The sequence below is a fragment of the Tiliqua scincoides genome, chromosome 2 (genome assembly GCF_035046505.1).
Source record: "Tiliqua scincoides isolate rTilSci1 chromosome 2, rTilSci1.hap2, whole genome shotgun sequence".
Taxonomy (NCBI): Eukaryota; Metazoa; Chordata; class Lepidosauria; order Squamata; family Scincidae; genus Tiliqua; species Tiliqua scincoides.
In genome coordinates, this window is record NC_089822.1 from 257035366 (window position 1) to 257177869 (window position 142504).

At 47.4% G+C, this 142504-nt stretch overlaps 4 protein-coding genes and 5 pseudogenes across 5 annotated transcripts; 5 read left to right on the forward strand and 4 right to left on the reverse strand.

Annotated features, from left to right (window-relative positions):
* Positions 1-13388: 13388 nt before the first annotated feature.
* LOC136642154 (zinc finger protein 665-like) lies at positions 13389-28951 on the reverse strand. Of its 2 annotated transcripts, none has more exons than XM_066618411.1 (9): positions 28867-28951; positions 25756-25822; positions 24640-24871; positions 22192-22266; positions 21851-21977; positions 20750-20809; positions 20113-20226; positions 17105-17206; positions 13389-16230 (listed from the first exon to the last, which is right to left on the reverse strand). In XM_066618411.1, exons 1-9 carry the CDS (start codon positions 28892-28894, stop codon positions 14441-14443), a joined length of 2595 nt encoding a protein of 864 aa, XP_066474508.1. In that variant the 5' UTR covers positions 28895-28951; the 3' UTR covers positions 13389-14440. The 2 variants fall into 2 exon arrangements, with proteins under 2 accessions (XP_066474508.1, XP_066474509.1); XM_066618412.1 differs by lacking the exon at positions 28867-28951 and adding an exon at positions 26112-26154.
* A 4069-nt stretch (positions 28952-33020) lies between these two features.
* On the forward strand, positions 33021-64470 carry LOC136639084 (uncharacterized). The gene is made up of 9 exons (XM_066613108.1): positions 33021-33106; positions 34205-34728; positions 47001-47342; positions 48124-48228; positions 50829-50918; positions 54269-54355; positions 56288-56425; positions 58904-59036; positions 64380-64470. Exons 1-9 carry the CDS (start codon positions 33021-33023, stop codon positions 64468-64470), a joined length of 1596 nt encoding a protein of 531 aa, XP_066469205.1.
* Positions 51536-51649, forward strand: LOC136643327 (5S ribosomal RNA; annotated as a pseudogene).
* Positions 64471-66277: 1807 nt separating the features above from the next.
* On the reverse strand, positions 66278-66397 carry LOC136642468 (5S ribosomal RNA; annotated as a pseudogene).
* Positions 66398-83568: 17171 nt separating this feature from the next.
* Positions 83569-89893, forward strand: LOC136641118 (TNF receptor-associated factor 2-like). Its single transcript, XM_066616758.1, has 5 exons — positions 83569-83785; positions 84929-84983; positions 85783-85881; positions 86560-86679; positions 87568-89893. Exons 1-5 carry the CDS (start codon positions 83637-83639, stop codon positions 88246-88248), a joined length of 1104 nt encoding a protein of 367 aa, XP_066472855.1. The 5' UTR covers positions 83569-83636; the 3' UTR covers positions 88249-89893.
* A 13276-nt stretch (positions 89894-103169) lies between these two features.
* Positions 103170-103291, reverse strand: LOC136642886 (5S ribosomal RNA; annotated as a pseudogene).
* Positions 103292-110399: 7108 nt separating this feature from the next.
* On the reverse strand, positions 110400-110521 carry LOC136642516 (5S ribosomal RNA; annotated as a pseudogene).
* An 11117-nt stretch (positions 110522-121638) lies between these two features.
* TNF (tumor necrosis factor) lies at positions 121639-123741 on the forward strand. Its single transcript, XM_066613110.1, has 4 exons — positions 121639-121821; positions 122652-122682; positions 122875-122940; positions 123323-123741. Exons 1-4 carry the CDS (start codon positions 121639-121641, stop codon positions 123739-123741), a joined length of 699 nt encoding a protein of 232 aa, XP_066469207.1.
* A 1465-nt stretch (positions 123742-125206) lies between these two features.
* On the forward strand, positions 125207-125325 carry LOC136642439 (5S ribosomal RNA; annotated as a pseudogene).
* Positions 125326-142504: the final 17179 nt, after the last annotated feature.

Here is a 142504-nt window from a genome sequence, read left to right on the forward strand (position 1 = left end):
CAATAGGGCTTACTCTCAGGTAAGTATGCACAGGAATGCAACCTTAAAAAATTAAAAATAATTTTTTAGCTTTTTACTTTTATTAGTTTTAGTTTAGATTCTAGTTTTTAGTATTAAAAATTTTCTAGCTTTGAGCTCTAGTTTAGACCATGGCATTCATCCTGGAAAAAACTATTATAGTCTTGGATCACAAGACTGCTACCCTCTTGCTGAAGTAGCTCTGATCTCTGCATTCTGGACAAAGACCTACACAACCCTACATGCACAGTAGCTGCTTCTCAAGATGCATGCAGGGCCTCAAGATGCATGAGGCCTTTGAATGGCTCCTTGGTTGACATACAGTCATGTTAACAAACCAGTTTCCTCCACAAGTGGGAAACTATAGGCCAGTCAACCTAACATCCATACCGGGTAAGATGGTGGAATGCCTCATCAAAGATAGGATCTCAAAACACATAGACAAACAAGCCTTGCTGAGGAAGAACCAGCATGGCTTCTGTAAGGGTAAGTCTGTCAAGGGATGTACCCTATTCCCTTGAGGGGAGTTCTTGCAGGAGAACCTCGGTTTGTTTTTGTGCCACAGAAGGCCTATCAAAGAGAGGCCCCAGCAGAGGCAGCCAAAGCCTATGCTGAGTCACTCAGCAGGTGTGCTGAATGACTACACACCCAGCTGGAATTGGGTGGGGCTAATTAGCCCAAGCCTAGCCTCACACAGCAACCCATTGGCCAGCAGAGGAATAAAAACAAGCAGCCACCACTCTGCTGGTATGCTCCACACTTTGCAAGGGAAAGGTAACCCTGGTTCCCTGCCTTGGAACCCACATTTGTTATATGTCTTTCGAGTGCTATCTACCTGTAAATATAAGCTTTAAAAGGATGCTGCTGTCTGCTGTGTGTTCTTCCTCGCAATGCAGGCCTTGCAACTGCTACACGCACGCACGCATTCCCCGGGAGCTGTTCCAGGCAGACCGACCTTGGGCAGTGGGAGTGAGCTCAGCATTCACCCGATGCCTCAACAAAGTCTTGCCTCACAAACCTTTTAGAATTCTTTGAAAAGGTCAACAGGCATGTGGATGCGGGAGAACCCGTGGACATTATATATCTGGACTTTTAGAAGGCCTTCATCACAGTCCCTCACCAAAGGTTACTGAGAAAACTCCACAGTCAGGGAATTAGAGGGCAGGTCATCTCCTGGACTGAGAACTGGTTGAAGACCAGGAAACAGAGAGTGGGTGTCAATGGGCAATTTTCACAATGGAGAGAGGTGAAAAGCAGTGTGTCCGAAGGAGTTGTCCTGGGACTGGTGCTCTTCAACCTCTTCATAAATGACCTGGAGACAGGGGTGAGCAGTGAGGTGGCAATGTTTGTGGACGACACCAAACATTTCCGAGTGATGAAGACCAGAAGTGATTGTGAAGAGCTCTAGAAGGATCTCTCCAGAATGGGCAGAAAAATGGCAGATGTGTTTCAATGCGTAAGTGACACATCTCAAAAAGGATATAGTGGAAATGGAAAAGGTGCAAAAGAGAGCGACTAAGATGATTACTGGGCTGGGGCACCTTCCTTATGAGGAAAGGTTCTCTGTCTCCTTTGGGCCTCTTCAACCTAGAAAAGAGGCGCCTGAGGGGGGACATGATTGAGACATACAAAATTATGCAGGGGATGGACAGAGTGGCTAGAGAGATGCTCTTTACACTCTTACATAACACCAGAACCAGGGGACCTCCACTAAAATTGAGTGTTGGGAGAGTTAGGACAGACAAAAGAAAATATTTCTTAACTCAGCGTGTGGTCGGCCTGTGGAACTCCTTGCCACAGGATGTGGTGATGGCGTCTAGCCTGGATACCTTTAAAAGGGGATTGGACACGTTTCTGGAGGAAATCAATTACAGGTTACAAGCCATGATGTGTATGTGCAACCTCCTGGTTTTAGAAATGGGCTATGTCAGAATGCCAGATGCAAGGGAGGGAACCAGGATGCAGGTCTCTTGTTATCTGGTGTGCTCCCTGGGGCATTTGGTGGGCTGCTGTGAGATACAGGAAGCTGGACTAGATGGGCCTATGGCCTGATCCAGTGGGGCTGTTCTTATGTTCTTATATCTGGCATTCAGAGGCTACTTCTAAAATCTGGAGGTTGCATATAGTCATCATGGCTTGTAACCTGTGATGGACTTTTCATAAATCTGTCCAAAACCCCTTTTAAAGACATCTAGGCCAGATGGTGGTGGTGGTGGTAGTGTGTGGGAGGGTGGTGCTGAAGGGTGATCAGTCATTTTCATATGGATAGTCAACAATTCACTCATTTGTTTCAAATGTTGATGTAACTTAGGGCCTTGCAAACCCTGGCCCCCGGGGGCCAGATCCAGGGTTTGGAGTAACCTCTCCACCCCATGGGCAGAGCTTACAATTCTGTTGCATGACTTCCAGTTAGATCAAGGGGCAGGGACTCTCTGGGCAGCTGTGTCTGCCCGGGCATCCCATTGCACAGCCTTCTGGGATGCCAGGCAACAGGCATGACTGCCCAGAGCATCCCTGTCCCTTGATCTAACTGGAAGTCATGCAGCGACACAGCAGAATTTTAAGCTCGGTTCAAATGGGGACGGGTTTTCCATCATGCAATGGTTATGAATTTAGCAACCACTAATGTAAGTCAGCGGGGGGAGGGGGGAGGCAGAGACCAGAACAGAAGGAATAGGTGGGTATGCCAAGTCTGGAAAGGGGGCAGTATCAGCATTAGCAATGCTGCCAATATCCTCTTTCCCAGCCTCATTCTGCCTTTCCAGGTCCACTTAGATTTGTGCAAGCTAATTGCTGGCATGGCACAGGTTGAGTAGACCCACTCAGATGCCAGAGGCTTATCTCCAGGAAAGGGAACTAATGCTCCCTGACCTGGAGGAGACTGGGACTGTCCCCTGCAGGATGCAATAAGTGTTGTTGCTGTATTGTTGCAATGAATCCAGGCAAATCTGCTTTTTCCTAATGTTCCTGAGACAATTTTTAGAACCTGTGTGGAGCTGCTCTTTACCTTCTGTTATTGCAGAATACTGCCAATTGATTGCAGACTGGCACCAAGCATGGGAAGTACATCATGCCTATGTGGCTCTGGTTGCTGGTATATTTCCAAGTGCAATTCAAAGTGCAGTTTTAACTGTCATGCTCCTCTATAGTTGGGAACCAGACCTTCAAGAGGACTGCCTCACCACACGTGAAACTGCCAATCCCCTAAGGTCACTAGAAAGGGTTCTTCTGCATGTTTCGCTGCCAACAGATGTGTACCTAGTGGGTATATTGGGAAGGTGTATATGCCCACCACCCAAGATGGTTCCAAGGGGGGGGGTTGCTTGCACGCTGGGGTGATGCTCCCTGCAAAACTTAGTGCTTTGCACTCCTCTAGCTATGCCATTGGCTGCTGCTATTGTTTTGTCTTTCATTCTGATTTTATTTTGCTTTATTTACTCTTCATTGTAAGTTATCTATGGCACCTCTCTAATCAAAGGGGAGAGTATAACAGCCTTCTCACTGCATGTCCTCTTTTAATGGGTAAGAACTTTGGACCCTCAAGAGTCACTCCAGCTGGAAGCAAATTCCTCTCAGACATTCTCAGTCAAATCCTTGCAGTCTCATAACATAGCATATTGTTAACCCAGACACCTTCAAAGTGCTTCAACAGAACCTGGAGAAAGGACGGTTGCAACCAAAACTCAGTTCCCCATTCTGACCATTTTACTACTCTTCCACAGCCCAATCCAATGCATGTTTATTTGCGAGGATTCAATCGTGTTCTGCAGGGATTACTCCCCAGGAAGTATGCATGGGATTGCAGCTAGCTACAGACACCAGAAAAAGACCAGCCTATTTTTCTCCCCAACTATAACTACTACTACCGTTTGAAGGCCGGGGAATATGAGCTGGATGTACGATTGTTGCACAGTGCCAGGAGCCCCTCCCCCCCGTACCAGCATGGCTACACCAGTGCTGGAAGTTGGATAGGATTTGGCCCACATCCTTGAAAACTGCAGAAGCTCATCTCATCCCCGAGCCCTCTAAAGCAGAAATGTCCACAGTGTCTCCTCTTGCCCTGTGAAAGAACTGCTTGTGTGTGCTATAAGAAATAGGTTAAATGCTTTTATGAGTTCAAAGCAGTCGCCCATAGAAGAGGTACCCCACTGCAATTCTGAATGATTTTTCATTGTAGACTAGCCCAGTGGTTCCCAAACTTTTTAGCACAGGGACCCACACTTTATTGGGACCCACCTAGCTTTATGAGACTTTTAAAAAAGGAGATCTACTGTAGAAAGAAATAATAGTTTTATTTACAAGATATAATAACCAGGAAAAAAAGATACTCAAACATTTATCTCTCAATACAGACACAGGGCCTGATCCTATCCAATTTCCAGGGCTGGGGCAGCTACAATGCAGTCCCAAGGTAAGGGAACAAATGTTAACATTCCCTTATCTTGTGGAGGCCTCTATAACTACCATCCAACCACAGGATGCAGCTCACACTGCATTGACATGGCTACACCAGCACTGGGAAGCTGGATAGGATTTGGCCCACATCCTTGCAAACAGTAGAAGCTCAGCTCCTTGCAAACTGCAGGAGCTGAGCTCTTAGGAGGGCAATTAGCAGCTATCTGATTTTTGAATAGCATCAGGGCTTGAGGGAATTAGTTATCTGATCTTTTCATTGGAGACTCTGCTCGGTTGCAACAGGACCCACCAAAATCAGATTGCAAACCCCCCAGTGGGTCCTGACCCACAGTTTGGGAACCGCTGGACTGGCCTCTTTCTCATCACCATCTGAAGAGGGATGGGCAATTTTGCCCCATCTCTGAATGAGATAAAAACATAAGAAGAGCCCCACTGGATCAGGCCAAAGGCCCATCTAGTCCAGATTCCTGTATCTCACAGTGACCCACCAAATGCCCCAGGGAGCACACAAGACAACAGGCGCAACCTGTGTCCTGGTGCCCTCCCCTGCATCTGGCAATCAGAGGCAACTGCCTCTAAAACCAAGAGCTTGCACATACCTACTATGACTTGTAACCTGTAACGAACTTTTCTTCCAGAAATTTGTCCAATTCCCTCTTAAAGGCATCCAGGCAATATGCCATCACTATTTCCTTTGGCGAGGAGTTCCACAGGCTAATTACACGCTGGGTAAAGAAATATTTTCTTCTGTCTATCCTAACTCTCCCAACACTCGTGGATGTCCCCTGGTTCTGGTGTTATGTGAGAGGGAAAAGAGCGTCTCTCTCTATCCACTCTGTCTATCCCATGCATGATTTTGTTTCTCAATCATGTCCCTCCTCAGGCGCCTCTTTTCTAGATTGAAGAGGCCCAAACACTGTAGCCTGTCCTCATAGGGAAGGTGCCCCAGCCCAGTAATCATTTTGTTGCTCTCTTTTGCACCTTTTCCATCTCCACTATATCCTTTTTGAGATGTGGTGACCAGAACTGGACACAATACTTCAGGTGTGGCCTTACCATAGATTTGTACAACGGCATTATAATATTAGCCGTTTTGTTCTCAAAACCTTTTCTAATGATCCCAAGCATGGAATTAGCCCTCTTCACTGCTCTTCACGTACACTTTCATCAAGCTGTCCACAAGCACCCCAAGATCTCTCTCCTGATCTGTCACAGACAGCTCAGAACCCATTAGCCTACATGTAAAGTTTTTATTCTTTGCCCCATTGTGCATGACATTACACTTACTTACACTGAAACGCATCTGCCATTTTGCTGCCCAGTCTCCCAGTTTGGAGAGATCCTTCTGAAGCTCTTCACAATCTCTTCTGGTATTCACTGCTTGGAAAATTTTGGTGTCATCTGCGAACTTGGCCACCTCGCTGCTTAGCCCTGCCTCCAGGTCATTTATGAAGAGGTTGAAAAGCACCGGTCCCAGGACAGATCCTTGGGGCACTCCACTTTCCACCTCTCTCCATTGTGAAAATTGCCCATTGACACCTGCTCTCTGCTTCCTGGTCTTCAACCAGTTCCTAATCCAGGAGAGGACCTGCCCTCTAATTTCCTGACTGTGGAGTTTTTTCAGCAGCCTTTGGTGAGGGACCATGTCAAACCATGTCAGATGTGATATGTCATTCCGTATTCTTGGTGGTGGACAATTCACCCCCCCCCCCACCAAGAGGTTGCTCACCGTGGTTCTGTCTGATCACCGCCGCTGTACATGGAGGTTCCGCTGAATGATCAGCAAGATCTTAAGTGAGTCACCTCCCAAAATATATGCAATTGGGATAGGGTATTTCTGGCCACCTGGTTTTTCTTCTGGGTTTTTCTTCGTAACTTTCAAGGAAAGAAGGTGAAGCCACCCACCTGGTCCACCTTTGCTCTGGACCAAGCAGGCTGCCTCACCTAGTCCTCCAAACAGGTCCGATTCTCCATCTATTCCCCCCCCCAGAGAACTTTGCTTCCCCCTTCTCGGAAGAGGCTACTGCTCTCACCTCTCCCAGCACCTGGAGGCAGAGCCTGCAAGCTCCTTCAAGAGTCCAAAGGCCCCTTTCCCCCTGAACGGCACGCAGGGCATTGGACAGGTGGCTACCCCTAGGAGCTTCCAGTCTGCACTGCGAGGATCTCACCTGGAAAACAAACAAGAGGGTGGAAACAGCCCAGGAAGAAGAGAGAGAAGAAATCCGGTCCTCAGAGAGGTTTCTCTGAAAGTGAGGTTTGTGCCCAGCAGCGTTTTCCATGGTGCAAGACAGGAGATCTCTGCCCTGAGGGCTTTCCACAACCTCATCCAGGGAGACAGGGAGATAACAGGGGCGGGGGGGGGGGAGAACCTGCTGCTCATGGCTGGTGGCTCCCCTCTCTGCCTCTGAGCTTGTGGGGGGGCTGGAGAGAAGAGGCTGCCTCCTGCCTGCTGCCCTGTGTGGCTCTGCCCAGCCAGCGAGTGGTCCAGGGGATGCTCAGCCAGAGGGATGCAGGTGAGGATGCAGGCAGCAGCGCCCTCATTTGCATGCGCAGCGCCCATTGGAGGAGAGAGCCCCGCCCCCGTTTTACCTCCCTGCCCCGATTGGCACACGCCCCCCCCCCCTCCGCCTGCCAGCCTTGGGATCCCCCAGGTCCAGGTGGGCTGAGCCTCCAGCCCGGGACACGCACTGGCACCCTGGACGACTTCCGAGCAGCCTCTGCAGCAGGAGAGGCTTTGCACACACAGAAGTCCTTGCAGGCAGAGGGTTGGCCTGTGGAACGGGCTGCCACTTGACAGCTTTGGCGACTGGAGACTGGAATTGGACCTGATAAAGTGCTAGCCGCCTCCCTCGCTGCTCCTGCGGCTGCTGCCTTCCCTTCCCGGCTTGCAGAGGTCAGGAGGCGCCTGATCCCTGCCTGGGTCAGGAGGAGCAGCCAAGCCAGGCTGCAATCCTAGGTTTGTTTACTCAGAAGTTCAGTCAATGGAACTTACTCCCAGGAAAATGTGGATAGGGTTGCAGCCCAACAGCACAATCCTAGGCATGTCTACTCAGAAGTAAGTCCATTTACAGTAAATGGGACTTACTCCCAGGAAAGTGTGCACAGGATTGCAGCCTAAGCTCCTGCACAGCATCTGCTTCTTCCTCTTCCTGTGCAGAAACTTTTCCCTTTCCCAGCTGCACCCCTGAATGACGGATGGATGTCTCCTGCTTCCCTTGAGGGGTCTCTCCTTCCAGCTCCCCTCTTAGAAAATTGACACAGACACTGATGGGGGGATGCAGAGACAGGAGGAGGTCAGATCAAGGCAGGGGCTGTTCTGGAGGGGTCTGCAAAAGCAACTCATAAGTGATTCCAACAGCTTGCAAAAAAAAACTGGTGGTGTGCCTTGACAATTTTAGCACCTTGTCAGTGTGCCGCGAGATGAAAAGAATTGAAAATCACTGGTATATGGTATCTATTTTAAAGTATATGTGTATATGAGATCTAGTCTTTTATAACTTATGCCCCAATCCTATCCCCCACCAGTTTACATGATGCAGCTGTGCTGCTATAGCACACACTATACCACAACTGTCCAGAAAATGGAATTAAGATAAGGTAAAATGGAGAGGCTGTCAAATTATGTTAAATTGCTGAACATAACTGAATGACCGTTTGTTACAGTAACAAGTGCAGCTTTTTGATTATTTTTGTTCTTAAAATGAATGCTCTGATTAAATGATTAAAGATTTTGTAGGAAACTGATATTGAACGCCCCACCTTGGCATCATTGTATCGGCAAATTCAGGAAGGTGGTCATGGACCCAATCCCATTCAACTTTCCAGCACTGATGCAGCTGTGTCAATGGGGCACGTGCTGCATCTTTCAGTGGGGAGGCAGTCACTGAGGCCTTCTCAAGGTAAAGGAACATTTGTTCACTTACCTCAGGGATGCATTGCGGCTGGACCGGTGCTGGAAAGTTGGATAGGATTGGGCTACAAGTTATAAAAGTTATACAAGTTATAAGTTATAAAAGACTAGATCTCAAGGCCTTGAAAACCTGTTGCAGAACCCAACTTCAGTAGATGTATATAGGGCCTTTGTAGCAGATTTTTGGAGCATCTTTGCCCTGATAACGGAGAACTGCCATCATTTTGAATGTTATATGTAGATGTGGTTGAACACGTTTTGCTGTGTGCTGCCCAAGAGGCAGCCAACCAGCGGCTACACCTCTTTTGCCATATGAACCACAATCCCCTGGTTTATTACGTACGACAAAGTGAATTATGTTTACCCTGGGGGGTGGGGGCTAAGAATAGGCCCTCAGTTTGGCTGTACTTGTCGTAAGAGGCGACTAAACAGCCACCGGGTAGATGGGACTCGTCAGCCTAGGAAGGCAGCTCATCTAAGAGAAGGAAACTCTGACCTCAAACCTCCACTGCCTTGTGGCTACATCCAGTTCTGGAAAAGGCTTCAGGAGTCAACCTCGAGGCAAAATCAGGAGCCGGAGTCCCTTAGGCAGTTCATGGCTGAACACAGTCACGTTCTGGCAACTCCTGAGACGCCGCTGGAACCAACCGTATTGGCTTCTGCCTTTCCATTGGACCATTCCAGCGACGTGGAGAGGGGGGATTTGCTGCATGGGTAACAGCCTATCCTCCATACCTTCTTTACCCAGGCTTCGCGCACTGGAGAGGACACTCCAACTTCGCCATACGGCGTCGGCACAACACGGGAAGCAGCAGTTTACCGGTTATAAGTCTTTGCTCGATTGGCGTAGAGCATGACGCCAGGGGCTGCTTCCGACGGTGGGAGAGATCATTGCATCTCATTGGGCAGCTACCGCCCGCCTTAAGCTGGGCAGTCCCCAGCCAGTAAGGTGTTGCCTCGCCACGGCCCGTTAACCTCATGGGGTGCGTGGGGTTTAGGGTGAAAACCGACAAGCGGATCGACAACTCTGCACCATGCAACAGAAAACAGAAAACTACTGCCCTAAAGCTGGGCACCTGGAACGTTAGGACAATGACACCTGGCTTCTCTGATGACCTGCAAGAAATAGACGACGAACGCAAAACAGCTGTCATCGACATGGAGCTGAGCAGACTGCAGATGGACATCGTCGCCCTTCAAGAAACTAGGCTGCCAGATTCCGGATCTGTCAAGGAGAGAAATTTCTCATTTTTCTGGCAGGGAAAACCACCAAACGAAACCAGGGAACATGGCGTTGGCTTTGCAGTCAGAAATACCCTGCTGAAATCCATCATCCCACCTACTGTGGGAAGTGAAAGAATTTTGTCCCTGCAGCTCCAGTCATCAGCAGGACCTATCACTCTCATCAGTGCTTATGCACCGACTCTGTCGTCTCCAGCAGAAGCCAAAGACAAATTCTATGATGACCTGGCCACCACTGTCAAGAAAATCCCTGTAAAAGAGCCATTGTTCATCCTCGGCGATTTCAATGCTAGAGTTGGTGCTGATAACAGTTCATGGCCCACTTGCTTAGGTCAGTTTGGCACTGGGAGGATGAACGAAAATGGCCAACGCCTGCTAGAGTTTTGCTGTCATCACGGTCTCTGTGTCAGCAACACATTCTTCAACACAAAGCCCCAACATAGAGTCTCTTGGAGACATCCAAGATCAAAGCACTGGCACCTGCTCGACCTGATCCTCACCAGACGCTCCAGCCTTCCCAGCATCAAGATCACACGCAGTTATCATGGTGCTGCCTGCGACACTGACCACTCCCTGGTGTGCAGCAGAGTGAAACTGCAAACAAAGCGACTGTATCACACGAAAAAGGAAGGAAGACCTCGCATTGATACCAGCAAGACCCGGGATCAGAGAAAAGTGGAGGAATTTGCACGAGCGCTTGAGGAATCTCTTCCAGGCCCGGCCGACGCAAACGCATCCAACAGATGGGAACATTTCAAGAATACCGTTTACAACACCGCCTTGTCCATATTCGGCAAGAAGACCAACAAGGCGGCAGACTGGTTTGAAGCCCACTCTGAGGAGTTGACACCAGTCATTGAGGAAAAGAGGAGAGCTCAAGCAGCATACAAGGCCTGTCCCAGTGAGCGCAACCTGCAGGTCCTCCGAACTGCTCGCAGCAAAGTCCAACAGACTGCCAGGAGATGTGCTAACGACTACTGGCTCCAGCTCTGTTCCGAGATACAGATAGCAGCTGACACGGGCAACATCAAGGGGATGTATGATGGTATCAAGCAGGCCCTAGGTCCAACACAGAAGAAAATTGCCCCTCTGAAGTCTGCCACAGGCGAGGTCATCCAGGATCGGGCGCAGCAGATGGAACGCTGGGTGCAGCACTACTCTGAGCTATATTCCAGAGAAAATGTAGTCACCGAAGAAGCACTGAACAACATTGAGTGCCTGCCTGTGCTGGAAGAGCTTGACAGTGAACCAACCCTAGAAGAACTTCATGTGGCCCTGGACTCCCTTGCCTTTGGCAAGGCACCTGGAAAAGACAGCATCCCTGCTGAAGTCCTAAAATGCTGCAAAGAGATCATCGTCACTGAGCTGCATGGAATCCTCTGTCTCTGCTGGAGAGAAGGTGGAGTACCTCAAGACATGAGGGATGCAAACATCATCACGCTGTACAAGAACAAAGGTGACAGGGGTGACTGCAACAACTACCGCGGCATCTCTCTCCTTAGCGTTGTAGGAAAGCTGTTTGCCCGAGTTGTACTAAAGAGGCTCCAGGTACTTGCAGAGAGCGTCTATCCAGAATCGCAGTGTGGATTCCGAGCCAACAGGTCCACCACTGATATGGTATTCTCCCTTAGACAACTGCAGGAGAAATGCAGGGAACAACGACAGCCACTCTTTATAGCCTTCATAGATCTCACAAAGGCTTTCGACCTGGTCAGCAGAGACGGCCTCTTCAAGATTCTCCCCAAGATTGGATGTCCACCCAGGCTCCTCAGCATCATCAGACCTTCCACAAGGACATGAAGGGCACTGTTGTCTTCGATGGCTCCACATCAGACCCTTTTGACATCCAAAGCGGAGTGAAGCAGGGCTGTGTTCTTGCACCAACCTTGTTTGGGATTTTCTTCGCTGTCCTGCTGAAGCAGGCCTTTGGAACTGCAACAGAAGGCATCTATCTCCAGACCAGATCAGACGGAAAGCTCTTCAACCTCTCCAGACTGAGAGCAAAATCCAAAGTCCAGCTGAAATGTCTGCGTGACTTCCTCTTTGCCGACGATGCAGCTGTCACTACCCACTCTGCCAAAGATCTCCAGCAGCTCATGGATCGTTTTAGCAAGGCCTGCCAAGATTTTGGACTGACAATCAGCCTGAAGAAAACACAGGTCATGGTTCAGGATGTGGACTCACCTCCCTGCATTACAATCTCTGAGCATGAACTGGAGGTTGTCCATGACTTTGTGTACCTTGGCTCAACGATCTCCGACACTCATTCTCTCGATACCGAGCTAAACAAGCGCATCGGTAAAGCAGCTACCACGTTTTCCAGACTCACAAAGAGAGTCTGGTCCAACAAGAAGCTGACGGAACATACCAAGATCCAGGTCTACAGAGCTTGCGTCCTGAGTACACTTCTGTACTGCAGCGAGTCATGGACTCTTCGCTCACAACAGGAGAGGAAACTGAACGCTTTCCACATGCGCTGCCTCCGACGCATCCTCGGCATCACCTGGCAGGACAAAGTTCCAAACAACACAGTCCTGGAACGTGCTGGAATCCCTAGCATGTATTCACTGCTGAAACAGAGACGCCTGCGTTGGCTTGGTCATGTCGTGAGAATGGATGATGGCCGGATCCCAAAGGATCTCCTCTATGGAGAACTCGTGCAAGGAAAGCGCCCTACAGGTAGACCACAGCTGCGATACAAGGACATCTGCAAGAGGGATCTGAAGGCCTTAGGGATGGACCTCAACAAGTGGGAAACCCTGGCCTCTGAGCGGCCCACTTGGAGGCAGGCTGTGCAGCATGGCCTTTCCCAGTTTGAAGAGACACTTTGCCAACAGTCTGAGGCTAAGAGGCAAAGAAGGAAGGCCCATAGCCAGGGAGACAGACCAGGGACAGACTGCACTTGCTCCCGGTGTGGAAGGGATTGTCACTCCCGGATTGGCCTTTTCAGCCACACTAGACGCTATGCCAGAACCACCTTTCAGAGCGCGATACCATAGTCTTTCGAGACTGAAGGTTGCCAATACATGTGTATATGGCATTTATTTTAAAGTACTTAATTTTTAAAGTATTTTATTTTTGGAGGTCTGCACTGTATCCAGCACAAGATTGGGTCCAGAAGTGGCTCAGCCAGAGGCAAGGGGAAACTCTTCCCCTTACCCCCGGGTAAGCCACCACAGCCCCAGTGGGTCTACTTGGACTTTCGCCACCTCAGGAGGTGGCGCAAGTCCAAGAAGAATGGAGTAGCTTCAAGCTGCTCAGTGCTGTTCAGGAAATGGGGTTCTTCCACTCCCCACCCTCCACCCACCCTGGAACGCCTCCCTCCCACCTCCTCTCCACCCTTCCTAGACCCCTGAGTTGGCCAATCTCTGCGGACACAACCCTCCCTCCCCAAGTCGGAGGAGTTTGGATACTGCCTCTGTGGGCCAGTGGGCTTTCAGCAAAGTCAGAGCACATACATGGTTTTTCTCTAGTGTGGCTTCTCTTATGTATATTAAAGTTTGATATTTGCATAAAAGTCTTACCATAGACTGAGCATTTAAAACGTTTCTCCCCAGTATAGGTTCTCTCATGTTTAATAAGATGTGATCTTTGACTTAAGCTTTTCCAAAAGGAAGAGCATGTATATAGTTTCATGTTTGCAAAGTTTCTCTCATAAGGTTTGAGCTAAATGAGTCACTTTTACCACACATAGAGCATGCCTTAGGTAGACATTATGTGGAACAAAAGCCACTCATTGTGTGCCCCGGGTGTGGGTTGGAAGGTCTTTGAGATGCTAGGGAAGTGATATGAGAGATCCATATTGGCTGATACAGTAATTTTATTAGGCTATTTACAAAGCGAGGCAACCTCGAGGCAAAATCCGGAGCCGGAGTCCCTGAGGCAGTTCATGGCTGAACACAGTCAACGTTCTGGCAACTCCTGTGATGCCGCTGGAACCAACCGTATTGGTCTCTGCCTTTCTATTGGACCATTTCAGCGACGTGGAGAGGGGGGATTTGCTGCATGGGTAACAGCCTATCCTCCATACCTACTTTACCCAGGCTTCGCGCACTGGAGAGGACACTCTGTTCCAGAACCACCATTCAGAGCGTGACCGTCTTCCGAGACTGAAGGATGCCAACAAAAGTTACAAAGCGAGGGTACACACAGACAGCTGGAGCAGGACAGTGGCCATGATACACAGCTGCCAAGCCCAAAAACAAAGCAGTAAGCAGTATAGTATATGTTGAAAAGTCATATACAAGTATTCTTAATAATAATAAGAAGAAGAAGAAGAAGAAGAAGTAGTAGTAGTAGTAGCAGTAGCATTTTCCTAAAGCTGGTTACATAGAAATTACAGATATCGCAGCATAGCCAGTAAACACCAGATAATGGAAACAAGGATGGCACAGAGCTCAAGGGCTCCTTCCTGATAAATCTATCCATATGGCAGTGAAGCTGTCCACTTGGCAGGCAATGGTGAAACTTGGAATGCAGGCTGCTGGCTAGCAAGAACAGTCTGCTTTTGGCCTTTCTTTAGGCTAGAAAGAAGAGTTTTCTTGCTGGAACTCTGCTTGTGCTCAGAGATGTTAAGGGCAGAGCATATTTTGTGGCTTCAAGGCCCAATTATAAAGTGTGAGCATTTGTAGGGTGTTTGTCTTCTAAGGATTTTCTTATGTATTAGAAGGTTGTAAGTGCCACAGACTATCTTTTCACAGTCTAAACATTTTTATGGTCTCTCTCATGATGCACAATCAAGTACGATTCATGCTGGTGGCTCTACCCGCAAACTAAACATTTACATAAACAGATTTTTGGACGCATGCAATGAGGCTTGCTGTATGACTGTAGCTTTTGAAATGCTGAACATTTCTATGGTTCTTCCTCCAAATGAATCATCTCATGTTTAATAAGGGTTGGTTTATGCCGGAAGCATTTGCCGCAGACCACGCATTTATAGGGTTTCTCTCCTGAATGGATTCTGTCATGGGTAATAAGGTTTCCTTTTTGCAGAAAACCCTTCCCACAGACAAGACATTTATAGGGTTTCTCTCCAGAATGGATTTTCTCATGTGCAATAAGGCTTCCTTTATTCTGGTAGCTATTTCCACAGGTCAAACATTTATAGGGTCTCTCTCCAGAATGGATTCTGTTATGCTTAATAAGGTGTGCTTTATCTCGGAAGCCCTTTCCGCAGACTGAACATTTATAGGGTCTCTCTCCTGAATGGATTCTCTCATGCTTAACAAGGCTTGCCTTATCTCGGAAGCATTTCTCACATATTAAACATTTATAGGGTCTCTCTCCTGAATGGATTCTCTCATGTGTAATAAGGTTTGCTTTTTGCCGAAAAACTTTCCCACAGGCAAGACATTTATAGGGTTTCTCTCCTGAATGGATTCTCTCATGATTTATAAGACTTTGTTTATCCCCGAAGCATTTTTCACAGATTGAGCATTTATGGGGTTTCTCTCCCGAGTGGATCCTCTGATGTGCAGCAAGGCTTGCTTTGTGCCGGAAACTATTCTCACAGGTTGAACATTTATAGGGTCTCTCTCCTGAATGGATTCTATTATGTTTAATAAGATTTGCTTTATCCTGGAAACATTTCCCACATATTGAACACTTATAGGGTGTCTCTCCTGAATGGACTCTCTCATGCTTAATAAGGCTAACTTTATCCCTATAACTATTCTCACAGCTTGAACATTTATAAGGTTTCTCTCCAGAATGTATTGTCTCATGCTTAATAAGGTGTGCTTTTTGCCGAAAGCTTTTCCCACAAGTGGGGCAATTATAGGGTCTCTCTCCAGAATGGATCCTCTCGTGTACAACAAGGCTTGCATTATGCCGGTAGGTTTTCTGGCAGACTGAACATTTATATGGTTTCTCTCCTGAATGGATTCTCTCATGTGTAATGAGGCTAACTTTCTGCCGGAAGCATTTCCCACACAATAAGCATTTATAGGGTCTTTCCCCTGAATGGATTCTCTCGTGGATAATAAGGTTTGCTTTGTCCCAGAAGCATTTTTCACAGGCTGAGCATCGATAGGGTTTCTCTCCCGCATGGATTCTCTCATGTGTAGTAAGGCTTGCTTTACTCCGGTAGCTTTTATTACACACTGAACATTTATAAGGCTTCCCACCCCAGTGGATTCTCTCATGTGTGTTCAGGACTGCTTTTTTCTTGAAACATTTTCCACAGACTGGACATTTATAGGGTCTCTCTCCTAAATGGATTATCTCATTTGTAATAAGCCTTTTTTCCCCCAGAAAAGTTTTTCCACAGGCCAAACATTTATAGGGTCTCTCTCCTAAATGGATTCTATCGTCATCAATAAGGTGAGATTGCTGATACAAGTTTTCCCCACAGTGCAGACACCTATAACATTTCTTTCTGGTGTCATTTCTTTTATGTCCATTAAGGTTAGAGGATTTTCCACACTTCTGTGTAAATTTGTGAAATCTCTGTCCTAAAGGTGCTTCGCAACTTGAAACTGTTTCCCATCTTCTCTCTGGGTGTTGTCTCTGTTGACTCTTTGCTCTGACCTGTTCCACATTCTCCAGTTCCTGCAAAATGCCTGCAAACAACATCCTATTGGGTTCTACTTGCTTTCTGCTTTTTATTAGAAAATTCTCCTCGTCTTCTACACTCCCGTAGCCTGTTGGAGTGAACAGAGAAAGATGCATGAGTTGGACTGTCCCATGCAGAAATTAACAGGGACATGTCAAAACAGTATAAGATTCTACAGATTTCAAGGAGATCAAATCTATCCATGGCTTTAGCCACAATGGCTATATGTTACATCCAGGTCCAAAGGCAGTATACCTCTGCATACTAATTCCTGGGAAGCAATACCGGAAATGAGTTATTTGCCTATCTATCCAGTGTCTGAGCTTCCCAGAAGCATCTTGTGGGCTTCTATGAGAACAGGATGTTGGAATAAATCAGGGGTGTCAAACCTGTTTCATACAGTGGGCTGAACAGCATTCATGGCACCTGCTGAGGGCCAGAAGTGGCATCATTAAGCAGGAAGTGATGTCATTAAGCAGATGATGGCCAGGAATAAGCACTCGTTTTCAAGTAGGAACTCATCAGCTGCAAATGATGGAAGAGAAAATATACAAATCTAGATCAAGATATGAGAGAGCATAGCCACCTTTTCAGTTGTACTGCTTTTGCTGGGGTGGCACTTCACAGCTCAGCAGCTGAGATGTACTCTGCGAAGGGATGCCCCAGTAGAAGCGGCTTTGCTGAAAGGGTGGCTCTGGGAGCACCCAATTATAACAGGAGCCAAATAAAAAGCTTCTGACAGCCACATCTAGCCCACGGGCCTTAAGTTTGACACCCCTGGACTAAATGGACCTTTGGGCTCTTCCAGCAGAGTCCTTTCCACGCCACTGTGACTACTGTAAGGGTTCAAATGTGCGAACATCCAGGTCCTCAGCCACAGCTAGCTCAAACTGCAGACCGACCAGAAACTGGACTGGAGATATACTATCTATCCACACTGATTTAGTTTACCTATTCCTCACCTGAGCACATGTTTTGACAGATCTCACTTTTCTCAAAACCCTGTTGATCTAGAAGCCAAGACTCCCCTTCTTGTTCCACTTTGATCACCACGTCAGGAAGTTCTGATCAGGCAAAAAGGCATAAGAAAAAGATGTAAACAGGTATTCCAGTCTGGAGTCTAGTGGTGATAGTGAACATAAGAACAGCCCCGCTGGATCAGGCCATAGGCCCATCTAGTTCAGTTTCCTGTATCTCACAGCGGCCCACCAAATGCCCCAGACTACTAGTGAGTAGTTAGTCTCATTACACCATATGTAGTGGTTTCATATGAGCTACCTTTAGCCTAACTGTACATAAGCTGTGGATTGATGGAACCCGTTCTTTGAAGAACTGCCAGTCCTTTTGTTCAAGCCTGGAGATCGGTCTGGGGACAGAAAATCCTTCACAGAGACAGCAGAGGCAGATGTAACTGAACTGAGGGTCCCGTCCTATCCAACATTCCAGCACTGATACAAACAAGAGAACAAACATTCCCTCAGCTTAAGAAGGCCACCATGACTTAAGGAGGACACCATGAAGGCCACTTTCAGGATGGCTGCATTAGTGCTGGAAAGTTGGATAGGATTGGGCCCCAAATTAATGATCTCAACTACAGTATGTACAAGCAAGGATCCAATTTTGGGAGAGCCTATGGCTTGGTGGTCATTCTGGCAACAAGGTAGTCACTTAAAAGCTTCCTTCTAGCAATCTGTTGGTGGGTTCCCTGTTGTTGTTTTTTTTAAAACCCTGCAAGTAGAAGACTAACACAGTAAGGAGGGGACTGAATGAGGATTTTTTTCTACAGATTCCAGTTTTCATTTTGTAGCAAATTTTTTTAAGGTGCCCAAGTATTTAAACATTCTATCCTTCACTTGCTCTCTGAAGCATCTCTCTTGACACCTCATTCTGCTTGTATATACTAGGACCAAGGTTTTCAGACTCCAGAAGAATTTGAGAACCTAGGTAAGTGTGTTTGGGGGAAGGGCTAAGGCAGCAACATGCTCCCCAGGATCACACTGCTGCCAGGGATGGGAGGGTTGTTCTTTTCTTACCAGGTGCCAGCACCATTGTCCTAGGAGGTCCGGGGGGGGGGGGCCTTTGCAGGGTTTCCTGCACCTCCAAATGTTTAAAATAGGAAAAAGAACTGGCACTGCCAATTTTATGACGAAAATCAGAATTGCCTTTTTTTGTATTTTTAAACATTAGGAGATGGGGAGCTCTGAGGGGGGCCTCCCAGACCTCCCGGACACTCCTGGACTCCTGTGCTGGCTGCTGGTAAGTTAAAAGTAACTCCTGGTAAGACTCCTATGCTGGCTGCTAGTAAGTTGAAAGTAACTGGACTCCTGTGCTGGCTGCTGGTAAGTTAAAAAAAAAAAAATCCTCCATTCTGGGGATCGTGCTTTTTGTCTTCCCCCTCCCCCCTTCCCTGTCCCTTAAAGGGATAGGGACAGGGTTTCCCTGGCTGGGGCACCATGACGCCCCAGTTTGGGAAGGCTTGTACTAGGGCCATAGGAGGGACATTTGTACAGTGATTCAATGATGTTGTTACTGTTTGCTGGAATTAAATACAGTGGTTGAAACTAGAACCCTGTGACTTTCAGAAATGGGGATTTCAAAAATGTTTTAGGTTCTCCCACTTTTGTTGGGGCTCTTCAGTCTGGAAATAAGATGATAGAGGGGAGACATGATTGAAAAATATAAAATTATACATGGGACAGATAGAGTGGATTGAGGGAAGTCCCTTTCCCTCATCCACAACACCACAACCAGGAGATGTCCCCTGAAAATGACTGGTGGGGGCGTTAGAATGGATAAAAGGAAATATTTCTTTACCCAGCACATAATAGTGGTGTGGAACTCCTTGCAACAGGATGGGGTGATGGCACCTGGCCTAGATGCTTTTAAAAGGGATTAGAAGATATATGAAGGAAACATCCACAACAGGTTACAAGCAGGACTTTTCAAACTGGGGTGTCGTGATGCCCCAGCCTAAGGGCCCTGGCCTCTACCCGCTTAAGGGGTGGGGCAGCAAGGAGGCAGGGGGAGGCAGCGACGTGATCCCTGGGATTGCATCGCTAAGGGGGCTGCAGGGGCTTGGCTGGACTTAGCCTCCCGAGGGTGTGGGGAGCCCTGCGCAACCATCAGCAGGGCTCCCCAGGTCTTGAAAAGTGAAAGCAAAGTGATCGCACTCCAATTCTGGTTTTGCGGAGATGGGGAGCGATCGCTCCACTTTCATTTTCTAAGCTCGGCGAGCCCTGTTATGCCAGGCTCCCTGCAACCCCTGGAAGCTGCAGGATGCTCTGGTAAGTCCAGTCAAAACCCAAAAGCCCCCTTAGCGACACGATGCTAGGGATCGCGTCACTGCCTCCCCTCCTCCCCTGCAAAGACTTACTCTGGGGCTCGAACTCCCTTGGAGTTACAAGTTACAAGTCATGATCACTGTATACAACCACAGAGTTTTAGGGTTGGCCTATCGCTGAATGCCAGATGCAAGGGAAAGGCAACCAGATACAGGTCTCTTGTTGTCTTGTGTGCTCCAAGAGGCATATAGTAGGCCACTATAGTAGGCATATAGTAGGCCAGATACAGGAAGCTGGACTGGATGGGCCATTGGTGTGATCCAGCAGGGCTCTTCTTATGTTCTTTCAACTATTCAACTATTACCCCTGCACACATAACTGATGTTATAAGCAGCAGTCTGGCACAGAATCTGAGTAAACTATATGAATACACCACAGATTTGCTATATCCATCCCTTTTTCTGAAAACGGCCCCTGGGAAGATATCCATTTCCAGAGAAAACTGGAAGTCCAGAACCCTTTCATATATTTTCTGAGGATGATTTTATAATATCACCAAGTCAGCCTGGACAGGAGCCAGATGTATGAAAAAGAACTTATCTTTCAACCAAAACACTAATGGAAATTTCTGTGCATTTTATCCCAAATCAAATGATTTTCTACCAGTTGGTTTTTTTCTGTTCTCTTACCTGTGCTTTGACCAGATAGATCATCCTTGTCCTCCAAAATTACCTGATCTAAAAAACAGGGCTTGTCCCCTTGTTCAAAATAGGAGATTGAATTGAGTTGAAGAACTCCAAATCCTGTTCAGGAACAAAAGCAACAGCTGCAATCACCTTGACAAGTGCATGAAGACTGCAATCCAAAGCATCCTTCTGAGGGAACAAGAATCAGGGCCTCCAATCCTAACCAACTTTGCAGCACTGATACAGCCATAATGCAGCCCCAAGGTAAGAGAACAAACATTCCCTTATCTTGAGGAGGCCTCTGTGATGGCCTATACATTGCAGGATGCAATGCACGCCCTAGTGGCATGGCTGCTAGAAAGTTGTATAAGATTGGATCACCAATGAATTAAGGGATTTTTCTTTTGAGTAAATGTACATAGAGCACATGCCCAGTATGGATCAATGCTCAACCTTTGGGATTGTGTGGGTTGTCTTTGAAAAGGGGAGACCTGTTTGGGGTTTGATCTCTGTTCAAAATTTCTTGCCAGCTTTTGATCCCCACAGAACTCTTCCCTTATGTGATGCAAGAATTGCCCTAGCCAAACAAAGAAGGGTGAATTTACTGAGATGGAGGCCTGGATGCCATTGAAATGCTCACCTGAGCCATGCACCACTTTGGACTGCATATGACTGAATGCTCCTTCTACAAAATAACTCCCTGCAAACAGAAAACCAGCATGTGAAACAGAAGAGGTTTAGGTCTTAGGAGGCAAGGCTTGGTTAATAACCAAGTCAGGAAATAGGTACTTTCTGGATATCTAGGAAAAAGCTGTGGCCAGTGGTGCCCTTCTCCAGCTTTGAATATTTGCCAACAGTTTTTCTATTTAGATATCTTAAACCATTTACACTCTCACATAATACCAGAACCAGGGGACATCCACTAAAATTGAGTGTTGGGCGGGTTAGGACAGACAAAAGAAAATATTTCTTTACTCAGCATGTGGTCGGTCTGTGGAACTCCTTGCCACAGGATGTGGTGCTGGCGTCTAGCCTAGATGCCTTTAAAAGGGGATTGGACAAGTTTCTGGAGGAAAAATCCATTATGGGGTACAAGCCATGATGTGTACGCGTGACCTCCTGATTTTAGAAATGGGTTATGTCAGAATGCCAGATGCAAGGGAGGGCACCAGGATGAGATCTCTTGTTATCTGGTGTGCTCCCTGGGGCATTTGGTGGGCCACTGTGAGATACAGGAAGCTGGACTAGATGGGCCTATGGCCTGATCCAGTGGGGCTGTTCTTATGTTCATTTTAGCCCAATGTTGCATATACACAACAGGGATCAAATGTGTACACCTGTGGGCCAGGCAAAAGATAGGTTAAGGGACACTTTCTCCCACAGGAACCTGTCCTTGGCCGAAGATCCCTAAACGGGCCTCTGAATCCCTGCTCATTTGATCACTTCTAACTCAGATCCACCTCGCAGGCACTAGAGACAGGGTGGTAGCATCAGTTTTGAAATTCCTTCCCCAGCACATTCAACAGACTCATTCTTGGCCCATCCTCTGTGCAGCTACTGAAGGTGTTTTCATTCCTCAAGGCTTTGACTGCTGCTTTGACTGCTACTGTCACATTTATTATTGCTAGCTGTCCTAGATTTGTTTCTGGAGACAAACAGGATGAACAGCCTTAAAATAAAAAATACTGTACAAGAAGGGGAAAGAGATTTCACTAGACAAAGGTGAGACGAGATCCCCTACCGAGGGAGGCCACATTGTCATAATTCTCCTGCATGACGTCTCGGTATAAAGTCTTTTGCCTGGCATCCAGTAAAGCCCACTCTCCCTTGGTGAAGTACACAGCCACATCTTCAAATGTCACTTGGCCCTGAAAGCAAAAGCAGACAACCCTCCATTTAATCCTTGCTGCCACGGGTGCAGTCCCAGCTCTTCAGCCAGAAAAACATCAGCAGAATCAATTCCTGCAGTTCAAACACAGATAATTCTTCACACTCCCATTACCTGGTACATGCCCCACTTCCAAGACATCCCTGCCTGAATCCACTTACAAGAAAAGCACAATTCCCCCAAATCCCCCATACCTGTTTCAGTTCTGCTGTGGCCATTTCCTTTTCCGGAGAAGGAGGACAGCGTCTGATGAGAGTCAGGGAAGAATTCTGTGGGGGCAGGAAGATTGGGACAATTTCAGAACATGTTGTTATACGCACCTCTGATGCCCCAGAGCCCTTGGAGGGCTCAATACTCCTGACAATTAGGCTGTGTGCAGCCTCCCCTTGTCTCAGAAAGCCTCCCACATGCTTCTGAAAGGCACTTTCTGTTTGTCGAAAAATGGGAAGTGTCTCTCAGAAGCCAGAAGTTTCTCAGGAGCCCTTCTAGGTGTGGGGAGGCCACGTGGCACTTTCGGTTTTTTGTCAAACCAGAAGTGCCTCTCAGAAGCCTCTAACAGGCCTCAGAATACCTCTGTGCCTCAGATAATCTCCTGGGTGCATCCAGGAGGTTCGGTGAGGCTCTCCAGATGCAGGTCAGGACCCACATTAAGTCAAATCTGTGGGTCCTGTGGATAAAGACGGCCCACTGTAAACTAAGCTGGGGAGAGAAAGCAAAAGCCCCACCCCTCCAACCAAACAAAAATTATGCATGAGATGAATAGAGTGGCTAGAAGGAAGTTCTTTTCCCTCATGCGCAACACCACACCTAGGGTCCATTCACTAAAATTGAGTGGTGGAAGAGATAGAACAGACAAAAGAAAATATTTCTTTACCCAGCAAGTAATTGATTTGTGGAACTCCTTGCTGCAGGATGTGGTGATGACACCTTGCCTAGATGCTTTTAAAAGGGAATTCAACAGATTTATGAGGAAAAGTTCATTACAGGCTACAAGCCATGATGGCTATATGCCATCTCTGGGTTGTAGAGGTAGCCTATCTAAATACCAGATACAAGGGAGTGGCAACAGGATACCAAGGATTCTTGGAGTAGGAATCTGAAAAGATTTTCCAGGTGGCCTGGCCACTGGGCAACTTGAAACCATAATTTAGCGTACAGGAAAACTTGTGCTTGCAGCAATTTCATTAGGGTGGGGCACCCAAATTTCCAATCCCTTAGAGCAGTGGTTCCCAACCTGGCGCATGCGTACCCCAGGGTTTTATCAGAAACAGAAAGCAAGATGACAAAAGCAGGGAAATTGGTAGATTTGGTAGTGGCAGGAAATGCTTAGAAGCATGAGAAAAAAATTTATAGGGCAGGGAGATCATCACCAAAGAGGGCTTTCCCTGAGATCAGTCTCATCATTTCAGCAGTAGAATCCTTGGGCGATGCAACAGATACACTCAGGACCCCTGCCCAGCCCACTCCCTCCCTCCCTCTCACCAGTAGCACTGTCCCTTCTCTCAATCGATCCTTCTTCTCACTAATTTCTCCTCCTGCAGTGTCTTTGTCTGCTTTTGCGATCGCTGTCCCAGTTTTGCAGGAATGCTTTTGCAGGAATGGAGTCTGGCTGAAAGTTTTATTTTTGGGGGGTGTCTGCCATGTTTCTACGGTTTATATTCTTGGCTTGCACCCCATTGTGGGGTTTGTTTTTCTCTTGTGAACCCCTCCCCCACTCTGTGATCCAGGACAAAGCCAGATCTGTACTAATCCTCACTTTCCCCTGCAGGAGATCCCTGAACACATGTATAAGCCAGGGGGGTCTAGATGTGTTTTGGTGCTCGATCCTTTGGGGCTCTAATATATTTACAACTTATTTTCACCAAAGAAAAGATCTCACCTCTCCCATGCATCCACAGTTCAGCCCCCCACCCAGCTGCAATGCAGAGGTAATACCTGCCAGGTTGGAGTATGGGTTACAAGACAATGGACGTGATTTTAAAGCACGGATGTTTTAAAATGTGCAGTTTAAAATGTGCACACTAGAACAGGGGTCTCCATACTACGACCTGGGGGCCCACATTTAGCCCTCCACAAGATTTTATCCGGCCTTCAGCAATGTCTGACACTTTTATCAGTTTTAACATGGTTAAAACATTTTATCAGTTTTAACATTTTATCATTTAACATTTTATCATTTAACATTTAGACATTTTATCAGTATTAACAACTGTTTTAACAGTTTTAAATTTAACAAATTTATCAGTTTAAACATGGCATTTTTTTCTTTGAAATTGTCACATTTTGTTATGAATCATATCATGCTGATTACAAAAAAAAAAGATCCAAGTAAAACTTACTCATTCATGTAAAATTCATTTATAAAACTGATTTTTTTTTCCTGGCTTGCAAAACTATATCTAATATACAATGTGGGCCTTGTACTGAAAAGTTTGGAGACCCCTGGACTAGAACAAACAGAAAACAACAACTCACAGATGCAACTTCCAGGCAAGCTCAAGGCGGCCACGGCAGCAGAGAGAGCACAAAAGCTCCTGCTGGTGGGGGATGCCTGGCTAGCCTGCTCCAAAGAACCTGGAAGAATAAAGTCACCAACCTCTTTCAGATGATCTGATCCACTTAATCCTGAATCTTGTTCCTACCTTATCAAGCAGGTTCCAGGAGGTTTTCCTTGTGGGAACTGCTTTGGTGCAAAAGAGGGGGGGGGATGGGAAGAAACTGTAGCCTGTGAAGACCTTCAGATGCCTAGTGAATGAATGCACAAATCGTATGGAAGCACGCCAGATCAGAGCTGGTGTCCAGCCAGGGGATGTCTCTCCTTCTTCAACAGAAGAGCTCAGAAGCAATCCTCTGCTGCTATAGTATGTGATCCTTCTGAAGATACATAATAACCACAGTGATCATGAGGTTGCTTGTCTCAGGGTTCCATCATTGCCTCACCCCCCCCCCCTTTGCCAAACCAGACCTTCCCTTTCTGCGTTCCACAAATGGAAGGAAGCAGAAGGTGAGATGAACTGATCGATTGAGTTGGGGGTGTGTGTGTGTTCTGTCTACCATAGTGACGACATAATCCAAGCCTTCCTACTGCGCAGGCGTGAATGCTAGGGCAAAATTCTTGAATGGAAAGAGGTGGGAAAGCTGCTCTCTCCCTGCCCCAATTGTAGCAGTTTCCTGGTTTGGTTCTCTTCCCAGCACAAGGTTTCCTCTCCGTATCTTGGAACGCAGCACACCCAGTTTGGGCAACCCAAGAAAGTTTCTCACTTGGGATACCTGCCTGAAGTCACATCTGCCGTTACTTCTCTGTGTCCTTTTTTTTCCCCATTGCCCTCTGGAAACTGGAAAGGGCCATTGATCAGAGCCTGGTGCTGCTTGTGAAAGTCTGGATTTGGGGGATGATCAAGGGAATGATACTTGAGAGGAGGTGTTTGGATTGGGGGCGACTGAGAGCCCCATCCTATGCATGTCTACTCAGAAGTAAGTCCCATTATAGTGAGTGGAGCTTACTCTCAGGTAAGCGTGGATAAGATTGAAGCTTGAGTAGGAAGGGAGGTGCAGTGGAAAGGGTAGCCAAGAGGGTGTTTGAGGAGGGGGGCATGGAAAAGGGTGGGTGAAGAAAGGAAATGGGGAAAAATTGGGGTCCAGGTAGAGATGCGGGGTGCTCGGGTAGGGGGACTTGGAGAAATAAAGTCATCACCAAGCACTTGTGATTATGGGCATGCAACATCCCAGAGCACCATGCAAAAAAATATTGATCCTACCTGCTCTGGGAGGTCTTGAGATGAGAGCTGCTTTGGGCAGCAGCTGGGGCAGCAGATGGAGAAGAAACTGTTAAGAAAAGGGGAAGAAAAGTCTTCAGATGCCCTGTGAATGCAGAGATCTGATTGATTTGGGGGCCTCTCTCCTACTGGGTCTCTCCCCTTCTTCCCCAATCCAGCTTAGAAAGAATCAATCAGCTGTGGCTACTTTTTCCTTCTCAGAAGGTGCAACAGGATTGCACTTATTCTGCATCCTGCCTTTCTTCTTGCTGATTGCTTCCTACTCTAGATTTTCCTAGATGGAAAGCTGTCCATCCCCATCACTGGTTGCAAACCCCATCCAGCACTGTATGGATTACGTGGGGAGAAAACCACTGGATCACCCTCTCTTCTCCAGATAGAGCAGTTTCCTGTTTGGGTTCCCAGGGCTCAAGGTTTCCTCTCCGGATCCTGGAATGGTGAGCACCAAGTGTGGGCAAAACTGGCTTCACTCATGACGTGAAGCCACATCCGCCCTCACATGTTTGTTCCTTTTTTCTCCTCCCCCTGTAGCATCTGCACCTCCCAAGCCAGCAGCATCTCCCTACGCTTGAGAGGCTCTAAAGCCCCCATTCTTATAGCACTGTGGTTCAGTCAGAACACTGATTCCACTGAATCATGCTGCCTGGCACATCTGCAGTCACATCTCCGTGTCACCTGTACAACCTTCGTGTTAATACTTGCTTAATGTAAGAGATGCAAACAGTAAACTTCAGGTGTTTGAGAGCCCCGTTTGAGAGCCATCATACTTAAGAAGAATTTAAATTCTGAAATATATTTACTCACCATGGACATTAAACATATGTTTTAATCCAGTGGACTCTCAGTTTATACCAGTAAATAATTATAACACTTGAAAATTTCTAATTTACCTTTTATATTAATTGTGATACAAAATTAATCTCAGTCAATATATTTTGGAGTGCCACGCATTAGATGTCAAAGAGTTGCATGTGGCTTGAGAGACACAAGGTGCAATCCTAACCAACTTTTCAGCACTGGCATAGCTGTGCCAATGTGGCATGCTCTGCATCCTACGGTGGGGAGGCAGTCAAGAGGACCTCCTCAAGGTAAGGGCATGTTTGTTACCTTACCTTGGGTCTGCATTGTGGCTAAGTCAGTGCTGGGAAATTGGTTAGGATTGTGCCCACAGTTTGGTCACCCCTGTGTTAATACATTAGCCAAAGTCCCTCTAAGATCTTCAGAGCTGGGCTTTATCTAGATAAGGCATCAGACTTTTACAGCTGATTCTCCCTCAGATCAGAAGAGGAAAAAAGTGTGAACCTGCTGATCAGAGTTATGAAGACCTTATCTTTATCAAGATAAGGCTTCAGAGATTCACAGCTGCTTGGTTCTCCCTTAAATCAGAAGACCCAAAGGAGTGAACCCTCTGATAAGAGTGACGCCACTGAAATAACTGAAACCCTTTTAAATAATACTGTACGGACTGCAAGCATAACCTCCTGGAATAAAAGTACAAAGACTCACCCTGAAGATCTGACATATAGCTCCTTATTTTCCTGCTTTCCAGATGGTTCAAAAGACACAGAAAGGAAATTAGCATTTCAAAAGAACTAGCATTTCAAAGGAACATGCATTTCAAAGGGTATTTCAAGGGAACTGTAACTTGTTACAGCCCAATATTCTGCAACTCTGCTTGTGATGATGCAGCCACTCAATGCAGCTCCCACTGTAGTTTTGGTATGTTGAAGCCACTTTTGGGTAAGGGAACATTTGCTTCCTTGTCCCAAGGTACGTCCCAGCAGCTGCCATGGGTCAACTCAGATATGCGCCAACTCTGTAGATCAGATGGATCAGGCACATGAAGGGAGTTAGGATTCGTGCAGGCACCGCTGCAGTCAAACGCACCCCCTTCCCAGGCCTGATCTACCCTCCTCCTGCCCCGTTGCCTCCCCCTTCTGCCAACCCCTGCCCTGTCCCCACCTCCCTCCTGACCCTTGTGTGAACCTACTGATAGTGGCAGGTGACTGCTCCCCATCATCTTACCTCCCTGGAGAGGCATTGCCACTAGGAATGGACAGTACTAGGCTAATTGGACCAGTGGTCCAACTTCATTTTAAAAGACAGACAGACCACTTTATATGAGATGGCATCACTGTTGCTCGGAATCTGGTTTGGCAAGACCCCTGACTGAGCTACTGGTAACAGCATCCTTTGGGGCAGTGGTGTAGCTAATGAACATGTAGCTCAGTGCAGAGCTCAAAATAATACCCTGGAAATGATGTCACAACCGAAAGTGACGTCACACCTGGGCTTTTTAAAAAAGTGAAAATTGGGGGGAAACCTGCCTCCTCCCTTCAGCAGTTCATCACCCACTTGATCCGCTACCTTCTCCCAGCCAGTGGCATAGCTAAGGCATCTATCTGCTACCTGGGATCAAAGAAGATTTTGCAGCCCCACCCCCAGACAAAATAAAATTTAATTAATAAATAAAAGTGTGCCCCTTTTTGTTTAGAGATACTGTGCTGGAGTGAAGAGGGATGGTTATTCTCCCCTGCTAAATATAAGAGCACCACTAGAAAAAGTGCCTCTTTTCCAGTTAGCAGGAGTAGCTGTATTATGATATATGGAAATGAAAGCCGGCTCATATTAACACCTTATTGGTTCCATGCTGTATCATTACATCTCATTGACTCTCAGAACAATCAGTCTCGTGGATCAGTTTTAAGAAAATCCACCTTTTGTTCCATAAGGCAGTTGCGTTTTTGTTTTCTGGTTAATTGGCCATAACTTTTGATAGAATAGAGATATTCCAATGGGGTTTGTTTCATTGCATTCTCCATTAAATTACCTTTCCAATGACATATAACATGATGGTATTATTCATACATACCAATTTTTTTCACAATTTTGGCCACTAATGTCAAGTTCAGCTTGTTGCCCCCTAAAGCTCATTGCCCAGTGTGACTGCTACCCGCTGTACCCCCTTAGCTACACCACTGCTTTGGGGCAACCCACAGAGAAGCTTTGTACTTGGAACAGTTGCAATGTGGCATAACCTCAAACTCCTTGGTTTCTGGAAGCAGTTGGTCCTGCACTTTTGTGAATGCTCACCCTGGTCTTCAGGCCATTTTCCATACATAGTTGAAAGACAGAGAACTGCCAGCTGGGCTGCTCATCCTGGCTGTTTGGGACCTTCCCCTTGGGGTTGAAACATAGCCACATAATAGCCATTTAGGGCGCAATCCTAACCCCTTAAGTCAGTACTTTCCAACACTGGCATAGTGTGCTACATAGTGTGCTACATCCAATGGGATGTGTGCTACATCCTGCAGTTGGGTGTCACTCACAGACGCCTCCTCAAAGTAAGGGAATGTTTGTTCCCTTACCTCAGAGCTGCAGTGCCCTTATGTCAGTGCTGGAAAGCACTAACATAAGGGGTTAGGATTGCACCCTTTATTTTCTCTATAAACTGCTTTGTGAACTTTTTGTTGTTGAAAAGCAATATATAAATGTCTACCATCAGCGGCAGTATATAAATGTCTACCATCATCAACAATTTATTCCGTTGTCGAAAAGCAGTATACAAATGACTACCATTATCATCATCAGCAGTATCTAAATGTCTACCATCATCAACAATATATACATTCCTTCTGGTAAGCAGATCCACAAGCAAAGAGCTACTGTAGCAGGGAGGTCCTGGAGGCCAAATTTAGGCTTTTAGGCAGGAAGCTGAAAGCCAGGACCTCAAAGGTAGCGTTCTCTGAAGTGCTACCTGTTCCACGCGCAGGGCCAGCTAGGCAGGCGGAGATCAGGGGTCTCAATGCGTGGATGAGACGGTGGTGTAGGGAGGAGGGGTTTAGATTTGTTAGGCACTGGGGAACGTTTTGGGACAAGCGGGGTCTGTACAAGAGGGACGGGCTCCATTTGAACCAGAATGGAACCAGACTGCTGGCGCATAACATTAAAAAGGTGGCAGAGCAGCTTTTAAACTGATCCCTGGGGGAAGGCCGACAGGAGCCGAGGGGCATCCGGTTCGGGACTCCTCATCCCTATGGGATGAGGATGGGGAGGTTAGAGAACAACAAGACAAAGGCAGGGTAGGAGAAGAAATTGGGAAAGGTAGGGTGATGGGATGTGATAAACGGTTTGGCACAATGAGAGGATGCGGGGACAAAGGAGCGAATAAGCAGCCCATCCTGGGGCATTCCGTGTATAAATGCTTTTATGCGAATGCCCGAAGTCTACGAGCAAAGGTGGGAGAACTGGAATGTCTGGTGACAAGGGAAAATATTGACAGAGTGGGCATAACGGAAACCTGGTGGAATGCGGAGAATCAGTGGGATACCGCAATCCCGGGCTATAAACTCTACAGGAGGGACAGGCAGGGGCGTGTTGGAGGTGGGGTGGCCCTTTATGTTAAGGAAGGGATAGAATCCAGCAAAGTAGAGATTGAAGGTGGGTCCGACTCCACCGTAGAATCTCTGTGGGTTAAATTACCAGGCTTGTGCAGCGATGTAATACTGGGGGCGTGCTATCGTCCTCCAGACCAGAAATCTGATGTGGACCTTGAAATGAGGAAACAGATCAGGGAGGTGACAAGGAAGGACAGGGTTGTAATCATGGGGGACTTCAATTATCCTCATATTGACTGGGTCAATTTGTGTTCTGGTCACGATAAGGAAACTGGATTTCTTGACGTGCTAAATGACTGTGGCTTAGATCAGCTAGTCAAGGAGCCCACCAGAGGACAGGTGACTCTGGATTTAATTTTGTGCGGTACGCAGGACCTGGTTAGAGATGTAAACGTTACTGAGCCATTGGGGAACAGTGATCATGCTGCGATCCGTTTTGACGTGCACGTTGGGGGAAGAATACCAGGCAAATCTCTAACAAAAACCCTTGACTTCCGACGGGCGGACTTCCCTCAAATGAGGAGGCTGGTTAGAAGGAGGTTGAAAGGGAGGGTAAAAAGAGTCCAGTCTCTCCAGAGTGCATGGAGGCTGCTTAAAACAACAGTAATAGAGGCCCAGCAGAGGTGTATACCGCAAAGAAAGAAGGGTTCCACTAAATCCAGGAGAGTGCCCGCATGGCTAACCAGCCAAGTTAGAGAGGCTGTGAAGGGCAAGGAAGCTTCCTTCCGTAAATGGAAGTCTTGCCCTAATGAAGAGAATAAAAAGGAACATAAACTGTGGCAAAAGAAATGTAAGAAGGTGATATGGGAGGCCAAGCGAGACTATGAGGAACGCATGGCCAGCAACATTAAGGGGAATAATAAAAGCTTCTTCAAATATGTTAGAAGCAGGAAACCCGCCAGAGAAGCGGTTGGCCCTCTGGATGGTGAGGGAGGGAAAGGGGAGATAAAAGGAGACTTAGAGATGGCAGAGAAATTAAACGAGTTCTTTGCATCTGTCTTCACGGTAGAAGACCTCGGGCAGATACCGCTGCCCGAACGGCCCCTCCTAACCGAGGAGTTAAGTCAGATAGAGGTTAAAAGAGAAGATGTTTCAGACCTCATTGATAAATTAAAGATCAATAAGTCACCGGGCCCTGATGGCATACACCCAAGGGTTATTAAGGAATTGAAGAATGAAGTTGCAGATCTCTTGACTAAGGTATGCAACTTGTCCCTCAAAACAGCCACAGTACCAGAAGATTGGAGGATAGCAAATGTCACGCCTATTTTTAAAAAGGGAAAGAGGGGGGACCCGGGAAACTATAGGCCGGTCAGCCTAACATCCATACCGGGTAAGATGGTGGAATGCCTCATCAAAGATAGGATCTCAAAACACATAGATGAACAGGCCTTGCTGAGGGAGAGTCAGCATGGCTTCTGTAAGGGTAAGTCTTGCCTCACAAACCTTATAGAATTCTTTGAAAAGGTCAACAGGCATGTGGATGCGGGAGAACCCGTGGACATTATATATCTGGACTTTCAGAAGGCGTTTGACACGGTCCCTCACCAAAGGCTACTGAAAAAACTCCACAGTCAGGGAATTAGAGGACAGGTCCTCTCGTGGATTGAGAACTGGTTGGAGGCCAGGAAGCAGAGAGTGGGTGTCAATGGGCAATTTTCACAATGGAGAGAGGTGAAAAGCGGTGTGCCCCAAGGATCTGTCCTGGGACCGGTGCTTTTCAACCTCTTCATAAATGACCTGGAGACAGGGTTGAGCAGTGAAGTGGCTAAGTTTGCAGACAACACCAAACTTTTCCGAGTGGTAAAGACCAGAAGTGATTGTGAGGAGCTCCAGAAGGATCTCTCCAGACTGGCAGAATGGGCAGCAAAATGGCAGATGCGCTTCAATGTCAGTAAGTGTAAAGTCATGCACATTGGGGCAAAAAATCAAAACTTTAGATATAGGCTGATGGGTTCTGAGCTGTCTGTGACAGATCAGGAGAGAGATCTTGGGGTGGTGGTGGACAGGTCGATGAAAGTGTCGACCCAATGTGCGGCGGCAGTGAAGAAGGCCAATTCTATGCTTGGGATCATTAGGAAGGGTATTGAGAACAAAACAGCTAGTATTATAATGCCGTTGTACAAATCTATGGTAAGGCCACACCTGGAGTATTGTGTCCAGTTCTGGTCGCCGCATCTCAAAAAAGACATAGTGGAAATGGAAAAGGTGCAAAAGAGAGCGACTAAGCTGATTACGGGGCTGGGGCACCTTCCTTATGAGGAAAGGCTACGGCGTTTGGGCCTCTTCAGCCTAGAAAAGAGACGCTTGAGGGGGGACATGATTGAAAATCATGCAAAATTATGCAGGGGATGGACAGAGTGGATAGGGAGATGCTCTTTACACTCTCACATAACACCAGAACCAGGGGACATCCACTAAAATTGAGTGTTGGGCGGGTTAGGACAGACAAAAGAAAATATTTCTTTACTCAGCGCGTGGTCAGTCTGTGGAACTCCTTGCCACAGGATGTGGTGCTGGCGTCTAGCCTAGACGCCTTTAAAAGGGGATTGGACGAGTTTCTGGAGGAAAAATCCATTATGGGGTACAAGCCATGATGTGTATGCGCAACCTCCTGATTTTAGGAATGGGTTAAGTCAGAATGCCAGATGTAGGGGAGAGCACCAGGACGAGGTCTCTTGTTATCTGGTGTGCTCCCTGGGGCATTTGGTGGGCCGCTGTGAGATACAGGAAGCTGGACTAGATGGGCCTATGGCCTGATCCAGTGGGGCTGTTCTTATGTTATGTTCTTATGTTATGTTATAAGCAGGCGAGTTTCCTCTCAGACCTGACACGGTGTTAACAAGTGTCATGTATACATTCCTCGGCCCGGTGCATATGGCTTGCGGCAGCAGCCACTACCGTGCCCACAGTAGTGCCCCCAGCATCCCACATGGGTAGCAAGTCTGGATGAGATAGGAAAATGTAAGATCCCATGAAATCTCTGGGCCTCTTTTGAAATCTGAGGTGCTAACAGCTCAGATTGACCTGAGATTGACCACAATGGCAGGTGTATGGAAAAACACATGGCTGTGGATATGTTACACTTGCATATGTTACACTTGCATATGTTACACCTCCAGGCAAGGTGTTGATAAACAGAAAATAATCAGGAACATGAAGAGAGATCCCCAGCAGGACACCAGAGTGCTGCAAAGGACTCTGAAGTCAGGGAGGACTTGGGCTTGCCACATCTCTGACCTGCTAGGTTTTAAAGAGCTAAATTTGGCCCAGAAAACCAAAGCAAAGGTGTCCAATCTGCTTTGCGACACAAAAACTGGCCATGGTGCAAACAGCCTTCAATTCAGTTGACCCCACAGGCCTCGCATCCAAGTACATGGAGGAAACCACAACAGAACACATTTCCATGCGCAAGAGAGCGTTTTGTGCATGCATGCCCACTAGGCCCCATAAAGTAGGTGCCCAAGGTGACCTGGTGCCATCCCTGTTGGGATGCCAATGCAGAGAAGGCCAGCAAACAGCCAGACGGGGGAAATGATTATGTTATGCCTGGCATTGATTTTGACACTGTGGCTGTTATTGATCAGTTATTTACTCTGCAACTTAACGGTGGATTTCTTAATGCCACAAGTGCTAAGATCCTTTTTTTCACGCATCACAATCTAAACATGATTTAAAATGATAGAAGGCTGTAGGTAGCCTGCTGCCTCCCTAGGCAAGGCTGGCCCACCCATGAGGAGAACTGAAACAGTTGCCTCAGGCAGCAGGTTGGTGGGGAATGCTCATCTCTGCCTACTTGCCTGCACTGCTCCTCCTTCGCCTTCCACAGCCTGGGCGGGGGGGGGGGTGGAGAGAGGGAGGGGGAAAGGGATGGAGGGATGACCGAGCCATGCCAGTGGCTGAACCGCATCGCAGCCCAACCTGGAGCTGCGCGTGGTGCCTGCTGTGGTGGGGAGACGCGAGGGTGAACTTCTCCTGCGGGGAGGGGGGGGCTGAGCTCCCGGGGACCAGGTGTCGAGTGCTGCCGCCTGCAGGGGCTGCCTTCTCCCTCCCTCTGCGGGCCGCCAGCGCCAGCCCCGGGACTGGGGGAGCAAAAGGGGCAGCGCAGGCGCCTCGGGGCCCCGGAGCTCGGCGGCCCTTGCCCGGGAGACCGCTGGGCACGCCCGCAGCCTCCCCGGGCGGCGCCGGCCGCGAGCCGCGCTCGCCCCGCGCTCTTGCCTGGCCCGCCCCCGGGAGCGCCCGCGCTCCGTCTGGGCGCCCACCAGGCGGCGCCGGCTCCCCGGCAGGCGCGAACTCATGGCTGAGCCACGGTCCGCATCCCTGCCGCGGACACACCCGCTGCGCCAACGCGCCGCCCCCGAAGGCGGGCTGCTCCGGCCGCCTCTTAGCTCTGTGGCCGCGTCACGGGGTTCTCCTGACGTCACTGCTGCGCAGCTCCAGCCCCGCCCTCCCCAGGTGCGCTACCTGCGCTCCACCTGCCCGGGCTCTTCGCAGCGCCCCTTCACGTGGGCTGCACCTGTGACGCCAGCGGGGTGCCCCGCCTCCCCCCTCATCGCAGGCAGGCAGGAGAGGAGGGGGAGGCGCTCCTTTGCCCCCCACCTAGACCCATTTCCCCTTCCTGACGCCACCTCCGGCTGGGTGACTCTCCTCCTGCTAGGAGCCTCCTGGAGAGAGGGAGCCAAGAGGTCCCCCCAAGCAGGACTGGTCTGACCTGTGCCTGCTGGTGTAAGTGAACAGCAATCCCCAAGGAGGTGTCCCTGCCTGCAGCAGTCCAGCAGGGCACGTGGGGCTCTGCACTCTTCACCCCTTTGCAGCCTGTCAGGTGCCTCCAGTTCCCAAAATGAGGGCACCTGGGCTGGGCTCCAGACACACAGGCAGACCCAGATGGGGTGCTTCACAGCTCCAGGGAGCTGGCCACAAGAAGGCCCACTTGCCCACAGAACCTGTGCAACACCATGAAAAGCCCCCCATCCCAGGCCCTGAAATCCAAGGGCAGAAAGGGAGAGAGTCTGCCAGTCAGCTAGCCAGCCCCTGTGTCCAGCGCCTCTGTCTTTGAAAGACATCTGGGCCATCAGGTGCCATCCCCACCACCTCCTGTGGCAAGGAGTTCCACAGGCCAATCAGAGGCAGGCAACCACTGTCCAGACTTCCCTTTCAGCACCCCTGTCTGTCCAACCCACTTTGAAAGACGTCTAGGCTGTCAGGTGCCATCCCCACCACCTCCTGTGGCAAGGAGTTCCACAGACCAATCAGAGGCAGGCAACCACTGTCCAGACTTCCCTTTCAGCACCCCTGTCTGTCCAACCCATGTTAAAAGGCATCTAGTCTGCTGGATTATACCCAGGAGCTTTTGCATTCAGAACAGATGAACTACACTAACTATCCCCACCCCTCCAAGTTAAGGTGCATAAGCAGGGTGAATCAATAGACAGGAATGTCATCAGGTCTTACTAGACCCAGGGAGTGGCTTAACCAGTGGACACAGGACTGGGTCCTGAAAAATTATTGGAGGGACAGGGCGCAAGCTGTCAGCCTATGCAGCAGTGTGTGCATGCATATATGTTGGAGCAGTAGAGGAGCAGCTAGGCAAAGGCAATTGTTTGCAGGAGACTGCTGATCTCCCAGAAGTGGGGCTTTGGACTCAGAAGGTGGCATAGGGCAGGGCCTCTAGGAAAAATTTTACCAGGGGGTATGAAGTTTCTTTTGGGCCCCTTTGCAAAAGGGGAGGGGTGAAACAGGGGGAAGGTGGTGATGGGTGTGCAAAATGGGGACAGGGAGGGGCAAAACAGGGTGGGGGAGGGTGGAGACAGCTGGAAAAGTCTTTGGAGCCCAGGTATACCCACCCATCTGGCATCACATTCCTAAGCTATGCACTCCTAAGTCTAACCAAACACACTCCTAAGTCTCTCTAAAATCTTTTAAATAAAGAAAATCATGCAGAAAATTAACATCATTATAATAAGGCTCACACCAGAAAGGAAAGTGTCCTCTGCATACCAAAACTTGCTTCTGCAGCAACTGTAGCTCCGCAGCTATGTCCCTGAGCTCCTATACTCTCCTTCATGGCAAGCAGATCCACAAGCCAAGGAGTTATTGTTGTAGGCCAGGAATGTAATATTCCAGGAAATTTCTGGGCCCCCTCCATTGGCTCCTGGGCCCCCTTTTTGACCCTGGGCCCGGGTACAAATTAGTTCCTCTACTCCTATCTCCTAGGCCCTGCTCCTGTTCCCTGGATTGAGAAAAGAAGGGGGTGGGACCCAATGGAAGAGAAAGTCTGGAGGAGAGGAGAGTGAGTAGACCAGGGGTGCCCAAACCCTGGCCCTGGGGCCACTTGCGGCCCTTGAGGCCTCTCAAAGCGGCCCTCAGAGAGCTCCCAGTCTCCAGTGAGCCTCTGGCCCTCCGGTGATTTTTTGGAGCCCACACAGGCTTGATGCAACTGCTCTCAGCGTGAAGGCAACTGTTTGACCTCTCGGTGAGCTGTGGCATGAGGGCTCCCTCCACTGCTTGCTGTTTCACGCCTGTGATGCAGTAGCGGCAGCAAAGGAAAGGCCAGCCTTGCTTTGTGCAAGGCCTTTTATAGGCCTTGAGCTATTGCAAGACCTTCATTCATTCATAGAAGTTCATCTTTAATATATTCAATTATGTAAATGTATGTAAATTTATTCAGATTTGAAATGTAAATTAATTCTTTTTTCCAGGCCCCCAACACAGTGTCAGAGAGACAATGTGGTCCTCCTGCCAAAAACTTTGGACACCCCTGTTTTAGAGAGTCATAGGAGTATGTCTGGTTTTCTGTATTACTGTATCTAGCTGGCAACACTGTGAGGGCTGGCAGACCTGGGCTCCTCATCACGGAAACCAGGTAGACTTGGGTTCCAAAGACTATTCTGGCTGCTGCCATCCTGTCCTGCCCTGTTTTGCCCCCTCCCCACCCCCATTCTGCCCATACCCATCACTCCTCCCCCCATTCTTTTCCCCTCCTCCTTTGGGAAGGGGCCCCAAAGAAACTTTCTACCCCCGATAAAATTCCTCTCAGAGGCCCTGGTCATGCCTCTGCCAGAGTTCCCCTGCAAGCGAGGTCACAGTAAAAGAGCCCCATGCTTTTAGGAGCAACTGTTAAAGGGGCTCCCACCAGGTAGCTTGTCTTACTAGCCCTTTGAATTTCTCCCTGTAATGTAGGTGTTCAAGTCACAGAGTCTCTAGCAGGAACAAGGGACATTGGTGAGCAAGCAACAAGTTTTCCAACACAGGCAAGCAAGGATTTCACAGGTCAACTAGATGGGGACAGTCGGTGGGGGAACACACATTCCAGAGTGGAATGGTTGGCAACCTTCAGTCTGGAAAGACTATGGTATAAGCCTACAGCACCCGGTATTCCCAGGCAGTCTCCCATCCAAGTACTAACCAGGCCTGACCCTGCTTAGCTTCCGGGATCAGGCATCAGAGATTGGGCATGTGCAGGGTAACAGTTGCAATCTAGAATGGAATATTCTGCAGAGTTAGCACTGTATCTTCTCCAACAGCAGTGGCCTAACAGACTAGAAAAACCTCATTCGTTTGATTAGTTGTTGCAGCTGGACTCTTTCTAATCTAGACAATAGGAAGGGGCTGCACAGCTGAGCCAGCAACCACACACTTGCCTTCAAGGACACACATGGGTGCCTGCCTGGACTTTGGTCCCAGTGTGCAGCTCTGCAAGAGACAATTCAGAGGAGGAGCTTGCATTTGGCATTTCTTCTGTACCTCAAGCTCTGAACAATATTTTCCTAGCCTGCAAACCACCTCCATGTTGAGATGGAGGCTCCTCACCACTACAGTGCATGTGCAGGACTGGCCCAAGAAGACCTGCTGGCTCCTGACATGACAGCCAAGTGCTGCCCCCCTTGCCTGGTGGTGTGCCAACCTCTGCTACTCCTGTTCAGGGCCTCTGAGAGGAGTTTTATCAGGGGGTACAAAGTTGCTTTAGGGCCCCTTCCCAAAGGTGGGGAGGGCAAAACAGGGGGGGAGGGTGGTGACAGCTGGAATAGTCTTTGGAGTTCAGGTCTACTGGACTTCCCGATGCAGAGCCTAGGTCTGTCTGCCCATGTGGCATCAGTAGCTTGATACAATACTATGGAAAATCAAACACACTCCTAAGTCTCTCTAAAATATTTTAAACATATAAAATCATTGCAAAAATATTAGCATCATTGTATTTGGCTCACACTAGAATGGAAAGCATCCTGTGCTTACCAAAACTTGCTTCTGCAGCAGCTATGGTCCCGTAGCTGTGTCCTTGAGCTCCTATACGAAAAGCGTCAATGAAAAGTATATGAAAAGTATATGAAAAGCATAGTTGAAAAGCGGTATATAAATGTCTACCATGCTGAGATGCAGGGAGAAGCCTCTTTTACTTTTCTCATTCTCTCCTTAAGGCTGCAATCCACACTTTCCTGGGAGCAAGTCCCATTGAACACAATAGGATTTGCTTCTGAGTAGATATGCATAGGATTGTGCCCGCGTCTCAGCAATTTGCTCCCATGTGTGAGGCAAAAGACACAAGAAATGGGAGAGGACCACTGAAGCAAAGAAGGGGAAACCCTGTCCAAGCCTGTCTTACTATTTACACTGAACAGGAAGGGGCTGAAGAGTCCTATGCTAGAGTCTCCACTTACAACAGAATATCAGTCAGCATGGTTGACAGTTCTGCCCTGGTAAGCAAATTATATTACGAGTTGCAGGCACAAGATAGTGTCTGCCATTTTGAAACTAGCACCGTTTTGAAAGAGGCTTTCTGCCTCCCTGCATTGCTAGTGACTTTAAAAACATCCCTTGCTTCTTGTGGCAGAAGTACTGGAGACCTTGTCTGTTGTCCACCCAAATGACTTTTTTCAGTGCCACTGACCACTTCCCTGTAGTCTGGGGAAAGATTCTCTTCTGTTCCCGAACAAGGCGATCAGTCAGACTATGAACTAAATCCACTTGCAGAGTCATCTTGGGGAAACCCTTTTCTATCTGATTCAACTCAGCCATAGCAGCAGGAAAAAGAAGAAGGAACAGATGAGAATGAAGACTTACCATACAATGGCCAAGAGATGGAGCTGGTTAACAGGAAGCCCTTGATTCAGATCTTTAATATCTCAGCTTTGAACTCACTAGCCAGCCATTATTTTTCTAAGCCTGGGTCCCTCTATTTGCAATATTGGGACATGGAGAGTGTTTGGAACTTGCTATAGTAATAAGTATTAAGATGATAAGAATTATTAGCATTCAAGTAGATGGATTTTGTTCATTGTCAAACCAATCACCTGATTCTGAGCTGGCAAGAATCTTCCCCCAAGTAGCCCTCAAAGGTCTTTGCTTTCTGAAGAATATGGCTTGGCTCTGTCTGATGACATGATCGCAAGTGACATAATCAAGCAGGACAATTTTTAACAATTTTAACAATTCTAGGCTGTAATCCTACCTACACTCATTTGGGAGTTCGTTCCATTTACTCTCATTGTTAAAAGCATATACATAGTAGGCTGCTAAACATACAGATCTGTAACATTTCCCCAAATACAGTCACATACCATGGTAGCATCAAGTCTAATATATTAAAAATAGAATATTGAAATGAATGGGGACCCACCTGAAATTGGATCATGATCCACCTAATGGGTTTCAACCCACAGTTTGAGAAACATTGTGTTAGAAACAAGAGCCCCTGCCCAGCACGTGATCCTCTCCAATGTGGGCTCTGTTAAATGCATGGAACTTAGAGCAAGACGGGGCTGAAAGATGGGGTTGCTTGGTTGGGAGTGCAATGTCAGAAAGCTGAATGGGCGGGCAGCCTTTTTTTTTAGCAAGGCACTACTTTGTCCCCAGTGGAGCTGATGCAAAGGCATAGCTAGGTCAGAGCCCAATCCTGTGCTCAGCGACTTCATGCCACCGAGCATTGTTGCAAATGTGCCGTAAGGCACGTTTGTGAGCCTCTCTGCTGGGCTCCCACCCATGCTAGCCCAGCGCCGGCCAGTGCTGGGCTAGTGCAGGGGGTTGCCCAGCTTCTGCGGTTCAGCAGCCTCCCGAACGCCCATACATTTTTTGGTTTCTGGTTTTTTGGCTATAAATTTTGATGGAAAGGAGATAATTTCCTCTGCTATTTTGCATTGCATTTGGCTGGAAATTCCACATCCAATGGTATATATCATGATGGGGTACCTGCAAACTCCGTGATGTTGGGTAATTTGTGGTGTCACCCCCCCCAAGGCTGGTACCTGGGGCAGACTGCCCTCCCGCCCCTTGCTAGCTGACGTCGCTCCCCCAGTTCCTAGACCTGTCTCGTTTCACACAGGTGCCTCCCCCTGCAAACCATCTAAGAAGATGCAGAAGAACACCAGCAAACAGCCATTAGAAAAGCTCCAGTCAGGTATTCTGTGTTACACGGAAATTCCCTGGCCATGCCCAAAAAGGACACCCAAGGAGATGGCTGAAGCGGCACTCCACAGCTTTCTGACCTAACAGCTTCCTGGAGCACTGCATGGTGCATCAACAGACTCTATGGCACCCAGGCAAACTGGCACAACCCTGTGGCATGTGCGCCAAACAAGATCAACGCTTGATATGCTTTACATTATCCCATACTTTCAATGGGCTAGCATCCTATCCCAAAAACCCCATCTCAGAACACCTCCTGGGTCCACTCAGACTCACCTGTCAACTGGTGAGCAAATTTTTCTTGCTGCCATGACTGCCTCCTCGAGTGCATTTATCAGCTGCAGTGATTGTTCTATTTGCGTGAGAAAGTTTTTTATAACTTAATTTGATTTTTTAAGTATTTTACTTCTTTTTCAGGAGGTTATTTTTTAAATACGTGTGCTGTTTCAAACCCTGGAAATGCAGTACATGATTAAAATCTATATATGATAAAAACACATTTTACAATATTGGTTGAAGTGAATGTAGGAGGTTGAATGATCTGGCAAAAAAATCCTGTGCAGCTCAATCCCAAGGGGCCAGGATGTGGGTGCTGCTTTCTCTCCAGGGGCAAAACCCTGATTTGAAATTCAAATCTTATTTTAGTGGTTGTAGATTTCCATATCCTGCTGGAGTTATCTCCTACCTTCTTAGAAGAAGCAACTGGACAAGGTTGTTGCCTCAACTGAACTTTTTGTGCAAGCAAACTTGCAGTCCATCTTCCTTAGCATTTCTGATTTCTGCTGTTAGTTTTTTACTTTCTGCTAAAGACCCAGCATCTCTGCCTGAGACATTGACTCTTACCAGTCCTGGCTCCTCCTTGAGTTTCAAGAAGCTGCTTTGGGATCCTTTTCCATCACTATGAAGTTTTCAGGGGCTGTTTTCCTTCTCCTGGGAGGTAAGTAAATGTTCTCTTATAACTGCTGAAGGCATCTCCAATGAATGGGCCAGCAATGAATTTTGAAATCCACACTTCATATTCCTGAACCACTTTCTTTCCACTCCTGGGCCTGGTCTACATATGCAACCCTGTGAGCAGGGGATAAAGTGGTAGAAAGGTCTATACCAGTGGTCTTCAATCTTTTTTGTGCCTTGACATCAATCAATCAATCAATCAAGAGACTGGGGGCAGACTGCCAATCCTGCCCCCTCCTGAGACCAGATTCACCCACCCTGTCTGCCCCATTTCCTCCTACCTCTTGTATCTTTACAACAACTCTGAGAGGTAGCAGCACAGCAGGGCTGGCCTTTGGAGCTGCGGGACAAGACAGCCCAGGTTAGGGTATGTGTGTGTGCCTCTTCTCTGCTGGACTTAGAACATGGCTTGTGAAAACGCCAACACCTTTTTTTGTTGCCATTTTGCAGGCTGCTAGAGTTACATGAAGCTTGTTAGTGCAGTTTCACACAGATCCCCCAATTTTGACTTTGTTTTAGACAAAATCAGCTTTAAAGGGGAGGAATGATGGGGGAAGGTGCTTATCACTTTCCCTTCTTGACATTTTTACACTCAGTCCTGCCCTCCTCCAGCTGTTTTACTACAGCTATGGGGGAAAATATTGTTGAAATATGGGTGGACTTGGGCGGGCAGTGTATTGTCCAGACATCTGAGACCCCTTACCTGTCCTCTGTGGTACCTGTAGGAGATGTGTCTTTTTGCAGCTACCTTCCTCCTATATGTTCCTTCTCTCCCTCTGTCTTCCTGGCAATCAAAGTAGCAGCATCCAAGCCCTTCAGCTCTTTCTCTGAATGAGGATGTTGACCAGTGTCCTTCTACTTCCTCATAAAGAGAATAGCTAGAATTATATGTTCCCTAAGTTGTAGAACTCTCTGATACCTCAGATGATGATTGTAAAACTGCTGAAATCCTATACATGCTTTCCTGGGAGTAAGCCCATACTGGGACATACTTCTGAGTAGACATGCACAGGATTGTGTTGTAAGTAAAGTATGTTTCCTTTTTGGAAACCTTAACTATCTCTGCTCCTCTCTGTTTATTGATAGCAGCAAACTGGCTGGGTGGTGGAATTTAGCAATGAAAACGGGCGCTTTTCCTTGGCAAATCTTCTGCTGATTGGTCTGCTTGCTAGAACCCCCAAACTCCCTTTCTCAAGAAGTATGCTGGGGAGATACAGAACCTGCCCACTGTCCATTTACAAACATAAGTTTTGGTTTCATGCAGAGGGGCTGCACCTCAGTAGGAAGGCAAATATTTTGCATGCAGAAGATCCAGGGTTAAATTTCTGGCATCATCAAAAAGGCTTCGGAAAGACCCCTTTGTGCAGTCCTGGAAAGCTGTAACCAGTCAGTTAGATAATGGATGGCAGGATGGACCAGTGCCTGACTAGGGGCATGGTATGTTTCCCCTTGAAGGGGTTTGCTGCTCCCAGCGCCGGCACAAGGAACACAGGCCACTGATGACATTAAGGGCGCAATCCTAACCCCCTTATGTCAGTGCTTTCCAGCCAATGGTGCCAATGGGGCATGTGCTGCAACCTGCAGTTGGGTGTCACTCATGGAGGCCTTCTCAAAGTAAAGGAATGTTTGTTCCCTTACCTCAGAGCTGCATTGCCCTTATGTCAGTGCTGGAAAGCACTGACATAAGGGGTTAGGATTGCGTCCTAAGTTTATTTAGCATCTGCTTAAATTTGAGCCCAAAGTCTTGGATTTTTTGCAGGGGAAATGCGTACTTTCCCTGCCTGGATGACAGCTATGCAAATGCCGACTAAGAGATTTGGCAGAGGGTTCCGCTTCCTGAGAATCTCTGCCCGCTCCGGGTTATTTGAAAGAAATCAAACAAACAAACCACAAATGCAAAACTGCAAAGGAAACAGAGAAAGTGTAATGGGAAATCATCATGCCAGGAATAGGAAGATCATGTGTTGTTATTATTATTCCAAACTACATGAAACGCAGTTGTTAAATGGTGCTGAGTGATTGATACAGGTCTCAAACTGAGACCTAAGTAGCAGCTAGGTATTGGTGCAGTATGTACAATGTTCCTAAAAGCGCTGTTTTTTTGCAGATCTGATGGTGTTATTCAGTAAGCTGCAGTTGTTGAAAGTAATTCACAAAACTTTTCGAGATTGTTCCAAGTGCCTCAATGACAATGGGGACCACTTTGGTATTTTTTTGTCCACAGTCATTCAGTGAATTCAGTGGCCAGGTCTCAGTATTTTGTCATTTTTATTTTTTTATTTTTCCATCAATCATGATATCTCCAGGAATTGCAATTGCAATATCAGCTAGCCAGATGTTTCAGTTTTCTATTATCGTTATATCAGGTGTACTATGTTCAAAGTGTCAGTCCATTAGATTTTTAAAGTAACCAATCTATCTATCTATCTATCTATCTATCTATCTATCTATCTATCTATCTATCTATCTATCTATCTATCTATCATCATCATCATCATCATCATCATCATCACAGTATTTATATACCACCATTCTTGTAGACTCATAGACTTGTAAACACAAGGCTGTTTACATAGGCAGGCTGACCATAAACCCCATCTTTTTCAAGTGGGGTTTTTACAGGTGTTGCTCTATGAGAGAAACTCATAGAACCCCCCATTTCTCCAGATCAGTGTTTCTCAAACTGTGGGTTGGGGCCCACTAGGTGGGTCGCGAGTCCATTTCAGGTGGGTCCCCATTCATTCAATATTTTATTTTTAATAGTTTAGACTTGATGCTACCATGGAATGTGATTGCATTTGGGGAAATGTTACAGACCTGTACGTTCAACAGACTACTTTGTATATGTTTTTAACAATGATAGAAAATGGGACTTTCTTGGGTAAGTGTGGGTAGGATTGCAGCCTAGGATTGTTAAAAATTGTCCTGGTTGATGATGTCAATTTCGATCATGACATCACTTCTGGTGGGTCCTGACAGATTCTCATTCTAAAAAGTGGATCCCGGTGCTAAATGTTTGAGAACCACTGCTCCGGAGGTTTCCTTTCATAGCTCTTGTGCTTTCTGAGCTTCCATAGGCAGCTGCAAAACATGCCTCAGGCTGGTTCTCAGAGGGAGTTATCCATTTCTTGCTAGTTGACTCCTCCACACCCCACCACATTCCTTCATCTCCAGCCTGGTCTTTAAATAAAGTAGAGTAAGTTTCAAAGCAGCAGTAAGTGAGAGTAGAAGGACACGCTGTAATGAAGAAATTGAAAGTTGTTCCTTTTGTTAGATAAGTCAGCATGGCTATGGGAGCCTGGCTGTAGGGGCTGCATTGATGAGCTCTTGAACTTCACAAATTGCCACTACACAATTGAGAGTGGCCCAGGATGCATCTTGAATGGGAGACCCCATCAGAGGCTTGTAAGAGCCCACATTCCAGAAGAAAGGGAGAGCTGAGTAAAGATTGTGATGAATTCTTGGGTTTCCCAGGATTCCCTTCTTCTTTTCTGTGCATTTTCTGTCTGTTTTCCCACACTTCGGGCAAGTTTCACCCACCAGCAGCAGCAGCTCCTGTGCATTCAGGTGCTGGGAGCATCACAGGCAGCTATTCCCATTTTGTTTTGCAAGTGACATAGGTCAAGAGAAGAGCCCCTTCTCTTCCTTCAGTCCAGATTTCCACTGGAGGCAGGAATGTGCCTCCTAATTGGCTCATATTTCCGCTGGTTCTCCAGGAGGGAGGGGACAGTTACAAAGGTAATCCCCCTCCTCCAATCAGGTAAATTGGTGACACCATTATAGCCAAACCTTGAAACTTCCAGGCCCACCGGAAACATTGTTGGCTTCATTCCATCTGTCCCAGTGTTGTTCACACCATGGGGCAAGGTGACCAAATACAATGGAGGACAGAGTGCCTATACCTTTAACCATAGTATCGTAGAGGGAATTTGGGCAGATGCAGCTCAACATGGAAAGGTTTAAAAAGGTGCACCTGCCAAAATTTCCTCTTCTACAATGGCTAACGATATAGACACTCTGTCCTCCATTGCATCTGGTCACCCTGTCTTGTGGAGAAGCATCCTCTCATGGGGTAGTGAGTGAAAAGGGATAGAGAGTCCATCTTTCAGCTCATTGAGGCAGAGAATCTGTTAGCTTTTGTTTGCTGCCCAATGTTGCATCTACGCAACAGGGATCAAATGTGTGCACCTGCAGGCTGGGTAGAAATGGGTTAAGTCCCATTCTGCCAATTTTACTAATTCACAAACATTCCCAAGGGTGCCAAACATTAGCTGGAGTTCCATCTGTTGCAGTTAGTGGTAATTTCATCTACAGCAGCGTATCAACCCCTTGCAACCCCATATCTCAGCCCCTTTATTTTCTGTTTTGTTTAACTCTTTGTTTACCCTTTTAATAAACTGGTTATATCTCAACCCAGCATTTAGTGTTTGTCCCCACCAAACCACTTCACATGGTCCACCTATTTGAAGTACCACCAGAAGTAACTGGTGATGACATCACTGCGATGCATCAAACACCAGTGAGAGGCTCAGGGTGGCTTTTTTTCAAATGTGGAGGCTCAGATTTGGAGCCTCCTACTGCTCTTTATTGTGTCATCGGCAGGTATAAGGGTCTTGCAAATACCACCAGACACCACCTCAAGTACTACTGGTGGTAACATCTGCCAATTTGTAACCAGTTACCAATGTACCAATGTAACCAGGTTACAGCTGGTTCAGAAACACTCTTTTAACCTTTGGTCTGCCTGGTCCCTGGGTATGAAGAAGTGCAGTGGCTTGTCATGTCTCCTTACTCTGCAGCTGCTTTTGGGAGAGTGATTTTGAAAGAAACCCCAAGGTTTTAGCATTCACCTGGGAGGGTTTTTGTTTTTTGTTTTGCTCAGATGCCACCCACCTCTATCAAATTTCATCACCTGGGCTGGTGGTAGTGAAGCTACAACCAAGACGTTTCCCCTATTCAGTTGCATGGTCAAACAGGGAAAGATGGGAACAGGAAGGGATAAGTGTGCTAACCACTAGGTGCTACTGCCTTGAGTCAGACTACAGGCCCTGTATGTCCCCTCTTCTTCCTTGGCAAAGATGTAAGGTGAAACATGCCCCCCCCCCATGGCCAGTGTAACAAAGGAAGTGCTTCAAGCGACTTTTAATTGAGAAAGGCAAGAGAGTTTAGTCTGAGATAAAGACAGAGTGGGATATGGAATGTAAGCAAAAGCATTCTGGACTGAAAGCTGGAGCACCCTGGCATGTAGGGCAGCTTTCCGGAGAACTGATTTTTATAAGTAATGTTCTGCCCATCTTGCATGATCCTTTGGCCTTCTGGCAAAGTGCCCTTGAAGACCTGAGCCAATGATGGTGATGGGTCCAGATCTGCTTTAAGGCTACACCCCAGGCTTTTCAGGCTCCTAACTACCCATGGACTTTTGTAAATATGGAGGCCAGTATACTTCAGATCTCCCTGTTTGGCTTTTTTCCTCCACAGCCACCGTGGAATCACTCCTGTCCTCAGAGCGAGAGTACTTCCTTGTTTACCAAGCTGAAACCTTTTCTGGTGCTCATTGCCACTGCCTCCAGCACGGCGCCACCCTGGCAGGCTTCCGGGATGACACAGATCTAGAGCAGGCTTCCTCCCTGTGTCCAAACTGCTCTGTCTGGATCGGGCTGTATCGTCAAGGTCGTTCCTGGATCTGGATCAGTGGTGACTCCTATAGATTGGAACGATGGAGCCCAGAAGCCAGATCTTCAGACCCCTGTGTGGTCATGCAAAATGGCCTATGGCACCCAGAGGATTGCTTGCAGAGAAATCCTTTTGTGTGTTACAAAGGTGAGTGCTGATTATGACAGTGCTGCCACCAGGTTGCTGGGGTCTTCACCTGCCTCTCCCCACCTGCTAATACTTCAGACATGGGTCAGCCCTGGCAGGTTGATTCTGTGATAGGCTTGGGCCTGACCTGGCCAATCCCAGATGCCCCCCCCCTTGGGTGGTGGTGGTGTACAGGAGGGTGTAGTTGTGGTGGTGGGGAACAGTCATTTTTAATTGCATAGTCAACCATTCATACATCACTCATCCATTTCGGGTAGTGAACTTACAATATTTTGCTCTGAGTTAATTTTCCCTGGCTAATAACTGACCACAGGAGATCCACAATGAGTCAATAAAGGTTCTTCCCTAATGACTTAATTTTGAGAACCAGTGCAGTATGATGAGTAATTGAACCTGGACAGGGGAGCTCTGGGTTTGAATCCCCGCTCAGTCATAAATTCATTGGATGATTTGGGGCCTCAGCCTCGAAGCTTAGCCTACCTCACCATCTTGTTGTTAAGATAAAATTGGATCACTCTGTATACACTATCCTGAGTTGCTTGGCGCAGGGTCGGGATACAAATAAATGAATCTTTGCGTTGCTGAAGGAAAAAGGCTCTCCTTCCTCCCAGCTGAACCTGTCCTACTGTGGTGTGACAAGTTGGGGTTCCCCACCCATTCTGCGCTATCACATGGATTCACACCAGATCAGAAATGTGGGAGTGATACAGTTATCTTCGTCACCACTTGGCAGACAACCTGCTTACTAAGTGGTTGTGTAAATTCACTCTCTGTCTTTCAGGGGCTGCAGGTGCTCTGCCTCTTATCCTCCACCTTTTGCTAAATTGCCATTCCAAGCCTGTTCAAGTGGACCTATTGACTTCCTCGACACAGTCCGCTAAGGCAGGTAGGTTTCCCCCTAAACCTCCCAAAAATTGTGAAACTTGGCTGTGTGGTAATTTCTCCACCTGCCTCTAGGGGGAACTGCTGAGCAATATGGTGACATAAAGGTTAATTAGTCTGTGGAACTCCTTGCCACAGGAAGTAGTGATAGGCATCTTGCCTAGATGCCTTTAAGGGGGGGATTAGACAAATTTCTGGAGGAAAAGTTCATCACAGGTTACAAGTCATGGTAGGTCATTAGAATCTCAAAACACATAGACAAACAGGCCTTGCTGAGGGAGAATCAGCATGGCTTCTGTAAGGGTAAGTCTTGCCTCACAAACCTGATAGAATTCTTTGAAAAGGTCAACAGGCATGTGGATGCGGGAGAACCTGTAGACATTATATATCTCGACTTTCAGAAGGCGTTCGATACGGTCCCTCATCAAAGGCTGCTGAAAAAACTCCACAGTCAGGGAATTAGAGGGATGGTCCTCTCCTGGATTGAGAACTGGTTGAAGACCAGGAAACAGAGAGTGGGTGTCAATGGGCAATTTTCACAATGGAGAGAAGTGAGAAGTGGTGTGCCCCAATGATCTGTCCTGGGACTGGTGCTCTTCAACCTCTTCATAAATGACCTGGAGACAGGGGTGAGCAGTGAGGTGGCAAAGTTTGCAGACGACACCAAACTTTTCCGAGTGAAGACCAGAACTGATTGTGAGGAGCTCCAGAAGGCTCTCTCCAGACTGGCAGAATGGGCAGCAAAATGGCAGATGTGCTTCAATGTCAGTAAGTGTAAGGTCATGCGCATTGGGGCAAAAAATCAAAACTCCACATATAGGCTGATGGGTTCTGAGCTGCCTGTGACAGATCAGGAGAGAGATCTTGGGGTGGTGGTGGACAGGTCGATGAAAGTGTTGACCCAGTGTGCGGTGGCAGTGAAGAAGGCCAATTCTATGCTTGGGATCATTAGAAAAGGTATTGAGAACAAAATGGCTAATATTATAATGCCGTTGTACAAATCGATGGTAAGGCCACACCTGGAGTATTGTGTCCAGTTCTGGTCGCCACATTTCAAAAAAGACATAGTGGAAATGGAAAAGGTGCAAAAGAGAGCGACTAAGATGATTACTGGGCTGGGGCACCTTCCTTATGAGTTAAGGCTATGATGTTTGGGCCTCTTCAGCCTAGAAAAGAGGCACCTGAGGGGGGACATGATTGAGACATACAAAATTATGCAGGGGATGGACAGAGTGGATAGAGGGATGCTCTTTACACTCTCACAACACCAGAACCAGGGGACATCCACTAAAATTGTGTGTTGGGAGAGTTAGGACAGACAAAAGAAAATATTTCTTTACTCAGCGTGTGGTTGGTCTGTGGAACTCCTTGCCACAGGATGTGGTGATGGCATCTGGCCTGGATGCCTTTAAAAGGGGATTGGACAAGTTTCTGGGGGGAAAATCCATTACAGGTCACAAGCCTTGATGTGTATGTGCAACCTCCTGATTTTAGAAATGGGCTATGTCAGATGCAAGGGAGGGCAGCAGGATGCAGGTCTCTGGTTATCTGATGTGCTCCCAGGGGCATTTGGTGGGCCGCTGTGAGATACAGGAAGCTGGACTAGATGGGCCTTTGGCCTGATCCAGTGGGGCTGTTCTTATGTTCTTATGTTTATGCTATGCATCTACTCCCCCAAGATAAGAGCTTGTGTTAGGAGGCAACTGTAAATATACAATTCCTCTGCGCACCTGTTGGTGGCAGCTCTGAGGAATCCAGCACTGTGCTCCTTCCGACTCATCTCCCAATGACAGAAGACTGCGTGTGTCTCAAACAAAACCAGCACCCCTGAGATGCAAAACATCACTAATGAACATAAGCACATGTAATGGGGGTGTGGGCAGGGTGACCAAACATCCTCTTTTTCAAGGATATGTCCTCTTTTTGAGCCTGATGTCCTGGAAAAGAACTTAAATGTCCTCCTTTTCCCTGTGAGTAGGCCCCTGCAGACAGCGCACAACCTTCTTGTAATTAATAAATTATATAATCTCATCATTGGCATCCTTCAGTCTTGGAAGACTATGGTATCGCTTTCTGAAAAGTGGTTCTGGAACAGCGTCTAGTGTAATCTAGTGTTTAAATTAACCACATGAAATCAATAAACAAGTGTTTTTAGCTTTTATTTTGTCATGCCCTACATTTTTCTTGGATGTCCTACATTTTGGGGTGCCGTGTTGTCTTTGGAGGTTATGACATCTAGTTGCCCTAGGTGTGGGTCTCCCTCTTCCTCCTCTTCTAGAGCCCACCTAAATGTTTCAGCCACATAAATTTAACAAAGCAAGGTAATTACATACCAATCAGCTTCAGTCTGCATTAGTAACACAGGTCACAGAATTTCGTTTTGGGGAGCAGAATTCAGCCAACCACTGAGATGAAGTTGTTGTACTTCTTAGACCATTACTCCATTTAGTTCAGTGCCATCCAGAATTCCCAAAGCACCTATTATTGTACGGAATGCACACCATCTGCAACACTGTTTGTGTCTGGTCTTATCTGATTGCCTCTGGTAGGTGGGTGAATGCAGACCAGGTAAGATCCTGATTCTTAAACCATCTTTCCACCCAGAGACTTCTCTCACATCAAAGGACTCCATGACAACTTCTTGGATAACTGTGACAAGCAAACCATTCTCGACTCTGGCAGAAATCAACAGTGGTAAGCACTGGGTAGCGGTCAGTCTACAAAAGAATTGGAAAGAATAAACAGCCTGACTTCAAAGCTTGGGAGCAGGGGTGGTGTCACAGGTGCGCCGCTGGTGGAGCGCATGCTGAGGTGAGCTACAGAGTAGACCACTGTGGGTAACACAGACTAGGTGGGACTTTGGCCTGATCCAATAGGGCTTTTCCTTTTTCTTCAGGGCTGCCAGCTCTGATAGCAGGCTAAAATGTTTTCTGTGTGATTTAGAGGGAAAATATCCACCAGCAGTAGCAGGACAGGATGTGTGTTATCTGCTTGCCACACATATCAGCATGCACTGAGCCTCAGAAAAGCAGAGGGCTTTCCAATTAACAGAAAACCAGGATTTCCCTTAATCGTAATCCTGAATTTTGGCACTGAGAGGGGATTTGCATTCCTAGTGTTACCTAGGAAGGTGGAAGCCACAGTTTAGACCAGGGGTGCCCAAACTTTTTGGCAGGAGGGCCACATTATCTCTCTGTGTCAGGGGCCAAGAGAAAAAGAATTAATTTACATTTAAAATTTGAATAATATTGCATAAATGAATATACTAGAGATGGAACTTATGACTGAATAAGGTCTTACAATATCTCAAAGCCTATAAGTGGCCTGCACGTGCCTGATCTCGTCTGATCTCAGAAGCTAAGCAGGGTCAGGCCTGGTTAGTACTTGGATGGGAGACCACCTGGGAATACCGGGTGCTGTAGGCTTATACCTTTCGAGACTGAAGGTTGCCAACCAAAGCAAAGCTGGCCTTTCCTTCACTGCAGCTGCTGCTTCACCGACATGAAACAGCAAGCAGGGCAGGGAGCCCTAAGCCCGCAGTTCGTGCAAGAGGTCAGACAGTCAGCCCTTGTGCTGACAGCAGTCGTGTCGGGCCAGCGTGGGCTCCAGCAAGTCTCCGGCAGGCCAGAGGCTCACTGGAGACTGGAGCTCCTTGCAGGCCCAATTGGGGGTTCCCAAGGGCTGCAAATGGCCCCCGGGCCGGGATTTGGGCACCTCTGGTTTAGACAAAGCTCTGCAAGGTGCAGGAGATGTGGTTGAGGAGGGGGCATCAGTCTGAAGTTATCCTGGGCATTTCTCATCTGCTTTTCTGTACTGTTTGCCCAGCTAGAGGGAGTTTTGATTCTCTGCTTGCAGTCAAACAGATTGTCTTTACAAGCTTGTTTTGTACTTTGTAGGTACACTGCACAAACATGAAATTCATTCTTAAGCACAAGTGGAGGCATAGCCCTTATGGCTGGGTAGAGGGTTTTGTTGTACAGTCTGTGAAAGCAATGCCTGCTGAAGTCAGATAGGTGATGGTGGGAAGGGGTGCTGAGGCAGCATTGCTGGCAAGGAGTGGGACTTGAGTGGAGTAAGGCTTCTCCTGTCACGGGAGATCCATCCCAGAAAGTTGAACACTGCATGAAACAGCACTATTGAAAGCATCAGAAATCTAGCAGGCAGGAAACAGGAACTGATTGACCCAGAATGCATTGGCTAGAATGACCATCAATTGTGCCAAGATGAAGAGCCGTGTAACAAATTGGCACTGAAAGAAGCAGCGTGGTGGGAGATATTACTGTACCCTGATCGCTCTGTAGCAAGTTTTCAACCATGAATACTTCCTGGCTATTGTTTTTCTTATCTACCTTTCATGACCCCTTAACCAGAAACCTAACCCAGAATAATTGGAAACCTCCATCAGAATGTTAGCAAATCTCCTGTATTGGACCTGATGGAAGGGGTTAGGTGTAGGGTGATTCCTTCTTCTGGGTGGTCAGAATAAAGAAGGGCAAAGGAGGTGATTTTGTTTTTAAAAAGAATAATCTGGATGAGGACAGGCATTTTGATCCTAGTGAGTGATAAGACAAATTAGAGTGGAGAAGCTGAATGAGAAGGGTCAGAGCACTTTGGGAGGCAAGGAATGCTTTCTGAGGAACTGATGTTGGCTGTAATTTGCTTGTAAGGAGTGGTCTGCTATTTACCTTCATTCCGTTCTCAACATTTCTATTTGCAAGTACATATTACAAAGACACTGGTGGAGATAACTGGTAATGCACTAGTGATCTCCACTCCAAGGAATTCAGAATACAGTTCGTACTGCTTCAGAAACTTCTCACTGCTTGGGGAAATGGGGCGCGAGCAAGTGTCAACTTTTATCCTCATGATTCATAGAAGCTGTAAAAGATGGCAGCAGTCCTGGTGAGGGAGCCCCAGCTTGCAAGGGTTGTTAACCTCCGGCTGTTTCAGGCTGGGGATTTTGTCTTAAGAGTGCAATTTGCACCATCCCCATTTAAAAAAAAAAAAAAAACAGGAAGTCTTGCACTTTCGGGTTTGATGACAGCATGCATGGCTCATGACAAGGAGTGAAATGATCTTCTCACGCGAGCAAGCAGGAAGCAGATAACTGAGACTGAGCTGCAGGTTGCAGGATGGCAGAGGTGGTGGCAATAGCAGACTTGAAAGGGAAAGGGACCCCGAATCCTCCAGCCCCCTCAGAACCCTTACAATCTGCTGCCGATGTAGGTCTGCATCAACAGATCTCATAGATGGTCTGGTCCTGCCAGGGCAACATATGAGCTGGATTAGAACCACGACAGAGGCAAAGTGTTAAAGCCCTCCTACCCCACTGCTGGAGGAGGGGTGGGAATAGCGAAGTCAACACAAACATTTGAGGCAGCATGTAAGATCCAGATGATTTGTTTCTGTGATTTTAAATACATATTAAGCCACCTTGGGAATGATGGTTGGTAGGCAAGATAGGCATATTTCAACTACATAAATAAAACATCATGCAAGATAATGACATGACAGTGTCAACTTGCATAATTGACATAGGTTAGAGCAGTGTTGCTCAAACTGTGGGTTGGGACCCACTAGGTGGGTCATGAGCCAATTTCAGGTGGGTCCCCATTCATTTCAATATTTTGTTTTTAATATATTAAACTTGATGCTCCCATGGTCTGTGACTGCATCTGGGGAAATGTTACAGACCAGTACTTTTAACAAGCTACTATGTACATTCTTTTAACAATGATAGTAAATGGGACCTACTCCTGGGTAAGTGTGGGTAGGATTGCAGCCTAGAATTGCTAAAAATTTTTCCTGTTTGATGATGTCACTTCTGGTCATAACATCACTTCTGGTCATGTCATTACTTCTGGAGGGTCCCAACAGTTTCTCATTCTAAAAAGTGGGTCCCGGTGCTAAATGTGTGAGAACTACTGGATTAGAGAATCTGACTTTCTTGGAGCAGACTTGTAACCAGTGACACCCAGTTGCTTTGGGGGAGAGGGAAGAGCAGGTAGAGTCCTGAAGCTTAACAAATCTCTCCCTCACCCCAGAGACTTCTACTGTGTCAGATGACTCCATTTCTGCTTCTTGGACAACGATGCCAAGCCAACCGTTCTCTGCACTGACAGGAGTGCTTGGTGAGTCCTGGGTAAAGGTTTGGATCTCAAAGGCTTGCAAAGTGTAAACAGCCTGGGTCACAAGGAGTGGAAACCAGGGTGGTTCTGCAGCTGGAGTGCATGCCAGGGTCTCATACCCACGCCAAGACCCACACCCATGCTCAGCCAACCATCAGGCAGTCACAGTCCACTGCTGCCACTATTCCCACCTCCTGATTTCCAGGTGATTGTGATGAAGCAATCTGACTTCTTTCCCCCCCAGTGTCACTTTTCAATTATCAGGTGTTCTTCTCTCGATGCTGCCATGGGGGCTGGGGGGTTTGAGAAATGTTGAGCAGCCAAGGGAGAAAGCAGTGCTCCACTGCTGTGGTCTATGTCACCTTGCCTCACAGTACATCTGCCCATTGGGCCTGGGTTCCTGGCTGGCTTGCTGGGTGGAGTGAAGAGCAACAGCAACAGAGGAAAACAGAGGAAGCTCTATGTGCAAGCTCTTGGTTTTAGAGGCAGGCTGCCTCTGATTGCCAGATGCAAGGGAGGGACACAGGTTGTGTCTGTTGTCTTGTGTGCTCCCTGGGGCATTTGGTGGGCCACTGTGAGACACAGGAAGCTGGACTAGATGGGCCTATGGCCTGATCCAGCAGGGCTCTTCTTATGTTCTTAAAACCCATGTCTTCTGGGGCACCATTTCAGAAATCCCAGGTCTCCTGTTCCACCAGGCAGCATTAAGAACATAAGAAGAGCCCCGCTGGATCAGGCCAAAGGCCCATCTAGTCCAGCTTCCTGTATCTCACTGTGGTCCACCAAATGCCTCAGGGAGCACACAAGACAACAAGAGACCTGCATCCTGGTGCCCTCCCTTGCATCTGACATAGCCCATTTCTAAAATCAGGAGCTTGCACATACACATCATGGCTTGTAACCCGTGATGGACTTCACAGCCAGCTCAGCTATGAGGTGAGGCAAGGTGGGCAGCCTTGGGCAATGCAGGAGTGCAGGCAGCAAGCTGTGCCCACCAGCCACCTTGGTGGCCAATTGCCTAGCCCGTGTTCTCCCAGGTGCCCCGCTTCTGCTTCGCCTGGCTTTCTTGTTCTGGCCCCATTTTGTCTTTCTGTTTCAAAACAGAGTGGCAGAGTGAGGAGAAGGAAACAGGAAAGCTGAATGAGCTGGGGAACCTGCCTCGAGCACTGCTGGGTGAGGAGTAGAGGTGATGAGAAGGTCACAGTGACAGCAGCCTTGCTCCTGTGTCCTGACTGGGAAGAGGCTCTCTGCCACCATGGCCACAATCGCCTCTCTTGTTCTGCTTCGGAAGTGAAGGCGAGAAGGCAGGCAGCAGCAGCAGCAGCAACAACATGAAAGTGGTTGAAATTCTGTGGTCCTTCTGGTGCCATTTCCCCTGGCAGCACTGGAGTCCCACAGTAACTAGAAACAGTACCACAGACCTGAGGGAAGAAAGAGAGCGGCCTACAGCTGCCGCTGTATCCCCATCATTGTCCATTTCACCTGCCAGAAGGTGTAGGTGAGAAGGCTGCAGCAGCAAGTGTGAACCTCCTTCATGCCACTGCTTGTAACTGTTGCTTGTCAACTTCCCTGGCCAGGCCCCATTAATAGTGATCTGCTGGGAAAGTTCAGTGAGAAGCGGCAGTGAACACATGAGGGCCCTTCTTTGCTACTGATGGAACTGCCACCTGTCTCTTGCCCAGGTTCCCTGACACTGTGGGAGGGTAGCTGGCATGGACTTTGCAGAGCATGGAGGAGTGAACCATTGGGGGCTCTTGCAGGATTTTTGCCCCCTCCAAAACTGGAACAACCAGTACCTATACTGTTCTGTTTCAAAGCCAGAAGCCTCAGCCAGATAGAATATTGCAGCTGGCTTATCCTCCTCTCTTTCCACACCTTGGAGGAGAGGCTGGAAAAAGGAAAGAATGCTCAGTGTGTATCTTTCCTCTTTGGCAGGTAGCGAACCTGAGCAGCCCAGCAGTGCCCACATACCCTCCTCCCTTCCACTGACCCAGGAGGATGCCCACGTGACCTCTACAGGCTTTCAAAGCAACCAGCACATCTCCAGCATGCCACAGACCCTACCAATGACAGGTAAAGCCGATGGCAGATGGGACTGGAGTAACCACAGGTTCATCCTATGGAATGTTTCACTGGTGCTTCTCCAGCACATTTCATGAACATTGTGCTTGGTGCTCCAGGCTTGATCTTTATTCTCTGCGTGACAGTCATGGGAAGGGTCCTGATCACTACTACAGTATGAGAAAGGAAGTTCTGACCTGGCTTTCCTCCCTGGACTAAGCAGCCATTTTAGGTAGAGGCAGATCCAGATTAGAACGGCAGTGTGGCGGGGGCGGGGGCGGGGGCGGGCTTAAAACCCGTTCCCCTGCCACAGTCCCAATCTGGATCAGGCTGCCCAGCTGCTTTTGAAATGACAACCAAGGACATCTGGGTCAAGAATGTCCTTCGTGTAATACGTAGTTTGACACTTTTCTGGGTGTCGTCGCTCACCCACGTATTCCTCCTCGCAGTGGTATCACTACAGTGGTGCTGACTCATCCTATCCAATTTTCCAGTACCAATGGGGTATGCGCTGCATCCTGTGGTGAGGAGGCAGTCACAGAGGCCCCCTCAAGGTCTGAGAACATTTGTTCCCTTACCTTGGGGCTGCATTGCAGTTGCACTGGTGCCAGAAAGTTGGATAGGATTGGGCCCTCACACTCTCACCGACAATCATGTTTTTGCCACTCACTGGTGAAAACACAAAGCCCAGAGAGACGACTTATCACATTAAAAGCAATGTGATAGGGCAGAAGGTCAGGCGTGACATGATTACATCATTACGTCACCGCTGAACTTCTGGAATGCAAGCTTTACAAGGTAAGGGCTGCAGCAGGTGTGATGCATCCACGGGACATCTCTGCTTCCTCTTTTCCAGAGGCAGCCCTATCTACTATAGCGCACTACCTGAATGCTTAAAGAAAGATTTCTGACGTCTTGTGCCTCTGAGTCATTCCGTGGCCGTCTTTAAAATGCTCCAGGTGGGGCAGCCAGGAGGCAAAGTGAGGCAGTGTTACGGTCTGGGTATAGTTTCCGCAGCAAGCAGCTGTCCGGCTGCACTCTCCACCTATCTCTCAAGGCCAAAGCGTAGGCACTCCCGGGAACAAAGACGACACACGGCAGAAGTCCTCCACCAAACATCTCTTTACTATGTACAATATATACAGCAACAGTCCAGATAGCACACAATTCATGGATCACACTGACGTAGCCTTCGGCACAAACTCCACTCTGCATCTCCCACAACCCGGCTTGCCCTGGCTGGAGTATATACTTGCCACAGCCAATCAGAGTGAACTAGAAAGTGCTTAGTCACTCTGATGGCACATGGGGTGACATACCTGGTGACAGTCACCTGGTATGCATCACCAGATGTTGCATCATCTCTTCCCATGATGCTGTGCGCAGCCAGCCAAGGCTTCAGGGCCTGATACTATCCAACCTGCAAATTACCTGCAGGCCTGGGGATGATCCCTTAACAGGCAGCCATTGGCAAACCTAGGGTGCCATTAGGGGCTGCAGAGAAGAGAGCAGACTGGTTTGACTAGCGCCATCACCTCATTACAGTAACCTTGTAGTGCAATCCTGTGCGTGCTTTCTCAGGAGTTTATTTATTTATTCATTCATTCACATTTTTATGCCATTCCTCCAAAGAGCTCAGGGTGGTGTACACAGCTGCTCCCCTCCTTTTGTCCTCACAACAACCCTGTGGGGTAGGTGAGGCTGAGAGAAAGTGACTGGCCCAAGGTCACCCAGGAAGCTTCGTGGCTGAGGGGGGATTCAAACCTGGATCTTCCAGGTCTAAGTCTACCTCCCAAACCACTACACTACCCTTGCTCTCAGTGGAACTTACTTCCAGGTAAGTGCGCATAGACTTGTGGCCATAGCTAATTCACAGTAAGTGTTTTGATGGATGATTGCCTCTGCATTCATTTGCACATGTATAGCATGAGAGTGCCAGAGAGAAATATACTGTACTTGATTACATGGTGGCACATGCATGCATCAGCAAGCCTACCTCCCCACACATACAACCTCCCCACACCTCAGAAGAAAGGTCAGACCACAGAATGCCTGCTACAGCTTTTTAGCAGGCATTTTTTGGTTTTCACTTCCAGTTTCCCTGAGGTTTTTGCATGAGAACTACTCCAGCAGACTGTGCCACTTGTTAATTAGCACATATCATGTTGAGGTAAGAAGGTGAGTCAACTCTGTACCCCCAGGCAAGCCATTCATACAGACTAAGGGCCAGGCATGCACAATTCAAGAGGGGCACTGCATCCCAGCATCCTTTGCAACACTAAAACTAAGGTGGTGGGAGAGTCAGAACAAACAAAGGGGAATATTATTTAACCAGCATGTAATTAATCTGTGGAATTCCTTGCCACAGGATGTTGTGATGTCACCTGGCCTAGAGGCCTTTAAAAGGGATTGGACAGATTTATGGAGGAAATGTCCATGACAGGTTACAAGCGTGTGTCTTATACCTTTTCCCTCTCTGTCTTCCCTCAGTTGTTCCCCTGTGGGATCAAAGCCCCATCATTGTACGGGAGAAACTCACCTGGTTTGAAGCTGCGGCTGCCTGCCAGAACAGAGGCCAGCTCCTAGCCGGAAGGGTTGCACTCCCGCAGGGGGTGAAGACCTGGTTGGGGTTGCACCGCCATGGCTTATGGAGTTACTGGGTTTGGGCTGATGGGAGTGCAGTGGAGGAGCCTCAGCACTGGGGAGCAGGAGAGCCGAGTGATCCCATAGGGGGAAACTGTGGAGCAGGAACAGGTACAGGGGAAGGGGTGATGTGGGAGGATGAATGCTGCGGAGTGAAATTGTATTATATGTGTGAATAGGCTCCTTATGGCCCTTCCTTATCACATGGAACTCCTGAGTCCTGACCTCTCCCCACCTGCATCCTTGCCTCATCTGCTAAATTAGATTTATTGTCCCCATTAACAAGGACTCAGGCAGAGTTCTGTATAGTGTACTGCCCTTAGGGTATCTAGACATGAAGACATGACAAGCCTTCATTTACACGCCCATCTCCTGTGAAGCCTTCACCCATCCTGTGAAGCCTTCACCCACGCCCATCTCCTGTGAAGCCTTCACCCATTCATGGAATAAATGCACCCGGTTTGCATGGAGGTGGGAACAGGAAGTTTGCATGGAGGTGGTAACAGGAAGTAATGGCTCCTGTGAAGCCTTCACCCATTCATGGAATAAATGCACCCGGTTTGCATGGAGGTGGGAACAGGAAGTAATGGTGCACATGAACAAATCTGATCGCAAGAATCAAATAAGGATAAAAAAGGTTTCTCTGTGTAGCAACTGGGTGTCTCTTTTCTGGAGGGCATTTGCTTTGTTGTTGTTGTTTTTTTAACTAAAAAAAGGAATTCTTTGGGTGATATCCTGAGTCACTGCAATGCACCATCTCCCCAGATTGACTTGGCTTTCATGAATTTTCCCAGCCTTGCAATATGCAACCTCCACACAACTGACGAGAGAGAGAGAGAGAGAGAGAGAGAGAGAGAGAGAGAGAGAGAGAGAGATGGTTTCCAAGCTGCTGTAAACCCCACCATCTTTATGGGGGGGGCTCATAGCGGCATGCAGAAGGTCCCTGGTTCAATCCCTGACTCTCCAGCCTATATTTGAAATGGTGAGATTTCTTGTTATGATTATTTCTGAGCGCAATCCTATGCATGTCTACTCAAAATAAGACCGACTATAATCACTGGGGTTTACTTCCAGATGAGCGTGGACTGGATTGGAGCAACCTTGAAATGTGTTGAGGAGGAAAGCAAAATATACAGTAAATAGTTTTTAAATAAATAAAAAAACAGAAAGATCTGGAAGCTGTTGATGAGAAAGACATTTGCCAAGCCCATTAGCTTAGGAAATCATGCATGTTTAGGAAAGCTTGTACTGTAGTCTGAATCATATAAGACAGTTTGCAGCTTTACAAATTAAATTACAAAACAAATTACCATCTTGTATTGTTTTGACTACAGCACCATCTCTGTATGTGATGCTTTACAGAATTCTATAAGCAAAAATGAAGCAGGTCTCTGCCCCCAAGGAATCTACTTTCTAAACTAACCAATGGAGATGGCAAGAGCAAAAAGGGATAAAAGTGAGCCTCCTGCACTTCAGTACTTCAAAGTACTGAAATCATACTTCAAAGTTGCTTACTGATGGGAATGAAGACAAAGGGGTTAAGTCAAAAACTTTGCAGAAAAGGGTCTGAGGAGGGATTTGAGGCAAGCGGGAGATCCCTATCATACCTAGTTATTTACTCAATTTTTACCCTGCCTTTTCCCCCAAAGGTCACCCAAGGTGGCTCACATTAAAAATGCATACAGTATACATTAAAATACTTAAAACTATAAAATACATCAAAACCATATTAAAAGCCAACCAACAGCACAAAATAATAATAATAATAATAATAATAATAATAATAATAATAATAATAAAGAAAAATCAACAAGCACCAGTCTGCACCAGTGAGCATACCCTTAAAAACCCTTGCTGTGTTCTGAAGCCTTTTTGAAGTAAGATCTTCAGGCCTTGCCAGAAGGCTTCTAATGAAGGAGCCATTCTAAACTCCTTCTGCAACTGGAGGGAGGGTGGAGTGGAGTGGAGGGAATTATGTAGAACAGGTGCCACTGCCAAGAAAACCCTATTTCTGGCTGCCAACATCGGATGGCAGCAAGGGTGAACGGATGGAGGCAGAGAGCAGGAGTTCTTCTGGCTGCTGAGGGTGGTAGCGTCCAAAGAGGAAAAGTCATGGGTGGAAAGAAGACCTGCAAGATACAGTGAATCAAGGCCAGGGAGAGCTTTCAAGGTGAGAACGGTGTTCATACTAAATATGGAAGGAGAGTGAAGGGATTGGAGGAGATGCCTCACCAAGGCTGAGCGATGGGTGGGTGATTGGTGATGTTACATGAACACTCTGCAGTCAAAAATGCATTCAGGGCTGCATTCCCTCATGCCTGAGTCATGAAAGGAAAGGAAAGGAAACTAAATGAAAGGAAAGGAAACTAAATGTTCTTCAACATAATGTGCTTCTGCAGGCTGGCTCCAAGGTACATTGTCCTGAGCTTTCCTGGGAAGGCACTTCCTATTTCACCAGTACAGCTTACCCTAAGGGAAACTCTAGCATTGCTCATTGTTTAAACTGGAGCCTGGCTTATTTCCTTGATAGAACTTCAAGTTTCCCTTTGTGATGTCAAAGCCAAGGCTGAGAATATGTTCAGTTGGGTGTCGAAAGAGGTAAGATCTGAAATTCTTCCCTGTTTCAAGCACCCACCAAGGTCTCTTAGCCATGGGCTCAGCTGGCTTTCAGCATCCCAGCCAGCCCATGCCCTGATTTGTCCCATCCTAAACTGTATCAGGGCTTCTCAAAGTAGCATGCAAGCTGCCCCTCTTGCCATTGGAGCCATTCCAGCTGTTCCCCATTTCAAACACCCACTGAGGTTACTTAGCCACCTGGGCTCAACATGGCCACCTGGAAATGCTCCAATGGTGAGGGGATGGGCAGTTTGCACACAGTGTGGAGATGCCCTGCAAAATTTAGCACTGTGCCCCACCTCTGGGAATGCCACTGGGCTGTATCAGGAGTAGAGATTTCTCTTGTAGCCTTACTTAGCACACAATCCAATACACACTTTCCTGGGAGTAAGTGCCATTGAACACAATGGGTCTTACATCTGTGTAGACATGCCTCGGATTATGCTGTGTGTTCAGTGTGTATCATGTTGGCAACCTTCAGTCTCGAAAAACTATGGTATTGCGCTCTGAATGGTGGTTCTGGAACAGCGTCTAGTGTGGCTGAAAAGGCCAATTCGGGAGTGACAATCCCTTCCACACCGGGAGCAAGTGCAGTCTGTCCCTAGTCTGTCTCCCTGACTATGGGCCTTCCTTCTTTGCCTCTTTGCCTCAGACTTTTGGCCAAGTGTCTCTTCAAACTGGGAAAGGCCATGCTGCACAGCCTGCCTCCAAGCGGGCCACTCAGAGGCCAGGGTTTCCCACTTGTTGAGGTCCACTCCTAAGGCCTTCAGATCCCTCTTGCAGATGTCCTTGTATTGCAGCTGTGGTCTACCTGTAGAGCGCTTTCCTTGCACGAGTTCTCCATAGAGGAGATCCTTTGGGATCCGGCCATCATCCATTCTCACGACATGACCGAGCCAACGCAGGAGTCTCTGTTTCAGCAGTGCATACATGCTAGGGATTCCAGCTCGATTCAGGACTGTGTTGTTTGGAACTTTGTCCTGCCAGGTGATGCCGAGAATGCGTTGGAGGCGCATGTTGAAAGCGTTCAGTTTCCTCTCCTATTGTGAGCGAAGAGTCCATGACTTGCTGCAGTACAGAAGTGTACTCAGGACGCAAGCTCTGTAGACCTGGATCTTGGTATGTTCCGTCAGCTTCTTGTTGGACCAGACTCTCTTTGTGAGTCTGGAAAACGTGGTAGCTGCTTTACCGATGCGTTTGTTTAGCTCGGTATCGAGAGAAAAGTGTGTATACATACAGCATAATACATGATTGTCGATTTATATGCATGAAGTTACGCACAAGTTATATTTAGTGTCCATACAACATCATATATCATGTCTACTTGGTGGGTCTACTTTTGAATGGGCCCTTCCCCATGTTCGCTTTTTCAATGAATGCACACATCATCATTCACATGAAAATGCAAATAGACAATTTTTTACCTACAAAGTTGCAGTAGTCCAGTACTAAAAAATGATTAAGTAGTTTCACAGAGGGCAGGTCTATCAAGGGCTATGAGCCATAACTGCTAATTAGGGTGATGTCCTCCATTAAAAGAACCAAAAACAAATCTTATGCAAATAATTGGATGAGTTTTAGTCCATTCATCTATTATATTGTAAAAGAATGGTTCTGAAGCAAGATGTGTACTTTTTTTAGATGATGCATATATGTGCCAAGGATGGTGTAATCTCAGAAAAAGCCTTCCTTCCTTTGTTGGAGGGCACAAGGAATGCTTTTTTCAAGAGGAGGCTTGCCAACTGCAGTTGTGATTCATGGAGAAAGGGAAAACCTTTTCCCTGAGGGTGGAAAGCGTGATAATAACTAGCATTTAAATTATCTGAATAACAAAGGTGATTGAAGGTCCCTTCCTAGTTGTTGGCAACCTTCAGTCTCTAAAGACTATGGTATCCCGCTCTGAATGGTGGTTCTGGAACAGCTACCATTGTTCTAGTGTGGCTGAAAAGGCCAATTTGGGAGTGACAGTCCCTTCCACACTGAGAGCAAGTGCAGTCTGTCCCTGGTCTGTCTCCCTGGCTATGGGCCTTCCTTCTTTGCCTCTTAGCCTCAGACTGTTGGCCAAGTGTCTCTTCAAACTGGGAAAGGCCATGCTGCACAGCCTGCCTCCAAGCGGACCGCTCAGAGGCCAGGGTTTCCCACTTGTTGAGGTCCACTCCTAAGGCCTTCAGATCCCTCTTGCAGATGTCCTTGTATTGCAGCTGTGGTCTACCTGTAGGTGCTTTCCTTGCACAAGTTCTCCATAGAGGAGATCCTTTGGGATCCGGCCATCATCCATTCTCACAACATGGCCGAGCCAACGCAGGCTTCTCTGTTTCAGCAGTGCATACATGCTAAGGATTCCAGCATGTTCCAGGACTGTGTTGTTTGGAACTTTGTCCTGCCAGGTCCCTTCCTAGTGCAGACATAAAAAATAAATGATTGACAGCTCAATCCTCCCCCCCCACGGGGGGGATTGGGAAGCTTCAGCAGGGAAAAGGGATTTCAATCCCCTTGCTCCTGCGTAAGCCTCTCACTTTGCAATGGGTCTCCTCCGACCAAGTCCAAGGAGAGAAAGGAAACAGAAAGCCTGCTGCTGGAGGGGATAGGATCCACCATGCACCATCACTGCCAGAACCTTCCACAGCCTTCCCACCCCTTGTTATGCCCCACTCTTTGTCCTGTGGCCCTGTCCCTGCCCCCACTGTTGCCTTACCTGCTCCAGCAGGTGTAGGCAGCTCCATCAACAGACTGAGAATGCTGCCACCTCGCGTGGCAGTGCTCCTAAAATGGCTATCGACGGAGGAGCCATTTTATGACAGCAAAACTGTGTCCCATTGCTGTAAAACCCTGTGCATCGGCTCAGTCCTAGATATGCTTCAGCCTACTCTGGGTCTATTGATGTTTAGGGCATACATTCGTCTGCACAATCCCACAATGCCCAAGCCCATGGCAAAGGCAAAAATGAACACTTCATTATTACACCAACCACAGCGATCCCAAGCAAAAAAGTGTGTTAGCTTCCTTTCGGTTTTGTTTGCAAACTTACACAAACTTGCACAACAATGAAATCCAAATGTTCAGATGGCATTAAGAATCTAGCTGCGCATGAGTCAGGACTTCCCCAGCTTGACTCTGCCATGAACTCTCACTAGGTGGCCTCAGGCAAGCCACTCCCGCTCAGCTCCCCAGCCGCAATACTGGGATGATGATAACACTCACCACACAGGCTTCTTGTAAGGACAAGGTCAAGCTCGTACACGTCAGACAGTTTGCACGCACAGAGGGCCATGCGCAAATTGACTGCACTGAGCAAAAGTTGTAGGTCAGCTGGTCATGTGGGGGAAAAGACTGCATTGCAGGACACTTATATACAGAGGTGTGAGCAGTGGCATAGCTAGGACATTTGACACCCAGGGTGGGTATCACCCCTTATTTATTTATTGTATTTTATCCAACCTTTCTCCCACACCAAAGGGGACTCAAGGTGGCTATCAATGTAAAAACATAAAACCACTGTGAATTCAGCCTGGAAATGAACAAGCATGCCAGTGTAACTAGTGGCGTCACAAGGGGGTGCGGGTAGTCCAGGCCGCATTGGGTGACGTGCACGGGGGGGTGACGCACACTGGGGGGGTGACATGCTAAAATTGCAGTGGTTAGGAGTAATACTATCATGTTATATACTGTTGGATGTGGAATTTCCAGCAGAATGCAATGCAAAAAAACCAGAGTGAAATATCTCCTTTCTATCGAATGTTATGGCCAAAAAAACTGGAGAACAAAAAAATGCATGAAGCCCTATGGAAAGAGAAACTGAGTAGTATCGCGCGTTTACCCATGAGTAGGCGAATGTGCCTTAGTCCTTCAGAAAGGGCAGGCTGAGAGGAATTCAATGACACCAGAATGGTCCTGATCCAATGAATGCAGCCCCCAAAAACACCTGAGAAGGAAGTCCCTCCCACCAAGCAGAAGAATGTATTGAGCCCTTTGGAAAAGCGAAACTAAGTCGCACGGTCGTGTTTACTCGTGAGTAAGCAAGCGTGCCTTGGCTGGTGTTCAGGTCAGGCAAAGGGGAATGTGAAGCCACCAGAATGGTCCTGATCTGACAGAACTGGAGCTCAACAAATGCTCCAAAGGCAACCTCCCCCCCCCCCCCCACTAAAAAGGATCAAAACAGAGGCTTCAGCTGATGATAAGGTGAACTTTTTTGAGACTTGCAAAGCCAGGTGGATCCTGACAGTGATCTGGTTTAAACAGAAGTTCTTAAATTGAACTGGGCATTAGGTAGGGCTGAAAACCTTACAGATTTTGGAGGGGGGATGTTACTGCAGGCAGACTACAGAGGAAATTCACTTGGTGGAACAGGGCTGGCTTCTGCTTATTTAATTATTTGTTTTACTTTAATTATTTATGCTTATTTATTTTAATTTGCCTGATGATGTCACTTCCACCATGACATCACTTCTGTTGGGTCTTGGACAGATTGTCATTCTAAAAAGTGGGTCCCAGTGCTAAAAGTTTGAGGACTGCTGCAATAAGGTGTTAGTAAGTTGACACCCTGGGAGGAGGTGACACCACTAGTGACCTGGCTGGCAACCTTCAGTCTCGAAAGACTATGGTATAAGCCTACAGCACCCGGTATTCCCAGGCAGTCTCCCATCCAAGTACTAACCAGGCCTGACCCTGCTTAGCTTCCGAGATCAGATGAGATCAGGCATGTGCATGGTAACAGTTGCTGTCGCTAAAATCACAGTTTGGAGGAAAAATCCCAGTATGTTATATATCAATCAATGCGTAATTTCATGCAGAATGTGTTCTATCTTTGCTGTATCAAAAGGTACAGCCAAAACACCAGAGGGGACGGAGTGATGGTACATCACAATGCCCACCACCTGGGGTGTTGTCCCGCCCACTGCATGGGGGGTGATGTGCTGGCATCCTGCATCAAGTGACACGAACCCTAGTGACGCCACTGAGTGCAACTAGTTGCTGTTTCTGAACTGCCTTCAGAGTTTGCCGCACGTAGAGCATCTCATCTAATCTAGATGTGACTAGGGCATAAGAACATAAGAGCCCTGCTGGATCAAGCCGAAAGCCCATTTAGTTCAGCTTCCTGTATCTCACAGTGGTCCACCAGATGCCTCCCGGAGCACATAAGACAACAAGAGACCTGCATCCTGGTGCCCTCCCTTGCATGAGTCACCGTGATCAGGTCTGAGTGACTTTGCCATGCAAGAGCGGTGCTGCAATAGTGTGGGAGTGCGGCTGAGCAGAATCTCTTCTCCTTCCCCCTGCATTTTTCCATCCCGTTCTCAAGTGACAAAGTTGGGGGACGAAATCATTTTGGGGATGTTCAAGGGGAAACCAGAAAAACTTCCTGGCACACCTCCCAGCAGCTTCTTTTTAAAAAATATCCACAAGTACCCTCACTATGATGCTAGACCAAGGGTGCCCAAACCCCGGCCCTGGGGCCACATGTGGCCCTCAAGGCTTCTCAATGTGGCTTTCAGGGAGCTCCCAGTCTCCAATGAGCCTCTGGCCCTCTGGAGATTTGTTGGAGCCTGCACTGGCCCGATGCAACTGCTCTCAGTGTGAGGGCGACTGTTTGACCTCTCGCGTGAGCTGTGGGATGAGGGCTCCCTCCACTGCCTGCTGTTTCATGTCTATGATGCAGCATAGGGAGCAAAGGAAAGGCCAGCCTTGCTTTGTGCAAGGCCTTATTTCATTCACATAAATTCATCTTTAATATATTCATTTATGTAAACTTATGCAAATTTATTCAAATTTTAAATGTAAATTAATTTTTTTCCCCGGCCTCTGACACAGTGTCAGAGAGATGATGTTGCCCTCCAGCCAAAAACTTTGGACACCCCTGTGCGAGACAGAATGCTGGTGAAGTACTCTTGGTTTAGGGTTTAAAAAAAATGGTGATCACCAGCAATTACCAGGAGGAATATTGTTGGGAACAGCACAGGAGCCAAAGGTAAAGCAAGAGGGGAAAATAGTCTGCGGGGGGGGGGGGGGTTCTCCCCTTCCACCAATCACTGAGGCTTTTCAACGCAGCCCTAATTCAGAAGAATTTCCACAATCCAGAGCTTGTGGGTGGTCTGCAGGGGAAAACCCTGGAATGCAGGGTTTCGCAGTAACGTCATTGCCGTTCTCCAGAACTATCCCATGAAGTAAAGTATGTCAGTTCTGGAGTAAAAGACTAGCCTGAAAGCCGCTCAAGTGACTCAGTTGTTATGGCTGCCAATATTGCATCATCCAGTCAGCCTCCCAAGTTGTGCAGAAAGCACTCAACTTGTAGGGCCGGGTGAAGCGACAGGTGGTTGGTTGGGAGGAGAGACAAACAGATGGGATGCCCTACATGTACCCCTGGACTTCTGCAGCCTGCAGCCGTGAGAGTGAGAGTTAGCCTCACTCTCTCCTCTGACCTGAGTATTGCTGATTGTTCCTCTGATTGCTGTAACAATATCTGCCCCCTCTCCCCTTTTGAAAAGATCATTGTGGAGACTAGACCAGGGGATGGAGTGGGTCTTCCCACTTGCTCCCATTTCCAAAATAAGTATATATAATTTAAGTGTGTGTGTGGGGGGGGGGGGACACCTTCTGTGTGCAAAGATCATGTGCATGATCTTAATGTGCTCCTTTCCAGGGCTCCTTTCTAGGAGAGGGGGGTAAAGGGGATAATTTGTACCTGGGCCCAGGGTCAGAAAGGTGGAAATATAGATTTTTGGGGGAAATATAGATTTATTTTTTTTTAAAAAGTTTCATACTGCAATAAATAATACAAAGAAAAGAAATCACATTTTACATTTTCAACTACAGTCACATTACATCAGCTGTTTAACTAGAACACAGATACATCACATTATAGGTGGATTCACCCCATCTAACCACTCCCACCATTTTTTCCACCTGTCTCTACCGGTTCTCACCCTTTCGTAAGCCGTGACACCATATACTCTGGAGACCACAAAGTGGACCCATCCCTGTGTGTTGGTGGACTTTTTCTCCTTTTCTTTGCCCCTTTGGATAGCCAGCGCAAAAAGGACATACAGATTTATCAATCTTACCATAGACCACGGCACCTCCCACCTATCGTCTCCTCCCCTCCATTGTCCCATATTACTTGTCCTCTTGGGGTCCCCTCATACCTCCCGCCGGCTCCTTCCCAGAGACGATAGTCTCCCAGGGCCCAGGAGCCAAAGGAGGCGGCCCAGAAAGTTCCTGGGATCTGACATTTTCCTGTCTCACCTGAACTCACAGTCAGGCACAACCATGTGCGTACAGTGTTACCTGCTGCTGCAAGCCATGCACACTGGGCTCAGGAATGCATCCATGCTCCACAGTGTCAAATCTGAGAAGAAACTGCCTGCTATAGTAGCTCTTTGGCTTGTGGATCCCATAACCATGAAGGAGTGTATAAAAGCTCAGTGACCAGGTGCTGGGTTGCTGCTGCTACAGAAGTTCATTTTGGTCCATTCGAATGTGAGCCTAAACATAATGATGCTCATTTCAAAGATTTTAGAGAGTTAGGAGTGTGTTTGGTTTTCCATATCACTTATCTAGCTGCCAGCGCTGCATGATCAGATAGACCTGGGCTTTGCATCAAGAAGCCTAGTAGAACTGAGCTCCAAACACTATTGTGGCTGTCAGCACCCTTTCCCTGCCTTATTCCCCCCCCATTCTGCTTGTCCCCATTGCCCCCTCCTCCTTCGGGAAGGGGCCCAGAAGAAACTTTGTACCCCCTGACAAAATTCCTCACATAGGCCCTGCTTCTTACAACGACCCTGTAAGGTAGCGATTTTCCACCAGTGTGCCTCGAATGATCCTCAGGTGTTCTTTGGGAGTTTGGGGAGGGGTCATTTATTAGTAGGCCATTGGAGATTGTGAGCTGCCCCCCCCCTACTCTGAACAGTGTGGTATGCCTTGTCAATTGTCAAAAAACTGCTGGTGTGCCTTGACAATTTCAATGCATTATCAATGTGTTGTGAGATGAAGAAGGCTGAAAATCACTGCTGTAAGGTGAGCCAATATTATTATCCCCATATTGCAGATGCGATTGTTGAGGCTTAGAGAGAGTGGCTTGCCTATGACTGCCTCCCAGTGCGTATGCGCAGAGGAGAAATTTGAAGAAGGAAGTCACTGCTCTGTGCGTGCCAAGATAACAACTGTGAGGTCATAATCCGAGATAGTCATTGTTGTGTGGTTGCTTTAAAAAAAAAAAAAAATCAGATCTGTGGGTAAACCAATTTCCTGAACTTCAGATCCTGCTGCAATCATTTGCAGGGCCAGTATGTATCTTAAGCCAGAACTCTCTTATTGCGCCACTAATGTTTCTTGAGTGAGTGTACAGTTTTGTTGACAAACACAGCCTCTGTTTCCTAGCAACTATGACAACCATTCATGCTATCCTTCATCCCATTTTCTCCATCAGTGACCTGACAAGAGAGGCATGTTTGTATCCTGTAAGTCAGCGATTTTCAACCTTTTCCATCTCAAGGTACACGGACAAGGCATTGTCAAGGCACACCATTGGTTAATTGACAATTGACAAGGCACACTGCACTGCCTGTAGGAGGTTCACATCCCCCTATGGCCCTACTAATAATATGACCCTCCCCCCAAACTCCTGCAGCACATTTGCAGACCATTGGGGCACATCAATGTGCTGTGGCACACTGGTTGAAAATCACTGCTGTAAGAGATGACCAACTGTGGATCTGCCTATGAGGAAAGGCTGAAGGAATTCGGTATGTTTAGTCTGGGGAAGAGAAGCCTGGAGGAGGGGAAATGACATGGCAGTTCTCAAATACCTGGAGGGCTGTCACATGCAAGACGGCAAAAATTTGTTCTCTGCTGTCCCAAAGAATAGAATGAGATCTACTGAGCTTAAACTGGAGGAGCGGAGATCTCAAACGAACATCAGGAAAAATTTCTTAACAACCAAAGTTGGTTCACAATGGAACTGATTCCTGAAGTGGTGGGTTCTTCCTCACTGGTTGGCAACCTTCAGTCTTGAAAGACTATGGTAGAAGCCTACAGCACCTGGTATTCCCAAGCGGTCTCCCATCCAAGTACTAACCAGGCCTGACCCTGCTTAGCTTCCAAGATCAGACAAGATCAGGCTTGTGCAGGGTAACAGTTCCCTCACTGGGGTTCTTCAAACAGAGGAAGAACCTTTAGTGCCTCACTTTAGGCTCCAGAGAGGATTTTCCTGAATCAAGCAGGAGATAGACTAGATGGCCTTGAAGGACCCTCCAACTCTCTGATTTGATATGGAGGCCATGGGCCAGATCCAGCCCCTGAAGCAACTTCATCAGTCCCCTGGAAGATCTTCCACATGTTAATCAACATCTGCTTTAAAAATTAATGCTCACTTTAGTAAGAACCCTCTGTATGGTGCTTTTGCATGGGCAGAGTTTTTTACATGTATTCTCTTAATGCAATCCTTAACACAACTCTGTATGATGAGTAAGTCTCATAATCCCCACATTGCAGCTGAGAGGGAGTGGCCCACATAAGGCCACCGAGGGCAGGGTGGCGTCCAAAGTCATCTAAGTCAGGAACTGGCTAAGGGCCCGCACTCGTGTCAGGGCACTCCAGGACAGCCTGACCCCCTGACCGCTCATTCCCACTGCCCCAATCAGTGAGGGGGGCAGGGTAGGGCTTTACACCAGGACCTGGTAGTGACCTAGTGAGTTTGCTGTGGAGGTGACACTTGAACTAGGGAAATAATGACTCATGGCTGGGTTGCTCAACCCATTATATGACCCCAGCTCTCACCGGTTTTACTTTTAATGACCACGGGCAGTGCCTTTCATGCCATTTTATGACAGGGCTATTTATATGCTTTCCAGGAGCATAAAGGACTAACTGCTTATTGAGGAAATCTTTTGGAAAACCCTGCCTTGCCCTTTATCCATGATTCCATGCCTTATGCCGCCTTTAGCATGAGCTCTCTGTATGCGTGAAGCCCTTTCTACTGGGCAAGTTACCCAGTTACCTCTACGGCAAAAGCATTTTATGCCAGGAGATCTGGGCTGATCTCATGCCCTGTTCCTTCCTCCTTTCTCTCTTTACAAAATGCAGCCATGAAAGAAGCTGCTACTTTGGTCAGTGAAGAAAAATAAGGGTAAGCAGTGTTTAACCCTTTCAACTTTCCTCCCCCCACCCCAAATCACCCTCTGGCTTCTCTTGGCTGCACAAAGAGGGAGGAAAAAGATACAGCACTGGTAACTGTTACCCTGCACATGCCCAATCTTGTCTGATCACTGAAGCTAAGCAGGGTCAGGCCTGGTTAGTACTTGGATGGGAGACCGCCTGGGAATACTGGGTGCTGTAGGCTTATACCTACAGCACCCGGTATTCCCAGGTTACAATTTTCAACCTTGTAGCACACTGAAGAGGTGCTAAAATTTTCAGGGCACACCAGCAGTTTTTTTTGACAATTGACAAGGCACACCGTGCTGCTGGCAGGGGGCTCACATCCCCAGAGGTACTACTAAAACATTAATCTCCTCAAACCCCTGTGGCACACCTGAGGATCATTCATGGCACATCCATGAGCCACAGCACACCAGATGAAATCACGGAAATAGAGATAAGAGATGGTTCTCTATACTTTTCCCATGGAGAGCAAATTGAAGTGGGGAGGGGGAGCATTGAGATCAGGAAAATAGTGCAGGGGCAATTGTTAGATGCCCAAGCTGGCCTGTACATTTCCAATTGAATTAGCAGTGCTCCCTTCCCTACTGAGTTGCAGTGCATCCTCTATGACAGTGTTTCTCAAACTGTGGGTCGGGACCCACTAGGTGGGTCGCTAGCCCATTTCAGGTGGGTCCCCATTTATTTCCATATTTTAATTTTAATATATTAGACTTGATGCTACCATGGTAGGTGACTGCATTTGGGAAAATGTTACAGACCTGTACTTTTAACAAGCTACTATGTATATAAATATATACGGGGATTTAAATTGCCTGCCTATGTAAACCGCCTTGAATAAAGTCTAAGGAGAAATCTGAGGACCAAGAAAGGCGGTATAGAAATACCTGTATTGTTATTATTATATTCTTTTAACAATTATAGTCAATGGGATTGACTCCTGGGTAAGTGTGGGTAAGATTGCAGTCTAGGATTGTTAAAAATGTTCCTGCTTGATGATGTCACTTCCGGTCATGACACCACTTCCGGTGGGTCCTGACAGATTCTCATTCTAAAAAGTGGGTCCTGGTGCTACAAGCGTGAGAACCACTGGTCTGGAGAATAAAATTGCCTGCCAAGAGTGCACAGGTTGTCAGTGTCTACTAAGCAATCCTGTGTGTTCCAAAAATCCTTAGTGCATGTTCTTTGCATTCGCCTCTTCTCTGGGTCTTCTCTAGCATTCGCCTTTGTTTGGCTCCTACCGCTGGGAATGGCTCCGAAGGAGCAGGGGCACTTGCACGCCGCAGTGAGGTTCCCTGCAAATTTAGTGCTTTGCACCCCCTCTAGCTACACCACTGCTACCAGGCACAGATTTATAAGCCTGTGTTTGCAACCCCCTGCTGTTGCGTTGCTGTTTATTTTATATGACTTCAAAAGATTATTTTCTGTTTTAAATGATTGTGCATCATCATCATCATTTCAGGGAACAGATTGCTGAAGCATGGTGATGTAATGAAAAAAATAAATCAAATCATAAGGTCTAGAAACTTGACTTTTCCTGCGTGCCCCTCCCCCCTGGGGGGAAGCTGCCATTCTCCAAATGTGAAATTCTGTGCTTTAGATCCAGTTTCTGCACTGGTTCAATGAAACTGCGGAATACACACCTTCCTGATGGTTGGGGTGTGATGTTTGCTTCTCCTTTGGTAAAGTTTAATGGGCAGTGTGATCAGCTTACGGTCAACAGTTTGAGGGAAGAAGATAAGAGTTTTGAAAGAAGAAATTCTGCGGTTTTCCCCATGTCTACTTTCCTTTTGGCCATAAGAAATATTTTTGCTGCATTATTTTTAACCCCCTCCTCCCCAGTGCCATCCCTTCAACACATTTGATTGTGTGAGCCAAGACATTAGCAAATGAGAGTCAGGGGGCGAAGTGGCATCAGGGGATAAAGCTGACGTTCCTTTCTGCAATCCTGGACCTGGACCTATGGCCTGATCCAGTGGGGCTGTTCTTACGTTCTTAAGGAAACCGCACTGAATGTACTGACATTTCCTGGTCACTAAATCTACCCAGGACCAGATTGCACATTTGTGAATTTAAACATTCAATTGGGGCTGGGAGGTGGGAGGAGTGCTGGAAGAGAGAAGGAAGTTCTGGTGACAAGAGGCAGTGGTGAATTTCTGCAAGGTTGACCAAGAAAGTTCTCACGTCTTGGGGAAGTGAAAGCAGGGCTTGCAACGTCCCCAGCTTGCCTTTTAAGGGTAGGACTGAACGTTCTGTAGCCAGCAGAAGGGTGAGATGACGAGGGCAAACTGAAACTCCAGGGTGGCGAGCCCCAACACTGGGCTGACGGGCATCAACAGTGCTGTAAACCCAGGCCACCAAAAGGGGAAATCTCTGGGATGTTGCAGCCACTGAGAAGCTGAAATTTCCCCATTGCTGCATGGTGGGGAACCATAGGCTGATAGGCTGAAACCTCAGACTAGCTGCACTGTATAGGGCCCAACTGGGGGCGGGGGAGGCATTTTTCACCATGGTCTGCCCCACAGTCTTTCATTCTACACCACTGACTGAGTCAGCTTCAGGACAAAAAACCAAAGCCCTCAGGGAGGGCAAAAAGCCAGCCCACCATGATCCAAATGCCAAGGAGGAAGAGTGTGAAAAATGGCTGATTGCCTTTGGTCTGTGACAAGGATGAGAGGCTGGGCAGCAAGAAGACTGGCAGGGGGTGGGGTGGTGACAGGGGCCAGCTGAGGACCCTCAGGACTCTAAGGACAACTCAGGCAGCAGTTTAGTGAGGGGTGCTCACCACCCACTCATCTCAACTGCTCCTCTTCCTCCTCATCCTGCTCTTTAAATTGGAAAACGATAAGGGGGTGCAAACATGGCGGTTTCTCCCCTCCTCCTTATCTATGCACCAGTCTCTTCTCCTCCCACCTTCAGGTCAAAAGAGAAAGGGACCAAGCAGAAAAGGAGGTGTGGAGGAGAGAATTATGGTAGAGGAGATGTCAGAAACAGGATGTCTTCGAGACATCCTGAGAGCCAGGGCGGTATAGTGGCATGGGCATTAGACCTGGAAGATCATGGTTCAAATCTCTGCTTAGGCGTGAAGCTTCCTGGGTGACCTTGGGCCAGTCACTCTCTCAGCCTCACCTACTTCACAGGGTTGTTGTGAACACACAAGGAGGGAAGGAACCACGTACACTACCCTGACGTCCTTAGAGGAAGGGCGGTATAAATACACAAAAATTAATTAATTAAAAACACAGTCAATAAATCTAGTGTAAAATGCAATTAAAACAAGAGCAGCACTAAAGGACGAAACAAGGAGAAAGTGAGCTACAAAATTAAAGGGAGAATGTCAGATTAAAATAAAAGGATTTTAGCCCATGCTGGCAGATAATCAGGGAGAGTGGAGTTCTTAGTTCAAGTAGGAGGAAATTTAGTGAGTATGGTGCCACCACAGACAAGGCCCTCACTCTCCTTGCCATCAGCCTCACCTCAGCTACTGGTGGTACGTGCAAGAAGGCCACCATAGGTGAGCTCAGGGGATGGGTGTCTCATATAGGAGGAGGTGGTCCTCAAATCCCTTATCGGTTCCCCACGTCTGTGCTTATCAGCTGGAGGAGTGTGGTAGCATAAAAGAATTCTTCAAAGAATTCTTCAAAATTGTAAAAGCCTCCCATTTTGGCTACCTAGAACTTCAAACAGGTGCGTGAGAGAGAGAGTGTGTCAAATGCCTTCCAGGTCACACTGCATGCCTCACAGTAGCAATTTTGCTCAGTCCCAACTAAATAGCACCTCCAATGCAGCCTTGCCAGTGAACTAGGCTTTCCAGAGTTCCTTGAGGAGGACCATGACAGCTGAAATCAGTTCAGGAGCATAGTGTATCACTTCCCTTCTTTATCCACACCAATGCAGGGCTCATCCCAGGCACTGATAGTTCTGGGACTTAGTTCTGGGACTAAGCCATTGTGAATCTCAGCTGTACGTGTAGACTGTATGTGAATAGCTGCAATCCTATTTCACATGTAGCCTGTGCAGATCCCCCACAACCACTGCAAGGGAGGGATTTTCTGAACACCCAAGCCCCTCTTCTCCTCACCGTGATTCATCATCCATCCCATCATTTCTCAACATCGGAAGCTGTCGCTTGGCTGGTTCGACCACATACAAGACCTTGACAATGCAGCGCATTTTAATCCCTAGGAAGGAAGGGGTGGGAGGTTGTGTGTGTTGCTTTCAATAAAGAAACCACCACGCTTTCCAATTCCTTGCTGGAAACAGGGAGAGACCCACATTTGTTTGTGCATCTTTGAATTTCTGTTTCCAATTTGATCTGGACTTGGTTTCCTGGCACACGTTAATCACCCACTCGTGCTGTCAAGAACCTCAGCTATTTAGGACAATCTGATTCACGTTGCCCTTTCCTAACTTTTCCCTGGGCTCAAGTCTTGCTTGAGTGGAGCAAGGGAACTGACATCCACTGAGTCAATATAACTCAGCATGTCTACCGTCTAACTCAACATTGTCCTCATTGACTGGCTGCAGTTTGCCAGGGTTTCAGGCAAGGATCTTTCCAGCTCTACCTAGAGTGAACCTGGGACTTTCTGCGTGTGAAACAACTGTTCTTACAATGGGGGGGGGGGTGCAGCCCCTTCCCAAATTGTCACATTTGGGGCTGAGAAGCACTTATGAAGTGCTTGTGTGTGTTGTCCTTTCCTTGCACTGTGTGTGGCTTGGCTTGTGTTCAGGAGCCACCTGATTCTATTGGCATCTATGAATGGCTTTGCTGGATCTGAACAAGATCCCATCTAGCTCAGCATTCCATCACCCACAGTGGCCTCTAGCAAGCTCGAAAGCAGGCAAATGACATGCTTGTCCCCAGCTTCTTACTACTCAGCTTCCAATATGTAGGTTCCATTTAGCTCTCACAGCCTACAGCAGACCTGTAGGACAGCAAACCTGCTTGCAGTTCTAAATAGCCAAAACAGAAGGCTTTCAAACCCTTGGTTGGCTACCATGTGTCCAGTGGGCTGCTTAGTGAGTCCTACAGCATACATGTAGGACTACCTAAGCAGCCCACTAGAGACATATGGTAGCCAACCAGAGGTTTAAAAGTCTTCCATTTTGGCTATTTAGAACTGCAAGCAGGTATGTGTGTATGAGAGTCTCAAAAACCATCTGGGCCACACTACATGGCTCATGGGCCCAATTTCTGTTGGGTGAATCACAAATCACCGGGTAGATGGGACTCGTCAGCCTGGGAAGGCAGCTCACCTGAGAGAAGGAAAACTCTGATCCCAAACCTCCACTGCCTTGTGGCTACATCCAGTTATGGAAAAGGCTTCAGGAGTCAACCTCGAGGCAAAATCCGGAGCCGGAGTCCCTGAGGCAGTTCATGGCTGAACACAGTCACGTTCTGGCCACTCCTGCAACGCCGCTGGAACCAACCGTATTGGCCTCTGCCTTTCCATTGGACCATTTCAGCGACGTGGAGAGGGGGGATTTGCTGCATGGGTAACAGCCTATCCTCCATACCTACTTTACCCAGGCTTCGCACACTGGAGAGGACACTCTGTTCCAGAACCACCATTCAGAGCGTGACACCATAGTCTTCCGAGACTGAAGGATGCCAACAAGAACAAGAATCACAAATCAGGCAGGCTTGACTTACATAACCATTGAGTGACTCACTAAATGCCAACGCAGCCTTGCCAATGGACTGTGCGCTGCACCCAGTGGGATGGGGGAACAGTTTGGAGGTCTCCTCAAGGTTACCGAAATTTCATTCCCTTATCTTAGGTAAGTCTCCGCTACCCCAGTGGGTCCCCCTAGATCTGCACTAGCTAGTTTGCTGGCACAGAACCAAAGAGGGTAAGGGAGAGGGAAGAAGCATAGGATACTGGCGCACAGGAGTGTAGACAGAAACTGCCCCGTTCCACTTCCTGTCCACCCCCCTCCCTGTCCAGACACTCCCCCATTCCCAAAGGGCTCATAATCTAAAAAGATGTAAAAGATATACCAGCAAACAGCCACTGGAGACAATGCTATGAGAAATCACCCCATCTGGTTGCTCCCCCAGCCTGCTAAATGTAAGAACACCCCGATTCTAAAAAGTGCCTCTTTGTCCAATTAGGGTGGGGGGTGAGAGCAACTCCATCAGTCTTTCCCCCACTAAAAAAAAAAAAACACAACTAAATAAAATCCTGAAAGTTTAGCCTTTCCTCAAGAGAACTTGCTCTGTCCAACTCCTTGTTTTGCATGCATTTGGTGAAGTGAGCTCTACTCTATGAAAATTTATGCTGAAATAAATAAATTAGGGCAGCGTCCCAACTCTTGGGTGTCTGCTGTTAGGGCTCCCTCTGGGAATGGAAGGGTCAAACTCTCCCCCCCCCCCCCCACACACACACACAAAATTCACTGAGTACACTACTGGCCAGTTTCTTAATAATCCCTAACACTGAATTTCCCTTTTCACTGCTGTGGCATAGGGTGTTGTGTGTTTTTTTTTTTTTTTTTTTTGGGGGGGGGGGGTGACAACAAACAAGATTTAAGTTCCATCATTCTTTACTTTTGTAAAAAAAACCGAGAGCAAACTCTCCCCAAAAGGGGAGTTTGCAAGTCTGAACAAAGGACCAAGAGTGGGGACTGAGTGCTTCACCTTTTCCCTGGTGGCTGATTTCCAGCACAAGATCACCTTCTCCAAGTGATCCTTGCACATGAGCAGTTTACCGAACCCCAAGATCTTTTTCCTAGCCTGTATGGCCCAATGTGTATCATGTCATGCTTACTGGAACTGACTCTCATTTTCCATTTTCTTGGCCATTTACTCAGTGCGGAGACATGCTGGGAGCCCCTGAGTCTTCTTGGGATTTCCTGCCCCACCAAATCATGGAGTGTCATTCCTGAACTTGGTTACCTCACTGCTCGCATCTGACTCTCGATCACTTCTGAATGTCAAATGTGCTTCATTAACAGGCCTTTCCAGATTTTCAGTTTGTACTACAATAAATGCGCACGTTACTAATTAGGTACTGTACACAGCTTTGCTCAGACATGTTACACTGTATTTGCATTTTTGTGGCAAGAGTATTGCTGCTTCCTAGTGCTGTAATTGCTATATACTTTGTACTTAGGAAAAGTGTGTTTTTTTCCCCTCCCTGAAGCACAATGAGGCATCCCTGGTGCGATGTGCTAACATGAGTGCTGTGGGCCCCTGTTAGATATGATGCGAATTGTGATGAGCACATAACTTTTAAAGGTTAATTGGTACTAACATACTAAGGAAGCTGTCTAATGCTAAGATAATCATCTGGCCTGTTCAGTGTTTACATTAGCAGCATCTGCACTCCAGGGTCACAGGCCAAAATAGTTCCCAAACCTGTCTTGAGATACCGGGGATTGCACCTGGAACTTGGGAGTGCACCAGATGCTCTAGCTAGCCCACCACACTCCTCTCCTACGCTACCCCCTCTTTCCTTTCCAGTCCAGAGAGTAATAGGAGGAGGAGCAAATGAGCAGATGGTTGGCAACCTTCAGTCTCAAAAGACTATGGTATAAGCCTACAGCACCCGGTATTCCCAGGCAGTCTCCCATCCAAGTACTAACCAGGCCTGACCCTGCTTAGCTTCTGACATCAGACGAGATTGGGCATAAGCAGGGTGGGTGATTTGGCAATCTGCTCCCTGAGGCAATTACCTTAGCTGGAATTCACAGATGAGCCAGCCCTGATCACAGCAAATATAATTATTTTAGCTTTGGGTTTTCTAATGCAACATCTAGCATAGTGTCTATATGGGTGGCAAAATATAGTGCAGCAGGGCTCAGTGGAATCCCCAACAATTCTACTTCTGTCTGTTAGGACAGTGAAAAGAAACTATTTCTTTACTCAGAGTGTGGTTAGCCTGTGGAACTCCTTGCCACAGGATGTAGTGATGGCACCTGGGCTGAATGCCTTTAAAAGGGAATTGAACAAACTTCTGGAGTAAAAGTCCATCACAGGTTACAAGCCATGATGTGTATGTGCAACCTCCTGAGTTTAGAAATGCCAGAATGCCAGATGCGAGGGAGGGCACCAGGATGAGGTCTCTTGTTATCTGGTGTGCTCCCTGAGGCATTTGGTGGGCCACTGTGAGATGCAGGAAGCTGGACTAGGTGGGCCTATGTCCTGATCCAGAGGGGCTGTTCTTATGCACTTATCTGCCATACCTCTCCTTTCTTCCAAGGAGTTTGCCTCACAACAGGTACTGTATTTTTCGCTCTATAAGACGCACCTGACCATAAGACGCACCTAGTTTTTAGAGGAGGAAAACAGGAAAAAAAATATTCTGAACCAAATAGTGTAATAAAATATGTCTCTCCGCTGCTCTGTTTCCATGCTCCTTAGCATATTTTACTACCTCTAGTTTAAAAGAAATTTTATATGCTAGCCTTTTCTGCTTTATCATCCTTGCACTGGTAGAATTTTTCTGCAAGTGCATTGTCACTAAGCATTACATTTGCATTACCATTGAGCACCTGCATTTGCATTACAATTTGCATTTGCATTACCATTGAGCAGGCAGGCAGGACCCTGGTCAGGGGCAGAAGCACCTGCCAAGGAGGCTCTGCTGCCCTGAGAACGCCTGCAGCTTTGCAGTATTCGCTCCATAAGACGCACACACTTCTCCCCACACTTTTTTTGGGGGAAAAAGTGCGTCTTATGGAGCGAAAAATACAGTAAGTTAGACAGACAGACAGACAGACAGACAGACAGACAGATCTGCCTGTGATGTTCCCTCTTAGGCTCTTATTCAGACATAAATTTTGACAGCCCCAACAGGGCCATCCCTGCAGCGATCTCCAGTGAACATAGGAAGAGCCAAGGGCCCCTCAAGTCCAGCTTCCTGTATCTTATAATGACCTAACTTGCCTCTGGGAGCACTCAGGACAACATGATACCTGTCTCCTGTCACCACTACCTTGTATCTGGCATTCAGAGACAGGCTATCTCTAAAACCCAGAGGCTGCATGCAGTTATTATGGGCTTGTAACCTGTGACTTTTACTCCATAAACCTGTCTAATCCCTTTTAAAGGCATCTAGGTCAGGTGTCAGTACCACATCCTGGAGCAAGGAGTTCCACAGATTAAACTCTCTCTCTCTCTCTCTCTCTCTCTCTCTCTCTCTCTCTCTCTCTCTCTCTCTCTCTCTCTCTGGTGCATTTTCAAAGATGGCTTTATCCTACACTGAGTGAGCCCCCAATCCTATTGGAGCTTTGAGCTGACGGAACTAGCATTCCAGCAGCACAAAGTCCTTCATGACAGCGCAAAAGCCAGGCCACCATCATGTGCTTCTGGGCCACGGCCTCAAAAGGGCAGAGGAACAATGTGTACAGCAGCAGCCCCAGAGGCCTCCTCCAGTAACTGGAGGCATGTCATGGGTAGGGAGGGGGAGGACCACTTTACAATTTGTAGCCAATATATTTAATATTACAAACATACTAAGGCTTTCGTGGCTGGATGAGTTCAAAACATAATTTGTACTGTTTCTCGAGTCTTGAAGCCACCCCTTAAAGCATAAGAACATAAGAACAGCCCCACTGGATCAGGCCATAGGCCCATCTAGTCCAGCTTCCTGTATCTCACAGCGGCCCACCAAATGCCCCAGGGAGCACACCAGATTGGGACTAAATCCTGCAGTGTGCTTCAATCTGTGGTTCAAAGACTTTTCAAACATTTCAAAATATTTAATATTAATCAGCCCATTACACTACAAAACGTCTTATTGATGCAGCACTTTTGGGATGTTCAAATCATTTAGCAGACATTCAAACAGCAGTGCTTTCATCCGCCTCGCAAGGTCTTTGACCCACGATGGCAGATCTCTGGCAGTGGTAGTGCCTGGGGAGCCGAGGCTGAAACAACCTAAGGTGAACTAGGAAATTCATGGCCAGAGGGAACTGGTAACTGGGGACTTTGTGGATCACAGATTACAAACAACACATCGAAGCTTATTTACTCACTTTTGAGTAAAGTCCACTGAGCAAGCAGGAGTGATTAGATATCCATTTGTTGCACAATGCAGGAATTCTAGCATTGGAGCTCCCTTTTTACTTTCTTTGTTGCACTTGAGCAATTGTGGGGGGGGGGGGAAGGCGCTCCCATTTTCAACAGAGCAGTGGGCAGGGTGTTTAACTCCTCCTGACACCACTTCCCTGCTCAAAATCACCTCCAGTTGCCGCTATGGAGTTTATTTTTCACATTCTTCTAGTGCCCTTCCTCCAAGGAGCTCAGGGGTGTGCATTGTTCCGCCCTCCTTCTGTCCTCACAACAGCCCTGTGAGGTAGGTGAGGCTGAGATAGTGACTGGCCCAAGGTCACTCAGGAAGCTTTGTGGCCGAGTGGGGATTTGTACCTAAATCTTTCAAGTCTAATTCCAACACCAGAACCACTACACCATCCTGGCTCACACTTTTATCCCATCCATTCAGCTTCACCCAAGTTTCATAACACGCTTCACCCTCATCATAACAACCCTGTGAGGTTAGGTAAGCTGTTAGGCTGGGTAACAGTGGCAACAAGGCCAACTCATTGTGACAAGACCATCCAATTAGCTCTGTGGCTCAGTGAGACTTTCAACCCCAGTTTCCCCTGGACTTTAACCACTACACGCTACAACAGTGGCTCTGAAACTGGCTCCCTGAAGAGCTGTGGAAACCAGACAGGGGAGCCAGCAAACTTTTGCAAAAAACCCACTGCCCTATACAATGTATAGGATTGTAGCCCCAATGGGGAACTACAGCCCATGGCCCAGTAGGTCAAGGGAGTCACCAGTAGAAAAAGTTGGAACCTACTGCACTACACCATGCTGTACAATTGGGGGGACACCAGACTGACCATAATAAGAAGCACTTTTTCTCCTCTGCAGTTCACAGAAAGCAGGCCAGCTCTTTCAGCTGAGGGAGGCAGTGTGGTGTAGCAGTTAGAGCAGTGATTTTCAACCAGTGTGCTAGGGCACATTGGTGTGCCACAAAAGTTTGGGAGAGGGTCATTTATTAGTAGGGCCATTACACAAGAAGAGCCCCACCGGATCAGGCTGAAGGCCCATCTAGTCCAGCTTCCTGTATCTCACTGTGGCCCACCAAATGCCTCAGGCAGCACACAAGACAACAAGATACCCCCATCCTGGTGCCCTCCCTTGCGCCTGGCATTCGGAGGTGGCATACTTCCAAAATCCAAGAGGTGGCACATACCCACCATGGCTTGTGGCCCCTGATGGACGTTTCCTCCAGGAATGTTTCCAATCCCCTTTTAAAGGCATCTAAGTGAGATGCCTTCACCACTTTCCTGTGGCAAGGAGTTTCACAGACTAATTACACTGGGGTGTTTTTTTTTTACTAATTACACTGACTAATTACTGGGTAAAGAAATCTTTTGTCTGTCCTCACTCTCCCAACTCTAGCATGCTGGGCTAGGAACTGGGAGACCCTGATTCAAATCCAGCCCCCCCTCCAGTTCCCACACAGGGGATCGTGGCTCCCCCCCCCCTTGGGGTTCCCCCACTGCCCTTTCCCGGGCCCTTGGAGGGACGTTCGGTTTCCTCTCCGTCCCTGCCTGCGTTTTCACAACCCCTCTGGGCCCCCAGCCCAGCCCAGCTGCAGCGGCGGGAGGCATTTCCCGGGCGCCGAGCCCTCCGGCCGCAGGCACGTTCGGTGACTCAGCGCCGGGATTCCCTGCTGCGTCTTCTGCTGACTCACGCGCAGGCGCCCATAAATGCCTCCGGCGCGCTGCCTCCGCGGCAGACTCGCGGCGTAGCACGATTGGGATTGGGACAGGGAGACTCTTTGCGTGGACCATGGGAAAGCTGCGGGGCTCCGTGATGCCCCTGGACCCCGTGAGCAACGCGGGGCTGCTCTGCCAGACCTGCGGCTTCCTCCTCATCCACCCGCAGCAGGCCGAGTGCGGGCACCGCTACTGCACGGGCTGCGTGAAGGGGCTCTTCAGGTCAGTGCCGGGCCAAGAAAGGGGCAGGCAGAGGGGGCTGGGGGTTCTCTCACTCTTCTCTTTACACACACACACGTGTGTGTGTGTGTGTGTGTGTGAAGGGGCTCTTCAGGTCAGTGCCAGCGCCAAGAAAGTGGCGGGGGGGCGCTGGATTCATTTATTAGTAGGCCCCCCCCACTGGCAGCACAGTGTGCCTTGTGAATTGTGAAAAACCTGATGGTGTGGTGTGCCTTGATAGTTTTAGTGCCTTGTCAATGTGTTGTGAGATGATAAAGGTTGAAAGGCTGATCTATAGGATGGATGGAAGTAGATTTCTGAAAGAAAAATAAAGGATCTATCTGTGTGTGTGTGTGTGTGTGTGTGTGTGTATAGCAACTCTGAAGCAGGTTCTCCCCTTCCCGTCCATCCATCCAACTTGACAACCATTAATAGAGGAGTTGTTTATGCATTAAATTCAAGCAAAATCCCCTGTGTGCCAATACTTGAAGTGGAAGCTGGTTTTTGGTGCATTTTTTGGTAATATCTGTGTTTGAACTGTTTATGGAATTTAATTTTAAAGATATGTGGGATCAAGGCCCACTGCCGTTATTGGGTCTTATTTTCTGAGTACACACGGGCTATCGAAACATTGTGTTTTATCTCCTTTCTTCTGCATTTTCCCCTGAATGCATTGTCCAGTTCTATTGGGATTAGAAGTTTTAGGGGTGAGAGTTTTAATCCGTTTCACTGGTGGGGACCAGTACCAGTTGGGGAGAGGCTGTAGCTCAGTTGGAGAGCCCAGACTTTGTGTAAGAGGTAAAGGTGATGAGGAAGTCCCACTTTTGCTTGGGGGGGGGGGGGACCTGCTTCAGAGTTGCACCTGATGTAGTATATATGAATTAGTATTGTTAATGTTTATAATGAATGAGAAATTGTGTGTGTGGAGGATAAGAATAAATTGATAAGTGTGGCAGAGGACATAAGCACACTTATGTTTGGAAGGTGTGCCTGGATGACAGTTAAGCTGCAATCCTGTACACACTTTCCTGGGAGTAAGCCCCATTGAATACAGAGATACTTGCTTCTGAGTAGACATGCATAGGATTGTGCTGTTAGAACACTGACGTTCCAGTTAACATTCTGTTTTCTCTCCTCCCCCTGCAGGGACACAGACAGAGTTGCATGCAAGACTTGTAAGAAGAGACTGAGCCCCAGAGAGGTGAGTGGCAAAATGGACTGTGGGACAATGCTGGTGATTTTTTGGTAGTAGCCACTGCCACTTTTTTTTTTTATTCTTAATGGTTTGGGTTTGATGGTCATTTTTTAAAAATTGCTGATCACTTTGCTAGTCTGCTGAAAACATCCACTGTGCATTTAATTTCCTGCTCCATAATGGCTAGGATAATTACCTGTGTTGCCCTTTGGCCCCCAACTGGTGGGTTTGATCATACCCTGAATGAATATGGGTCATGCCAGTGGATGCCATCACCATTTGTTGATGACAGTTGACAACTGACAAAAAAAGTTGTTGTTTTTTTTTAAAAAAAAAAGAAAAGAGGGCATTACCACATCAGGGGCTTTCCTGTTGATATTTGTGAAGAGGGTTTTTTTAAGCGGACCTGCCAAAATCCCTCATTTGATCTACTATGGGTCAGGAACTCTGCCCTTGTTGCAAACAAGAAGAAAGATGTCCATATACAGCAGAACTTTCCAAGTTTGCCACACTTTACTAATGGGGTTAAGGTTGGATTGTGAATCCAGAGGAGATGAAGCCTCCTTGGGTGCCCTTCAGGGAGAAAGGTGGAATACAAATCCAATAAATAAATAATGAAGATCTTAGGCTTTACCAAGGGGGAGATGGGAATTAAAACATATGGGGGCTGTTTCCAGGGCTGACCATACATTTAAGGTTGTCTGGGCTTTGGGTGTGGTGACAAAAGTAGGAATTGTGAGGAAGGGGATCCAGGTTTGGTTTTACGATCCTCAACTAACACATCACATTTTTCTTTCCATCCCAGTTTCACAGTGACAAAGCAGCAGAGAATGATGCCCTTGCCACGAAAGTTGCTTGCCCAAATTTCGGCTGCATTTGGACTGGAACCTTAAAATCATACCAGGTATGTAATGAAGATCATCTGTATCTCCTCCCCTCCGCTGTGGGACAAAATTTGGGCACAACAGTCAAAGGGTGATCCTTTGTACACTTTCAGGACTGGCTAATATGGTTAACAGCCCAATCCTAACTAAACCCTTCCCCAGCAAAGCAGCTGTGCCAAAGGAGAAAGTACTGTATCCTGGAGGGGGGGATCATTGAGGCCTTCCCTTAAGGTACAGGGACCTTTGTTCCTCTATCTTGGGCAAGCCTCTGCTGCCCCAGTGGGTCTCCTTGGATCTGCGCCAGCTATTTTGCTGGCTCAAGTCCAAGGAGAGTGAAGGGGACAGGGAACTGGGTTGGCATCCAGTATACATCAGTGCCAGCTACCTCCCCCCCAATACACACAAATTTAAAATGATTTTGCAGTCATTGCTGCTTCTCTTGGAACTGTAGTTCAGAGCCATCACTACCCCCTCCAGATTGCAATTCCCAGGATTCTTATGTTGAAAGCCTTGACAATTGAACAAGCCATTTATGTTTATATTGTAAATGTGCCCTTGGCTTTGTATATCTAGCCCAGTTGGCTTCTAGTTAGCTAGTGGAGGGGGAGAGAACTACCTCCCCTGGCTATGCAGAAATAACTGCTCCTACACAGTCCAGCCTTTGCTCTTCTTATTCTGACCTGCTCTTTTTGGTTTAGGAGCATGCTTGCCCCCCTGTGGCACATGCTGGAACTTCAAAGAAATTGGCGTTTGCTCTTGATGCTCAGGACATGGAGAAGGAAAAGAAGCCCCGGTGGAGCGTGAGCAGCTCTGGAATGGTAAGTTGCTGGGCAGTCCAAGAAGGGAATGGTGGGATGAGGAATGTGCCCTGATGCTGAGGGGAAGTGAGTGTGATGTACCCAGAGGTGTATGGGGAATACTGCAGCCAGGGCTTCTGTCAAGTACCACATTTTTATGCTTTGCTGCACTTTGTTAAATTGACTTGAGAATTGTTAAATTGAATAGTAGCCCAATCTCATCTGAACTCGGAAGCTAAGCAGGGTCAGGCCTGGTTAGTACTTGGATGGGAGACCGCTTGGGAATACTGGTTGCTGTAGGCTTATACCATAGTCTTTCGAGACTGAAGGTTGCCAACCATTACACAGACTGATGACTTTCTAAATATAAAAGAAATCCTGGGGTTGAAGGGAGAAACAGCAGCAAGACTTCCTTTATTTTTATCACATGAATACCCCCTCCATTTCCTCAAAGGAATCCAGGACAGTATATGCAACTCTTCCCTTACAACAACCTTGTGAGGTAGGTTAGGTTCAGAAATAGCAACAGGTCACTCGATAAAATGATCTGGCCAAGGGAGGATTTGAACCTGGGTCTCTTCAGTTTTGGTCTGACACTCTTCCCACCACATGACACTATCTTGTGACACATGGCACTATCTTGGTGCTCAGCATGAAGAGGTACTTAGTCTGGATGCTTTTATAGAGGAATCCAGGCTCTACCACATTCCCTGTTGTGGTCTGTTGCTGTTCAAGAGGCTTCCTGCTGATCTGATTGGTTATCCTGTAGAAGCCTCTTCTGGTGCTCACAGGCTAAATCCCTGCCTGGTATTCTTCAGGTTCCAGGTTATGGGTTTGGCACCTACATGCATCCAGAACAGAGCAAGATACCCGTATGTGACCTCTGTCTCTCTCTTCCCTCTTCCACAGGTTGACTCTTCTCTGAATGAGGAATCTGTCTTGCTGCGCATGGAGGCTTTGGAGATGATGGTGACATCTATGCGATGGCAGCTGAACAGTCAGTCAACCACACTGAAGTGTCTCCAACGCTGTTGCTCCCAGTACGAGAAGTTGTTGAGAATCTCTCAGGAAAAATGTGATGCCTCCCAGGGAGCCAAAGGGTCCTCATCATCATCGCCAGAGCTGATCAGCACCGATGGAACTCTGGTGTGGAAAGTGGAGAACTTTTCCAAGCTCATGAGGGACGCCAAAGCTGGGAAGAGGCGTTCTGTCTACTCCCCAGCCTTTGCCACCCACGCGTTTGGGTACCATCTCTGTGTCCGGCTGTACCCTGATGGAGACGGCATTGGCAAGGGCAGTCATCTCTCACTCTTCATCGCCTTGGCCAAGGGGCCCTATGACGATGTCCTGCCCTGGCCCTTCCGACAGAAGATCACCTTCTCTCTCCTAGACCCCAACCGAAAAATGCCGCCTCTGAAGGAGACGTTCCTTCCTGATCCTCAGAGCTCCTCCTTCCACCAACCTCAGGACAGACTCAATGTGGCCAGTGGGAGCCCCCTCTTTGCCAGCCACACCCAGATTCCCAGCTACCTCAAGGATGACATTCTCTATCTCAAGGTTGTGGTGGATTTGGCAGGGATGGAAATCTGAGACTGGAAGTTGAGGGGGGAATTAATGATTGTTCTGTTTTCCTTTTCCCCTTCCTTGCCTTTTCCTCCCAATGTTCCCTGCAACTCTTTTGAAGCTCTGTTGTCAGAACTCTACCCCTTCCTCTCCCACATCAGTTATGTCCACTACAATTTCAATTCTAATATGAGTATTCAGCTACCTCTTAAGGGAGTTTAAGATCTGCAAGTCCACAATTGTGCTAGAAATTGTGGGAAATTGGCTCCTGATAAACTCTCAGGTTCCTAGTCCTTAGTACTATGGGCAATTTTTTTTTTTTTTTTGAAAACCTGCTTCTGTGAAATGCCTGAAAAGTTGCAGAGGGTCTAGATAGGCCACACAATGATCATGAGTGTGGAATACCTTAGGGTGTGTGTGGTTGTATGTTTCATCTCTGTGCAATAACTGTGAAATGTGATGTTAAGAACTGACATCTGCAACTCCTGCCCAACCTTTGGCTAAACTGTTCAGTGACATCATGGAATGTTCACAAACATTCCCACTTCTCAGGATAAGAAAACAAAAATCTTACTGACAAACAGTGTAACTTTTATGAAGGAAATGAATTAAAGTTGAGTTTTTCATGCCAGTTCTCTTGATAGGTGATTGAGGGAGTTTAGAAGACTCAAAATCTAAACAAGAAGCAGGCCAACAATTGTACAGAAATGGCATTTGAAGGGGAGAGGGCAACAAACAAAAGGGAATGTCAGAATGCCAGATGCAAGGGAGGGCACCAGCATGAGGTCTCTTGTTATCTGGTGTGCTCCCTGGGGCATTTGGTGGGCCACTGTGAGATACAGGAAGCTGGACTAGGTGGGCCTATGGCCTGATCCAGTGGGGCTCTTCTTATGTTCCTATGGAAGAATGGATGGAGAAATTGGAAGCCGAGAGAGTCCGTTCACACAGGGCCTGGAAACAGGAGCACAATGCGGTGTCGGTCAGAAGGGCATAAGCAAGTTTTAAAACACAACTATTAACAGCATGTTAATCTTGCTTGGTTTTTTGTTTTGTTTTTTTTACTGCTGCTTCTGACAGCGATTTTTAAAATGTGTATTTTGATTTTTAAAATGTGTATTTTGAAATGTGCATTTCAATTATGTTGTGAGGCAACTTGCAAATGGCAACTGAGAGGTGGGGATCATTTGAATGAACAGAATTGGGAGCTTAGGAGGCTGAAGCCAAAAAAGGGAGGCTAAATTCCTCCATAATAATTTATTTTTTTTAATGAATCAGCCTGATATTTGATAGCAGTTTTCTAGTATGCGCAAGATGTGTGCCTTCCATAATCTTTTTAATTTGTGAACGATGGTAGTGCTGAATTGAGAAGTGATTATTTGGAAACTCTGAAACATGAGGAATTGTTTTATATGAAAGTGCTATAAATCATTGGAAAACTGCTGATGGGGCAGGATGATTTTTATCTTGATGTGTGTGTGTACGCGTGCTGGGTTTTTGTGCATCTTTTCTGACAGAAAAATGTTTTATATTTTTAAATAGCCTTATTAATCATTTCTGTAGCACTTTTTGTAAGAGCCAAGGGGCTTTGCAATAACCACTAAGGAACCCAAGACATGCATCCTTAGACATGACAATTATTCTTCTACCTCACATTCTATTTATTACCATCAATGTATTTATTGTAATACCACACAGATATTTTTGTGCAATTTACAATATTAAAGATGATGATTTATATAATTAGTGACTGTCTTGTGCTGGCTATTAGTGACTGTCTTGTGCTGGGGGGGGGATGATAGCTATGTGTGTGTACCACAGATTACAGGAAGCTGCCTTAAAAAGAGTCAGACCATTGGGCCACCTACCTCAGACTTGTCAACACAGGCTGGTAGTGGCTCTCTAGGGTTTCAGATAGGCAGGGCCAGGTCCATCCGTGAGGCCAACTGAAATAATTGCCTCAGGCAGCAGATTTATCATGTGCATAGTAGAGTAGCTGGGGGGGTCACAGGAGTCACAGGACCCCAGGCAGCACTCTTCTAGGGGGAGGCAATGCTGCCCCTGCTGGGGTCTTGCCCTCCTCACTCACCCTCACCCCCTCTGAGGCCTCCAAAGGCCTTCCAAGACCTTAAAACGAAAAACTGGAAGTGACCTTCTAAGGCAGCCATTTTCAACCACTGTGCCGTGGCACACTAGTATGCCACGAGAGGTTCACAGGTGTGCCATAGGAATTTGGAGGAAGATTATTTATTAGTAGGGCCAATGGGGAACTGAGCCCCCCACTGGCAGCATGGTGTGCCTTGTCAAAAAGCTGATGGTGTGCCTTGACAATTTTAGTGCTTTGGGAGTGTGCCATGAGGTGAAAAAGGTTGAAAATCACTGCTCTAAGGCCACCCTGAGCACACATCCTCTCTGGATCTCATATTATGCTCTGGACTCGACCAGAGCACAGCTCTGGTTGCATTTGGAGGGGGGTGGGAGTGACCCTGGAAGGTGCACATTGGATGTCCATCTCTGTCAGCCTGCTTGCCTCCACTGGTGGTCTACCTTTTCTCTCCCTGGACTGAAAAAGGGGGGTAGAGAAGGAAATGTGGAAGGGAAGAGTGCTGAGCCAGAAAATTTGAGAGTGGGAGGGGCAGAAGCTTTGCACATCATCAGGCAAGGCCAAGATGTCAGGAGGTCTTGGACAGACCCTGCAAAGGGATCTTTTGTTTGCTTTTCCTGGAGATGCCAGGGACTGAACCTGGGACATTCTGCATTCCATGTCACTGAACCACAGTCTCCCCTTCCCCAAAGGTTGGTTCCCCCATGTAATGCTCTACCTCCCTTGGTGAATTTGGGGGAGCAGACTGGGCTTGTGTATGGGCCTGTTTGTATGTGCACACATACACACTCCCCAGTATGAGCTCCTCAATGTTCTGGCCCAGAATAGAACCTACAGACCACCTGCCTTTGGGGCTCACCAGGCCCATAGCTGTAGACCTAGACAATGGGATAGCAATCTGTGGGTCAGGCAGACCTATTCTGCACTGGCATGAGAATGAGGTTTTAGAAAGGACAGTATCATTTCAGACTGGGGGGGGAAGGACTTTGGCTCTCTTCTTTGTAAACCCCCCATTCCTGTAGTTAGAAATCAGAATCAACTGAGACGCTATTACGCCATTCCAAGCAGGGGAGAAATTTGGTGACAGACTTCTGGCTTCTGCTCCCCTAAGTTCACCCCTAATTCCTTCAAAATAGCCCACATACATCACTCACTCTTTGTTCCTTAGACTGGGAATTTCCACTCCTGAGCTGGCTTGCTGCTTACTGGAATCAAATTGCATTCAGTCTCAACTTGAATTACTGCTAACTCTTACATTGGGAGGGGTGGAGAAGGTTCTTTTGTCCTCTCTCTGATCTTGGTGAAGGCCAGAAGTTCTGGTTTTAGGGGCCTTCCAGTGGCTTGTGCAGACAGCTGGTAGGGACATTCCACAGTTATCTCTAGCAGAACTCTGTTCATGCTCAGCAAAGAGCTGCTTTCTGAAAGAGGGAATTGCTAGTTTATAATTTGTATATGGAAACCGACCCAATTTCTTCTTCATTATCATTACCCAGAGTGTATTTCTTTACCCAGCGTGTAATTAGCTTGTGGAACTCTTTGCCACAGGAAGTAGTGATGGCATCTTGCCTGGATGCCTTTAAGAGGGGATTGGACAAATTTCTGGATGAGAAGTTCCTTATGAATTACAAGTCATAGTAGGTAAGTGCAAGCTCTTGGTTTTAGAGGCAGGCTGCCTCTGATTGCCAGAGGCAGGTGAGGGCACCGGGATGCAGATTGTGTTTGTTGTCTCATATGCTCCCTGGGGCATTTGGTGAGCCACTGTGAGATACAGGAAGCTGGACTAGATGGGCCTTTGGCCTGATCCAGCAGGGCTCTTCTTATGTTCTTATCTCCAGTCCTCCTTCAGCCATGGCATTTAGTTTTGCCAGGCTCTTGATCCAGTTTTATAGCTGTTGTCTACACAGCCTTACGCATGCTCTCACTTTTTCCGGGGAGGGGGAGTAATATTTTTTGATGGGGGAAATGATATTGGTGGTTGCTTATCAGTGCTCAACTTTTGCCTTATAAGCAGTTTGTTGTCTTGGCAAACCACTTGCCTTTCAGTGTCAGTACTTCGCTTCTGTAAATGGGTGTCGCAGCAGTGACTCCAGGGATCAAGAGAAGGATTTGGTGTTTGGGGCTCAGGATCTCCAACCTGTAGTTGGCTTGGGATTGTGAGCAAATCACTTGTCACTATCTCTAGTAGAGCACTCTCCTTCAGTGACCAGCCAAGTGGCACTGGCAAGCTTACAGGCAGGTTGTGAGGACAATGGCCTTCTGCTGCTTGTCCCAAGCATTTGGTATTCATATTGCCTCTGAACATGGAGGTTCCATCTGCTGGCTTGTTTTTCATTAGACATTGCTTTGTGTTTTGAATATGCTTGCCCAGTGGTTCTCAAACGTTTCTGCCCCACAACCCAACTTCAGCACGGAACTTGGCAACCCGGAACTGTTGGCAGTGACATGGTGACTTCATCATGCCACCACCATTACACAAGCTCTGGTTGGCAACCTTCAGTCTCAAAAGACTAGGGTATAAGCCTACAGCACCCAGTATTCCCAGGCAGTCTCCCATCCAAGTACTAACCAGGCCTGACCCTACTTAGCTTCCGAGATTAGACGAGATCGGGCATGTGCTCTGCTCAATGGTCTTTGGCCCGCTCCAGGCCAAGTCACATCATGTTCTTACTGATTAGAGTACTCATCACTAGAACATGCTCCAGAAGTGGGTTTTCACATTTAAAAAATGTGAAAACTTGGCAGCGTTAAGTGGTGGTGGTTCCAGATGGCGTCCTGTGACCCACAGTTTGAGAAACAGAATGCTAGCCACTTCAAAATGCTATTTGCAGGAAAAGTGGGGTCAAAATGTTTAGAAGTAAGAACATAAGAACAGCCCCACTGGATCAGGCCATAGGCCCATCTAGTCCATCTAGTCTAGCTCATCTAGTCTAGTAAATAAAATCATGGCTGATGAGGCCTTCCATTGGAGGACTGCTTAGGAGGACGTTTGAGTGTGTGAAGCCAAAGAAAGATAGCCTGGGGAGGTGAGATTTGTAGCCCTTTTTGGAGGCATCAGCTGACCCGTTTGAATTTCTGTCTGCCAGGTAGTTGTTAAAGGCCCAGAAACACAAAGAAACAAACTCTGATCCCTGGTCTGTCTCCTGCAAGGTGAGTTCATGCCTCCTCACAGGGTATCCGGTACAGAATGATTTGTATCCAGACAGCAGGGCCAGCCCATACGTGAGGCCTACTGAGAGAGTCACTTCAGGCAGCAGATTGATGGAAGGAATCCATCTCTGTCCACCCACACACTTCCATTGCTCCCACTCTCAGGATTGGAAATGAAAGAGGAGGACTGAGCAGAGGGAAGCATGAAGGAGATTGATGGGCTAGACAGAGCATCCTTCACTTCTGTGCCAACCCTTTCCAATCCTGGGAGTAGGAGAAGCAGAAGCTAGTGCATCACTAAGCAAGGGGGAGCAGCATTTGACATATAGCCTCAGGGGGTCTTAGACTGGCCCGGCCTAAGAAGAAGGGAAGTCTGTTCACACAGATTTCCATCCATGACCTATTTCTGCATGGACCCTAAAAAGACAACAGTATGGCTGGCTGATGTACTAGCAGACTCTATACCTTTTTTCTGCTCCCTGCAATTCAAACTGAGCTCCTTACTATTTTAAGCCTTCAGGGGGTTATGGATATGCAAGATGGTTAATTGTTACAAATGGCCATCAGAGGGCAACAGTGGCAAAGATTTAAACAGAGACCTTTTAACAATCCAGTTAGGTACTGTTGATATAGGACACTGGTTTCCAAACATTTTAGCAATGGGACCCACCTAGGTTTACCAGACTTTAAAAAAAAAGATACCTAGAAAGAAAAAATTTATTTAGTTATAAGCAATAATAACCAGAAAAAAGACCTTCAAACACTTATCTCTCTCTATTATTATTATTATCATCATCATCATCATCATCATCATCATCAACAGTATTTATATACGGCTTTTCAACTAAAAGTTCACAAAGCAGTTTACAGAGAAAAATCAAATAACTAAATGGCTCCCTGTCCCAAAAGGGCTCACAATCTAAAAAGATGCAAATGAATACCAGCAGACAGCCACTAGAACAGACAGTGCTGGGGTGAGGTGGGCCAGTTACTCTCCCCCTATATTTACACATGCTTGCAAACTGCAGGAGCTGAGCTCTTTGCAGAGTGATTAGCAACCACAGTATCTGATTTTTTGAATAACCTCAGGACTTGAGGCAATTAGTTATCTGATCTTTCCATCACCCTTTGGGGACCCACTAAAAATCAAGTTGCAACCCACCAGTGGGTCCCGACCTGCAGTTTGAGAACCATAGGGGGCTATCTTGTCCACTGTTCCCAGAACTGTGGCTTGATGTTTCTCAGTCATTTCTAACAACCCATTTCTACAATTTTGCTTTTCCTATCAGATTCTTTCTTCAAAACCGAAACTGAGATATACAAACGTGGCACAGACCTGGGTGTCGGGAAAAGTCTCACAGCAAGATCAGCAGCTAGGGAAATTGTCTGCAGCTAAGGCACTTAGCTGACACAAGCACGGGGAACACCTGGGAGAGCAGGGAAGTGGCAGAGGAAAACAGCCTGCACACCTGCGATGAGGAACCTTTTGGGGGAAGATGTCAAGGAGGCTGGCTTGTTTGCTGGACTTCAGCCACAGTCTCCCTGGGAGTCCTCTTCTCCAGGGTGGAGAAGGAGACGGGGACCTCAATCCCCTTCCTATCTCAGCTCTGAGGCAGTAGTAAGGATTCTGCCTGCTCCACTGCAGTTTACTACCCCTACCTGAAGAGGGAGTGCTCCCTCAGTGGTGTGGACTTCTTGCTACCGTGGGGCATTGACAGTCTCTGCAAGCAGCAGGGCAGCCGCAATGTGCCCTTACAAACAGCATTTAAGGAGAATAAAATACTTTTCCTGTTTATATCCCGCTCTTCTTCCAAGGGGCTCACAGTGGCACACATCCTCATGAGAACCCTGGAAGGTAGGACGGGCTGAGAGAGAGAGTGTGTGATTTGCAAAGGGTGGGGGGAGTGCTCCTCTAAGACAGCTGATGAGAAGATACCAATTTTCCCTACCATGTCAAAGTTGTTTGCTTCTGCTGATAGAGGAGTTATTAAACCTATTATTATAGGTTTCTAATGCTTCAGTAGGATGGAAAGCTAGATGAAGAGCATAAGAAGAGCCATGTAGATCAGGCCAAGATCCCACCTAATCCAGCCTGTATCTCACAGCGGCCAATCAGAGCATTCCCTCTGGGATCCACACCGGTGTGCAGACCCCTTTCACAGCTGCCTAGAATCATGATGTGAAACCACCTCCAGAAGGTTGGCATCGCTGAACTTTCAGATTGCTGAGCACTTTGCTGCATGGAGTACAACTGGGAGGTGAGCACCCGCACATCTTTTGGTGGGCATTTGGTGGGCCACTTTGAGATACAGGAAGCTGGGCTAGATGGGCCTATGGCCTGATCCAGCTGCGATCTTGAATATGTTCCCATATGAATATGGGATCTGGGATATGTTCTTATGTTTTTATCTTAGAGGGAACAAATGCCTCTGAGAGCACACAGAGAACAAGATACTTGCACCCTGTTGTCACTCCTTCCAGTATACCCTATTCAAACCTAGGCTACCTCTAAAATCAGGAAGTTGCATATAGTCACCATGACTTATAACCTGTGATGGACTTTTCCTCCATAAATCTGTCTAATCCCCTTTTAAAAACATGTAGGACTGGTGCCAACACAACGTCCTGTGGCAAGGAGTTCAACATATTAAGATTCAGTATGACATTCAGTATTCTTTGTGATATATAAAGTCTCTGCCTTTTGTTCAAGATGGTAATATTTATTAAAATTTTTTTAGATTAATAACTTCCTTATGTTATGGCTGTGAACAAGCTGTTTCTAAATGGGGGGGGGGGGTGGAATCCAATGATTTTGGCTCACCTAGCCATTAAATCCTGGTATGTGTGTGCCAAGATTTTGGACTGACAATCAGCCTGAAGAAAACACAGGTCATGGTTCAGGATGTGGACTCACCTCCCTGCATTACAATCTCTGCGCATGAACTGGAGGTTGTCCATGACTTTGTGTACCTTGACTCAACGATCTCCGACACTCTTTCTCTCGATACCGAGCTAAATAAGCGCACCGGTAAAGCAGCTACCACGTTTTCCAGACTCACACAGAGAGTCTGGTCCAACAAGAAGCTGACGGAACATACCAAGATCCAGGTCTACAGAGCTTGCGTCCTGAGTACACTTCTGTACTGCAGCGAGTCATGGACTCTTCGCTCACAATAGGAGAGGAAACTGAGCGCTTTCCACATGCGCTGCCTCCGACACATTATCGGTGTCACCTGGCAGGACAAAGTTCCAAACAACACAGTCCTGGAACGTGCTGGAATCCCTAGCATGTATGCACTGCTGAAACAGAGACACCTGCGTTGGCTCGGTCATGTCATGAGAATGGATGATGGCCGGATCCCAAAGGATCTCCTCTATGGAGAACTTGTGCAAGGAAAGTGCCCTACAGGTAGACCACAGCTGCGATACAAGGACATCTGCAAGAGGGATCTGAAGGCCTTAGGAGTGGACCTCAACAAGTGGGAAACCCTGGCCTCCGAGCGGCCCGCTTGGAGGCAGGCTGTGCAGCATGGCCTTTCCCAGTTTGAAGAGACACTTGGCCAACAGTCTGAGGCAAAGAAGCAAAGAAGGGAGACCCACAGCCAGGGAGACAGACCAGGGACAGACTGCACTTGCTCTCGGTGTGGAAGGGATTGTCACTCCCGAATTGGCCTTTTCAGCCACACTAGACGCTGTTCCAGGACCACCTCTCAGAGCGCGATACCATAGTCTTTCGAGACTGAAGGTTGCCAACAAAAAGTGTGCCAATGAGGCACATATCCTCCAGGGGGCACTAGAAGTCTAGCAATAGAAGTTGCTTATATTGTTGCTGCCACAGTCATGCTCCATTTCATTTTGTGTTGCCTCCAGTCTTTTCTGGAGGACCAATTCCAGAAGGTGTTGCTGGGGGCCCCCTTCCATTCATTGCTTTGTCCAACAGTGTCCACCAGGTTCTCTTCTGCTCCTATGTTTTTTACTATCTACATGAAACTGCTACGGGAGGTCACTGGGACTTGGGGGTGGGGTGTCCTCAATATACAGATGACACCCAGCTCTCCCTCTCTTTCCCATCTTCAGCCAAGGAGAATGGGCATGTTCTGAAGCAATGAATGGAGTCAGTGATGGGCTGGATGAGGGCCATCAAGCTGAACCAGACAAAACAGTAATGATGAGATTTGCAAGCTAGGGATTGGATTGTCAGCTTGTTCTCCATGGGGGTGGGCTCCCCTGAAAGGATCAGATTTTAGTTTGGGGTTTGGGGGTGCTCCTGCTACTACCAGAGGTGCTTGCAATCTTTTAGAAGCAGGTTACCTGGGGCATTTAGTGAGTCACTGTGAGATACAGGAAGCTGGAGTAGATGGGCCTATGGCCTGATCCAGCAGGGCTGTTCATATGTTCTAAACATCGTCTATGCAAGGGCAACCATAGCTAGGTCCAGCTGATCCAGATTAAGGCTCACAGCTGTCACCTAAGACATCCAGATTCAAGGCAGGGTCCAACAGCACCCCTAAACCCCAAACTAAAATCTGATCCTTCAAGGGAAGCCCGCCTCCAGGACGTAATTCATGGCAGACAGGTTTATCAATGACTGCTAGTCATGCTGGCTATGCACTCCCTCCGGGTTCAGCAGCAGTATACCTCTAGGTTGCACTATTGTAGTGATCTTATGTGGGGCTGCCTATGAAACTTGTTCAGATGCTGCAGTCGGTACTGAAGGTAGCCTCCAGCCTACTGACTGGAGCTAGGGGCCAAGACCATGTCATGCCCCTGCTATACTGTCTGCCTGTATGTATCCAGGCACAGCTCATAGTGCTGGTAATGATCTAGAAAGCCCTCATTGGGGTGTTTTTTTTATTTTTATTTTAACTGCTTAAAGGATTGTGTCTCCCCAGATGAGTTTGACCACTCTGTGCAGTAATTTTGGGAAGCTCTGTTGCAGATGCTGTCACCTTTGGATATATGGTTGACTTATGACTTGTGGCAGGGCCTTCCCTGTTGTGATGCTCGAACTATGAGTCCCAAATCAGGCTGGGACTGCCTCTTTTGTGCTAGTATTCCAAAGGGGACTTAAAACTTTTCATTCCACTGGGCCTTTAATTGATTTTTCTCTCTTGTTTTGAAGATCTATAGCTTGTAACTTTTGTTTTGCTGCCTCATTCATCTGTGTGTGTGTGTGTGTGCGTGCGTGTTTGAATTGTGGTGTGATGCTTATCTAGGGCCCAATCCTAAACAACTTTCCAGCACCAATGAAGCCATGCCAATGGGTGTGTGATGTATCATGTGAGGGGGGGGGCAGTCATAGAGGCCTCCTCAAGGTTTGTTTGTTTCCGTACCTTGAGGCTGCATTAGTGCTGAAACATTGGATAGGATTGGGCCCTTAATTAATTTTTTTTTTCATTTTGTTATAAGCCTCCTTGGGCTTCCCCATTGGGACAGGAAAGATGGGGTGCAAATGTTTTTAAAAGAAAGAAATGCCTCTTGGCAGGCCCACGGCTAGAAAGTTTGTGATGGAGGACCCAAGGTTCTGTGGCGAGAGTAATGCACCCCCCTGACATTCCAGAGGGGTGTGTTGCAACAAAAATAACAGTCCCATGGCACCTGAAATTCTTGTGCAAATAGGCAGCCACTGTTGCTCATGATCCATCATTTATTTTTACTTCTATTTATTTCAGCCACAATTGGCTCCCAAAGCAGTTCGATCCACAGGAAAGCACAATCCAATTAGCCACATTTGCTTGCTTTTAAAACATGTCCTTTAGCAGGCTGGCATTATCCATGCAAAAATGCTTAACAATAAAGCAGCAAACCTGGAGCCTTCCATTGCTAGTAGCCATTGGTAGACTTGTCCTCTTGGAATTGGTCTAGTCTCCTTTTAAAGCCATCTAAGTTAACCCTCTCCCTCCATGTGGTTGCAAATTCCATAGATGTATGATGCATAACATGTATATTACAAAAGGAAGTTTGTCCCTAATCTCCTGCCAATCCATTTCATGAGATGGGCTGCCATCCCCACCCTACTCCTGCTTTAATGGTATGAGAGGGAGAGGGGGAAAAATCTGCCTTGTCCACATGTTTCCAGGAGGTGGTGCTGCAGAGTGTTGGTCTTCTCCATGGTATTTGTTGTGCTACAGTGTCCTGCAGGGCTCAGTTGCATATGCCATGATAGGCATATGCAACCTCCTGGTTTGGGAACTTCAGAATGTCTGATGCAAGGGAGTGGCATAAACTGTGGCAAAAGAAATGTAAGAAGGTGATATGGGAGGCCAAGCGAGACTATGAGGAACGCATGGCCAGCAACATTAAGGGGAATAATAAAAGTTTCTTCAAATATGTCAGAAGCAGGAAACCCGCCAGAGAAGCGGTTGGCCCTCTGGATGGTGAGGGAGGGAAAGGGGAGATAAAAGGAGACTTAGAGATGGCAGAGAAATTAAATGAGTTCTTTGCATCTGTCTTCACGGCAGAAGACCTCGGGCAGATACCGCTGCCCGAACGGCCCCTCCTGACCGAGGAGTTAAGTCAGATAGAGGTTAAAAGAGAAGATGTTTCAGACCTCATTGATAAATTAAAGATCAATAAGTCACCAGGCCCTGATGGCATCCACCCAAGGGTTATTAAGGAATTGAAGAATGAAGTTGCAGATCTCTTGACTAAGGTATGCAACTTGTCCCTCAAAACGGCCACGGTGCCAGAAGATTGGAGGATAGCAAATGTCACGCCTATCTTTAAAAAGGGAAAGAGGGGGGACCCGGGAAACTATAGGCAGGTCAGCCTAACATCCATACCGGGTAAGATGGTGGAATGCCTCATCAAAGATAGGATCTCAAAACACATAGACGAACAGGCCTTGCTGAGGGAGAATCATGGCTTCTGTAAGGGTAAGTCTTGCCTCACAAACCTTATAGAATTCTTTGAAAAGGTCAACAGGCATGTGGATGTGGGAGAACCCGTGGACATTATATATCTGGACTTTCAGAAGGCGTTTGACACGGTCCCTCACCAAAGGCTACTGAAAAAACTCCACAGTCAGGGAATTAGAGGACAGGTCCTCTCATGGATTGAGAACTGGTTGGAGGACAGGAAGCAGAGAGTGGGTGTCAATGGGCAATTTTCACAAAGGAGAGAGGTGAAAAGCGGTGTGCCCCAAGGATCTGTCCTTTCAACCTCTTCATAAGGTGGCATCCACCCAATAGTTATTAAGGAATTGAAGAATGAAGTTGCAGATCTCTTGACTAGTCTCTTGACTCTTGTCCAGCTTCCTGAAAAACATAGCAGCCCGCCAAATGCCCCAGGGAGCACACCAGATAACAAGAGACCTCATCCTGGTGCCCTCCCTTGCATCTGGCCTTCTGACATAGCCCATTTCTAAAATCAGGAGGTTGTGCATACACATCATGGCTTGTACCCCGTAATGGATTTTTCCAGCAGAAACGTGTCCAATCAACTTTTAAAGTCATCCAGGCCAGAAGCTGTCACCACATCCTGTGGCAAGGAGTTCCACAGACCAACCACACGCTGGGTAAAGAAGTATTTTCTTTTGTCTGTTCTAACTCTTCCAACACTCAATTTTAGTGCATGTCCCCTGGTTCTGGTGTTATGTGAGAGTGTAAAGAGCATCTCCCTATCCACTCTGTCCATCCCCTGCATAATTTTGTATGTCTCAATCATGTCCCACCTCAGGCGCCTCTTTTCTAGGCTGAAGAGGCCCAAACGCCGTAGCCTTTCCTCATAAGGAAGGTGCCCCAGCCCCGTAATCATCTTAGTCGCTCTCTTTTGCACCTTTTCCATTTCCACTATGTCTTTTTTGAGATGCGGCGACCAGAACTGGACACAATACTCCAGGTGTGGCCTTACCATCGATTTGTACAACGGCATTATAATATTAGCCGTTTTGTTCTCAATACCTTTTCTAATGATCCCAAGCATAGAATTGGCCTTATTCACTACTTCCGCACATTGGGTCAACACTTTCATCGACCTGTCCACCACCACCACCCCAAGATCTCTCTCCTGATCTGTCACAGACAGCTCAGAACCCATCAGCCTATATCTAAAGTTTTGATTTTTTTGCTCCAATGTGCATGACCTTACACTTACTGACATTGAAGCGCATTTGCCATTTTGCTGCCCATTCTGCCAGTCTGGAGAGATCCTTCTGGAGTTCCTCACAATCACTTCTGGTCTTCACCACTCGGAAAAGTTTGGTGTCGTCTGCAAACTTAGCCACCTCACTGCTCAACCCTGTCTCCAGGTCATTTATGAAGAGGTTGAAGAGCACCGGTCCCAGGACAGATCCTTGGGGCACACCGCTTTTCACTTCTCTCCATTGTGACAATTGCCCATTGACACCCACTCTCTGCTTCCTGGCCTCCAACCAGTTCTCAATCCAGGAGAGGACCTGTCCTCTAATTCCCTGACTGTGGAGCTTTTTCAGTAGCCTTTGGTGAGGGACCGTGTCAAACGCCTTCTGAAAGTCCAGATATATAATGTCCACGGGTTCTCCCACATCCACATGCCTGTTGACCTTTTCAAAGAATTCTATAAGGTTTGTGAGGCAAGACTTACCCTTACAGAAGCCATGCTGATTCTCCCTCAGCAAGGCCTGTTTGTCTATGTGTTTTGAGATTCTATCTTTGATGAGGCATTCCACCATCTTACCCGGTATGGATGTTAGGCTGACCGGCCTATAGTTTCCCGGGTCCCCCCTCTTTCCCTTTTTAAAAATAGGCGTGACATTTGCTATCCTCCAATCTTCTGGCACTGTGGCCGTTTTGAGGGACAAGTTGCATACCTTAGTCAAGAGATCTGCAACTTCATTCTTCAATTCCTTGATTGTTTTCACACCCATTTCTTCACACCCATTGCTTTCACACCCATTTTCTCTCCTCCCCCCCTTGATGTTCTGTTTTTCATTTTCTTGCAGCCACCCTTTCCTGGGACAATGTGTAGGATCCACCTGTAACTCAGATGTCCGTGCTTTTGGATTTGGTAATTTTTAAGTGTGATGGGATTTCTGCTCCAGTTCTGTTCTTCTGTGCCATACCAGCCCCCTTGCAGCCCCTCTTTGCCTCCACCTTCAGTGAGGCTGCCTCTCAGACGTCTGTAGTCGGTGTACAGTTTTCCTTCCTCACTTCAGTGGTGCTGGAGGATGAGGTGAGTGGTCACTGCCCTGGCTCTTTTCTCACTCTCAGTGAGCATGGTTTGGAGAGCTAATTAACAGTTCAATCCTATCCAGGACCTGCGCCGGCAGAACATGTGTTCCACTGGCATGCACTGTTGTAAAAGTGCCAGAAAGTGCTTTGCGACAGTGCTACTAGCCAGCGTTCCAGTGGGAAGGCTGAAGATTTCCTATGGTGCTGGTAGCTGTGTGGAAGCCAGCTGCACCAGGTAAGTCTGGTGCAGCATCAGGAGAGGGCAGGGAGGTGGTGGAACAGGGAGGGGATGGGCAGAATGGGACTGGGAAGGGGCAGGATCAGCAGTGCCAGCACTTGCCATATCCAAACCCCCTTCCTGGGCCTAATGCCACTTGCGTAGCTAAGAGGAGGGGCATGCTGTGTTCCTAGGTGGAGCACATAGTTTTGGGGATAGCAACGCCACCCTTGTGGCAATCACCACCCTGTGCCTTCCCAAATCTTTGCCCCCTGTACCCCTCTGAACACAACTAGGTGGTTGGCAACCTTCAGTCTCGAAAGACTATGGTATAAGCCTACAGCACCCGGTATTCCCAGGAGGTCTCCCATCCAAGTACTAACCAGGCCTGACCCTGCTTAGCTTCCGAGAGATCAGACGAGATTGGGCATGTGCAGGGTAACAGTTGCTGCACACAACTAGAGCTGTGCTCCAATCATGTCCGGAGGGTGTTCTAAGACCTCCAGAAGACCTTAGAAAACTTGGAAGTGACATATGAAGGCCTCAGAAGGTATGAAAACAGGGATTACAACAGAAGGCCTTAAAGCAGGGATGTCAAACAAGTTTCACACAGTAGACCAAAGTTAACATTCGTGGTGCCAGCTGAAGGCTGGAAGTGACATCAATAAACAGATGATGGCCAGAAATAAACACTTTGTTCTCACATAGAAACTCCGCTCACATTTAGAGGGTACCAGCCCAGGAAGGTGGGCCCTGGGGCGGCACTCCCCTCCAGCTATGCCACTGCTTGATCAGCCTGCATGAATCAACATGGACTTACACCAGCGATATTGCTGGCAGAGATTCAAGTTGATGCATTGAAGCTTCTGGGGCTTATCCTGGGGCAAAGGGACACATGTCCCTTTACCCCGAAGAGACCTCCAGTGGCACCTGTTTCCAGCACCACTGCATCATTGTGCTGGGATTTAGTTAGGAGTGGGCTGTAAAGCTGTTTGGTGGATTATGGGCCAGAGTGGATGGCTGGCAGACTCAGGGTGTGGGGTACCCCTAATCATTCACAGCTCTCCCCCAACATGCTTCTCAGCCACTTCAGCCAGCCACTGGCCTGGTCTGGCCTGGTCACAACAATGGCTGTTCCTCCTCATTTCCATTTGTGAGAGTGGAAGTTCGGGTTGCCAAATCTACTTGAAGCTCTTCCTGGAAATTTTAATTTTCAGCTTGATGCAATATTGGTAATGAGACCCTGTTGAAATCTCCAGGACTGCTTTCGGTTGTCACCTGGAGATAGATGCTCATTCCTGGAGACTCCAAGCCAGTCCTGGAGAGGAGAAGAAGAAGTTGTTACTATTATTTATATACTGTTTTTCAACAGAGAAGCAATAAGAGAAGCTCAGCAATCTGTAGGAACCTTTCTGAGACTGGTGGGTGCTTCAGTGAATGCAACAAGCACGTTCAACAAATATAATTGGTATATGATTAATATCACAATTGTTTTTGCATTTCTTTGTGATGCACTATTTAGTAAGACAGTGATTTAACTAGGAGTTGTTTTTTATCAAACGGATGTTTTGTGATTGTTTTTATCAATCCTCTGCATAACGTCCTTGTATGTCATACAAAGTGAACTACTCTAATTTGGTGCTGCAGTTGTTTTCAAAGTTCAGGAGAGGCCTGAGTTGGGACAACAGATCAGAGGAAGTCAATTAATGGCTTTCTCTGAGAGAACTGTGGGTGTCCCGGTTTCCCCTATGGAATAAGGAAGCAGAAGTGAGGCTGTGTCATTTCCTCGGGCTAAAAATAAAGGCTGGAGGGGAAGAGTTGTCAGCCCGCGTTGAACAATTCAGGATGTGGCCCTATTTCCTCAGCACCAAGCCTGTGAGGTGAGGTAACCATTTGAAAGCATGGCAGTGCCGAAGACTGTGAGATGCTACTGAAGCCTGTGAGATGCTACTCAAATTAGGCACTGTGTAAGCTTATTCTTGGCACCTAATGGAGATATGATATCATAGTCTTATACCATACCATATGATATCATATTCATATCGTGCACTCACAGATTAGATGCAAAATATTGAGATACAGGTCCATTTGTAGAGAAGGCTTGTCATGTTTGAGCTCTGTTGATCTAAGTGAGGCAAGTCATGACTCAAGCTCTTCAGTGGGTCTAAGGCCCAGAACATATGTGAAAAACCTAAACTCATCAATGGGTCTAAGGCCCAGAATAAATGTGAAAAAGCCCATGTGGAAGTCAGCATTTCTCAAATGTAGCATACTTTTGGATATAAAATCCATATGGATTTCCTTATTGGTGAGTAAGCCAACTATCTTTCCCCCTTCTTTATTTGTGAGTTTGGAATCAATTTCTTTCGTTGGAAACTCATGCAATTGTCCAATATCCATGGAATTTGAGTCCTCGAGAGGAGATGAGATAAAGGAGGATTGACAGCACCTTTCCCACTGAGAAAGCACCCAATTGGAGTGAATGCATGATTGCAAATTCCACATGGGTTGACATTCACGGATGTGACTCACATGGGATGTGGTTTCTTATAGATGTACAGCATAGTTGGCCTGGGCCTAAAGCATGACTAGCATTAGCTGAACCGAGGCCAGAAGCACCTTCTCTCATGCTGTTAGAATATATGGGACATATTTTATGTCCCATATTTTCACCTACAAGATTTCTACCATCTCAAATCAATGAGTTGTTAAAAACAGTGAAGACTATTTTTTTTTTTTTGAGTGTCCAAGGCACACTGCACACATTTGCTCAGTGTTGGTTGAACAACCAGACAAAAGAGGCCGGTGTCATTGTCTCCACATTGCACATGGAGAGGGGGCTAAGGCTAGAAGGGGGCCTTTGTAAGGGCCACCTTGAGAGTCCTGCTGTCTCCTGCATTCTTCCCCTCAGAATTGAATGCTGCCAGGAACCATTGGCTGGGTGGACTTTACCTCGTTGAAGAATGCAGGCTTCTTTCACTCTTGGTGACCCAACACAACGTTCTAGTTGATGACTGCTTCCAGCCATGTTTTCCCCCCATGTAGCATTGCAAACCTTCTTGAAGCATTGGGGGGGGGGGATTCAGGTCACCAGCAGCAGCTAGAATGCTGGTGTTGTTGCTACTGGCCTATCACAAATGAAAGAAACCCACAGCTTCCACCATGATCATTGGAAAGGAGTCCACCCAGAAAGGAGGGGTGACCAAAGATCACCTTACCAAGGTCCCAATCAAACCTGGAGCTGGCCATGGATATAAATATTTGAGTAAATAAATTAGGCTGCCCAATTTAGGCCATCACGACAGAGGCAAGATTTGAAAAGAGGACTTCCTGATTCTTGGCTCAGGCTCTCAGCCACACCACTAGGAGAGGAGAGCAGATCTGGCACCATATCAAAGAGGGTTTTGGTAGAGTAGGTTGATCTGGGCCTGCAATTGGCATGTATGTCCCCATTGCCTCCTCCCTGCAATGAGTGTAGCCAATGAGATCATAGGTAGAACTCCCAGGATGGCGAAGAGCACACTCTGCAAGCAGCATCAGGGCTTCCTTCTCAGCCATCCCCAAGGGAATCTACAGCATTTTGCTTCAGAATGTGTAGGAGGGATGAGGTAAGAAGGAACCACACCGCCTGATGACTGGAGCAAGATGAACGTGTGGCCTTATCCTGTGGACGGTGGAATTTCCCACCCCAGGCACAGTGGAGTAACTGCAGGGCAAAATTAAGAGGGAAGATGTGAAGAAAGCTCTGCAGTGATGACTCCCAAGCAAGAACTTGTCTTGGCATCACTTCTTTCTCTTGATCCTTTGTGGTCTGGTTCTGAGCAGAGAGGCTCATGGAGCCGGAAAGAACACCCACATAATGCCTTGGGGCAGGGAATCTGCCTTCTTTACTAATCAATTTATCTATACAGCAGTAGTGATGAATGTGCTCCAGCCTGGGCCAGAGGAGGAATGAGGAATACCTCCAAGCCTAGATTACCCAGAACATAGAAGTCTTAAAGGGACAGCCCTCTGCTCTGGACTCTTGCAATCCTGGTTCACTGCCAGTGCCAAAATGCAGGCTCGGAGACCACGAGGTTCAAGGTGCTGGTGAAGCAGGCCAGGTCTGGGCCATCACATCCAGCATTCTGCTTCCCAGAATGAATACCTCCAGGAAGCAAAAGGATACTTCCAGGAAATCTCACAGGCCAGGCATGAAAGCAGTAGCACCCTCAAGGTCCCCCCTCCCCCAGCAACTGATCAGAGAGATTCCACAGAGTCATCATCTCTAACAGCCTTTAGTCACACCCTCTTCTATGATTTTCTTTGAACAGCAGACCAAGTGATTGTTGACTTGTATTGAACCATTAATCAAATCATGGTTGTGGTTTGCTTTAGGCTGGCTAGTGACCAGCACCAGTTACTGGAGGAAGGCCTGCACTGGGCCTTCCATAGTGTCCACTCCTGGGTGGCATTTTGGAAGCTACACACTGGTATTTATAGTTCAAGGGGCTGGCCCAGTCAGATGGGCTCTTGGATGGGCCCTTGACTAGTGCCCCACCTGGCTGATCCTTGATCCCCCTACCCGCCAGTGATCCAGCCTTGAGAGTCTAACCTGCTATCAAAGATCATTGCTGCAGAACAGGAGTGTCCTTTGTCTTCTATTAGAGCCCCGAGGTCTGCCAAGCAGAGCCAGGTGCAAAATAGTGCCTTGGCGTGGGTGGTAGGGAATGCGATAGTTGGTCGGAAATTCACTTAACATTAAGGCATAGGGTGCCTCTGAGAGCTTGTTTAGCCCAGGAACTGGCCCAGGAACTGTGCGTGCTCAGAGTTGCATGCAAAAACCCACTTCTGCTTTCCTCTTTGGCCAATTTCTGCAGCCCAATATAGACCAAGGAAGCCTTTTCATTGTTGCTGTTGTTTCATTGTTGCTATTGTCTTCACTGCTGAAACAGAGACACCTGCGTTGGCTCGGTCATGTCGTGAGAATGGATGATGGCCGGATCCCAAAGGATCTCCTCTATGGAGAACTCGTGCAAGGAAAGCGCCCTACAGGTAGATCACAGCTGCGATACAAGGACATCTGCAAGAGGGATCTGAAGGCCTTAGGGATGGACCTCAACAAGTGGGAAAACCTGGCCTCTGAGCGGCCCGCTTGGAGGCAGGCTGTGCAGCACGGCCTTTCCCAGTTTGAAGAGACACTTGGCCAACAGTCTGAGGCTAAGAGGCAAAGAAGGAAGGCCCATAGCCAGGGAGACAGACCAGGGACAGACTGCACTTGCTCTCGGTGTGGAAGGGATTGTCACTCCCGTATTGGCCTTTTCAGCCACACTAGACGCTGTGCCAGAACCACCTTTCAGAGCGCGATACCATAGTCTTTCGAGACTGAAGGTTGCCAATACAAATTGTCATTGATGCTTTTCTAAAACTACTAGGAGTTAAGAGGCATTCATCATGCAACAGACTAGGCAGGAGTGGCGTCACCAGGGGCTGTGGCACCTGAAGTGGTGACATTGTGATGTCATGCCTTGTTACATAAGAACGTAACATAAGAACAGCCCCATTGGATCAGGCCATAGGCCCATCTAGTCCAGCTTCCTGTATCTCACAGTGGCCCACCAAATGCCCCAGGGAGCACACCAGATAACAAGAGACCTACATCCTGGTGCCCTCCCTTGCTTCTGGCATTCTGACATAGGCCATTTCTAAAATCAGGAGGTTGCACATACACATCATGGTTTGTAACCCGTAATGGATTTTTCCTCCAGAAACTTGTCCAATCCCCTTTTAAAGGCATCCAGGCCAGACGCCATAATCACATCCTGTGGCAAGGAGTTCCACAGACTGACCATATGCTGAGTAAAGAAATATTTTCTTTTGTCTGTTCTAACTCTCCCAACACTCAATTTTAGTGCATGTCCCCTGGTTCTGGTGTTATGTGAGAATGTAAAGAGCATCTCCCTATCCACTCTGTCCATCCCCTGCATAATTTTGTATGTCTCAATCATGTCCCCCCCTCAGGCGCCTCTTTTCTAGGCTGAAGAGGCCCAAACGCTGTAGCCTTTCCTCATCAGGAAGGTGCCCCAGCCCAGTAATCATCTTAGTCGCTCTCTTTTGCATCTTTTCCATTTCCACTATGTCTTTTTTGAGATGCGGCATCCAGAACTGGACACAATACTCCAGGTGTGGCCTTACCATTGATTTGTACAGCGGCATTATAATATTAGCCATTTTGTTCTCAATACCTTTTCTAATGATCCCAAGCATAGCATTGGCCTTCTTTACTGCTGCCGCACATTGAGTCAACACTTTCATCAACCTGTCCACCACCACTCCAAGATCTCTCTCCTGATCTGTCACAGACAGCTCAGAACCCATCAGCCTATATGTGAAGTTTTGATTTTTTGCCCCAATGTGCATGACCTTACACTTACTGACATTGAAGGGCATCTGCCATTTTTCTGCCCATTCTGCCAGTCTGGAGAGATCCCTCTAGAGCTCCTCACAATCACTTCTGGTCTTCACCACCAGATCCTTGGGGCACACTGCTTTTCACCTCTCTTCATTGTGAAAATTGCCCATTGACACCCACTCTCTGTTTCCTGGTCTTCAACCAGTTCTCAATCCAGGAGAGGACCTGTCCTCTAATTCCCTGACTGTGGAGTTTTTTTTTAGTAGCTTTGTGTTGTGATGTCACGTCTCTCAGAAGAGGAGGTGGCCTCCTCTTTGTATTTGGTGAAAACAGAAGAAGCTGTGATGGTTGCGGCTTCTCGATCTGGCAGTCAGGCCCCCCTCCTTTCAGATGTCCAAAAATTACTGCAGCCACTGCTGTGAGTGCACATCCACCCACTTTTCTGACTTGGGAAGCTGCTGGAGCAAATGCACACATACACTCTTCTGGCCTGGCACTCAGGGCAGACTGCCCCCCACTTCTTGTTTGCTGTGCCACCAGGCAGGAGCCACTGATCCAAAATCAAGTGTGCTACCACACTCTTTGTTATTATGAGAATGCTCAGCTTCACTACACACAGAGCCACAGTTCTTGCTCACAGGTTGCACAGAAGGCAACTGGTACATTCCTTAGTACTTTCTCCCTTAAGGAAGTCCTACTGTTTTTAAGCAAACAAATTTGTTTGGGGCAACATTAACAACATTCAAATTGCCATTTTTATTTTAATGATGATGGCCACCAGCAACTGGGGAAAGATGGAGAGCTGAGGGGGATAAAGGGGGAGGTGGAAGGACAAGAGGAGGAAGGATTGAGTTGAGGAGGAGAGAGCACAGGACAGGGAGAGTCAGAGAAAGATGGCAGAGGCTTGGAGGCAAGGAGAGGGAGCCTTTGGGAAGGGGAGCAAGGGAAGGCCTCAGGCAAGGCTGGCCTGGGCTTTTGTCTAGCGTACCCAGCCTGTGAAGGGAAATGGCCCTGGGGGAGCATGGAGGAGCCAGGACTCCCCACTGGGATCCCATCTTACCTGCTCCAAAGGCAGCTAGACCCTGACAGGGAGAGGCAAGCCAAGGGATGGGCCTGACCTAACCGTGGCAGGGGGTTGGTTGGCAACCTTCAGTCTCGAAAGACTCTGGTATAAGCCTACAGCACCCGGTATTCCCAGGCGGTCTCCCATCCAAGTACTAACCAGGCCTGACCCTGCTTAGCTTCTGAGATCAGACAAAATCAGGCATCTGCAGGGTAGTAGGATGGATCCAAGGGACCAAGGTGTACTGGGATTAGGTGCAATGGATTGGACCAAACAGAGTGTACGTGAGAATCCTCTTGTAAATTAACCCATTCCCTGTGGGCAGCCTCTGTGGCTCAGAGCCTGGTTTGTTTTTTTTACATTACTGGGGGGCAGGGGGAAAAAATAATGAACAGATGTCCCATAGCAACTCCTTTAAGGCTGCCTTAACTCCATGGGATGAGGGGGCCACCCTGGCATTGTTCCCGCTTGACAGTATTGTGAAAGTATCATTACTTTTGCATTAGTGAAAGTAATAATACTACCAAAGGCTGATTCATGCAGGTTTCTCATGTAATGAATGCAACAGCCTTGATACAATTCACCATTAATATGAATGTGTGAATAGTCCACTGTGGGTTCAACTCCACATTCAGAACGTTGTCATCTCACAGCACTTCAGCTGCAATGTTTTTCAATGGGGTCAGTCCACAATTTCAGCTTCTGTTTCTCAAGAGTACAATTATCAGGCTGTACCAATCTAGTGTGAGTTGAGGCCAGGCTGGGGGCATAGGATATCGGTGGTCCATTGCAGCTATCTGTTCCTCGGGCAGAAGACCTCAGGCAGATACCGCTGCCCGAAGGGCCCCTCCTGACCAAGGAATTAAGTCAGATAGAGGTTAAAAGAGAAGATGTTTCAGACCTCATTGATAAATTAAAGATCAATAAGTCCCCAGGCCCTGATGGCATCCACCCAAGAGTTATTAAGGAATTGAAGAATGAAGTTGCTGATCTCTTGACTAAGATATGCAACTTGTCCCTCAAAATGGCCATGGTGCCAGAAGATTGGAGGATAGCAAATCTTTAAAAAGGGAAAGAGGGGAGACCTGGGAAACTATAAGCCGGTCAGCCTAACATCTATACCGGGTAAGATGGTGGAATGCCTCATCAAAGATAGGATCTCAAAACACATAGATGAACAGGCCTTGCTGAGGGAGAATAAGCATGGCTTCTGTAAGGGTAAGTCTTGCCTCACAAACCTTATAGAATTCTTTGAAAAGGTCAACAGGCATGTGGATGCAGGAGAACCTGTGGACATTATATATCTGGACTTTCAGAAGGCGTTCGACACAGTCCCTCACCAAAGGCTACTGAAAAATCTCCACAGTCAGTGAATTAGAGGACAGGTCCTCTCATAGATTGAGAACTGGTTGAAGGCCAGGAAACAGAGAGTGGGTGTCAATGGGCAATTTTCACAATGGAAAGAAGTGAAAAGCGGTGTGCCCCAAGGATCTGTCCTGGGACCGGTGCTTTTCAGCCTCTTCATAAATGACCTGGAGACAGGGTTGAGCAGTGAGGTGGCAGAGTTGCAGACGACACCAAACTTTTCCGAGTGGTGAAGACCAGAGGTGATTGTGAGGAGCTCCAGAAGGATCTCTCCATACTGGCAGAATGGGCAGAAAAATGGCAGATGCGCTTCAATGTCAGTAAGTGTAAGGTCATGCACATTGGGGCAAAAAACCAAAACTTTAGATATAGGCTGATGGGTTCTGAGCTGTCTGTGACAGATCAGGAGAGAGATCTTGGGGTGGTGGTGGACAGCTTGATGAAAGTGTTGACCCAATGTGCGGCGGCAGTGAAGAAGGCCAATTCTATGCTTGGGATCATTAGAAAGGTATTGAGAACAAAACGGCTAATATTATAATGCCGTTGTACAAATCGATGGTAAGGCCACACCTGGAGTATTGTGTTCAGTTCTGGTCGCCACATCTCAAAAAAGACATAGTGGAAATGGAAAAGGTGCAAAAGAGAGAGACTAAGATGATTACTGGGCTGGGGCACCTTCCTTATGAGGAAAGGCTATGGCGTTTGGGCCTCTTCAGCCTAGAAAAGAGGCGCCTGAGGGGGGGACATGACTGAGACGTACAAAATTATGCATGGGAAGGATAGAGCGGATAGAGAGATGCTCTTTACACTCTCACATAACACCAGAACCAGGGGACATCCATAAAATTGAGTGTTGGGAGAGTTAGAACAGACAAAGGAAAATATTTCTTTACTCAGCGTGTGGTTGGTCTGTGGAACTTCTTGCCACAGGATGTGATGATGGCGTCTGGCCTGGATGCCTTTAAAAGGGGATTGGACAAGTTTCTGGAGGAAAAATCCATTACGGGTTACAAACCATGATGTGTATGTGCAACCTCCTGATTTTAGAAATGGGCTATGTCAGAATGCTAGATGCAAGGGAGGGCACCAGGATGCAGGTCTCTTGTTATCTGGTGTGCTCCCTGGGGCATTTGGTGGGCCGCTGTGAGATGCAGGAAGCTGGACTAGATGGGCCTATGGCCTGATCCAGTGGGGCTGTTCTTATGTTCTTATCTGCCCCCCCCCCCAGTCTGCCTTCACTGCACCTCTGGAGAGCCCCAATTCCAGTCTTGATCCTCCCTTGGAATGCCCCCCTCCACAGACTTAACTGCTCTGACAGGTTGTTGAACGCTCCATTGCTGTGGCCCCAGGGCTGCCAGACATGTGTACTGACCACCCCGCCTGAGCACCATGGCAGCAGCTGTCACACCAGCAACCTGGCCCTTGCGCTGATGGAACAGGATTGGGCCATGGGTCAGGCTAGGGAGGACCCCTGTCTAAAACCCTCTTAAGCTGCTATCAGTCACTGTAGACCAGGGGTGTGCAAACTTTTTGGCAAGAGGGCCACATTATCTCTCTGACACTGTGTTGGGGGCTAGGAAAAAAAAGAATTAATTTACATTTCAAATTTGAATAAATTTATATAAATGACTATATTAGAGATGGAACATATATGAATGGATGAAGTTCTTGCAATAACTCAAGGCCTATAAAAGTTTTCTTTTGCTGTCGCTGCTGCATCACAGATGTGAAACAGCAAGCAGTGGAGGTAGCCCTCGTTCCACAGCTCTCGCAAGAGGTTGAACAGTGGGCTGTCACGCTGAGAGCAGTTGCGTTGGGCCAGTGCGGGCTCCAGCAAGTCTCTGGAGGGCCAGAGGCTCATTGGAGACTGGGGTCTCCTTGCGGGCCAGACTGGGAGTCCTCGAGGGTCGCATGCGCCCCCAGGCCCGGGGTTTGGGCACTCCTGCTGTAGACAATGCTGCATTAGATCAGCCAGTGGCTGGTTCAATAGAAGGCTGCTGTACATGGAGTCTTTTCTGCAATAAGATTGTGTGAATGTCTAGATCAGCCATTTTCAACCATTGTGCAATAGCACATTGTTGTGCCACAAGTGGTCCACAGGTGTGCCACAGGAATTTGGGGGGAGGTCATTTATTTGTAGGGCCAATGGGGGATGTGAGCCCCCCACTGGCAGTATGGTGTGCCTTATCCATTGTCAAAAACCTGATGGTGTGCTTTGATAAGTTTAGTGCCTTCTCAGTGTGCTGTGAGATGAAAAGGTCTAGATATTGGATAGTAACATCAGTGATGAGAGGCGACACAATTCCCTCCTACATCCTTGCCATGCTTTGAAACTACTTCCGGTCTAGCGCAACAAAGAGGGAACTTGGGACAGAATTGGAACTGTCTACTCTAAAGGGCAAGTGTGGGAAAACCCCTGGTCAGTTTCTCTCTCTCAACACAGGAACATCCAGCAGCCAGTCTTCAAACTTTCCCATAAGATTTTCTTTGAGGAGTGGAAACTGGCAATTGGCTTCTCCACTGTTGCATTAGAAAGTCAATTTGGCAAATTCACAAAGGTCAGGCCTAGCAACTGCTGTGATCAGTGCCAACAAAATGGAACTTCCATATTCAGAAGCAGTATTCCTGCATACCAGAACACATAATAGAGGAAGCTGGCTGGAGGCATCTGGTTGGCCACACCTGGAAAAAGTACAATGAACTGGTTATTTGACCCCATTTGGCAATTCGCATGCCTGGGCAAAAAAAAAAAAAAAAAGGTGCCGTTTTGGCTGCCAAGTGCATTGCCCCTCTACATGCTGCCTCATCATCACCAGATCTGAGAGTGAGCACAACTCAGTTCTTTAGGATGGGACGGACACAAGAGTATCTCCTTTCTCCATCCAAAACTAAGGCTAATTCTCACCATTCAATCTGTGTAATCTCAGTATTATCCTCTATATTGCCTTTGAAATGGGAAATAAACAGTCTCTTGGTTTAAAATGATGGAATATGCCCAGCTCAGAGAGAGGTAGAACTGGCAGTTGCCAATAATACCAGCAGAGGGTGATATTTGGTCACAGAATCCACTGTCATAAGAACATAAAAACATAAGAACAGCCCCGCTGGATCAGGCCTTAGGCCCATCTAGTCCAGTTTCCTTTATCTTATAATCCAACCCCCTGCTGTGCAATAATTTGCTCAATTTGTAGATGGGGCTTGAGCATCTGTGCATGGGACTACATGTAAAGCCATCCCAATGAAGCAGAACACATTTAAAATTTTGTCCTACTTCATTGGGATTGCTCAGTGATGAGGGCTTCAGTGATCAGTCAGCTTCAAGGCACTTTCTTTTTTCAGTTGCTGAACTTGTTCCAAATCTGAGAGTTTTGGCCACAGAGAAGATCCAAAGTTAGCTACACAAGAACTTACTTCTCCTTTTAAGCCATTTACCAACTGCTAATTTACTATGTTGTGCCTGCAATGAGAAATGAAGACCAACACATTACAAAAAGAAAACTCTCTGTGGGTCCTTTAGCTGCGCCCAGCTTCACAAGTGAAATTATAAGCGTGTATACCAGAGAGCTGAATAGCACTCGACTATCTTGTCCCAACCTTCATTCTTCAGGTGTGCCTTTGGCTGATTGCCTTAAATTGTTTTTTAAAGAAGTTCCACATCTATTAACTTGTAACATTTTTTTAAGGTGCAGAACTGCTTCAGGAATGGGAGACATCACAGGCATTGGTTAATCCACACTGTACACAATAGACTTCTGCTGGAATTGTACAAAACATATGTTGCTATCCCCCCACTCCAAGCCCAACCCTGGAAAGGACAGATCCATTTAGGCTGAATCCAGTGAGGGTGCTTCCAAACCAGATTAGGGGCAGAGCTTGCCCTCAAAGTGCTGCCTTTCCCCCACATTGATTACACAGGCCTACAAAATTGAGGGTCAGAAAAGTTTTTCCCAAACTTTATGGTGGTTTGATATGAATTTGGGGTGCCGCTTCCAAAAATGGCATCCATTTTGCCCTATCACGTCTAGTTTTGGAGATATAGTATAGCCTCATTAGTGAATGGTTCAAGCAGCTTCCTCATGAGGAAGCCATGGTGTAGGCTGCCTCATGAGGAAGCTGCTTGAATCATACACTAAAGAGGCTATACTATATCTCCAAAACTAGACGTGATAGCCTATGGCCTATGGCTGCAATCCTAACCACACTTTCCTGAAAGTAAGCCCCATTAAACAAAATAGGACTTACTTCTGAGTAGTCCTTGTTAGGATTGTGCCCTGTCACCTTATTAGCTCATCTGTCTGTGGCTCAAATAGCCCTTTACTAAATGATTATATTAATGGACACCATGCTCAGCACTTGGGAACTGGTGATCTGTTTTCATTCTCTCTGTTTTTCTGTAGGGAAGTCGATGGCTATGAGATGGGGTCACCGAGTGGGGAATAGAACTCCCCTTTTCTTCTGCAAAAGACCCCAGTTTCCGTTACTAAACCTTTTGGCTATGGGAAAATTCGGATCACAAAGCAGAACAGAAAGTGAACCGGAAAGTGAACCGGACCGGCTTCCTCAGTTCTGGTCACACAGCCTAGACGCAAAAGCAGAAACAAAGACAGTAGAGAAACCTTTGAATGTAGTAACAGGAGCAACATGTCTGGGATTTTCCTGTTTGTTAAACCCAGAAAGGGCAAACTTAATTTTTTTCTATAGCCGATATTAGTCCTTTACCATTGCAACATGCTGGATAAATTGCTTAAGCCATGGTTCTTCCCAGTGCATGTGTGAGGTGGCTGGGGTGCCCATGCACTGTGGAACCCCCATTGGCATCCCCTGATGCTGCACTGGACACTGCTGCTGGCACCCAAAGAAATTTGACTTGGGGTCAGCTCTTTGGAGCCTGCAGACCATCGGATATCCAGAAGTGTGGGAAAGTCAAACACTCCAAATAATCCCAGATAACCACTAAGAAAGCAAGATTGATGCCCGCTGGCCATCAAACCAGCAACTGCCCTGCTACAGTGTTAGAGCATCAGTGCACATCCTGCCCATTCCTTAGCTGCCATGCAGATGCTAGGTTGGACATGGAGCTCATGAATAGACTAAGTGAGGGCCCATGTTTTGTTCTGTGGTATACGGATTCCTTTATTTTCAACTTGCTTTGTAATCTCCTTGCCATTAAATCAGCAATTTTCAACATTTTTCTTCTCATGGCACACTGATCTCTCTGGTCTCCTCTGTGGTCTTCACTGCTCATTATTTCTGGCTTCCGGGAGGCTCTTCCAGGTTCTGTGGCTCTGCTTTTGGTCTGCCTGTCCCCGGCAGAGCTGGCAGAGTAACAGACAATTTGTTACTACAGACCATTGCCCTAAAAACAGAGCCACAGATGTAAGTAAGTGTAAAGTAATGCACGTTGGGGCAAAAAAAAAATCAAAACTTCACGTATAGGCTAATGAGTTTTGAGCTGTGTGTAACAGATCAGGAGCGAGGTCTTGGGGTGGTGGTGGTGGACAGCTTGATGAAAGTGGCGACCCAATGTGTAGCGGCAGTGAAGGCTAATTCCATGTGTGGGATCATTAGAAAAGTTATTGAGAATAAAACGTCTAATATTATAATGCCATTGCACAAATCAATGGGAAGGCCACACCTGGAGTATTACATCTAGTTCTGGTCGCCACATCTCAAAAAGGACATAGTGGAAATGGAAAAGGTGCAAAAGAGAGTGACTAAAATGATTACTGGGCTGGGTCACCTTCCTTATGAGGAGAGGCTATGGCATTTGGGCCTCTTCAGTCTGGAAAAAAGGTGCCTGAGGGGGTACATGATTGAAACATACAAAATGATGCACAGAGTGGATAGAAAGATGCTCTTTTCCCTCTCACACAACACCAGAACCAGGGGACGTCCACTAAAATTGAGTGTTGGGAGAGTTAGGAGAAACAAAAAAAAAATTTCTTTACTCAGCGTTTAGTTGGAACTCCTTGCCACAGGATGTGGTTATTGCATCTGGCCAAATGCCTTTAAAAGGGGATTGGACAAGTTTCTGGAGGAAAAATCCATTACGAGTTACAAGCCATGATGTGTATGCGCAACCTCCTGATTTTAGAAATGGGCTATGTCAGAATGCCAGATGCAAGGGAGGGCACTAGGATGAGGTCTCTTGTTGTCTGGTGTGCTCCCTGGGGCATTTGGTGGGCCGCTGTGAGATACAGGAAGCTGGACTAGCTGGGCCTTTGACCTGATCCAGCGGGGCTGTTCTTATGTTCTTATGTAGAACCTGGAAGAGTTTTTCAGCAATTCTCAATCCCTGTGCTCCAAACTCTCACAGCACACCTGTGGACCTTTTGTGGCACACTAATGTGGCACGACACACCAGTTGAAAACTGCTGCATTAAATCCTTGCCCTCCCATCTTTTGGTATGCTGAAAGTGACTTTTTATTTTTGTTATCACTGCAGCTCTCTCTTCTGTGGTCCTAAAACCCTTTTTGGAACCCCTGCTAATACACATCTAGTTTACTACTGTTCTGCCTGACTGGTATTTGCACACAAGAGATGAGCTAGATGCTATCTAGCTGATGAACTAATGTTGCTGATGAACTATACCACTTCAAACTGTAAGGCAGTGGTTCCCAAACTTTTTAGCACTAGGACCCACGTTTTAAAAACAACACTCTGTTGGGATCCACCTAGGCTTACCAGTCTTTGAAAAAAGGAGCTGTAGAAAGAAATAATATCTTATTCATTCATTCATTTATAAGTAATAATAACCACAAAAAAGACCCTGAAACATTTATCTCCCAATATTTACACATCCTTGCAAACTGCAGGAGCTGAGCTCTTTGCAGGGTAATTAGCAGCTACAGTCTCTGATTTTTGAACAGTCTCAGGGCTTGAAGCAATTAGTTATCTGATCTGTCTATCACCTTTAGGGGACCCACCAAAAATCAGATCAGGACCCACCACTGGATCCTGACCCCTCCCTCACACCCCTCAGTGGCTATTATTATGCTCCGATTTCCTGTTCTTCAATAGCTGTCCCACAGCCTGCACTGGGTAGACTCTACTGAGTAGAGCTGACTGAGACCAGAAGAGAGAGCTGAGTGGCAGTGGTTTGTGGGGGGGGGGGCAGGGAGTGATGCTTTTACGAAGCCTACCTGAAAATGTTGCAGAAATAGAAACCAGTAACCTCATGCACGGAGATCGGTAACTAGAAGAGTCAGACGAATGCTGACTCGGCAGTACGTAGCTTCCTGTGGTTGATCCAATTCACTTCCTGCCCCATGGTGCTGTGTTTCCTTTAGATAATGTAATACATGCAGTGCCACTGCAGTGCAGCTCCTCTCCAGGCTTTAAGTCTCCAGGCTTCAATGTGTGCATTGAATGAGCCTGTATATCATTCTGGTTCATCGCCAAAGCGTGCCAGTGTGTTCTATGTGCATTGTGTATTCTAATCACCGAGTTACATTATTTGGGAAGCTGTTTGGTTTTCCTTTATGTAAACTGTAAAATACTTTTTTTTAAAGCGGGGGATGGCGTATCTGCACAGCCCTGAGCATGACAATGGGGTTTCACGTTCAGAATAATGTACTGAACAATATGCACATGTATCAAGAAAAGAGATGTCTCTAGAAAAGAGACACCTGAGGGGGGACATGATTGAGACATACAAAATTATGCAGGGGATGGACAGAGTGGATAGGGAGATGCTCTTTACACTCTCACATAATACCAGAACCAGGGGACATCCACTAAAATTGAGTGTTGGGCGGGTTAGGACAGACAGAAGAAAATATTTCTTTACTCAGCATGTGGTTGGTCTGTGGAACTCCTTGCCACAGGATGTGGTGATGGTGTCTGGCCTGGATGCCTTTAAAAGGGGATTGGACAAGTTTCTGGAGGAAAAAATCCATAATGGGTTACAAGCCATGATGTGTATGTGCAACCTCCTGATTTTAGAAATGGGCTATGTCAGATGCGAGGGAAGGCACCAGGATGCAGGTCTCTTGTTATCAGGTGTGCTCCCTGGGGCTTTTGGTGGGCCGCTGTGAGATACAGGAAGCTGGACTAGGTGGGCCTATGGCCTGATCCAGCAGGGTTCTTATGTTCTTATCAAACCATGTTCATCCATCAGGTCATGTGTAGATCAATAAACCCAATACCTCTGGAAGAATCAAAAGGGCCCAGAGGTAAAGCCTATGTGTTGCAGGCATAAGGACCCAAATTCAATCACTGGCATCTCTGGGAAGCCCTGGAGAGCCAATATCATTCAACATAATGCTGGATGAACCAATGATGTACCCTCATAGGAAGCAATGTCCTATTATGGTCAAATGTATGAGCCTACACGGTGACACAGGAATCATTTGATCCTATAAATTTTCCCACAAAGTTATGAAACGGGAGAAGTAGCATAGTGCTTACAGGTGTTAGCAAGGAAGTCCCTGGTTTAAACCCTATCTCATCCAGGAGCTTCCTAGACAAGCCTTAAGCAAGCTGTTCCCTCTCGGATCTTTATCGGAGAGCCTGGTAATAAACCTGCCCTACTTTTACAGGCCTGTTATACCTGGTAGATGGGACTCGTCAGCCTGGGAAGGTAGCTCATCTGAGAGAAGGAAAACTCTGATCCCAAACCTCCACTGCCTTGTAGCTACATCCAGTTATGGAAAAGGCTTCAGGAGACAACCTCCAGGCAAAATCTGGAGCCGGAGTCCCTGAGGCAGTTCATGGCTGAACACAGTCACGTTCTGGCTGTGACACCGCTGGAACCTACCGTATTGGTTTCTGCCTTTCCATTGGACCACTTCAACAATGTGGAGAGGGCAGATTTGCTGCATGGGTAACAGTCTATCCTCCATATCTACCTTACCCAGGCTTCGTGCACTGGAGAGGACACTGTTCCGGAACCACTATTCAGAGCATGATACCATAGTCTTCTGATACTGAAGGATGCCAACTGAACTGATGACCCCTTCCTACCTAGGATTGGGCTGGTGCATCCAGTGGTTTACAACAGAGTAATGGTAGTTCCAGCATCCTAAAGTGGTTTTGGGCAGCATGCGCAGCACACTGCCGGCAGCCATTTTGCACATGCTACCACAACCAGTGGCAAAGCAGGGGACCCACTGTTGGACCGGCAAAGCTAGGCGCAAACGTAGCAGGGGAGGAACGAGGGTGTTCGTAGGCAGGGCAGAGGACAGGGAGGGAGGTGGACCTGAGGCAGCAGCAGGGATTGAATCTGGGCCCTCAAGCATGCAAAGCATAGGCTTTGGCCACTTTACTCTTCTTGCAACTGTTCATGACAGCATGGAATGCCCTGCAGTCTTGGTCACAAGGCGTCCTCTTCAAGGTGTGTGTGTGGAGAGGGAGCATCTGAAACCACTGCCCAACTGCTGTTCAGAGATGGTGCATGGTGGTGGGTAGCCTTGGGGGATGCCCCACCAGCAGAGAGGCCATCCCCCTTCCTCTTTGAGCGATTCTTTCTGTTACAGCTTTTTCCCTCTTCCTGTGGGTGGGGGAAGTATTTGTTTCCTTCGTATCACAGGGCGGGGAAGTTTGAAGCCTGGCTGACAGGTTTAAAAGCGGCGCACTGCCAGCCTGAGGCACTCACTCTCCTCTTGGAGGAAAAGTCACACTGAAAGAACAGAAGCAGAGAGGACAGAGGAGGGTTTAAAAGCAAGGCGGCAGCACCCATTCCTCAAGGGAACCCTACAAGTAGCTAGGCTCAGCAAGACCTGTGGCAGCTTTGCCAGCAGCGGAATCACCAGGAACCTTCTTCTCAAGGCCGAAAGAACTGATAGTGGCTTCTCTTGTCCTTGGCTAGCTTGACTGAGACTTCAACCTCCAGCAGTGAAATAAGCAAGTTCGCCTGCAAAAACCACCTGGCCCACACAGCCAGCCACATTTCTCCCGCCAGCTCGGAATCCGCTGTGGATCCGTCCACCGCGTCCCTTGAGCAGGTGTCTCTTTCACCCTCCTCCCAAACACACGAGCAAGCCATGAGCTCCGAGCATTTGGTGTACGACGTGGAAACAGGCGGCAAAGTGACCGTGGTGCGCGAAAAGCCGAGCCAAGAAGGTAGATGGAAGTGTCTGAGCATCTGTTCGTTTCTGCTGCTGATGGGGGCCGTGGCCGTTTTCGCCGTTTTGCAATTTGGAGCTTTCAGGCAGTCTGCAGACCAGGTAAGCCAAAAAAAAAAAAGGAGGGGGGAGAGATAAGAACGGCATCTTTGATCTGTTCTCCTTTGAAATGAATTTCAGCTGAAACTGCCAAGCAGCCTGTTCTGGGGAAAATATTGCCTCGGGCGTCGAAAGGTGGAAAGAGGAGAACAAGTGTTTACTATAAACTAAATTGTTCCCCCTGGCTGACAAACCCCCCCAAAAAACAAATGTAAATCATTTTTGTTATCGCTGATGATGGGCATTGTGGGTTTTAGAGGTGTTTCAAAGAAGGGAGATGTGAAACGTTGTACAAGTCCATAGTTAAAACAATGGGCTTAAATTAATCGATGCAGAGAAATTCAATTAAAATAACAGACTATCTGATTAAAAAAAAAAAAATCATCTTCATATGGCCTGTGCAAGTTGTGGCCCACCAAGCCAAATTTCCAAACACAGGTGACTAGCAATGAAGCTTGATGTGCATCTCCGTTGTGTTTTGCAGTTCTAGGTGTTAAAATGAGAAAAGCTTCTCATTGCATGCCACATGAAGCCCACTGTTTGATGTGTTTTATTGATTGAAAACATTTAAATCTGGTCTTTCCCCTTCCTGTCAGGCTCATAGTAGCCCATGTTTGGCTTGGTTGGCCCCTAGTTGTGCAGCTCTGATCTAGACAAGCCAGCAGCCGATATGGAAATTTGCCAAATTTGGCCTCAAAAACATCACCACCAATTTAACCATATGTTTTTTGTCTTCCCCCCCCTCACACCCCATCTCTCTCGCTCTCTCTCTTTCTCTCTCAGCTTTTATCTGAAACATGCATATTAACCTCAACTCTCTGTTTCATTTCCAGGATGCCATGGAAGACAGAAAATCATCTATTGGTAAGTTCTCCCCAATAGTGTTTCATAACAGAATCCTCTTCAGTCTACCAATGCAATGGCCATTGGAAGCCTAGCTAGCTGAAGAGTATGCTGCATAACAGCTAATCCAGACTCATGTGGGATATTTGAAGGAAGGAGGTTATTTGAAGATGTACTATTACCTGACAATCTGTCTTCTTTTCATCTTTGCAGGCGGGTTACCTCAGACAATGAAAGTACAAGCCCTGGCATCCCGGAAACCAGTTGCCCATGTCATAGGTGAGCAGGGATTCCTCAGTGGCATCAGGAGGACATTACGGGGTTTTTTGGCTTTGCTTGTCTTTGCTATTTCTAACTAGACCAAAATACCAAAATGAAGGGATATGATCTAAATAAGGGACAGTGAAGCTACCCTTTGGGGAGATAATGATGACTAGAAAAGGAAAAAGAAAAGGGGGACAGACAGAAAGAGGGGACAGAAAGAGGGGAAGAGTGTGTTGAACACTGGAGGGTGGGAAAAGCAGATTGGGTAAGCGGGGCAGCACTTGGCCTGTTGCCTCAGGTTGCAAAGGATTCTGGGGCACACTCTCAGTTTGTGGTTTGAGGTGGTCTTGGGCCAGCCCTGTGCTTGAGGTTGATTGTTTTTCCTTCTATCTTTTAGCTACCTTGAGTGACAGCAGTGAAATGGTCTGGTCAGAAAAGGTTGCTCCTGCCATGTTGGAGAAGATCGTCTTAGACAGAGAGCAGAATGCACTGGTCATCCCCTCCGATGGGCTCTATTTTGTTTACTCGCAGCTCATGTTCCACGGAACCAGCTGCACCAGCAGAGACAGCCTCCTTCTCAGCCACACCGTCCAGACTTACTCCACAGTCTTTAACGACAAAATAGACTTGCTGAAGTCCGTCAAGTCCGTCTGTGAGAGTGGGCAGAACTCCAACTTGTGGTTTGAGTCCATCTATCAAGGAGGTGTCTTCAAGCTGACCAGAGGAGACCTCCTGTGGTCCCGAACAGAATCGGCTAAGTATCTGGACCTGAGTAGAGAGGGACAGAACTATTTTGGCGTCATTGCCTTGGATTAAAGGGCTCCTATTCATCCCTAAATCCCAAGTGTTCTTCCAATGCTGGTCCCACAATTCAAAATGAAAGCTTCTGTGACTGAAAATTCCCTACTGAGAGCAAGGGGAAGAATTCTAAACTGGTTCGCAGAGTAGGAGTTGTGGGAAGACAGTATTGTGGCTGTTTACAAATTTTAATTTAATCTTATTTATTGATGTATACTTATTTATTGCTCCAATGGTCGTTTTGTTGGAGTACCGGAAGGATTATGAATGCCTGCTTGTGGGCCTTATAGACTCACAAGTGTATATGAAAAGCACAGGTTAACTTGTGCATATGTTTGTCTACCAAGATACATATATTTATATTGATATTGATACATATACTGTGTATATCTGCTGTGACATAGTAATGTCAATCTTGATGATGTATGTTACATGAACTGCTCTTGATTTTTTAAGGGGTAGCACTGCGAGCAAGACTGCTAGGTTACCTCCTACTTTACAAAGAGGGGACAAATTTCTCTCTTTGGATGACATTGGTATCAAAGATACATTCTAATGTGAAAGTGTCTGAGATATTCTCAGTTTGGGTAGTCAGTGGAACATAATATTTAATGCTGATTTCCTATGTGTAGGCAAAAAAAAAAACACCCTTGAAAATGATTTTTTTTCACAACGTGGCTTATTTATTTATTTATTTAGCTATTTATTGTATTTTTCTCATCTTGGTGCATTCTGTATCAAGTGCAGTATCATTATTGTTATTATTAACGTATTATTATTATTATTATTATTATTATTATTATTATTATTATTATTAATGCTGTTATTGTGATTATTTGTTCTTGTACGAAAAATGACTTTTGAAGGAGACCAAGCAAATAAAGGAAAATGATAAAAGGATCTATGACCAGACTGAGTCCTTGAAATGAATTGTTCATTTCCATCTGGTTTGATCTGGAGCCATAACAGTAACAATAAATTTCAACATGCATTATATGATCAGCATGTTACTGTGGCTGGCCAGATGCACCAGGACACTAAGAAAGCCATAAAGGTAACAAACTATCCTGTCCTTTCATTGCTGTTTCCAGCAACCAGTATTCACTGGCATTTCCCCTCTGCTCCCAGAGCTTCCATTTAGTTCTTGTGGCAAACAGCAGCTGAAAGAGCTTTTGCTCATGGATTTTATTCCCCACCCTTCTGTTAAAGCCATCTAATGCCCCAATCCTATGCTCTAGTAGCAGGGTGGAACACATGTGCAACTGATGTTCCTCAGAATGCCAGATGCAATGGAGGGCACCAGGATGCAGGACTCTTGTTGTCTTGTGCACTCAGGCATTTGGTGGGCCACTGTGAGATACAAAATGCTGGACTAGATGGGCCTTTGGCCTGCTCCTGCGGGGCTGTTCTTATGGTGCACGCTGTTCACAAAAGCGCCATAAAGCGCTTTGCGACAAGCAAAGGCCAGGCACATTGTCAGGAAGGCTGCACCCTTCCTACCCTGCACATGCCTGATCTCGTCTGATCTTGGAAGCTAAGCAGGGTCAGGTCTGGTTAGTACTTGGATGGGAGACCGCTTGGGAATACCAGGTGCTGTAGGCTTATACCATAGTCTTTCGAGACTGAAGGTTGCCAACCATTGGCAGCTGCAGGGACACCTGCCAGACCAGATATGGCCAGCACAGGGCCAGGGAAAGGGCAGGGAAGCTGGAGAGGAAGTGGAATGGAGTTAGGCAGCGATGGCGCAGGGTGATGGATTGGCCTGGGAGGGAGTGGGATCAGTGGGACCAGCGCACATCATATCCTATCCTCCTTCCCAGGCCCAATCCACAACATATGTGCATGTGAACATGTGCCAGTTATGTAGCATATGTAGGTCCAAGTAGCCCTGTTATTCAGGCTGAGGCTTTCCCCAGGGCAAGGGGACAAATGTCCTCTTACCTTGAGGAGACCTACAGACTGCAAAATTGCCCCATAAGATACAGCAGAAGCTATCCTGGTGCCACTGCATCACTGCACGGGGATTTAATTAGGATTGGGCTGTAAATCAGTGGCCACCACTGCATCTTGTAGCAGTGAATGTCATATATATTTTCCTCCATTAACTGGTGATCAGTTTCATTGGAGGACCCTAGTATAGTGAGAGATTCAAACAACCTGGCTGCAGCCAGAACTAAATGGACCATGTCTGGCGTTGTTGTTTGTTTTAGGCCTTTTTCTTCACAAAAGGATTTTTTCTACTCAAGAGGGTTTTTAAATAGCAGTGAAAGGGTCACACAGGTAAATCACAGGGAGATGTGCTTTCATCATCAGGGAAAATCCTTCAGTGCATGAGTGATCCTTCATACCTTGATTCACAAGCACAATCACTTCAAGCTTGACCAATAAGGGAGGAGGAGAAAAAAACAACAAAACAGGATGGGCAGGAAAGAGAGGAAGTGGGAGAGAAAAATACCTGATTTAGAATCAAACCACATGGAGTCTTTACAAATGACTTCAAATCCTTCAAGCCCTTAAGAATGCAACAAAGAACATTTGATATGTTTTGAACCGGTAGACAGATCACATTAAAAGATTCCCAGAGCCATACCTCTCCTCAGACCTTCTGCAGTCTTACCCCACAATGTAGAACTTACCATGGGGTAAGGCTGCAGAAGGTCAGGAGAGAGGTATGGCTCTGGGAGTCTAGCCAGGATAAAGAAATGAGCACTTGGCTTGATTTGGTATTGGGCTAGCTAACTGTGCGGTTTCCCTTAAAAAGCAGTTCCCCGTTTGATGCCAGCACAAGAGGAGCACAGTAAGGGTTTGGGGCTGCTTTTTTTGCGTAGTGCAGAGGCAGTGAACTCACGAAAGCATCAGGCAACATTCCGGTATGCACCACCCCAGGGCCGGCATGGAGCCTTGGACTGGTGGACTGCAGGAGCACCAGAGCCGCAGGCAAAAGCTTTCTGCTTTGCTCCTGTAGCTGGTGCTAGTGGAGAGGATGGACGGAGAGTGTGCTTGAGTTCTAATGTGGGGTGAAATCGGCTGCCCATGGATGCGGTGTGGGGCCGAGACACAATTGGATGGCAGTGTGTGTTTGATAGTGGGTCCATGTGAATAAAGGAAGGCATAGAGAAAACAGCTCAACACATTTATTTCACCTTCGGAAAAGAACCTGGCAATGAAACACAAGGCAAAACACAAGGGCTTTATACCCCTTAGCTCTGCCCAGATTCCCCATGATTGGTGCTGTTGATACACTAAACTAGAGGGCCAATCGGATGGTAGGATTTCGATCCACCACCCAATTGGCCAGCCATAAGACCGGGCCAATCAGTTGTGCAGGATTTTGATCCTGCATAACTTGCATACATAACAGTGTGTGTAGGGCATCCTGCTTTTAACATCAACAGAACTGTGAAAGTGAGGAAGCCCGACTCTCTCCCTTTCCCTGCCTCATTCATTCATTCATTCATTCATTCACATTTTTATACCACCCTTCCTTCAAGGAGCTCAGGGTGGTGTTCATGGTTCCTCTCCTCCTTTTGTTCTCACAACAACCCTGTGAGGTAGGTTAGGCCGAGAGACAGTGACTGGCCCAAAGTCACCCAGGAAGCTTTATGGCTGAGCGGGGATTTGAACCTGGTCTGAGTCTGACTACTAAACCACTATAAGATCCTGGCCCTCTTATGCCCCCAGGTGCCCCTTGTGCAGGGACTTTTCTCCCAGCCTGGCTTGCTTCTGGTATCAGAGAACTGAGATGGGTGAGAGGAGCCTGAAGTAACAGACCACAGGGAAGTAAGGTGGGCCAGAAAAAAGGATTCCACTCCCCTCATCCACATGCCTCCTTAATGGTAGTGATCCTCACCCCTGTCTTATACATAAATGGGTTAAACAACAACCATAAAACACTAAACATTAAACAACCATAGCTGCCTCATCACAGTTAGTTTGAGGAAACCCTCATAGCTGCCAGGTAATGCCATTGTTCCGTCACCACCCTTGGCTCAACTGCACCTATGGGGTATCTACAGAGGAGGCTCATGTAGACACCCTGCAGTCTCTCACACAACATCCTAAAATGACTCAGAGGGGTGAGCGTAACCTGGCTCTTTACCGTATACGCGTGGACCTTGTAACGCACCCACTGCAACCCAGTACAAGCACAGGAAAACAATTCCGCTCATTTCCCCCCAAAGAAGTTCAGGCAACGCCTCCTTGGCAAGTCCCACTCATTGCAAAGCTCACAGCACTCAGAGACAGAACTGAAACCCTTCATGTCTGGCCTGGAGAGAAGCCTCTCACTTCCCCTCACTCCCAGCTGTTGTCCCACCCTCTGTGTTTCATCAGATACTCCTAGTTTGTAGACCATTTGTGGGGGAAGTTCTCTCCATCATAAGTGGACCTCTTGTGAATGAAGCAGGCAAGAAGAATCAAGGAGGCATTGAACCAATACAGTTCTACCCTGTCCTTCCTCCAAAAATTTAAAGAGGGCCTTGTGTGCACCTCACCTTATGAAGCTGGAAGGAAGCAGCCAAGGTACTTAATCAAAGGGAATGAAGGCTCTGTGGGGAGTTCACTAGGAAGCCACTGAACTCCTGCCCCACCTTCACATCCTTATCTCAAGCACTGCAGCAGCTTGTCTGAAGAACAAAATTGCTGCATCAGATAAAGGGGTATAGCGGCTGCCAGTATCTTGAACAGATCTCCAACACTTTCGTTTTAAAACAAGAATCTTCATCACTATTATTTCAGGAGCATGAACTTTGCGCTAGGTGCTGTGCAAAAATAAAAAAAATAAACACAATTCCTTGCCTGCAGGCCCACACCCTAAAAAACGTGAGACAAGGAAAAGGGAGTTGGAGAAACAGGAATAACGCTTCAAAAAAAAAAAAACTTGTTTGATCTGTGATGATTAAACCATAGCTGCAATAAAGCTGCAATAAAGGTGTTGTGCTGGTTTCACCAGACCGAGGCAATGAATAGCTGACCTGCTCATCAATGTCTGGGTTTAAGGATGGGGACCTGTATATATGTCTAGTCATCAGAACGGATCTGTTTAAGAACATAAGAACAGCCCCACTGGATCAGGCCATAGGCCCATCTAGTCCAGCTTCCTGTATCTCACAGCGGCCCACCAAATGCCCCAGGGAGCACACCAGATAACAAGAGACTTGCATCCTGTTGCCCTCCCTTGTTTAATCTTTCTGGTTTTCTACACGAGAACCTAAAGCGATCATGCATTTATTTAAAATAAATATGTATTTTAATTGTTGGATAATTTGTATTTTTAAAAAATGTCTAGCCCTCCTTTCAACTCTAAAAAAAAAGCAAACTGGTGAGCATTCTCTTACTGGGTGGATCCTGACTGCCCTGTCTGAATCAGATGTGTGATACTTAGCAGGGGAACTTTTCTACATATGGATTTCCCTGGGGTGGGAATTTCCTGAAGTTGCAATCTTGGTTTAAGACCAGAAAGGCATTCACAGATGAAAAACCAAGAGGGTACAATGGCAAGGAACCATTTCTATAATGTGCAGATATTCAGGCCTCTGTTTTCTCCATCTGAAGATTTAAAAAGGCCAGGTGGGGAAAGGAAGGATCTGTTTCCTTCTGAAAATGAGTGAAAGCTCGTCTAAGGTGCTCTGTTAACAGAGGAAGAACAAGTGTAACATCTTTTGCGCTTTGTGGCAAGCAACAGCTACACATTAGAGGGGGTCCTCTGCAAGGTACACTCTGGGGGGGGGGCTCCATCCCATCTCCCCCTTCCATTGCTGGTGGATGCAGATTTCACTTTTTCTCACTCTTTACCATCAAGGTAAGCAGTGGGGCCTGGGGGTGACCAGTGACCACCATTTGCCGGCGGCGCCCAATTCTCCTATATGAGACACAGCCTCCCTAGGGCCCCAGTAAGTTGCCGGAGGGTGCCATGTGCTCCATGACACATGGCATCAGCTCCAATCCCACTGTAATTGCAGACTATAATTTGGGACACAAGTTGCCCTAGTGAGGATGCTTATCAAAACACGCATCAAACCAGGCACCCGAACAAGGCATCCGAACAAGTGAAAGGAGCCAGGATGGGTATCACAAGACCTAATCCTAACAGCGCAAGCACTGCCAGAACAAACATTCCAGTGGTGCTGGGCACTTTCCAGCTTCTGCCAAAGGCGACACGCCAGAGCACAAACTCTGGCTACTGTTGGATGCCCGCTGCACCATCCCAGGCAAGATTGCGCAGGGGGTGGGTGGAGGCAGGTGGGCAGAATGGGACAGTGATGGGGTGGGAAGAAGAGAAGGACAGGATAGGGAAGGGGGTGGTTTCTGCTGCAGTGGCACATGCTAAAACCTAACCCCCTTCCTGGGCTGGACTCACCTTCATGGGTCCACGTGGACTTGTGCCAGTGATATCGCTGGTGCGGGTTCAAGTAGGCCCACCGAGCTGGCAGTGATTTACCCCAAGGAGGATTCTGGAGGCCAAAACTCCCCCACAGGATGCTGACGCTGCTGCATCACTGTATGGGGACTTACAGTGAATTGCGCTGACAATGTAATTGTTCGCATTCTGAATATGGATTGTTTGGGTAAGGCAGTGGTTCTCACACATTTAGCACCGGGACCCGCTTTTAAAAATGAGAATCTGTCAGGACCCACCAGAAGTGATATCATGAGTGGATGTGACATCATTAAGCAGGAAAATTTTTTAACTATTCTAGGCTGCAATCCTACCCACACTTACCCAGGAGTAAGACCCATTGACTATCACTGTTAGGGCACAATCCTAACCAGCAGTTATGCCAGTATAGGTGGCCCTGGAGGGTCACAAATGTGCTGTAAAGTACGTCTACACCTCCTTAGGCGGGAGCTGCATCAGCGCATTCAGATGCGCCGATGTGCGGGCGGAGGCAGAAGCCTCCACCGCAGCTCCCGTGTTGCCGCTTGTTTTGGCGTGAGCGTGCCGACATAAGCGGTAAAGGTAGGCATGGGGGGTGTGGGGAGCGGGCGTTATTGGTGGGGGGAAGGTGGGACCGGGGTGAGCGCACAGGGAGCCGGGGGCAGGGCTGGGACCCGGCGGTAATGCCAGATTCCAACCACTGTTCCCGGGGCGAGTGGAGCAGCTTCAAGCCGCTCCGTTCTCCTCGGACTTGCGCCACCTCCGGAGGTGGCGCAGGTCCGAGGAGACACATAGGGCTGTGCAGCCCTTACCCACAGGTAAGGGGAAGAGCTTCCCCTTGTCTGTGGCTGAGCCGCGGCTCGCTGCAATCCTGCGTTGGATGCAGCGCAAGCCTCCTGGCTTGCCTGCTCCAGTGCAGGTTAGGATTGCGCCCTTTAAAGAATTTACATAGTAGCTTGTTAAAAGTACAGGTGTGTAACATTTCCCCAAATGCAGTCACATAACATGGTAGCATCAAGTCTATTATATTAAAAATAAAATAATGAAATTGAATGGGGATCCACCTGAAATTGGCTTGCGACCCACGTAGTGGGTCCTGACCCACAGTTTGAGAAACACTGGGCTAAGGTGTAAGATGAAAGAGAAAGACACACACACACACACACACACACACACACACACACACACACACACACGTGAGAGCCACCCATGCTTGGAATGCAACCCATTGTCCCATGAGGGAGAAGCATAATTTCACCTGCTGCACAGGAAGTGCAAAAGAAAGGTGTAATGCATTTTTATTGTCACTGTACAATGGGAAATTTGCCTCACTTTCAGGTGTAAAAAAAAGACCTTGCCAACCACATTTCCTGACTACATTCCCCACCCCACACCGACACATCGTGCTGAAATTCTTTCGTAGTCTGCTTCAGACTGGTGGAAGGAAGGGAGAAATGTTGTCATCGGCCTCTCCAGCGATCCTCTCCTGCTAAGGCCAAATACTTTGTAGTCCAATTCAGAAGAACCCCATGAGGTTGTGGTGCCCAAGGTCAAATAATCTATTGCCTTCAAAAGGCACTCCAAAAATCTGCTGCCTTAAGCCATTTCTGCCCAGCATTGCATATACACGACAGGGACCAAATGTGTACACATGAGGGCCAGCCAAAATTAAGCAAGTCTCCTCACCCTCCCTCCTTCAGGTTTTGATCCTATTGACATGGAGCAGGTACGGGCAGACTTCAGGCTTGTGGAATCCACTTTCTTGTTTTTACTAGAAAATACCTGGGGTTCACCAGTAAGACTCAGGTGTAAAATGTTGACTTGGGATGGTGTAGAATTTATTTTTTAGAATTACCTTCTGTAGCTCATGAGCCATGTGCCAGGATGACCTGCGCATACATGTACAAATCTCCATCTGAGTGACTGCAGATCAGGGTTTGATCACAAAATTCTAAATCTCACCAGCAGAGCTGCAAAAAGACCAAGCCAAAAGCAACCAGAGGATGCTCCCATTTTACAGGTGAGGAGCACTAACAGCCTAATCTTATTCTTCCCCCCCCCTCCACTGATGCAGTGACACCAAAATGGCTACTACTGCATCCTGTTGGAGCGGGAAGTTGCAGAAGGCTCCTTTGGATAAGGGAACATTCATTCCCATACCCAGGGGTAAGCCTCTGCAGTGCAAAGGCATCTCCTTGGTCCTGCACTTGCTGGCGCAGGTCTGCATGGACCCACACTGCAGGATTGGGTCCAAGAAGGAAGCGAGGATTCAGTGCTGAACACACCCCCTTCCCGGACCTGATCTGCCCCCCCACTCTCCCCCACCCCCATCATCGTCCTTTCCTCCCTTCTTGCCCCCATTCCGCTTCTCCCCACCCCATCCCACAACTCCCACCATCCAGCCTGCCTTGGCAGGTGTCCAAGGATCCTCCAGTAAGTGGGGGAAGGCTCTGGCTTTCCCACCAGTGCTCCAGCAGTGCAGGCCTCCATGCTCTTTTGGGGTGCCTTTCACGATTGCCATAAGGCAGTTAGAGCAGGTAGAGCACTACAGCTCAATAGGGTTGGGCTATAAGGCTGAGAGAGAAGTGACTGCATGACTCGCCCTGGCAGGACACCCTTTTTAAACCTGCAGTTGTTTCATGATTGGAAGTTAGAACTCCATATGCTGTTGTACTGCAAATCACCCAGGGACCTTGCAGTAGATCTTGATCTGCTTGCAGCCTGCCCCCAACAAAGAGCACAATTCAGTCAAAGATTTTTAAGTCCTGCTTTATTCCACTTAGAGAGGCTACAGGCCGGTGTTAATCCCAGGTTTGCATCCCAGGTTCATTCCTTGGTAGCAACATCCAGTAGGACTGAGAGAGACTCTTTCCTGCAGCCTTGAAAATCTGCTGTCAGTCATCGTTTAGGCGATACTGAGCTAATGGCCTGTGGCGTGACTCAGGATAAGAGAGCTCTCTGTGTTCCTAGGAAGGATTTAAATGCCAGCAGCAATGGTAGTGTCGGACTGGAAGCGAGGAGGAAAGTACTTCCTAGATGATTTACTAACTAGCATGGCGGGGTGGAGCTACTCTTTTGGGGAGCCAATTCCTGCCCCATCCACACTGTGTAGTAGCTACAACAATGCCAAGTTTGGCACACACCCTGTGCTGACCATCTCGGTTGCTTTGCATACGGCTGCCTGAAATGAAGTGGGATGCCTACCAAGCTATCTGGAGACACCCCAAGAATTCATCAGTCTGAGGAGTAAAGAGTCTGTGGTTTCCTATCTGATGGCCGAGGGACTCGCAGTGAGTCAGGCAGGGTTCCTCTTCGCCACTGTTGCTTGCTGCCATTCAAGATGCTCAGTGTTTAGTCATGTCATCATTGTAGCGGAGGCCAGATGCTCATTTGGTTCAGTCAGCCTTGCCCATCTCCATCTGAGTCACTTCCTCTGCCTGAAAGGTATTGCTCGATCATTTGGCTTTAATGTTAAGTAATAAACCAAAGGGGGGAGAGAGAGAGCGCTTTCCTAACCTCTTAAGACTCAGGTACAAAATTGCAGGGGTGGAATCTGGGTGCAATAGACAGTAATTTTTTAAGACTGCCAGCACCTTCTCTACTCAGATGTAGAGGAAAAAATACAGCAACTTTGCAATACTATGCACACTTATCTGGGAGTAAGCCCCATTGACTATAATGTGACTTACGTCTGAGAAGACATGCATAACACACCTTGAGGACCTACTGATAGAGAGGGGGAAAGGTGGGATAGACACATTTTACACTTCAAAGGTGGGGAACTTCAGTAGGTACATGAGGGTGGGGGTGTTTTACCCTCCCCTACCCCTGAACACTGGTCCCAAGCCAGATTTTGGCACCTCCCCCATGACAGCTTTTGAGTAAAAAGAGACATTCTCATGGGTTAAATCTGCCAATAAAAGACAGGCTTAACAAAACAGATAAGTCGGCCCTCAAGGCATGGAATGAAGAGGATGAATCATAGTTTCTTCAAGTATCCTCAGACCATGCCTGAAGATGTAAAATAACAGGTGGCTTCCACATTCCATCCCACTTAGGAATGGTGGGTGAAAATGGATTTATTTTTTCGCTGAAAGTTAGAAGTGCAGAAAGTGGTGTTGTGTGTTTTTATTAGGCATTTTTATAAATTATAAATTATAGTCACTTTAAAAGTGTACTAGGTAGGTGATATAGGTGGTATAGTTTCAGCAGATACAACTATATGTTAGAGGTGTTAGAGAATTTTTTTTTGCAGATTTTTTAAAAACAAAAATAAAAGTGTTGCAGTGTGTTTTTATTTCATTATCACTGAAAAAACCCACCTCTACTGATAGCGCAATCCAATGTCTGTTTACTCAGACCTAAGCCCCATAGAATTAAGTTAGATTTACTTCCAGGTAAGCACATGCAGGATTATAGTCTAGGTCTGCCTTGCTACTATGATGGTGCACTTGTTGACATTCCAAGGGGGAAAGGAAAAGATAGGGTGGGTGGGCAGTTCTGAAGAATTTATTTGCATGTGTGAGAGCTCTTGCCTCTCTCAACCCCATTCCTCATTGGGAAGGAGCTGGTGACACCCTTTCCTTCCTTATTTTAATTCAGTAACACACCATGAAATCTAATTCATCCTCTCCACCCCAGTTTCTTATGTCATCTCCAAATGTGGAAGGACAAGATCTCATGGGATGTTTAGATTGGGAAGTTCCAGGCCAAGGACAACTGGGGAGTAACAAGAATGATAAGGGGGGGAGGTGAAAGGCTCAGCCTTTCAGGCAGATTAGGAAGCAGGCTAGGGCAGTAAATCAAAGGGGTACTCACCATTTCAGAAAAAAAAATCTACATACTGGACTGGGCTCTCAACCATCTTCTGAAGTGGCCACCTCAAACTGAGAGTAGGCTTCAGTCCTTTGCAATATTGTATTGAGTTAGAACATAAGAACATAAGAACAGCCCCACTGGATCAGGCCATAGGCCCATCTAGTCCAGCTTCCTGTATCTCACAGCGGCCCACCAAATGCCCCAGGGAGCACACCAGATAACATGAGACCTCACCCTGGTGCCCTCCCTTGCATTTGGCATTCTGACGTAGCCCGTTTCTAAAATCAGAAGGTTGCACATGCACATCATGGCTTGTAACCATGGCTTGTAATGGATTTTTCCTCCAGAAACTTGTCCAATCCCCTTTTAAAGGCGTCCAGGCCAGACGCCATCACCACATCCTGCGGCAAGGAGTTCCACAGACCAACCACACGCTGAGTAAAGAAATATTTTCTTTTGCCTGTTCTAACTCTCCCAACACTCAAGTTTAGTGGATGTCCCCTGGTTCTGGTGTTATGTGAGAGTGTAAACAGCATCTCTCCATCCACTCTGTCCATCTCCTGGAGTTCTCTGGAATTCTCTGGAGTTGTCTGGAATACAGTCCCAGGAAGGACCAGTTCAAGACCTCCTGGCACCTGAAGCGACAAAATGCTCCCCCCCCCCCCGTTACCTGGGGATGTGCCAACCTCTGCTACTCTCACTCCCTGCATTGAAAAAAAAGGGGACAGAATGGAAGAGAAAGTGTGGAGAACAATAGCTCACCAGTCTACTTGTTTCCAGGCTTCCTCTTCCTGTCTGTCACCCTCTTCCTTTTCTAACTCAAAGAATGGGAATAGAGACATCAGGTATGGGAGGGCAGCAATTAGCACTCTGCCCACAGCCACCAAGAGGTCATAGGATGGTCCTGGTTTCAACAGAGGTCTGGAGGTCTGGTCTGGGCAGGAGGTCTGGTCTAGAGAGTAGAGCCTCCGTCTGCCTGAAGAGAACATCCACAAGGTCGCCAGTTCGAGGCCACCGGCACCGTGCAACCTTGGAGCAGCTGACAAGCTGAAGCCGAGCAATTCCATCTGCTCTGAGCATGGGAGGATGGAGGCCAGAATGTGAAGCCAGATCGGAATGAAACACCTTGAATGTAGTCGTTCTTGAAAGAAAGAACCTTCTTTGAAATTGTAAAAATCCCTATTTAATAAGGGATTTAATAAAGCCTGCCTATGTAAACCGCTTTGAATAAAGACTTGAATAAAGACCAAGAAAGGTGGTATATAAATATCTGTAAAAAACAAAACAAACAAAAAACCAGAGCAGCAGTCATTGGTTGAAGTAGCATTGATGACACTTCCCAGTATGGCAGGTAGTACTTGGTGCCACTGCCTTGGACTGCATGACCCTGCTGTTCTAGGCTTGACCCCACCAGAAGTGGAAGTGGCAGGCCCTAGTGCAGCAGTGTGACTCTCCAGCAGCCTAGCCCTGAGATGGGAGCAAAGGATGCTGAATGGAAGAGAGATCAGGAGAAAACAACAAGCAGAGAAGCCTCTTCCTTGCTGCAGGGGTGACTGCTGGGGGAGCTGCCCACTTCTGTGCACAACCATCTCTGGTAGCAGAAGTCATGGGTGTCCCATGCGGGTGTCTTCACTAAATGCAGAATGACCTAATGGGTTGGTATTTAGGGACGGCACTCAGAAACATGCAAAAAAGAGTTTGAAAAGCCCTGCAAAAGAACCATCCTTGCCCCGCTGTGCACACTCATTCCACATGATCTCTGATCAAACAGTTCTGTGGGATTTTGGGCGCAATCCTAACACGCTTTCCAGCACCAAGGTAAGGGCAATGCAACTCCGAGGTAAAGGAACAAACATTGCCTTTCCTTGAGGAGACCTCTGTGACTGCCCCCCAGCTGCAGGATGCAGCACGTGGCCCCTGGGCACAGCTATGCCAGTGCTGGAAAGTTGGTTAGGATTGTGCCTTTGACGTTCTTCAAAAAGCTGGACATGGTCAGTGGATAAAAAGAAATTAAGGCACAAGGGCTTCCCTCCCACACACTCCAACCCACTGTGTGTGGCGCAATGAGAAAGGGCAGATAGCAGCTTAGCCATCTCCTCATGTCCAGTGGTAATCATCTCACGCCATCCCTTCTACCATTCATAGGGACTGTCCACATTTATCACATGTACAGAGGGCACAAGGCGACTTCCTATCTGTCCCATGGTCACTGAGATCACTGCATGAACAAGGGAGTCTTGGGAAAGCGGCATAGTGAGTGGGTGGGTGGGTGAAGGTGAGGGTGTGGTGGGGAGCTTTCTGTGCAAAAAGCAGATGCTTGTGGCTGATGCATTGCAAGCCTGGCTTTGTCTATGTAGTACCCAATGCAAATCCAGATAGAATCAAAGATTACCATAAATTAAAATAAATAATATTATTTATTTCTAAAATCTGCATCGTTGTGTAAAGTGCATACGTCCTGGTACATGGTGATCTTCAGGAAACAGTTTGCAAATTCCAGCAGAATAAAATTTACAAATCCAAAATTAAACAGAATGGGGCACTTTGGTCTTTTAATGGCAGTGCTGACCCTCTAACACCTAAGGGCCCAATCCTATCCAACTTTTCAGCTCTGGTGCAGCCACAATGCAGCCCTGAGGTAAGAGAACAAATGCTCCCATGCCTTGAGGAGGCCTATGTGACTGTCCCCTGATCGCAGGATGCAGTGCATACCCCATTGATATAGTTGCATCAGCCCTGGAACATTGGATAGGATTGAGCTCTAAGACGGCATGGCAAACACTGCCCCTCCTTACCTGATGACATAACAGCTTCTGCTCTCCCTCTCTCTAATGTTCCAACTCAGACTCTCATCCCCTTCACAGTTCCTCTTCCTCTCTTTTCCAATCCAGGAAGTAGAAGGAGGTGCAGTGAAGACAGGCAGGCAGGGAAAGATGAGCTCCCTTGACCAATCCGCTGCCTGAGGCAACTGCTTCAGTTGGCTTCATGGATCAGCCAGCTCTGTTCTACATGGCTGGAAACCTTCAGTCTCGAAAGACTATGGTGTAAGCCTACAGCACCTGGTATTCCCAGGCAGTCTCCCATCCAAGTACTAACCAGACCTGACCCTGCTTAGCTTCTGAGATCAGACAAGATCAGACATGTGCAGGGTAACAGTTGCTGCACAGCAGGATTCCTGGAAGATTCCCAGGTTGAATGTGTTGAATGTGTGCCTCCTGGCCCCAATTGCAGGAAGAGAGGGAGGCCTTTTCTCTTCTGCTCATGGGCTTCTGATGAGCCAATGTGTGACTCAGCAAGATCAGGTAGCCTAATCCAGTGCAGTGGCAGGCCTGGGGGGGCAGGGGGGGTGCCTGCCGCTGCCACCTCCACCCACGCCTTCTTTCTGGTGCAATCTTAAAGAGTACTTCTGATTTTTGTTTGAAAACCAGAAATATTCTTTAAGATCATGCCAGAAGCCTCAGAAGGTTTTTGGAGCTGTTTGGAGCATTGCGCAAGGCTCCATGTACCTAGGTAAGTATCCCGGGGGGGGGCATGATGCGGGGGGCAGCATGTTGTGGACCTACACCTTGGGGTGGTGAGGGGCCAGGTCCGTAACTGATCCAGTGGGGCTTTTCTTATGTTTTTTGAGAATTCCTTAAAGCAATAGTTAGTAGGGATGGGAACTCCAAGTCAGTAACTCAGACTCACGTTGCAAAAATGTGCATTTTTCGGTGACTTGTGAATTTGTGAGTCACGCACATGGAAGACTCTGAAAAAGACTTGAGTCAGGGCCCCCCAGCTCAGCACTCATCCCCACGCATGCTGACTTGAGTCTGCCTGTGTCTGCGTGTGCTCACGTACTGTTTATGCGGTGTGAAAAACCTCGTGGAGCCATCGGTGTGAAAAATCTTGTGGGCAGGAGGTCTGGTCTAGAGGGTAGAGCCTCCATTTGCCTGAAGATAACATCCACAAGGTCGCCAGTTCGAAGCCACCGGCACCGTGCGACCTTGAAGCAGTGACAAGCTGAGCCGAGTTATTCCATCTGCTCTGAGCGTGGGAGGATGGAGGCCAGATCAGAATGAAACATCTGAATTGTTGTGGCTCTTGAAAGATAGAGCCGTCTTTCAATTGTAAAAATCCCTACGGGGATTTAAATTAGCTTGCCTATGTAAACCGCCTTGAATAAAGTCTTGAATAAAGACCAAGAAAGGCGGTATATAAATACCTGTATCATCATCATCATCATCATCATCATCATCATCATCATCATCACCATCATTCAGACCAGACAAGCAGCAAGGAAGTTCCAGCCGGGAAGCAGGGAAGGGTTAATGATTTCCTCTTGCAATGAATAGGAGGTGGGGAGGCAGGAGCCGGTTTTTTGCCCATCTGTGATAGGAAGGAAGGAACAGATGATCTTTGGATGCAGGAGGAGGAGCCCAAGGGGGGTCTTGCCTTACGACTGGCTGCAGAACCCCAGGGAGGAAGAGAAAGGAGGCAGGGAAGTGGGGGGGGGGGAGGAGACAGTTTGTAGCAATCATGCTTTCCTCTGCATGACTGTTACTTGGGCGGAGGATACCTTATTGAATGACCGGCTACAGTGGGACTACTTCTGAGTAGAGCTGCCAAGGATCGGCTCATCCTGGTAAGCCTTGCAGCTGCTGTGCTTGACCCTCCTCCCTCTTGCTGCTCTGTCCCCACTCTCACACAGTCCCTCCAACTCCCTCCCACCCTCTTTACAGATGGGATGAGGCAGCAGGGGAATCTTTAAAGTGAACTCCCCCCCCCCCCATACACACACACACAGAGCCTGGTAGCAGCCCAATTTTTTTCCACGGTGGGCTTTTTAAAGGGGGGGATTTGAGTTGAGTCTAGAGTCACGACGGGGTGACTCCACTACTCGGAACGTGCCCCCATTATGACTCTTTTTTGAGTTGAGTCACAAGGGGCAGTGACTCTAGACTCGACTCGAGTCAAGCCCCACTGGATTTTCCCACCCTTAGTAGTTAGCAGTCAGGCCTGGAAATATCAGAAAAACAAAAAAGGCTATGATGTCAACAATGAAAAGTGAAAGCTGTTCTCACAAAGAAAAGGAAACTCAGTCTTAGATCTTAAAACAAAGACAAGTGAAAGTGCTTCTCTCCCAACATGTGTTTGCTTAGCATATTTATATCTGGCCTCATCCAGGTTGTGTTGCTGTGGATGGATTTCTTTTTTTTTTCTGCTGCCAATTAAACCTGTTAATGGATTAATTTTATGCTGCTCATTTTTTGTTGTTTGATTTTATTGTTCGTGATTTTCTTGTGATGGTTCGCCATCCTGGAGATTGCATTTTTAGGATGAAAAGGTAGGACGTGCCTATTTTATCAATAATGATAAGAGAGAGAGAGCTCCCTGAGCATGTGCAGAGTTGTTTTTTTTTAACCTTCTCACATGACAACCACAATCACAACCACCCATATACATTTGGGATTTGAAGGAGGGGAAAAACATCCCAGGGAACGGAGGCATAATTTGGGGGCAATGGTAAGCTTCAGTTCTTCTCAATTTAGAAATTCTACATTGAACTAGAACAAAACTCTGGGGGATTCTCAGCATGTGCTCCATCTGGGACTTCCTTCGTTCCACCTCTTTAGCCTGCAGCCTCTCACTTTCCACCCCCGGTCTCAAGCAAAAAAAGAGAGGAGCTATTTTTAGGTTCCAGATTGCCCAAGAGATGATTCAATAGTAGTGCTTCTAGCGTATGATGAACGATCCCTGTCTGAGATAGAACTTTTACAAATCTTATCCCAGGGGAGAGATGTAAGGCAGACAGGTGAGTCCTTGCAGCCAGTAGAGACTCATTCAGCCCCGTCTGGGTTCACAGACAACAAGGCCATATGGAGTTAAGCCCTTCAATATATCCAAAGAGGAAACACTTGCCAGAACCAGGTCAGGCCTGTTAAGCAACTTCCCTCTGGCTCCCGAGGTGCCTGGGTGGCTGGGAAAGTCTCCAGGATTGGCAATCAAGTTGGCTGAGCTGGCAGTGACCTCAGCACCACAGGCAGGTGCCAGGCCTCTGGGTCTGAGCCTCCTCAGGGCATGCAGTTACATCTCAGGGTGAGGCGGGATAAAAATAGCTTAAAGCAGAGGAGTACAGAGAGGAAAGAAAGGGTGGGTGTGCTTCACCCTTCTCACCTGTGTTCGTTTTCATTGAATAGTAGACTCCACCCCCTGTTTCTAAGTGAAGAGAGCAGCCAACATGGGATAGCTGTCCTATAATGTCTGGTCCTCGACATCAGGGTTCCTGATCACGAAGAGCTTCTATTCTGACCTCCAAATCACTGTCCTTTGCATTTCAAGAGCGCTTTCTGATGGCCCAATCCTATCCTATGTTCTAGTGCTGGTGTAGCCATGCTAATGGGGTGCGCACTGCATCCTGTGGTGGGGAGGCAGTCACAGAGGCCTCCTCATGGTATGGGAACATTTGTTCCCTTACCTTCGGGCTGCATTGCAGCTGCACCAGTGCTGGAAAGTTGAATAGGATTGGGCCCTGAATCTACAAAGCACCTCACATATATTGTCTTGCAATTCTTACAACAACCCTGGAAGGAATTATTTGGTGTACATAGTTCCCTTTCTCCTTTTGTCTTCACAAGGAGACAAACCCTGTGAGGTACTCATAGATGAGGCTGAGAAATACTGACTGGCCCGAGGTCACCCAGGAAGTTTTTTTTTTGGCTGAGCAGGGATTTTAAACTGGATCTTCCAAGTCTAAGTCCAACTCCCAAAACACTGCACCATCCTGGCAATTCTTGCAACAACCCCAGAAGGTACAATATTATTATCCCATATAGCAGTTAGAAAAGACTGAGGCTGAAGAGGAAATAGTTTGCCTAAAGCCACGTGGTAAGTTCATGGGAGAGGCTAAATTGGAACGGGGGACTTCCCATTTCATTGCTCAATCTCTTACCCAATACCATCAACTCTCCCAAATCCATCAAAGTCAAGGGTGGGGCCTGACATTGCATTGGCACCCCTTCCCTCCTTGTATATTCATTATACACATATTGATAGCCTCAATAGGGTTTTGCCCTTTCTTTTTCAGTGGGAAAGGGTGACTGAGAGGCAGACACCAATAATCCAAAAGATACCTATTTTTAATTCACAATTCTCCATTCTATTGTAATGATTTTCTGGATGAATTCCTCCCCCCCCCCCGCCCGCCCGCCCCCAACACCATGTGATATTGTAAAATCCTGGTGGCCATGTTAAAATCACCAGGATTGCTTTCAACATGGAAATTGAGGCTGATTCCTGAAGGCTCCAAAATCAAGCTTGGAAGGTGGACAACCCTGACTGGCATGTTTCTGTGAGCATTTCCCATGCAGTAGCTTCTGTGTTTATTTTATTTGTGGGTTATATTTATGATCATGTATTTATTATGTATGATGCCAATAAAGGTTGTTGGAGTTGGAAGGTGGACAACCCTAGAAGTAATCCTTGTTAGAAGGAACAGCTGGGCAGACATGGCCATGAGATGGGGTGAAACAGCTGCTTCAAGTGGCAGACTGGGAGGGGGCAGAGATCTGGCAGAGGGTGCCCTGAACCCTGCATCTGCCTGCTGCC

Bases quoted from the DNA above. Each gene is read 5' to 3' on its own strand.
- LOC136641118 (XM_066616758.1), top strand. From the start codon at position 83,637: ATGGGAAAGCTGCGGGGCTCCGTGATGCCCCTGGACCCCGTGAGCAAC. The intron at 83,786-84,928 runs GTCAGTGCCGGG...CTCCCCCTGCAG, and splicing joins TGCGTGAAGGGGCTCTTCAG to GGACACAGACAGAGTTGCAT. The intron at 85,882-86,559 runs GTATGTAATGAA...TTTTTGGTTTAG, and splicing joins GAACCTTAAAATCATACCAG to GAGCATGCTTGCCCCCCTGT.
- LOC136639084 (XM_066613108.1), top strand. From the start codon at position 33,021: ATGTATACATTCCTCGGCCCGGTGCATATGGCTTGCGGCAGCAGCCAC. The intron at 34,729-47,000 runs GCAGGCAGGAGA...TTTCCTCCACAG, and splicing joins CGCCTCCCCCCTCATCGCAG to CCACCGTGGAATCACTCCTG. The intron at 47,343-48,123 runs GTGAGTGCTGAT...TCTGTCTTTCAG, and splicing joins TCCTTTTGTGTGTTACAAAG to GGGCTGCAGGTGCTCTGCCT.
- LOC136642154 (XM_066618411.1), bottom strand. From the start codon at position 28,894: ATGTATGGAAAATGGCCTGAAGACCAGG. The intron at 20,810-21,850 runs GTAGGGGATCTC...TTCTGTTTGCAG, and splicing joins TGACAATGTGGCCTCCCTCG to GGAGTTATTTTGTAGAAGGA. The intron at 20,227-20,749 runs GTGAGCATTTCA...GTTCCTGAACAG, and splicing joins CAAAGTGGTGCATGGCTCAG to GATTTGGAGTTCTTCAACTC.
- TNF (XM_066613110.1), top strand. From the start codon at position 121,639: ATGAGCTCCGAGCATTTGGTGTACGACGTGGAAACAGGCGGCAAAGTG. The intron at 122,683-122,874 runs GTAAGTTCTCCC...TCATCTTTGCAG, and splicing joins AGACAGAAAATCATCTATTG to GCGGGTTACCTCAGACAATG. The intron at 122,941-123,322 runs GTGAGCAGGGAT...TCTATCTTTTAG, and splicing joins ACCAGTTGCCCATGTCATAG to CTACCTTGAGTGACAGCAGT.